The sequence below is a fragment of the Equus caballus genome, chromosome 5, assembly GCF_041296265.1.
Source record: "Equus caballus isolate H_3958 breed thoroughbred chromosome 5, TB-T2T, whole genome shotgun sequence".
In the NCBI taxonomy this organism is placed as follows: Eukaryota; Metazoa; Chordata; class Mammalia; order Perissodactyla; family Equidae; genus Equus; species Equus caballus.
Window position 1 is genome coordinate 60,893,880 of NC_091688.1, and position 144,179 is coordinate 61,038,058.

Below are 144,179 nucleotides of genomic sequence, written 5' to 3' on the forward strand. Positions count from 1 at the left end.
AAGCCACCTCTGTCAGACTTCAAAACTTAAATCTTACCTATTTTGTTTTATTGCCTTATATTCCAATTCTAATTTTTTCCTAATATGTATTTTTTTAAAAGACAAATTTTTATATCATATTATCTAATAAAGAGCATAGGGAACTATGTAATATGTTTTAGGACATCTTAAATCTAATATGTATAAATTTGTTGGTATTTAAAGAGTAAGCTTCAAATATCTAGAAATTTCATTTATATGGAAGAGAAAGGACAAAGCCTTCACTGATTCATGTGTTGGTTCAATGAAGCTTTGGTTGCTTATCTTTTATGTTTGTCCCAGTCATGGCTTAAAGGACCCATTTATTTAAAACTCCTTCAGCTCTGGGGTGATTCACTCATCGAGGTTGCATGGGACTTTTGCTAGTTTTAGCATTCTAAGTCCCACACCCCAAGAAACGCCTCAGTCCTGGGAAAATCAGGATGGTAGATCACTCTAGCTTTGCAACACATAGTGGGTCTTTAAGGTTGCTTCTGGGTGACAGTGATGATTATAAATAGGATCTGGTAGACTTGAGTCCTCTTTTGGGGAGAAAGACAGAAGCTGTTCAGGTTGCTTCTGTGGGAGCACCTCAAGTGATGAGGAAAATTTTCTGGAAAGCTCACTTCATTTTTACTTTTCTGTCACTTTTATACATTTCTTTTGCATTCTGAACTAAAAATCTAAAAATCTATCTCAGTGAAGCTCCCACTCCTTTTCTTATTCTATCCCTTGCTACCATATGGAATGAACTGAATCCTTTCCCCATGGGATTGCACATTCAATATTTAAAGAAATCAATCTTGCCCCCCAATATTTTCACCTTCAAACAACACATCTCCTAACCATTCAATTTTTCTCATATTCTTTGCCATCATGATCACTCTTTTCTGAATACACTTTGGTTTGGCCATATTCCTCTTAAACTGTCGTTTCCAGAAATTAATCAGCAGAGTAGGGTAGATATGTCACCTCCTTTGTCTAGAATCTATGCTTCCTTTAATTCAGCTTAATATCTTAGTATTTTTCTTGGTAGTCATTAACTTAGATTAAGTTCCAATCTACTAAAATTTCCATTTTTCTTGTGTGCTTCTGCTAGGCTATATTGTTTATTCTGTACATGCAACTGTCTTTTTTCTACCTTGAAGTTTAATGCTGTTAAACTTAATTTTTGATGTCCCTCCCTTTTTTTTTAAGATTTTTTATTTTTATTTTTCCTTTTTCTCTCCAAAGTCCCCTGGTACACAGTTGTGTATTTTTAGTGGTGGGTCCTTCTAGTTGTGGCATGTAGAATGCCGCCTCAGCATGGCTTGATGAGCGGTGCCATGTCTGCGCCCAGGATCTGAACCAGCGAAACCCTGGGCCACCGAAGCGGAGTGTGTGAACTTAACCACTCGGCCATGGGGCCAGCCCCCTCCCCCCTTTTTTAAAATTACCCATTCCCAACTTCGTTTGGTTCACAGGTTTGATGAGCACACTTTCATGTCAATGACAGAATTGTTAAAAGGACAAGGCCTTTCTTGGCAATCTTTCTTTATGTTTATAGTAATCCAGTAATTAGTGTTTAGTTACACTAATTCAATCCATTTGTAGTTAACCTAATTTATTAATAACAAAAATTAATTGTTATACAGATGGTCCTTGACTTACAAACGTTCGACTTAATGATTATTTACTTTATGATGGTGCAAAAGTCATGTGCATTCAGTAGAAACCATATTTTACATTTTGAATTTTGACCTGTTCCTGGGCTACTGATATGCAGTCCGATATTCTTTTGTGATGCTGGGCAGCAGCAGCAGCCTCAGCTCCCAGTCAGCCACATGAACACGAGGGTGAACCACCAATGAACTTACGACCATGCTGTACCCAGACAATCATTCTGTTTTTCACCTTCAGTACGGTATTCAACAAATTACATGAGATATTCAACACTTTATTATAAAATAGGCTTTGTGTTAGATGATTTTGCCTAACTGTAGACTAATGTAAGTGTTCTGAGTACATTTAAGGTAGGCGAGGCTAAGCCATGATGTTCATTTCCGTAGGTTAGGTATATTAAATGCAATTTCGACTTACCGTATTTTCAACTTACAATGGGTTTATCAGGATGTAACATCATTGTAAGTTGAGGAAAATCTGTATATATTTCCTTACTTCATCCCATACAAGACCAGTGTGATAGGAAAGTGAAGTTGGCAACAATAGAAAATGCTTTGAGATGATGAAGTATTTGCTACTTTGGTCAAAACTGTGGAATTGCCTTCTACGCCACATGTTTTTCCACCAAAGATGACATTTCCCATTGTAATTCTCCACTTTATTTACTAGGTTTGGCACTGAGTAAGTTTTAGTTATTAAGAAAGATCAAATCTTTTCTTAAAGAACAAAGATTTGCCGTTGTTAAGGATGTTCAAAAAATATATCACAGACTTCTCAGGTAAATCCAAAAGAGGAGTTCCAAATAGGCTTAGGAATAAGTATACGGTCTTCAAATTTATTCCTTTAAAGGAGACGACACTTTTTGGAAGTGCAAGTTTTGCTGTGTTTGTTAAACCATCAAAGACAGTTTAACCCAGTAGTCAAATACATTAGCTTTGGCCTGGTTCAACTCCCACTTCTATCGCTTGCCAGCTGTTTGACTTTGGGCAAATACATCAATACTTAGCACAGTGCCCGGCATCTAGTTAGAACTCTAAAAATAAGAGTAACTACTATTTATTAAGCATTATTTTGTGTTAGGTACCACATGAAGTGCTTAACATAGTCTCATTTTTTCCTAACAATTTTATGACGTAGACACTTTTGTTATCCCCAAATCACAGATGAGAAAAATTGAGACACAGGAAGATTATATAATTTGCTTAAGTTAAAAATAGAAGAAATCGGGGCCAGCCGGTTAAGTGCATATGTTCTGCTCCAGCAGCCCGGGGTTCGCAGGTTCGGATTCTGGGTGCGGACATGGCACCGATCATCAAGCCATGCTGTGGTAGGCGTCCCACATATATAGTAGAGGAAGATGGGCACGGATGTAGCTCAGGGCCAGTCTTCCTCAGCAAAAAGAGGAGGATTGGCAGATGTTAGCTTAGGGCTGATCTTCCTCAAAAAGAAAAAAAAATAGAAGAAAGGATATACATCGAGTCTATCTGACTCCAGACCAGGATCGCAACACGATTCTATCCTGCCAGTCCCTAAATACAGACAAACCCTCACTAGGCCTGATAACTTTAGGAACCTGAGTAGGAAGGATACTGACCACCACCTAGTCAGGGAGTTTCTAGGGACTCTAAAAGGTCCTCCATAGCATGATCTTAACTTGGTGCTTCACCAGGGTGAGGCTCTGGTCCTCAGCCCTATAGGCTTAAAAATCTAATCTGTCAACATGTAGATGGTGGATTCATCTCCCAAAGCAGACTCAAGCTCCCAGAGACTGGTATTCAAAATCAGAACACTAGTTTATTCATAATAAATATTATGAACTGAAATAGAAAGAAATACCATAGCCAAGGGCCAAAACATTCATGTCTTGTGACCAGCACTTGGAAATCAAGTGGCAAAAGTAGGTTGCTTGCAGAGCGTGGAATCAGAAACAACGGAGTTTCTGTATGAATGTTTGATAGAACCAAACTCATCCAACTTGAAATCAGTAATTTACCTGCCCTCAGAACTGAAAAAGCCAGTGTAACCTCGCACCTAAAAACACTTGGATAAACACCACCGGCATTTGCCTCTCAGATCCTCTTTCTTCCTAAGTTTTCAGGGCTGACCAGCCCTAGCCCTGATTCTGATACATTCTTTTTTGAATTTAGGTTAATTTTTTTTAGGCTACAGCATAATTCTTCTTTTTTACTGAGATTTTGAACAATTATACTTTGATCTATTATGCATTGTTTGGAAAGTTTAAATCTTTTAGTTTAGAGCAACTTTAATTCCAGCTTCGTCGTGAGGAGTCCTCTCACTGAGGCCCCAAAGTACGAACAGCAGCAATAAGAGACAAGACCCCCGTGGTGGAAGCGGCCTTCTCCTTTCTGAAGGTTTTGCTGGTTGGCGCTCCAGCTCAAGAAACAGAGACTGTTGCCATCAATCTCCCCATCCACCCCCCCCCACCATGTCTACTGAAAACTAAAAGGCAACAAACACTGTTTATGTAGCTACTGAGGATACAGACGGCTTGGAGGAAGATTCATGCCTCTGTAGTCTCCCTGGCTGTGCCAGCTCTGGGGGAGTCAGTGCACATGGTGTGAAGTGATTTTTTTTTTCTTGGCTCTTTGCTGTAGGTCCAGGCAGCTACAGCAACAGCAGCAGTTCCTACTCTCATGCAGAGATTCCAGAATGCCTGGGAGTCTCCTGCTGATAACAACATGGAATGCCTGGAACTAGTCAGAGATCAGCCAAGACTAGCTGCCCCCCGAACTTTTGGGCCCGGGGTAACTGCAGAACTTAGAGTGAAGGAATGGATGCCTCACTGCCTGCATGTGCTACACAATAGCCGTGCGCAGCAGATGACAGGGAAAGAAGAGTGTGGACAAACTCCTCTCCTCTTCTTCTGCAGCTGAAGGGTTTATACAGCTTCAGGGCACAAGGAGAAGCAGGAGGGTCCTGGGGGAGCAGAATTTTTCCAGCATTATTGAGCTGCTGCATTGGGAAGGCACGGGAACTGAACCCTCTACTTTCCAAGGCCCACCATTCCCAGTTTCTTTCTGCAGAATGGAAAGAATCTCAGGCAGACCGGAGCCCCTAGTGCCTGGACAAAGAACACTGGATAGATTCAATTTTACCCACAGCCTCTCCCCGAAGAGATTTCTTGATGATGCTAGGAGACAGGGGTAGGGCTGAACAGGGAAGTCAAGCTGCAGATATTGAGTCTCTTCACTGAAGGCCAGCCAGGGGACTAGACTCTCAAGTCCACTCACTCAAGGTACTGTGATTTCTTACCATATCCCACCTCCCTCCAACATTCGTACATTAAAATGAAGCTCTTACTAGTGTTCAGAGGTTAACAAAGTAGGAAAATTTGACCCCTTTATGACTCCAGATTCTTGCAAGAAGTTTGTTTTCTGAACATTCTCCTCTGTGCACTCCTCTCTTGTCTTAATTGGCCCTACCCATTGAGGTAGATTCCAGATCTTTCTCCTGTATCTTTGGATTGGCTCAAGCCTCTGACCTCTCCACTTGTGGAGTCTGAAAGCAGGGAGATGGCCAAAATAGGCAGTCAGGGGAAAGCACAGGCATTCCTATTGCATCTGCTCAGTCTCTCAGCAATCCTCACGTCAGAGAACCTCTCAAGTTTACAGGCTGGGGCCAGAGAGAGTCTCCCCCTCTCACTCACTGTGTGAGACACGGAGCAAGGTCTCTCAGGCTGTCTGCTGAGTGCTGAAAGTCAGAGATACTGTTGTTGAATGTGGGTGTTCTGGATGTAATTCTTCAGAGCTGCTTCCTGGGTTTGTTTGAGCTAGAGTCTGGATGACTATGCTCTCAGCATGACTCCTTGTCCTTTCTCTTGTTGCCATTGGCTCTCAGGCGAGTTGCTATTCATGGGTGCCACAGGTAACTCCTATTATTGTTGTTGTTGTTGTTGTTATTTTTAACACTTAGCGAGCTGGCACACAGAGTTGAATGACTTCCACAAAGCTAGGCAATAGTAACAAGTTACCACTTTAGCAAGGCTTGCTTGACTGACTGATTCAAAACCATCTGTTGAGCATTGACACGTGCAACGTACCACTTGATGACGTGGAAGGGGACAAAGGTGAATGAGAAAACAGATTCTCTCCTCGAAGAGGCTACATTCAAATGGAGACACAGGTGTACACATAAATCACTGTCACATAAGGTAAGGAGAAAAGTTACATTCTTGACACCTGGAAAAGTTGAAGGAGAGCATTTTCACCCACCAGGCCACCAGGCAGATGTCTATTGATCTCGTGGGGTAATGTGATTCTGTTTTGGCCTAAGAAGCCAGCACGAAGGTTAATTGTAACATGTTAATAAGGACCGTAAAGCCAGCCCTGGTGGTCTAGTGGTTGAGATTCGGTGCTCTAATCCCTGCAGGACAGGTTCGTTTCCAGTCAGGGACCCATACCGCTCATTTGTCGATTGTCATACTGTGCAGGCTGCAAGTTGCTGTGATGCTGAAAGCTTTGCCACTGGTATTTCAAATACCAGCAGGGTCACCCATGGTGGACAGGTTTCAGCAGAGCTTCCAGACTAACACAGACTAGGAAGAAGGACCTAGCCACCCACTTCTGAAAAATTGGCCATGAAAACCCTATGAATAGTAGCGGAGCATTGTCTGATACAGCGCCAGAAGGTGAGAGGATGGCGCAAAAAGACCAGGCAGGGGTCCGCTCTGCAGGACACAGGGTCGCTAGGAGTCGCAATCCACTCAGCACTAACAACAAAGCACCATAAAGTAAATATTTCCTAATGCTCTATGTGCCTATAACAGGAGCTCAGTGTATCATTTTCTTTTAAATGGATTTCTTTTAAATTAATGAAATCAATTGACTGTCATTCACTTCCCTGTAATAGTAAGAGAAAGAGAAATTGCACTTCCCTTCCCTGTTCCTCAGGGCAACTAATAAGAGAACAAACAGGATTCAGTACCAGGAATAAAGCTGACTCATACTCTTAGGCTTTCTCTCCTTTTAGAACACATTGATTGAAGACTTGGAATGGGATAACATTCATTCTCGTAGGGAAACAGATGAAGTCGCCAAGGAGAGAGGGTAGGGAGGGAACAGGGAAAATGAGGTGAAGGAATAGGAGACAGTGACTATTACACTGCTTTCAACGAAGTCTCTTCACCTCAGAAGAAAAGGCTATTCCAGGAAGATTACATTCTAGGTAGAATGATGAAGATGAGTAGAAATCATATACATTCTGGCCCAACATCCTAGGGGAAGAGAGTAAGTCTTGTAACAACATCAATAAATATATCTTTGTGGCCTGGTCCCACAAAAGTCCCCAGGTCTAGAAAACTTAAAAACATCAAGAGTATAGGCTCTAATATATAGAATTTGTAGTAAAGAGAGGAAGTAACTCTTGCCAAGACAGGAATCTCAATGCATGCCATTGAGTAACCTCAGGTCAAGAGGTGAGAATCTAAAACCCAGGAGGTGGCCCAAGGTACACAAAAGCTTTGTATGGGAAAACGACACCTTTTCCCTAAGTGTACTTCAAAATAGTGACATGAAGGGAAACAGGACATGGGGAGCTCCTATACTGGGCTCTTGGGTTTCTAGATAGAAGGGGTGGAAATGATGTCTCGTCCTCCTTTGAATTCTTATTTATTTTTTGGTGAGGAAGATTGGTCCTGAGCTAACATCTGTTGCCAATCTTCCTCTTTTTTTACCTCCCCAAAGCCCCAGTGCATAGCTGTATATCCTAGTTGTAAGTCATTCTAGTTCTTCTATGTGGGATGCCACCACAGCATGGCCTGATGAGCAGTGCATAGGATCCGAACTGGTGAACCCCAGGCCGCCAAAGCAGAGGACATGAACTTAGCCACTTGGCCATGGGGCTGGCCCCTCCAGTGAATTCTTATAGTTACTTTTTCTGTGTCATTGCCTTTGCTATCCCTTCTACTATTCGTAACTATCACTTAAGTCTTTACCTGATATTTAAATATTCATATGTTTGTTTTTATATAAACTATAAACTAGTTGAGGGCAGTGATCATATCTTTATACCTTCAATGGCAACTAGCTCAGCGCCTGTTCTTATTAGGTCATTAAGAAATGTTGCTTGACTCAACAACAAAACATCAAACAACCCAATCAAAAAATGGGCTAGAGACATGAACAGACATTTCCCCAAAGAAGATATACGGATGGCCAATAGGCACATGAAAAGATGCTCATCATCGCTGATCACCAGGGAAATGCAAATCAAAACTACACTAAGATATCACCTTACACCCGTTAGAATGACAAAAATATCTAAAACTAATAGTAACAAATGTTGGAGAGGTTGTGGAGACAAAGGAACCCTCATACACTGCTGGTGGGAATGCAAACTGGTGCAGCCACTATGGAAAACAGTATGGAGATTCCTCAAAAAATTAAAAATAGAACTACCATACGATCCAGCCATCCCACTACTGGGTATTTATCCAAAGAGCTTGAAGTCAGCAATCCCAAAAGTCCTATGCACCCCAATGTTTATTGCAGCATTATTTACAATAGCCAAGACATGGAAGCAACCTAAGCGCCCAGCAACAGACGAATGGATAAAGAAGATGTGGTACATATATACAATGGAATACTACTCAGCTGTAAAACAGAACAAAATCATTCCATTTGCAATAACATGGATGGACCTTGAGGGAATTATGTTAAGTGAAATAAGCCAGCTAGAGAAGGATAATCTGTGTATGACTCCACTCATATGAGGAATTTAAAATTATGGACTAAGAACAGTTTAGTGGATACCAGGGGAAAGGTGGGGTGGGGGGTGGGCACAAAGGGTGAAGTGGTGCGCCTACAACACGAATGACAAACATTAATGTACAACTGAAATTTCACAAGATTGTAACCTATCATTAACTCAATAAAAAAAAAAGAAAGAAATGTTGCTTGATTTGATGTTATAGGCAAACTGGACTTCAAGGGTCAACAGCTGCAAGGGCTGGCAATCCATAGGTCTGGCCAAGAATTTTCATGAGGCAAGGCAACATTTGGCAATTACAAGGGCATTCCAATGAAATGGAATGTCAGATTTTGCAATAGTTCTGCAAATAAGATAGATTTTTCATGAGTGGCTTGGTTCGTGGAAAAATGTGTGTTTAACGGCAAAAAGTAATCCGGGTTCTCACCTTGATAGAGATCATGCAAGATACAATCTCTGCCAGATTCCAACAGGAAGGGTGATATCAATAAATTTTCTTAGCACCAGATAGCATTATGCTAGGTATTGTACATACAGAATATTAAAAAGTGATGCTATTACAGCCCTCAAGCTTAAAATCTTAATGAGAAGTCAATGTGTATACACATAAACTAATCAGAGAACAATATGAGTGTTACACTGAGTTATAAATTAAACATCATAACATTGCTGTTGGGGAAGCTGTCGTCAAGGTGGCCTTGAGATGGGTCTTGGGAGTCTCCCAATTTTTGTGTCTTTGCTCCCCTGAGGCTTCACAAAGTCCTCTCTCCTGTGGACATTTGAAATATAATAATGCTTATTGCTTAACACCCCCCCCCCCCACCTCCACCTATTAGTAGATGAAGACAGCATTTCCTATACCTGGTATAATATTGTGCTTAGTTCTTAATCTCATATCCCTCTGGCCTTTGAGTTGAATCAGTAACCCTAACTTATAGACTAAGCTTCACTCCAATTCAAGGACTCCAATTCTTCCTGCTAGAAAAACATGAGGAATCCAGGTCATTAGTTCCAAGAATCAGTCTTAAAGATAATCAGGCTTTGGGGGGTTCATGCCTTATACTTCTATTCCCCAGTACTAGACTTCTTACTGGTAACTTTTCCTTCTGTGAATAGAGTTACATCTCCCAAAACTATCTCTTTGTCACTGGGGTTCTGGTTTCTATGGCTGGGTTTTTGGATGACAACTTTCTGCGCACTTGAATCCATATAAATTGTCTAATGCCTGTGTAGATCAACATCCTGAATCTTGGATTCATTTTGAACTTTTTACCATAAGTAAAAACTTTCTGCATGGTCTTCAAGGGCTAGTTTTGGTACCAGAGTCATAGAGAAGGTGGTACACTAGTAGCCTAAGGTTCTCTTACTTCAAATGTTTCTGGCTACAAAGCAAGAGCAAGTGGGAGGTTGCACCTCTGTGGCGGGCTCATAGTCCTCACCTTGTTTGTGATCCAAACAGTGGCCACAGATTTCTGCTTTAAAGCATGAGACAATGAAAGGGGTATTTCAGAAAAAAAAATAATACAATATAATATGGATAAGATAGCAAGGTGACCATGAAGACACTAAATGCCTTAGCATTTACATCAGATCAAATGAGATCATGCATGCAAAGTATCCAGCACAGTTCCTGGCAGTCAACAAATGTTAGTTCTCTTCCTGTGCATATAGATTTTACAATTTACAAAGTGCTTTCGCATACATTAAATTCTCTCTAAAACCCTGTGAATTAGATTTATTTCCCCCAGATATAGATTTGACTTGACCCCAAAAGGAGTACATCTGAAAAGCTGCAGGGCTGAGTGTCAGACTCAGGTTTTCAGACACCAAAGCCGGTTCTCCTTTCCCTATACCCCAAAGTTTTGTTACTGCATTATCTTAGATTTAAAATTGTGAAGGCTTGGATTAGAGTGCTAACAATGGGATAGAGATCAAAGAATGATCTGTGAGCTTCTCGGTAGCTGAGCTTTTTAGGGCCTTATTATCGTATTTCCTTATTTATAAAACACCAACACCTTATTTTATATATTCCAAGATACATATATTTTCATAATAACATCTCTGAAATCAAGACAATTGATAGCATTTTTCAGTTGTTTCCACTGCTCAGTGGTTTCAAAGTAGTTACTATTGTCTGCTCATCAGCAAACTTGGTTGTTATTCCTTATGGCATGACGACAACTGAAACCCATGGACATTTCAGTCAACAAACCATTTAAGCACCATTTGCACAAGAAATATGAGTCCTACCTGTTGCCTGAAATCTTCCATTGACAGCTTTTGGTAAGATGAAGAAAGCACAGGCATCAAAACCTGCAGAATGGATGTCAGAAACTTAGAAGAAAATCTCAGGAAAAAAATGGTGGAGCCTTGCTTAAGGAATGTTGCATCACCAGTGCTTTTGATGGCACCGAGGGTACTGTATTGAAAAATAGACATCAATGATTCAGAGTTAAAAACTGATTCAGAAGACAAACTCTGAATGTGAAGACATTTTGGACTATCTTAACTATCTCCCTTTCAATGCACAAGTGTGATATATGATTGAAAAAAATCAATGTTTAAATAACCTAAATAAACCTTCTAAAAGGGCTGAGTGATAAGAAAGCACTGTCATAGATTAACTTGCAGTATTATTTTCTTTCTTAATGGTATATAAAATTATGGTGTGCCCTACAATGTTATCTTAGATTCAATGAGAATGGTCACATTATATTTGCATAAATGCTTCACAGTTTATATATTAACTCCTTCTGGTCATCATAATAACCTTGTGATAGTAGGAGCAAAATACTAGTCCCAAATTTATCTAAGGGAAAAATAAGACAGATTAAATAGCCTAATCGAACAGCCATGGAATCAGGATAAGGACTCATCTTAATTCAGTCCTCTAGAATAAGCCTAAAATCCTTTTTCTCCCTCTAAAATTTCAAGTCTTGTATCAATCTTACTACTAGTTTGTTTGTTTTTTTAAAGGAGCAGATCTGGTGAGAATGAACATGGTAGTTCGGGATGAATATTGAACATGCCTCCCTTTTGGCAAGGAAAGTGAATTGTCAGGGTTTTAATAACAATGAATCACTATTATAAACAGCCTAGTAGTGTGCCTGGCACATAAAAGGCATTGTTAAGTAATAAGAGTTGTCCCAGCAGTCAAACTCTGAATTCTTAATGGCTTAACCAGCAAAAATTTATATCTCACACATGTCATATATTAGCATAGGTCAGCGGGCAGCGAAGGTTGTGTGTCGCTCTACTCCACACCTTCACTTGGTAATCAAGATGCCTCAGATTCCACCATCTTGCAGCTACATGGAACACGCAACCTTCAAGGTTGCTGTGATGGGAAAAAAGGGTTAGGAAAGGCACATCAGCCTGTAACTCCCTCAGCCTGAAAGTGATACGGGTCACTTCCTTCACAGGCCCTTAGGCAGAAGTCATCACACGACCCATCCCAACTGAAGGGAGGCTGGGAAAAGCAGAGGAGCAGTGGATTATTTCGTGAGTACTCTCTTTACCACAGTGGTCCTATAATTATTTCCTTGAGGGCAAGAATCTGTTGGTTTTTTTTTAAAGATTGGCACCTGAGCTAACATCCATTGCCCGTCTTTTTTTTTTCTTCTTCTCTCCAAAGCCCCCCAGGACATAGTTGTATATTCTAGTTGTAGGTCCTTCTGGCTCTGCTATGTGGGATGCTGCCTCAGCATGGTTTGATGAGCGGTGTTAGGTGGGCCCCCAGGATCCCAACCAGTGAAACCCCAGGCCACTGAAGCGGAGCGTGCGAACTTAACCACTCCGCCACGACCAGCCCCAAGAATCTGTTTTCTTTACTGCTATTCCCGAATATCTAGAACAGTGTCTGGCTTACCATGTTCATCAATAATTCCTGAATGAATAAATCAATGAATTAATAAATGGCATCTGAAGCTGGCTTTCCTCATTTCAACTATGAATCTACCCTGAAAAATTTCTAGATATAATTAGATACTCAAGTTCAGGTTAGCATTTCTGAAACACCTAGTATTAACAAGAAGGAAGTATTTTGGTAAGAATTTATTTGAACTCGGCAGACTTATTCTCAAATGTAATTACAGATTATGTGAAATCTTTTCTATGGGAGTTTAATGATTCTTTAAATTGACTAAAATATGAGGAAACACAATACTCAACTCTAAAAGCCAGCTGGATTCTTGGTTTGATTTAAAAATGAACACAGGCTGCAGTCTTCCTAGAAATGATTGCTTAGGGAGTTGGGAACAACTTGTCATGATAAGAATTTAGATTGTGGTGATATGAAAAAGCAAGCAGCAGCCAGGCATGGGGAATCATACAATAAGTAACAGTCCTTTTGGCTCTAATTCCACAGCTGTTCTTAATATTACCTGCGTGATTAGGAGGGCACACAGAGTTCACTACTGAATGTTCACAAAGGAATCTCAAAGTGATTATAAGATGTAACTCATCATTTATTCATTCAACAGATGTTTATTTAGCACCAAATAGGTGCACAGCACAATGTGTGGTGCTAGGGATTCAGGTGGAGCGACAGATATGATTCCTACCCCAAGGGAATTTACAGTCTAAAAGAGAAGATAGACACTGAACAACTATTATAATAAGCGTGACTTAGTTTGCAAAAAGGGAAGTATCAGGTGCTACGGAGCGAAGTGGGGGACTTCCTGAGCAGTAAGAAGGTATGGTCAGGGAAGATCTCCTCAAGAAACTGACATTTCAATTTAAATCCAAAGGATTAAGGTGGATTTGGCAATGGAAAAGTGAGGGGAAGAGAATTCCAGATGGAAGGAACAGCTTGTCTTTACAACCTCACTATGACATCATACATGATTACATGCTTAATGGTATAGTTAGAGAAGTGGTAGAAGAAAAAAGTGACTTTTCAGACATTGTTTAACAAGTAGCTTAATTTGGACCATAGGCCATATTTCTTACCTTTCAGGGTGGGGCACACAACTGATTCTCTCAGGTAGACTCTCTTTCCTGAGCCCAACAGGAGCTGAGCCAGTCATTTCTATAGCCCATCAGGTACATCTACCAGCCATGAACTATACCCATGTGACAGATAGAAATTTACAGCTGTTTTCACAGCATGCAGGATGAGAACTAAAGAACCCTAAACGGCTTTCTTCCAGGAAGAGGGTGGGGTGTAGTGGCAGAAGGGGAAGCTCGATCCGCGAGAGCCAAGTGCTAAAAGCAGCTGCGTGTGACATTTCCATCAGCAATCCTCCCTCCCTCATTGTGTATGAGACACACGTCAGATGTTCTGGTTTATGATTTCAGCTTCAGAGTACATACCCTCTGAGATCTAGGCTCATGTATCTCTTCCTGGCGTGGTGTCTGCTCATTAACTGAACTCTGAAGCCCATCTAAGAGTGATAATCAAATGCTGAGAATATTGGGACCCCTTTTCCTACCCTCAAGGAGGTCTGGAATCTTGTGGATTGCTTGAGTCTTAGGCCCAGGTGCTTAGTCTCTGTACTTGCTAGAAAGTGACAAAGACAGGCTACCAAAAAGATTCTGTCCCAATGCCAGAACCATATCAGAACACAAGGTCACATACAGCTGCTGTCTTCCCGTTTATATCAGCCCAGAGGACAATCTATTCTCTTTCCTTTGGAAGACACAATAGAGGCTAACTCTTGGAGGTCCCAGGTAAACGCCACTTTATTAGGTAGAACAGACCAAGGAAGGGCAGGTCTTTGCCTTTCCTTGTTGTGTTTATGCCCCCAGGTAAATTAAAGCAGGAAATCTATTATTTACAGGGAAGATAATAGGGAAGACTTATAGGCTTTTGCTTCTTTGATTCAAGATCCTGATTTGACTGAGATGTCAGCAAATAAAAAGATACGTTTGCATACCAATTAGCAATCTCCAAAAATTTAAAAGCTGCTGAGATTCTGATCATTTAAAAATACATTACTTTAGAGATTTCTGTTAAGTATTGAGGTTGAAATCTGTTACTTGCTTCCAAAAATGCTAGGTTGTATAATCTCTCAGATTACTATCCCAAATTATCTCAAGCAAATATGAAACCCGATGCAGAATAAATGTCAAAGTATTTTCTTTTTAAAGAGCAAAATTACAATGATGACAATAATCTGTTCTAATCTAAATGACAGCAGTCTCTGAGCATAAGACTGTTCGCTTTATCATTGGGCGGCCACATTTAAATGTTTTGTGCCAGAAATCTCTTCATAAGCAGATATTAGACCCAATTGTGGGTGATTTGAATGACAGGGTGGCTATGGAAGGAGCACGCTAAAGTTAGTAGTGAGATTATATCAGGGCTTCTTAGTCCGCATTATTTCTCAACTCCCACAAGTATATGTCTGGGGTAATAACCACCAGTTTTTAATTTAGGGCAAAGTAATCCTTGATAAATTCATTCATTTTGTCTACAAATATTCAAAGAAAATGTACTATATTCAAACTGATCTGTAAGACATGATTCCTGCTTTATAATATAAAATTTAGCAGAGACGACCATATACTAGACTGTGAGCTCCAAGGTCAGAGTTTGGGTCTGTTTTGATTACCACTTTATACCTAGGCAAAGCGTAGTGTCTGTCTCACGGTAGGGGCTCAATAAATATTGGTTGAATGTAAAAATGTATGAAAAAATATGTACACGATGCCACCTTTCTAATACAAATCTGTATTACATTCTTTGACAACCACATTTTATTTGTTGATTAAAATTGCACGAAACATTTCAACATCAGCCATCAATAACAGATTTTAGCAGGGCCCGTGGGAACAGCTGATTTTAATTTTTACTGCTTGTAATTAGTCTGTGGCCTTGAGGAATGTTAATAGCACTGGCTGGGGAAAAGGGAGGCTGTAAGAAAGAGAGGCATATTTAAATCAGCATCATTAAGTTGTAGTTAGATGTTTTATTTCAAATGGCCTATTCTGAAGATGAGTACAAAAAGTGCATTTTTTTTTTTTTTTGGTCAATGCTAATTCAAAAATAGGAAGAAAAGGTACATTATTATTATTTTATTTTTTATTTTTCCTTCTTCTCCTCAAAGGCCCCAGTACGTAGTTGTGTATTCTAGTTGTGGGTCCTTCTAGTTGTGGCATGTGGGACGCCACCTCAGCATGGCCTGACGAGTGGTGCCATGTGGGCGCCCAGGATCTGAACCAGCGAAACCCTGGGCCACTGAAGCGGAGTGGGAGAACTCAACTACTCGGGGCCAGCCCCAACATTGTTATTTTTTTAAGATACAATTTTTCTCTTTATCCTAAAATTTTTCTATTTCTTTTTTCAGACTTAAAAGAACACAGTTGCCAACTACCACATTTTACATAAGTAGAAAGGAAGAAAGATGAGATAAAGATCCCAGGAAAAAGAAAATCCAGTTTTTGTTTGGATGCTAAACACTATCTGTGTCGCCTTGGATAACTTTGGACTTTATTTTTTCATCCATAAAATAAAGGGAGTTGGGTTAAATTATTTCCACTGCATTCTCTAGTTTGAATCGTCTCTGATTTCATCTGACAAGCAAACTTTACCCTTTGTCATCCTTGTTGTTCTATGTGGAATGCTCAATCCTTTCCAGTTTAAAAAAAAAATCACCACATGTGCTTAAAATAAAATAGATTTCACTCATGGCATCACTTAAAAATTATAAAAAATATTCCAATACAGATACAAAGAAGGAAATAAATACCACCTTATAATCCCACCACTGAGGGATAAACATCCTTAACATTTTTAGTTATGATTTTCTATTACTTTTGTGCTCATACTTTTATGCATATTTACTGAAAAAATAGAATCATGATCACTTTGTACTTGTGTTTTGAAATCTGCATTCTTTATTTAATAATACATTATAAACATTTCTCCGTATTCTTCTAAAGCATGGTTGTTTTTCACAGCTCTATTTGTAATTCATCATTTATAAATACTACAATTTAACTCACCTATTACTGTTAGACATCTAGGTTATTTATAGTCTTTATTATAAATAACACTGCAGTGAACAAACTTCATACAAGGATATCTGATTACTTCGTAAGGATAAATTCTCACAACTAGAATTACTCCTATTAGCAATGTATGTGAGTGCTGGTTTCCAGACACCCCTGAGGGTTATAAAACGGTTTTATAATTTGAAGAAATCTTTGCCAACTATGCCAAGTGAAAAGCCCTCGAGGCCTTGGGCTTTACAATTTAGATAAACCCTTGTCGATATCCATGTCTGATTGTTACTGAACATTTTTCTGTGTTTTGCTTTAATCATTTGCATTTCTTTTTTTGGCTAAATGTCTATTTCATTCCTTTGCCCATTTTTCCACTTGTTCACCAGTTTTCTCTTTGAGATACCTCAAATGCCTCATTATTTTTGATGAGGTAGATTTTACAAGGTGCCCTGCAGATTCAAGGAGATTCAAAGTTGTTTTTGAAGATCAAGATCACCATAATTATGATCCCAGACCAAAACTTCAATTAACGTCCTTTCTTTTATAGTTTTCTCTGGCTTATCCACAGATCATTTTACGGTTTTTGTTTTGCTTTTTAAATCCCAAACCTACTAGTAAATCATTTTAGGGCTCTATTCTGGAGCACCTTTTCCATCAATATTTTAATAATGAAATATTTTGAATAAAATATTAAGACCATCAATTTTATGCATTGAAACGTTGATAAATCAAAATTATGGTGGCAGAACAATGGATTTACATTCAGATATGTCTCTACAACTTGATTCATCAGATTCTGTGGGTGGAAGCTGGGTAAATAAAAAGGTAAACAACTTGGAAGCTACTACCTTCATTAGAACTTTCTGAAAAACAAAACAGGGGTCAGCCGGGTGGTGCAGTGGTTAAGTTCGCACGTTTCGCTTTGGCGGCCCGGGGTTCACAGGTTCGGATCCCGGTTGCGGACATGGCACCGCTTGGCAAGCCATGCTGTGGTAGACATCCCACGTATAAAGTAGAGGAAGATGGGCACGGATGTTAGCTCAGGGCCAGTCTTCCTCAGCAAAAAGAGGAGACTGGCAGCAGATGTTAGCTCAGGGCTAATCTTCCTCAAAAACATACAAACAAACAAAAACAAAACAAAAAGTCTTCAGTGGTCCTGACAGATGTGGTGCTCTCTGGAGCCTTTAGAAGAAACACTGAGCTACAAACACAAAACCCACAGAACGTCTGCTGTGAGCCCTGACTTAACTGGCTGAGCAGGTTATTGTTGATAGTTGGTCATTCAAAAGAACAACTTGTAACTCGCAGGTCAAGTGCAGAGTAACAAAGCACATCTTCACGTAATTTATTGCCCCTTACTTTATCTAGAGCCTATTTCTATTCTTTTCTGAGCACATACCTATTATTATTCTCTTTCAATTTCTCTTTTTTGTTTTTAGGTTGTTGTTTCATGTGTATAACTATTTTTAGAATTTGTTTTTTAGAAAAGGTCAAATTTTGCAATAACTTTTTGGTTCTGTAACAGACACTGTTCTTATTGATTTTAAGGAAATCTCTTCAGGGTCTTTTCTGGGGCATCTTTTTCTTTTCAACTAACATTTTAATATTGAAATGTGTTGGTTATCTAATCTAATATACCAAAACAGCAACAAATCTTAGAACCTGTTAAGTGAAAAAGGAAGAGGTGCAGAATAGTATATATAGTATATATACAAAAAAGAATATACCTATGTATTCTGTGTAAAAGTAACATAAAAATGTTACTGGTAATATTGTTGACTCTGGGGAGGTGAGGTGAATGGGTGGGGAACTGTGGTGCAAGATTTCCTTTTCACTGTATATTCCTTCGTACCTTTAAAATTTTGTTCCACGTACAGGAATTAAAAATTTTTAAACAGAATTTAATAATTAAAAATCTTACTAGACATAGTAGGTATTCAATAAACATGGATGAATGAATAAATGGATAAATTAAGTAAAATGAACGAATATCTTAAATTTGCGATTTGATTACTAAAGCCTTGTGTAATCCATAAGCTATAGCAGTGGTGTTGTTATAAACGGGCCAAAACTGTAGCAAACTTTAAGATTCTAAATGGTTAATATCTGTAAATGGCTTCGGAAATGGTAGAAGTGTGATACAGCTAAGAAAAGAGTTTTGGTTGACAGAAGAACAGCATTTTTATAATTGGTTCTAGGCTACTGCTTTAAAAATTCCTAAGTGAACAAAGCCAGATTATCCTTCATTCTCTAAATCTGTGTAGGAATTACTTCTCATTGGCAAAAACACCTCGTGGTCTAGAAAATACACTATTCTATTATTACAAAGTCATGTCCCAAGCTTGTCTAATGGCAGTTTTACCAACCTTCCTCTCACTGCTAAATATATAGTGAAATTTCATAATTGTATGAGACTAAATGGCTTTTGAAGAACAGAAATAAAGTCTGAATTGGGAAAAAACTATTGTCACTTTGTTAGATTTCTAAATTGAACCAATCCATTACTTTTTATTACATTAAAAGGGATAAGGGGGCCGGCCCCATGGCCGAGTGGTTAGGTTCGTGAACTCCGCTTCAGCGGCCCAGGGTTTCACCAGTTCGAATCCTGGGCACGGACATGGCACCGCTCATCAGGCCATGCTGAGGTGGAATCCCACACGTCAGAACTAGAAGGACCCACAACTAAAAATACACAACTATGTACCGGGGGGCTTTGGGGAGAAAAAGGAAAAGAAAAAAAGGGGATAAGGAAGTTTCATATATGTCTCTATCTATATATCTTTATCTATATCTCTCTATATTTCCCTACGTCTGCTGAGGGAGCTGGTCTTGACCAACTTTTTTCTGAAAAATGAGGAAAGGTAGAGCAAGCAGACTTCAAACCAACATTTTTATTGTGTCCTTTACTTCAGTGAAGCTAATCAAGGGTTTACACCAAGTACAAAATTACTCTAGGTTTTGTTTACAGCTTTATGTCCTAAGATAAGCAAAGCAGCTACCTGTAGTGCATTCAGGCCAATCCTCGGGGACAGGCATGGATCTAAAATGTGGCAGTTTCTGGAGCTAAAATAATAAAGGGAAGACACTAGAATTCTAGTTATTCTCGTCAGGGAGGCGAATGCTAACTGTGGAATTTACTGTAGCACAGATTCTTAAAGCGTTTTGCCAGAAAAATAAAGACAACTAGATAAAAGTGGTTTTATACTGAGCAACTCTGTGAAAGGCTTACCACAGTGCAACGTTAGCTACTATTTGTTGTCATCATTATTATACTGACACACTTCTTTGAATCAATCAGCAAATTTTTATTTAGCCATATGGAGGTCTATACAGAACAATCTGCATGATTGTTAAGATTGTTATCTGCATGATATCAAGAGAAGAAACAGTCCCTGTTTGCAAGCAGTTTATAGTGAAGCATTTTGAAGGAGAAAAGACAGAAAGTTAAATTGTTAAAGAAAAAAAAGACTTAGTTTCTTTGAGGCAATGTCCTTTGCTAGTTCAGCTGAAGTCCTGCATCAAAGGTTGAGAAAAGTTCAAAGTCTACTCTTTCCTAAAAGAGTTAAAAACAGAGTTCATTAATATTTAAAATAAACAAATTACACAGTAATGATTTATCACTTTTCAAGTCCAGTGTCATAAAACTTAACTGAACCAAATTCCACGTATATTTCGAATACAAGAATCAAAATTCCCAGGGAAGTCAGGCACTTGAGTCGGGGCCTATGGAGTAATTTTTTTTCCTGATAAGGATAGAATGCCAAGAGGAAACGGCCAGGAGGACGACTGCTGAATACATAAGAATGTCCTCAGCCTTCTTCTACGTGTGCCTCCATTTCTGAACACCTTTACTTTCGGATACCTTCCAATCTACAAAAACAAACGGGGGCCAGCCCAGTGGCACAGCGATTAAGTGTGCAAGTTCTGCTTCGGTGGCCCAGGGTTCACAGGTTCAGATCCCAGGTGCGGACGTGGCACCGCTTGGCAAAAGCCATGCTGTGGTAGGCGTCCCACGTATAAAGTAGAGGAAGATGGGCACGGATGTTGGCTCAGGGCCAGTCTTCCTCAGCAAAAAGAAGAGGATTGGCAGTAGTTAGCTCAGGGCTAATCTTCCTCAAAAAGAAAAAGAGGAGGATTGGCAGTAGATGTTAGCTCAGGGCTAATCTTACTCAAAACAAAACGAAGGGAGGAGGGATTAAAAAAACTGTACTATAGTTGTACTACATAATCGAGGGGTAGAAAACGTTCTTCAGTGAGTTAAAATTGTCTTGTAATCTCTTTGAAAAGGAGTAGGCAAAAATCTTTTTGAAAAGAAAGTTCCAATTTCTAGTGAGATTGTCCTCGAAGGTTAACTTTCCAAGTTGACAGGAAGTCCTACCAAACACTAACACATAATTTAAACTTCCCTCCAATATATAAATAGAAAATCTATCCTTGGGGCATTAGGCCTTTCTTATCTACCTTAAAATATAACCTTTCCCTCCCTCCTTCCCTCCAGCTTTCTCTCCTCAAGTGAAGATAAAGGAGAAATTTAATTTGCTTTGCTAACCTGAGGAAAAGGTTTCTATATGGAGAACGTATAAGTTAGATCAGAAAATGTTTACATGGCTAGCCAAAACTCTTAAGATAATTTCTGAATCCTATAGATTTTGCATTCTTAATAGTAGACAATACATTAGGAGTTTGGAATGCCAGATGTTGAAAGTACAAAAAGATTTTGAAAGTACATGCATTTTTGCCTGAAGTCCTTAATACTTCAGGAGATCCACTAACAGCCTAGAAGCGCCCTTCTCATGGACTGGTAAGGCCTATGAATATACAATGTTAAAAAAAGAGAGAGAGAAAGAGATCTAGGTCTTCCAGATGAGGCAGGGCAAGATATGAAATATAATTCTCAAGCCAATGCTTTTTCCAAAATAATCATGTACCCTAGGGAAGGGAATAGGAAATGAAACACAGTATATTTAATTTGGATTTGGAGGTGGCCTTCATAAGCAACTCATTAAAGTGTAAACAATAATTACATAGAAAGAACCTGGTTAGTAAATATGATAATTATGAAACCTTATTAATCCACATTAATTAGTGGGGAAGCTAACTTGGATTATGAAGAGGTTTGAATTATATAATAGAATTACTAAAATTGCTCCCTTGTTAGTCCATCTGCCTCTCTTTCATCTGCATGTTATTCTGTACGCAGCTCACCAGGTAGAAGGAAGAAGTGCTTTCTATGAAGAAACAGCATGTACAGAGGCTGAAGGCTCAGGGTTGGGACTATGAAACCATCCTGCATTTCCTGCCTCTTATCATCCTCCTCATCCCCGTCCTTCCCTATGACTTCAGGATTTTGAACAAAATAAATGAATGAAACTAGCCTGGCATTTAGAAGTACAGGCTATGAGTTAAGTAGACCTAGGTTTAAACCTCAGCTTTATCGTACTTATAAGATAAAAATTACCCAATTTATGACTAAGCACAAGAATAGCTTAGTCATATACCTATACATTTGGGGAGATGAGACGGGATTTCCCTAGGTTCTTGGTGGAAGGCCTTTGTTTAGGAGCATGATTGCAGCAACTGGTAGTTACCCTAGGAACTCCTGGAATTCACCGGATTCCGTATGTGGGCTTCTGGTCAACATAGCACGAATTACGTATGCCCATGTTATGGCTGAAGCATATCTGGGCTGTGTTTCATGCATGGTGTGGTCTTGCCTGGTTTGATCAAAGGGATGACTAGTGAACTAGAGGGGATATACATGATGGAGTTAGAAGGCTCCCAGATTAACAGGAGCAAAAACTCATTATCTAGCCTCTCTGGGCCTAATGGCACATGAGACCATACTTAGTCTCCTATTTGGATGGCTATCCTGATGTGTGGTGCCTGTTTGCAATTTATAGTTTTGTGCTTCTTCTTGACCTCGTGTGACATTTAACTTCTCCAGATTCTGGCTCCCCATGACGTGGCTAAGGCAAGTATACACAAGACAAAATAATGAGGTGTGTGTGCATGTGGGGGATGAAGGAGTGGTAAAAACAGTGGCTGCAGCAGAATGGTGTATTCTGAGTATGGTGAGAGTCACTATGCTTTTGGCTTTGGGGCACTTGAGTCGACCTGCTGTCCTGGAGGTACGTAGCACAGAACAAAGGGTATTCCGCTACTACAATATTTCCCAGTTTCTTTTTTGCTACTAGGTTAGAGGTGGTAAACAGTGAGAGGTATACATACATGTAGATTTAAAGAGGGCTTTCTAAAGCAAGATAAAAATTAAAGCTCTCAGTCTGAGACCATGAGTTTGAAGACACTAGAGAGAAAAGAACTTCTCTATTAGCATTGGCTTGGAGTCTGGGGCTGAAGGCTGTCCACTGCAAAGGATGAAGTGGGCCATTTCAGTCACTGTGGCCATGGTGACCAAAACGGAACCATGCGCCTGGGATGGGAGAAAATTGTGGGTGAAGTTGTAAGGAAATCCATGGGTATCTTAAATTTGAATCCTGATCTGCCAAAGGTGACAATGGAAGAGAATCTCCACATTGGGAAGGGACTGTCAAATCTTTCACAAATCACCAGTGAGAGCATGAGGACTCAGGGGGGAACCACTCTCCCTTTTGCCTGCTTCTTAAATACTACAGCAGAGACCAAGCTAGAACAGACTAGGCTGCTGCAATATTTGTTTGCCCCACTCTCTATCTGCTTATCTATTAGTTTTCTAACCCCCACACAATTTTCTGTCATTGTTTTCCCCTTTATATATATTAAAAATAAAGTGTTAGGACTTTAATTGTATTTTCTTTTGCATTACTTTATAACGTATTATGTAGAAATGTCAAACATACTTGGATTGTAGTTAGTGCTGTATGGGGAAGTGCTTGGTACAGTACATTTGAAATATTTGAACTTGGATGCCTAGGTGGGTATGGCCTCCTTTTCACCATACCACTCACCTCTCATTATCTTATACTGTGCTTAACTTTTCCCAGTCCTTGAGGGCTTTTCAATTTGAATCTTTGACTTAGATTAAAGTTGACAAAAGTTCAGGGATAAGTAGAATGATGCACCAATAAGCAGACTTATAAAACATGAACATTTACGTTCATTTTTGGGTCTCCAGGAAAGCTTCTTAGCTTGGCTCCTACTAGGCAGTTCTGTGGCAGAAGCCATTTCCCTCCTATCAGCATGGAAGGCCCTCAATATCTTTCTCTAACGCCAAACCCTAAAAAGGTAAATCCAGAAGTACCACCTTCCACCTGTTCTGTGTTTCAAGTTTTTCTGTGTGAGGATTCTCTTCTTTGATGACTGATAATGAGAACATCAATCTTATTTGGGACACCTTTATACCCTACCCAAAGGGGTATGGTCTTGTTCTATGACCACAAAATTATAATCCTATCAGAGTACAATACAATAGGCATAACACCTGAACCTATGATTTGCGTAAAAGGTAACGGGGCAGGCTTCATTCTACTAATATACAGCTCAGAAGTGGTGTTGGTAGCCCCTGGACCTACAGGTATTATAGGTGCTGTGTATTGCAGGGCATTGTGGCAGATTCAGGGTTCTCTGAGTTGTGATTTATTTATGCCTCATCTTGTTCACCAGTGCAGGAGCATGAAGGTCCAGTTAGAACACCCAGGTCTGGCTCCCCAAGCAGGTGGATGTATAAAGCTAGTCATTATGATCTAAGAGGCCTCCTTCACTGCATGCACCCCTCTCCTGACTCACACTAGGCTTGAGGTGCAGCTGTTCAGGAGTTCCAACTGTCTGCTGCTGATGTTGGGTACAAGCCACAAAGTCCAAGTTCTCACACTAAAAGATCTCTCAGCATGAAATATGGGTGCCAGGACACCCAAAACTTCCTAGAATATAGGTGATCTTAAAATTAAGTTGTTCAAAAAACATGTCCCAATGTCTCTGCCCCAAACTTAGCTGCCTAGAGGTTTACAACTTTCCCAAATTCAGATGAGCAGGGAGTAGCTCCTCCAGTGCACTTTCTGGCTTTCACGGCCAACAGCTTTAGGAATGATTGTCTAGCTCTGCCAGGGATAGAAGGAACCTAATTAGGGTCTTCCTAAGTCAAAACAGCCTTCAAACTCTATGGATTAGTCTCCTATGATATTAATAGTTACAACTGACAATTTCTACTCATGTATTTTTGGGGAGAACTAAATGAAGACCACTTCCTGATGATTCCAGACAATACTGATTATGTGACTTTGGGCAAGTTATTAACCTCTATCTGTATCTGCCTGTAAAATGGGAATTTTAATAGTACCTAGTTTATAGCATTTTTATAAGTAGTAAATGAATTAGGATGTGTAAGTGGTTAGATTAATGCCTACCATATAGTAAGTACTCCCTAGATCCTAGCTTGGAAAGGTAAAATGATTTGCCTAAGGATACAGAGCTAGTCAGTGCCAAGTATCAAAGTTAGAACTCAGGAGATCTGGCTCCTGAGTCCACACTGTGAACCCACCACACTCTGCTCCTCTATAAGCCTCCTTCTGAGGTTTCCCAGGAAACCTTATTCTACCACTTACTGCTACATTCCATAGTTCAGGCCCTGGTAAGTTCACGTCTGAGCCAGTCCTATTTTGTCTTCCTAACTTGACTTTCCTACCATCTACCCTGAATGCTGGTACCATCTTGACAATCCTAAGCACTGCTGTGCTAGGTTCCCGGCCACCCCAACGACCTGAAGCGCCTTCCCTCTCTGCATTTATCGAAGGTAAAAAGCACTTATTGCTCATAAGCAGCACTTGGCCATAGACTCCATACTGTCTTCTAACAGAGTGAATTGCTACTGAAAACTTTTCGTTGTGTGAAAGAGGCAGAGTTGGGGAGAGGAAAGCACATGGGAGCTCTCAGAACCTGATCCTCCAATCCCCACTCCACCACAATCTCAGGTTTTTCACTTGCAAAACAAAAACTTAAGCCCAACCTCACAGGGTAGTTGTGAGAATTAAGGGGGTGGGGAGTGGGTAAGGGAAGGGCAGGGTTGGGGCATGCAGCAAGTGATCATCAAATGTTGGTTGATTTCTGCCTGACTCAATCTCCCCACAGAACTTGTAAGCTCTTCGAAGGCAGGAGCCTTGACTCATACCTTTAGGTATTTATCCAAAGTCCTGGACCTCAGAGACACTTCATGATTTAATTTGATCACTTCAACAGCTACACTTCTGTATTTGAGCTTGCTCAAGAACTTCCAATGGCTCTTAAGACAATAGCTCGGTGACCTCTGGAAAGCTACTTAAACTCTCTCAGCCTCACGTCCCTTATTTGTAAAATGTTAATAGTAGTACCCATCTATGGGGGTGTGAGGCTAATTCAGGTGAACTGCCAAATATATAATGAGCCCTTTAAAATTGCTGGCTATAATTATATCCTGTCCCAAACATCCAGTGTCCATAAAAATCTGGCCTCTCTGCATTCTCCTTTCTCCATGCTTTCGACCTCCCCCTTGGGACCAGTCTCGCCTCCCTCTGACCTGCTTTCCTGACTTCTATATTTAATGCCCACCATTCACCAAACGCCACAGGCCAGGCTCTGTAGTAAGAAAGTTCTCTAAATTCTCTCAACAAAACCACCAAAAGCGCCTGCGTGGTCGGGTCTATTACTGTTGCCATTTTAGAGAACAGAAAACAGGCCCAGAGGGTTTGAGCGACCTCCCCGCGGCCACTGAACTCAAGTGGCGAGGCCACAGCCCGAGCTCTTCGCCGCTCCGCCTCTCCCCGGGTCCGAGGTGCCCCCGCGTCCATTCAAACCCTGCCCAGTTCCTGCACTTCCAGCCGCCTCCCGGCTCCTCCGCGCGCCGGTCGCCCCCCACACCTGACTCAGGCCCCTGGAGGCACGCCCCATCCGTCCGGAGCGGCTTTTCCCTTTTCTCCGCCAGAAACTGACGGCGAGGCCGATGCTCGTGTCCGGGACGCGCGGAGGTCACCGCGAGGTCCCGGGACGGCAGGCCAGAGGCACGTCCCGCAGAGGCGCGCGGCAGCTCGCTCCCCGCCGCAGAAAAGGGGCGCCGCGCGCGGGTCTGGCCGGGCCGCCGGTCACGTGGCGGGGAGGGGGCGCCGGCGCGCGCGAGCGAGAGAGGGATGCAGCGGGCGCGCGCGCCTGGGAGCGTGTGGAGGCGCGAGTCGCGCTGCGGGTGTATGTATAGGGGGGAGGGGGCCGCGGCCGGGAGGGCCGACTCCGCCTCCCGTGCGCATGCTCCGGCCCCGGCGGGTTATAAGGCAGCCTCGCGGGCCCGGCCCGACAAAGTGCTGCCGAGCTGCTACGTGACTAGCCGGCTGCGTGGGTGCCAGAGCGAGCTGACGGGGCGGCGGGCGAAGGACGCGACCTGGACCCGGGGCCCCGCGGAACTCCGGCCGCGCGGCCGCGTCACGTACACGCTCGGCGCCGCGAGCCGCGCATAACGGTTAGTTGGGTAGCGGCCGGCGGCGGCGCTCGGCGCGGACCCCGCGCTGCCCTCGCCGCCGCGGCTGGGTCGGAGGGAGCCCCGGGGAGCGAGACGTTGGTCTCCGTGGGAGGGAGGCGGCCCGGCGGGGCATCGTGGCGGCCGGCAGCCGCGTGGCCCCAGAGTCTAGCGTTGGTGAAGGAGACCTTGAAGCGCGGGGACAGCGCCTCTCCCATCCGGGCTGCGGCCCCGTGGTCAGGTGTCGGCCGCCGGGGTGGCCTAGGAGTTGGCTCGTGGTGCCAGTGACCTTGGGGAAGTCCCTTCCCCTCCAGTCTTGAGGAGGTTCCCCGAGAGATGCCTTTGATTTGGGAAAGGGCCGACGTGGGGCTGATTCACGTGGTGCCTCCAGACTCTGCTGGCCGCGTTCTGCTCCAAGAGAAGGGACTCGGGGCGGGAGTTATTTTGGACTCGTGGCATGCCCGCCCCAGCCTCCTCGGCCAGCCAATCCTTGTCCCACTGGTGACTGGCGATGGTGGTTTGAGAAGCTGCAGTCCCGCGGCCGAGGCGTGACTGCAGGGTTCGAGCGGACTTGGCCGAGGGGACTGGGCAGCTGGCAGCCGCCCGGGGCTGGTGCAGAGGGGGGCTCTTTGTCATTCAACCTGTGGCTGCGGCACGGCTGCCGCAGCGCGCTCGCGCCCTGGCCTCTCGGGCGGCCCTGTTGGGAGGAATCTGAAGGATAGCGTTACACTTGGTCAGATGCGCGCTTTACGTTCCAAGCACATCCTTTTTTCTCTACGTGCATTTTCACATTTCATTTCTTTGTCGTGACTTATTTGCTGCGACAAGCATTTGCCAAAACTAGTTTGTCATTAATCTTAACCAGGAAACAAACGTTATTACTACTTCATCTGAGTTTCCAGCCTCTGCTTGTAAACTAGGCGTCTACTGATAATAGTAGGATGTTTAGGAGCTACTTCATCTACCATAACTAGTTTTGAAATTTATTTTCAAAATTATTCTGGTTTCGAAATAAACTATGTATACGTCAGTTCCTTGAAAAAACCGTGGGATTAGTAACTACTGGCACGTCATTATAGGATGAACTCGGGAAGAGTGTGAGGGTTTGGAAGAATGTGATAAGGAATTAGCCATTAATAAACAGTTTTGATGTCAGCTACCAGCCCAATGAGGTGAAGCAGAGACGGTATCTTTAACTTTTTAGTTAGGCAGTAAATAGTACCCCTAAATCCAAGTTTTATACCCTGGGGTACAGCTTTGCCTTCAAATTGCCATGGAAATGGTGAAGAATTCAAGACGTTAGCCCTTAAAAGAGGTAGTGGATGCGTAGTATTTAAACAAAAGTTGAACAGGCTTCAGTAATTAATTCAGTGTTTAGATAGATGCTGTGTTTTCATAGGATTGTAGTTACCCTTTTAAATATGCAGGTTAATGGTCTGGGGAGCATTTTGTGAGATTTTTGTAGCTGAATAGATTTAAAGGTTTAGTTGTAAGCTTAACATAGCATAATAGGCTATAATATACCTAAACAGATTAAAAAGGAAAAAAAAAAGATCGTACCACCTTAGGATGAAACCAACTTTTTGGTGTTTCAATAGTGTACATATATTTTGACCTTTTAAATATTAATACGTATAATATTAACTCTGAAAAAGATCTTAATGACCAACTAGTCGGGTTTCCTTATTTTACAGATTAGGAAACTGACGTTGAAGAGGTTAAGTAACTTAACATCTTAGATCTGAAAACTTGCGAATGGTTGGGTGGGAATTATGTGAGTCATTTGACTCCCATTTAGTCAGATTGGCACTCCTGAGCTTTCTCTAAAATTGTAAATATGGATATAAATGATGTCATGCTGAAAATAGATATTTTGAATAATAACTTTTCCCAACTTTTTAAGTCTTTCTTTCCCATGTGTTTTCAGTTCACTTCATAATGTGCATTTCTTTGCAGGACTTGGGTCCCTTAAATGCCTACATGGCCAGTCTGTTTTTGTTGCAGATGAGAACTAGGAAGATGGGACTTGGATATGAGAAAAACAGTCCACAAAGTTGTGAATTTTTGTGTATTCAGCAATTTGTTATTGGCTCCCAGGCACAATGAGAGATTTAGGATTCGGCAGTGAACAAGTTTCAGAACTATCCCTCCTGGAGTTGATAGTCTACCTGGAAAACAGATAAATATATATTTACCACAAGTACTCTTTACAAACAAGTACAGAGTGTTATGATAGAGGAAGTAGGGAACAAATAACTGTGTCATGTAGGTGTGAGAGGACACCCAAGTTAGGATAGAAGCAATCTGGGTAGGCCTCTCCAAGGAAATGCTATTTAACCTGAGACTTGAAGCATGAATAGGAGCTAGCTAGCTAGGCTAGGGAGTAACTAGGGTGGAAAGAGCATTCCAGACATGAGTGCTGAAACTACAGTGAGAGTATAGGGTGCACCGGAAAAGCTGAAAGAATTTCACCAAAGCTAAAGCATAAAGAGGGAGCAGAGAGGATGGGGAGAGATGGAAGTTGGAGAAGTAGACAATATCAGATAATGGAAGGCCACATGAGTCAATTTAAGGAATTTAGGGAAGGGACTAGATCAAAAAATTTAAGGAAGCACTCTTGTCTTGAAGCTAATCAAAAGCAGTTTGAGGGTTTTAAATGGGGCTACAGATACCACTGATAGTGGTATTATTTTTCATTTTACGAACGTCACTCTGGATGCAATGTGGAGAAGAGGCTGGAGGGAGGCTGTTGGAGTGTTGTGAGACCACAGCGATGGACGAGGTGGACAGTGGTGGGAGGAATGAAGAGAGGGGAACAGACAGGATTCACTGGTGGGCCGGGTATGAGAGACTAGGGAAGCCAGAGGACATAAAGATAGCTCCCAGGTTTCTAGCTTGAGCAAATATGAGTTTATGAGTTTATTAGGTGATATTTGTCTCTGTTTAACCAATGGCGACATTAAGAGGTGTGACTAGCCTAGGGCTGCTCAGCCTGTGGGGCTTGGAAGCAAGACTAAAATCCATTCCTGTCCTCTATTGATCTTTGTTGGTGTTACTGATAGTGATGTTTTTTTCTTTTTTTTCCCCCCTTCCAATTTATTATGGAAACTTTCAAACCATTGAGAGCCACTACTGTTTCATCTTTACTCCTACCTACTCCTCCCTGGCCCCTACTGGATTATTGTGAAGCAAATCCTATATATATAATTATTTAATCTGTAAATATTTGAGTATATCTCTAAACGATATGACTCTTAAAAAAATCATAACCACAATACCATTATCCCATCTGTAAAAGTTAACATCACCAAATAGCCAGGCAGTATTCAAATTTCCTTAAATTGTTTTATTTATTTATTTATTTGAGGAAGATTAGCCCTGAGCTAACATCTGCTGCCAATCCTCCTCTTTTTGCTGAGGAAGACTGGCCCTGAGCTAACATCCGTGCCCATCTTCCTCTACTTTATACGTGGGACGCCTGCCACAGCATGGCTTTTGCCAAGCGGTGCCATGTCCGCACCTGGGCTCCAAACCGGTGAACGGCGGGCCGCCGAGAATTGGAACGTGCGAACTTAACTGCTGCGCCACCGGGCCAGCCCCAGCCTAAATTGTTTTAAAATAATTGGTTGGTTTGATTTGGAATGCAAACAAGGTCACACATTACATTTGGTTGGTATGTCTTTTAATCTACAGGTTCCCCCTTATTTTCCTCATAATTAATTTGTTGAAGGAACCAGATTATTTTTCCTGCAGTTTCCCTCATTCTGGATTTTGTTGAATGTGTCCCTCTGGTGTAGTTTTAACATATCCTAGTTTAACGTGTCCCTTTAACCCCTGTATTTCCTGTAAATTGGTAGCTAGTTTGAAGACTTTGAGCAAGCTTAGATCCGTTCAGGTTTGATTTCTGAGAGTAGGGGCCGTGTGGGGGAGAGGGCAAATATAATTCATAGGTGGTGGTATATATTTCCATCGGGAGGCATATGATATTTGGTTGTCTCTCATTCTGCTGTATTAACGGCCTAGTTCCATTATTTCATTAGTGGTTTGCAAATGACAATAATTTAACTGTGCCATTAATTTTAACATTCCCTCTTAATTCATTAACCAGAATACCTCTATAAATAGAAGTGACTTGAATAGGAAGAGAACAAGTTAAAGTTTGTGTGTTTTAATGCAATGTCATATGATTGAGACACTATCTTTTTGGAGAGATGTATTTAAATGTATCAAGGTGTGTCCTCTTTAAAAGCCAGTATTGTGTTAAAATGGCTTTTAGTATTTGTAACATTTAGAATTTCTGTTCTTAAATTGATAGGGTTTCTTTGGTCTACTCTGTTCTTCTTGACGAGCTTATCTGTTCTCTTGGCTTTGGGGGAATTTCTGATAGAATGACTACCAAATCTAAATCTCTAGGTGTAACCAGATTACAGATTTTAAGTTCCCTGAGGACAGGGATTGACTACTTTTATCAGTGATCTGCTTTTCCAGTTGTCTCTTGGACATTTTCAAACTTAGTGTGTTAGCTTTAGGCAACATGCCTCTTCTCAACTTCCCTTCATCTCCCAAACTTAGTCTTTTCTTCTGACTGCCATTCTTCCAGGGAGCCAGGTTTAAACCCTCTGAATCATCTAAGTACTTCTCTAGTGGGCTCCCTGCCCTACCAAATGTAATTGTGTGCCATACCTTTCTCTTCTTTGTTATCTCTTGTATCCATTCCTCTTTCCCACTTTTTCATTCTTAGTACCACTCCCTAGTTTAGGCTGCTGCGATGATTGGTGCAGTGGCCTTTTACCTTCTATCGTTGCCCTCCCCCTTCTCCAGTCTTCCTACAGTGTGCTGCCAGTGCTGATTGTGTCATTTCTCTAATCAAAACTTCTCATGGTTTTTCAGTGCCTACCAAATTTAGTATTTGGACAGATCTAAGTCTTCTACAATACATGGCTCCAAGTGACCTTTTTAAGTAGTGTATGTTGTTTTTCCCGTAATTTGCCCTGGCAAACTGAAATTTTTCTCCATGTCTTTTTTTTTTCTTTTTTTTGGTCACAGGATTCATTTTATAATGGATCTGTGTGGCAGGAAGACTGCTATAGGTGACATGTTTGAGCCTTTGTGTCATGCAGAGTAGTGATTAAAACAGCACTAACAATCTTCTGGAAGTGGTGATTTTGCTTCTGGGTCACAGTACACACAATGACAGCATGAGTTCACATCCACCACAACAGTGAGACTGGCTGCAAGGTATCACTGACCATTTATGCAGAAGCAGTTGGATCGAGCTCTGTTGGTTGTCCACAATACCCTGTTACTAGTCACAAGTCATAATATTGTTGAATCTGATTTGATTACAGTGACTTTGCTTTCATAGAAAGGTGAAATTCCTCAAAATATATAGGCATTCTAAACTACGTATTTGATGATTAGTTGAAAAATGTTTCTTCCCTGTGATTTTGTTCTTCCTATACAAAGGATGATGATACTGCTCCAGTGTGTTAAACTATTTTGGATAGTACCAGGGCTTTTGAAAGTTTTCTTATTGAGTTTTGAGAACCAAAGCTAAGTTTTTACTTTATTAACTTTCTCTTCTGTTCTTCTATCGGGGTTTTTTAGCTTGAGATCTGCAGATTGATCCTCCATGGTAGATAGAATTCAGGGAGTCTGTGAACTTGGTTGGGGGAAAAAGTTACATCTTTTCATTAACCGCTAAGTAAAATTTAGAATTTCTTTCAACTATGAGTGTAGGCAACAAACCATAGTAGTGTCAGCAGTACCTGTGACTTTGTCACCAGTAGAAATCACATATTTTCATATCGTGAAACAGTGGTTGCAGCTATTTTGAAACTGTTCAAACTTATCTCTACTTCAAAATTACTGTGGTTATTAGACCCACTACTAGATCTTATCTAATTTGCTGTTTTTAAAAGCACATTATTATATTCAGTTAAAAGTATTTTGACAATTATCCCTTTGTGTTTTCTTTTATGTATTTTGAAGCATTATTCTGACAAGGACTCCTTAGGTTCTACCAATGTAAGAGTGAGGTTAGCCAGAACCTGGGATGCAACACAGCACACAAATCATGTTGTCACAGGATTATGTAATGTCACAGGTCATATAAATTCTTTGGTCATTGACTTTTGTGTACTAAATCATCATAAATTTTGACCTCACGAATGAGAAGGAACAAAATGCTTATGTGTATGCTAAGAGAGAATAAAATGATTTTCACAAATTCAGGCAGAATAATTTACCTTTGTATTCAGGGAGTGTATGTTAATATAACTTAAAATTATTATTTCCAAAGGAGTTCTGTTTTAAGTGCCATAAGTTAAGTGGAACAGTGGATGTCTTCATTGACTTGGAAGATTTTCTTGCTCTCTTTGGGGTACATCAGGGAATGTTCTTTTTTTTTTTTAAGATTTTGTTTTTCCTTTTTCTCCCCAAAGCCCCCTGGTACATACTTGCGTATTTTTTCTTTTTTGTAGGTGTGGGTCCTTCTAGCTGTGGCATGTGGGACGCCACCTCAGCATGGCTTGATGAGCAGTGCCATATCCGCACCCAGGATTCGAACCAGCAAAACCCTGGGCCACCAAAGTAGAGGGCGCGAACCCAACCATTCGGCCACGGGGCTAACCTCAGGAAATGCTCTTGAAATTGCTTCAAATTTTGTCTTCAGCAGCTCACTATAATAGATCCAGGCTTTTATTTTACTCTGCTGTGGGAAGCCCTAAGGAGGTCAATGAACCTCAGGTTTAGAATACCTCCTCTATAGATTAGAAATACAAATCCTTACTTCAGTATATTGTGGTTGGGTAATGATGTTGTTTCTGTTAGCTCTGTCAGGTAGAAAACTACTTGATGGAGCAGAGCAAAGAAGAGTGGTTTAACTATTACTGGAGTTTCCAGGCAAATAAAACACTCATTTGAAAATTGTATATTTCTAGTAAAGGAACTGATCATTATCTTAATGACAACACAGTGTAAGATTTATTTAAGTTTAACTGTAGTATATTTTGAGGTAATAATGCTGACTTCTTTTTCATATATCTTTAGTGTCTATAAATATATTCTAAAAAAGCCTTGCAAATAAACATTTGAGGGGCTGACCCTGTGGCCGAGTGGTTAAGTTCACGCGCTCCACTGCAGGCGGCCCAGTGTTTCACTGGTTCGAATCATGGGTGTGGACATGGCACTGCTCATCAAACCACGCTGAGGCAGCGTCCCACATGCCACAACTAGAAGGACCCACAACGAAGAATATACAACTATGTACCAGGGGGCTTTGGGGAGAAAAAGGAAAAAATAAAATCTTTAAAAAAAAAATTTGAGAATGGTAGGTAATGCTTTAATGCTAGACAGACAGTACTCAATTTTAATACTCTTGTGGTTTGTTAATAAAACAGTTTAGTTCTTTATTTGAGATGGAGAGGGTCAAAAGTAGCACGATAATGAAGTTTAGACTCATTCAAGGAATATTTATTAAACAATTACTATGTGCACAAGAAATTACTAGAAAGGGATGAAATATATTTAAAAATGTTTGAAACTTTTAGAATGAGACTAAAGCTTTGAAATGAAATATAAGTGTACTACTGTGTTGTCTCCAGTCCTCAAAACTTAATATTTTTTATGTGGAACTACGTATAGTGTTAATTATTTCTGAGTGAATAGTTCAACTCAGCCTTTTTTTGAGAAAAGGAAAAGCTTTCTTTATTGTTGATCTTTTAATGAGTTGTAATCTGCTTATTCTCCCCATTAGGCTTCAGAATACGGGAAGTGAAGTAGATTCTAACAGAAATAACTACCCATCATGTTCAAATACTCATTTATATTCAATATAACATAAATTACACAACCCTAACAACACATCTGTGTGCGGTTTTAATCCAGCCACTGCATTTCTTCATATTCTAGGGCAAGGTAGGTCATATATGGATAAATTAAAATGGCCCACTTAGGTCTTGATGTGTTGAATATATTTTTGGATTGCTGTAGAGAACAGAACATATACAGATATTCCAGAATATAACCTAGAATTCTGCCAAGCATAACCTGCCATTGAAGGACATAACCTCCAGATTCCCTTTCTTCACTACTACTCACATTTTTATGTTTTATAAAATGTGAAATGGGTCTAAATTTGAAAACTCTTGCCCAAGCAAGAAATAAATTAATATGTGAAAGCAAACAGAACTTGATCTCAACATGGACAATAGCCAGTTTTTCGTCCGTGAGAAGCAGGTAAAAATGAAACATTAAAGAAAGCAGCATCTGCTGGTGTGGTAGTAACTCAGAAAGTGAGACTGATCAGATAAGTTCTATGTGCTAGAAATTATATTCAGTAATTTTTTCTCTTTATTTAAAAAAAAACAAAACCAAACTTTTCCACCTGTTTTTTTTCTGTAGAGGTCCAGAAAGTGTAACATTGGAGGATTTTTTCTGGTTTCACATTTTCTCTACTTCTTAAAAACTGGGAAAATCAGATTTCTTGAAGTTCATCTAATGTTAGCATTTGGTCATGGAGGAGGGGTTAGTTTTTTAAAAGTAGAAAGAATAGCCTCTGTTCTTAATAATTCATGATCTAAAAGCACACACCTAACCTAATTGGGAAATAGTTACTTACAAAGAAAGAAATAGACATACAACTTGTTATCTTAGAGTTTTCAGGATGCTACCTAAGGAACTTTGAGTAAGATGTCATGGAGAGAATTAACTCCATGTGGCAAGGTATATTCAGAAAACGATAAGGATATTCGTGGGCTGGAGTAGAATCTGAGATAAAATTAGAATTATGGAAATAGTCAGTTAATGGAAAGCAATTTCATTTTTACAAATTAGTGCTTATATCACATCAGTATGTGGATTTAGAGCAAAATTATACTATCTTTGCCTTTGTTTCTGACTTGGTCTTTAAGACTAAGGTATCCTGAAGCAATGGTGCCTCTTGATGGTGAAAATGTCCTTTTCTCCCTGGGTAATCACGCAGGTAACTTTCCCTTCTTTGGTCACTCACAGCTTAGATTGCCTGAAGCTTGATTCCAGTACAAACTATACATACTTACTTCAAAAGTCGCTTTCCTTACTCGCCTACTTTCAACTCTTTCATAGTAGCCTGATCAGAATACCTCTTCTTTTTCCCTTTCCTTCCTTCCTCTCTGGTTTATGAGACAAAAAAGCCTCAATTTTTGCTGATAAGTGTGAGAAGTGCTAATGATATGACAGTGTCAAAGAAAAGGAAACTTGTAAGTATACATTTTAATTGTGACTGATGTAATAAAGAATTGGTTCTACTAACTTCTTAAAGCTTTGAAATAGCCATGGAAGTTATTTTCTGCTTTCTGGACATCCTCATCTGCCTCCGTATCCTCATAAGCCGCAGTATTAAAGAGAACTAAACTAAACCAGATCTCATGGTTTTTGTTTTGGTTAATAATGCCTTTTTCTAAAATATATTACAGACATACAGTACTTTAGCTTGTCTGTGGTTTGACTTTGAGGGATAACCTAGGTGCTTACTCAACAATGAGGTGGGAATGTGCTCTGCAAGTTAGAGGTTTGCAGTGAAAAGTAAAAATGAATTTGCCACTTGTTTCTTAAAATTCGCTTTTTTTCATCCCCCAAAAGCCCCAGTACATAGTTGTATAGCCTAGTTGTATGTCCTTCTAGTTCTTCTTGGTGAGATGCCACCACAGCATGGCTTGAGTGGTGTGTAGGTCCACGCCCAGGATCCCAACCTATGAAGCCCAGGCCGCCAAAGTGGAGTGTGGGAACGTAACCACTATGCCACAGGGCCGGCCCCCTTGCCACTCTTTTTGACTAGGTGTCCAGCTTTTACCCGAGAACCTTAATTAATGCTCAGCCCTAAGTAACCCACAGACCTGTTATACTGGAGAGTTAGCTGCTTTTTATTAATCTGATATTAAATCATAAACTTTTAATGTAGAAAAATGAAGATGTTGGTTATTGTCTGTTTTAAAATAAACCTTACCATAGTTGCCATATAGTTAGAATATTGGCACTCTTAGGTTCTAAATTTTGGTGTGGTTCTTAGTTACAAATGCTTTTGCCACCGAATGCTATGAAAGACTGAAAAAATAGGCTCTTTGTTACACTGTGATAGGGAGTAAAAAATTGGTATATTCTTAAGGGCAAGTTGGCAGTATGAATCGAAAACCTTAGAATTTTGCACAAATCCCATGTCTAAAGATTTGTCCTAAATTTCTAGTTTACCGCAGTAGTTTTTATAGAAGAAAAAGAGTAACAACGTAAGTATGCAACAATAGGTAATTTTTTAAAAGTATGATACTTCCATAGAGTAGAATACTGCTATTCAAAAATAATATTGTAGAACCAGATGTATATCAAAAAACATTTCTGATATTGAATGGAAAAAGCAGGCTATAAAACAACATAAAGTAAATCTCATGTTTATATTTATGCTTATGCATGACTAGCCCAGAAGGAAGTTGAAAAGAATTTACACCAAAAGGTGAATAGTTTATTGAGGATAGTAGAAGATAGGTAAATTTTATTTTGTATTCACATATGTATATCTTCTAATTTTTCTTTTTTTAAAGATTTTATCTTTTTCCTTTTTCTCTCCAAAGCCCCCCAGTACATAGTTGTATATTCTTCGTTGTGGGTCCTTCTAGTTGTGGCATGTGGGACGCTGCCTCAGTGTGGTTTGATGAGCAGTGCCATGTCCACGCCCGAGATTCGAACCAGTGAAACACTGGGCCACCTGCAGTGGAGCGTACGAACTTAACCACTCAGTCACGGGGCCAGCCCCTTCTAATTTTTCTATAATGAACATGTATAACTTGTCATCCCTTAAAACTTTGCTACTTTGTATTTTCTTTCTTGTAGTGTAATATAGGTTCATTGGAACAAGTCAAACAACACAGGCATATGGAATGAGGATATTATCTCCTACTCCCAACCTCCAAACAATGCAAAGTTTTATGTATACTTATTAGAACATATTTATTTAGTTTACTTAATTTGTTTACCTGTTTATTTTCTTTCTTCCGTAGAATCTGAGCTCCATGAGGGCAGGGACCATCTGTTTTGTTTACTGCTTTTACTCTAGGCACTCAAATTTGTTGAATGAATTGCAAAAAAGTTTGGTGTGTATCCTGATATAATTTTTAAAAGTAATTATAGAATCCTATGACGTGTAATTTGCATGGAATTTGATAGTTTAGGACATGGACAGGTAATTAATCCTCTTTAGGTCTCATGGCCCTAAAATCCTGGACCGACCCCTGGATGGGCTATTTAATAGCTAATGGGCTTCCTTTTTTTTTTTTTAAGTCATAATTCACTGGGAGCAAAGTTAAGGTGGAGATTGATATTCTTCATGCTGTGTTCCCTTAAAAGAAGTCTACTTTTCTTGTGCGAATCTTTATTAGTTAACAAAGTACGCCCCTTTCTTTATTGCACTAATAAAAACTAACCCTTGTTCTTTGGATTGTACAGTTCACAAAGGAAGTTATACCACAGTTTGTGAAGGATAGTAGAAGGGTGAAAACAGCCAAGGAATGCAATGTGGTGCTTAGGATGTTGTTATAGACAATAGTAGAAAATTAATCTGCTATTATAAGACTATTATTTTTCACTGTGGATGGTCTATTTATTTATTTATTTATTTTTAGAAAGATTAGCCCTGAGCTAACTGCCGCCAATCCTCCTCTTTTTGCTGAGGAAGGCTGGCCCTGAGCTAACATCCGTGCCCATCTTCCTCTACTTTATATGTGGGACACCTGCCACAGCATGGCTTGTCAAGCAGTGCCATGTCCACACTCGGAATCCGAACCAGGGAACCCAGGGCCGCCAGAAGCAGAATGTGCGCACTTAACCACCGTGCCACCGGACCGACCCCTGGATGGGCTATGTAATAGCTAATGGGCTTCCTTTTTTTTTTTTTTTAAGTCATAATTCACTGGGAGCAAAGTTAAGGTGGAGATTGATATTCTTCATGCTGTGTTCCCTTAAAAGAAGTCTACTTAGTTTTAGATTTGGAGCCATAACCCTAGATACAGATGCTGACTTGAGTCTCATTGTTGTACTCTGTTCTCATTTTTTGCTGTTTGTCAGCTGAAGTAAAAATAGTTGCTCGTTTCTTGAAATCTTTTGATAGTAAACACTTTGCAGCTATTTCACAATTTTTCATGAAATCTTGACCTTCAAGTTAAATTATTAAAGGGAGAAATATTTTCATTGGAATTTGTTTATGTGTATAGTTTGCAAATCAGATGTAAAAAGTAAGAAGTTTCTGGCTGGCCCGGTGGCACAGCAGTTAAGTGCACATGTTCTTCTTCTCGGCAGCCTGGGGTTTGCCAGTTTGGATGGCAAAAGGCCATGCTGTGGTAGGCGTCCCACGTATAAAGTAGAGGAAGATGGGCATGGATGTTAGCTCAGGGCCAGTCTTCCTCAGCAAAAAGAGGAGGTCTGGCAGCAGATGTTAGCTCAGGGCTAATCTTCCTCAAAAAAAAAAGAAGTTTCTCTTTTCCTTATTTTGAAAACTCTTCTTCTCAGTTTAAAATGCATGTTAATTAACATATACTAATATTGTCTATTCTATAAGTCTGCAAATAGATTACTTTCTTTTGAAAGAAATTGCACTGATGTGGGGAGAATAAATAAACGAAATATTAAAATTAACCCTCAACAGCGTAATCAGAACTCAAATTGAGAGTTTCCACATGTTACTGGGACCATACTTTTTCCCTCTTTCTCCTTGTATAAGATCATGCTTATTTGGATGAATAGATGTCAGAAATCATTGTCTTATAAAGGATACTTAAGAGTGTTTGTTACAGATTTAGATTATTGAATATGACATTGGCTAAGATTGACAAAAGAAGAATAAGTGTGTGTATATATATATATGCACACATAAATACACACATAGGTACATATATATGTATATTCATTATGTTTAAGTTTGCATTAGTTTGCCCATTTACAAATATGATCAGCTTCATGAGTTCTCTATACTACTTATTTATAAAACTGTAATCCTTATTTCTAAAACAGCTCCAAGAAAATTAGGATTGACATTTGTAAACTTGGGGTCACTATAGCAACATCATAGGGCTATTCGAACGTATTAAGCAAAGTCAAGATAAATTAATTGGAATTGTGCATCAACATAGGCCTAGTCAAGCAGAAATACAAACAAAAATTGATTCTTAACAGACTTTAGTTGAAGGTGCAAATAGCCAGAATTTCCCATGTTTGTCTTGCATTGAAATACCTTGCCCGGCTTTGTTCATAGTACAGCAAAAGTGCTGCTAATTGATATAAAAAGTGATATATTGATTGCCGGGAAGCTGTGTAGGAAAACTTGAAAACCCATTTCATTAAACAAGCCGGGAATATTTAGGATACATGTCACTTGGTGGTGGCACTAAATTTCATTCTCTGGAAATCTTTCTCAGTGCTGGGTCTTTATGTCCACATGTTTCCATGTTGTTGGTAAATTTGTGTTTCTGCCTTTTCAAAAAATTTCAGCCTTAAAGGTTTGCTCAGCTAAGCAAAAGGTAGCTGACTAATATTTAATGAAGATTTTTCATTGAAAGCTAACATTTACAAGGTAAGAAATGTCATACTTGGGGCTGGCCTGGTGGTGTAGTGCTTCACGTTCGTACGTTCCCTTTCGGCTGCCTGGTTGTGGCTTCGGATCCTGGGCGTGGACATAGCACTGCTCATCAAGCCACGTGTAGCCGTGTCCCACATAAAGTAGAGGAAGATGGCACCGATGTTAGCTCAGGGCCAATATTCCTCACCAAAAATAAATAAATAAATAAGTAAATAAATAAAACTGTCAAACTTTAACAATCTAGGCCTAAGACTGCAGTGGACAGAGAAGTGGCAGAAAGGCTGGAAATTAAGGAGCGAGGATGGAAACTCCCCAGCCTCAACCTCTGACATTCCCTTCTGTCTTATTTTAGGTGGTGAAAAGGCCCTGAGATGTAACAAACACCCCTCATTTCATCACATAGCTTTTGGCATTTGATAAATTTACTTGAAACAGAGCAACCCTTTTCTAGATCACAGTCAGAATAAAGACAGTTACAAATGTTAAGTTTCATCTGTTTCATGGTGCTGTGGGCTCCTAACTAGTCTGTATTGTGAGCTTTCTTGTTGGGAAAAACTTTGAACAAATTTCTGGTTTGGATAGAAAATACTCTCCAGGAATACATATGGTAATTTAGCACCACGAGAAAATGTGAGGAGGACTGCAGGGAATACCTGATAAGCTGAAGAACTCTTAAAGGAAAGGAATTATTATTTTCTTCTGTAATAGAATTATTCCATGTTCTTTTTCTTCTTAACAAAAATAGCAAAAACTGATATCCTTGATCAAAATTATTTTAATGTGAGGGGTTACATAATTACAATTTTTATCAAAGTATAAAATACATGTATAGTTTAAGTAGACTTATGATTTAAAATGAAAAATAATAGTCCATTCTGCACCATCTCCTATCACCTTTTCCCATATACGTATGCATCAGCTTTTTTCTGTAATTAATAAATCCCAAGTTATACATCATTATTTACTGTAGCACTTAAAAAACATTGCCTAGCCTACAGAGATTCTGATTCAGTTGAATGCACCAAGATGAAATACAATCTGAATAAACCAGTAGGTATCAATTTAGTCACTTTTGTGATCAAATAGAGTTAATGGTTTAAAACAACAGCCATTCTCAAAGTGTGGTGTATGGACCCCTCAGGGACCTGAAGACTCAGGATTAGAGTCCTTAGATTCCACCGTTAAGAAACTATCACTTACTGAGTTTTGGTGCAGTGTCAAAGCAGAATATCCACAATTATCTAAAAACCTGTTGGAATACTCCCTTTTCCAACTATGTATCTGCTTAAGGTTGCTTTAGACCAAGAACTTTGTGATCTCTTGACTTAAAAAAGAAATAACACTTCATATGTATTAGTGGGATGGTCTGACCATGTAAATCATAAAAAAATCTGGAAATTATTAGTAACTAAAATATTGATATTTGTAGGGATTGTAAATATGGTCTGAATAAAACAAAGTTATGGATCAATTTTCATATATTCTGAAGGATAAATCCAAAATCTTTCTTTAAGCATTCTAAATAGTTAGCAAATTAATTTCTTTTCAAGGATAGTATATTCAACTTCTTGTCATGTGGATTGGATTTGCCCTGAATGATAAGGGAGACACAAACAGATGGAAGTTTGCAGAGCCAAGTTTGCATTTTTTTAGGTTCTGTGTATGCACTTTCATCAAAATCATGCATTTCGTAACTGCCAATGTTTGGCTAGCCAGCTACAGAAGTTATATTTCTTTCACTGGTGCTTTCTATTTGTTTTTGTTGTTGTTTTGTTTTTCTTCAATCTATTCAGTTTTAAAATGGGAAAGAAGGTGAGATTTCCTAGACCCTGGGATTTACTTTGGGGCAGGTGGTTGTATAAGCCATGAAGCTGGATGAGGGCCAGTTATAAAAAGCTGGTAGATTAGTACTTTAGCAGCAATAGCTTCAGTAAATCAGACTTTCTGGACTTGAATGTTTCCATGTGGATTTGAAACGTAAAATTGGTCTACACTTAGTAACAAATTTTTTTAAGATTGTTGATTTTAGAGACTTTCTGCCTCTTTTAAGTTCACAAAGTGGCCGTTGTTGTTTTAGGAAATGACAGTGGCTTTGTTTTAAATGTTGATGGAGAGTGTAGAGAACATAACGAGTACTATTTCCAAGGGCTTTTGTAACCCTTCTCTTCTGGAGTCGGGGCAGAGCAAGGGGGCTATGGAGTACAATATTGGCTTTCCAGATTAGTTTACTTGCACAATTCCTAAGAGTTAAGAGAAAAGGAGAGAAATCAGAAAAATCTGGAAGATGGTTCTTGACACCACCATCATTGCCAAGAAAAGTTAGGGTTATTGTTTCCCTTTGCCCTTTACAAAGTGAATTGATGAAGAACGTTCTTATCACCCTATCACTTTTTTGGTTCTCTCTTCATTACTTTCAGGCAACTACTAGAGGGTCATAAAATAATAGCTAAGCTAATAGGAAGACTACTGTGCTCATTGTAAGGATTAAAATCTTAAACTTTAATCTCTTTTGGCCTCTGGACGTCAGTGTTTCTCTTTCTGAACAGGACCCTGAATACTATGCAAGGAGGCCTACTCTTGTACTGTGCTTTTTGAATGAACCCTTTCATTTATAGCTGAGATTTGATCAGTTTAAAAGAAAGTAATGTATTTAGTTAGTGATATTACACACTTTTTGTATTATGTACCATCAGAATTTTTAAGTTAATAAGGACAGCCATTAGTCAGATGGTGGCAGAATTGTGTTGAATCCATGTTTGGTTTTTTGAAGTGTTCTTTTTTTCAAAATTTGGATACTCATTTCTTATACTTTCTTCTTGTTTCCTTCTGAATCTTTTTAAAGCTTCTTGAATTTTTAAATCTAATTTTGACACTATGGAATAAGGTATTATTAACTTGATGAGGCAAGTCTTGGTGACTAAAATTTTAACTGCCTTAACTAACTGGGACAAATCATAGCTGGCAGCTAAACTCTAAGTTTAATCATGTTCAACACGTATTAGCTGTTGGAGTCGGAGCTTGATGTGGTAAATAGTCTACCATGTGTGTGGAGGTCTCTGTGTGTAAACATTCCGAGGTGAATTAATCTTTTTGGTGGTTCTTTGGTTGAAAAATTTTGAGTGCTTTTCCCTTTTTTCATTCTTAGATGAAGGAGAAACTCATAAAATTAATGCCTGCAGCAGTTCTATTAACGTAATTTTAGAGTCCAGACTATTTCCTTCAGCAGAACTGAACTGTTAAATAGCTTTTTATTGCATTCATTCTGGTAGAAATTTCAAGAAGCTTCAACTTGTAAATATTTTCATCCCACCTGAATCATAGGTAAGTGAAATGTGTTAGGACAAAAACCTTTAATCTTTAAACTGGGTTATATATATACACATATATATATATATATATATATTTTTTTTTTTAAGATTTTATTTTTCTCCTTTTTCTCCCCAAAGCCCCTGGGTACATAGTTGTATATTCTTAGTTGTGGGTCCTTCTAGTTGTGGCATGTGGGATGCCGCCTCAGCGTGGTTTGATGAGCAGTGCCATGTCTGCACCCAGGATTCGAACTGATGAAACACTGGGTCGCCTGCAGCGGAGTGCGCGAACTTAACCGCTCCGCCACGGGGCCAGCCCCTAAACTGGGTTATATTTTTAAGGGCGTTATTCTCCAGATTCTCAGATTCAGATGTGCCCTTAACTAAAAATCCTCTCTCCTGAGAATAGATGCGTAAGGTCTTCTGCTTCTCCTTTTCCATTTTGCTTTGTCCAAAAGCCCTTACCCCACTGCAAAAGAAACGTATCTCTCAATTATGGCAATTCTTAGTGTAGGTTACTGCCCCAGGCTATAAAAATCTCTGGGGCCCCCAAAGAAGGGAAAGTTTCAGAATGCATAGGCCCAGAGAGAGTCCTATGACAGAAATCCAAAGAGGGGTTGGGTCAGAAATTTTGGAGGAGGCAGAACCTTATTCCATCTGGACAACCAACTTCTTCCTTCTCTATTTTCTAAGTTAGAATTAGATTAGAAAGTCACATATTTATCACAGGGATGTGTATCAACATATTTCTTTCCCCTTTTTTTGAGGAAGATTAGCCCTGAACTAACTACTGTCAATCCTCCTCTTTTTGCTGAGGAAGACTGGCCCTGAGCTAACATCCATGCCCATCTTCCTCTACTTTATATGTGGGACTTGTGCAACAGCATGGCTTTTGCCAAGCGTTGCCATGTCTGCACCCGGGATCAAAACCGGTGAACCCTGGGGTGCCAAGAAACGGAACGTGCGCACTTAACCACTTCGCCACTGGGCTGGCCCCAGCATATTTATTTCAATTAAAATGAGATATGACTTTGACAAATCTATTTTGCTTGATTGGTTTAAAATGGGCTGACCAGTTTGATTATTATGTGGTTAGTATTTTTCATAAGTTGGGCAAAATCTTTAGTGCCACAGTTTTGATAAATATATTTAAAGCACATAGAGTACAACATATAAAATGCCAGAGGGGCTGGCCCAGTGGCCAAGTGGTTAAGTTCGTGCATTCTGTTTCTGTGGCCCAGGGTTTCGCCAGTTCAGATCTTGGGTGTGGACCTAGCACCGCTCATCAAGCCATGCTGAGGCAGCATCCCACATGCCACAACTAAAAGGACCCACAAATAAAATGTACAACTATGTACAAGGGGGCTTTAGGGAGAAGAAGGGGAAAAAAATGGGCAGAGGATATGAACAGATGTTTTAAATAAATAAATAAATAAAATAAAATGCAGAAATTATATTATTTGCAACTATTAAGCTTAATAACATTTTTTTATTTTTACTTTTTTGCTGAGGAAGATTAGCCCTGAGCTAACATCTGTGCCATTCTTCCTCTACTTTATATGTGGGTCGTTGCCACAGCATGGCTGATGAGTGATATAGGTCTGCACCCGGGATCCAAACCCATGAACCTAGGCTGCCAAAGCAGAGTGCCTGAACTCAACCACTATACCACAGGGCCCTCCCCTTAATAACAAATTTTAGATGTCAAATTAAAATACAAAAAGGTACATATTTTTTCTCTCTACACAAAAACCCGCATATAGAAGTTTATAGCAGCTTTATTCATGATTGCCAAGACTTGGAAGCAACTAAGATATCCTTCAGTAGGTAATTGGATAAATAAACTGTGGTACATCCAGACAATGAAATATTATTATGTAGTGCTAAAAAGAAACGAGCTATCAAGCCATGAAAAGACATGGAAGAAACTTAAATTCATATTACTAAGCAAAAGAAACCAATCTGAAAATGCTACAATATTGTATGATTACCACTATATGATTCTGGAAGAGGCAAATCTATGGAGACAGTAAAAAGATCAGTGAATGCCAGGAGTTAAAGAGAAGAGAGGAACAAATGGTGGGAGCACAAAGGATTTTTAGTGCTGTGAAACTACTCATCATGATACTATAATGTTAGATACGTGTCATTATAAATTTATCTAAACCCACAGAATTAGACCAAGAGTAAACCCTAGGGTAAACAGTGTACTCTGGATGTGTCATATAATGATGCACATGCTAAGAGTAAACTTATTAAAGACTTCCAAGGAAAAGAATATTATCTTAGGACACTATTTTCAGGTAGAGAACATGCTAGGGATCCTCAGATGGGCCAAGGACCTGAAATCGAGACAAGCCAGAAATTCTGGCTGTGCAAACAGTATTCTTTGGCATGGGAGAGTTATGCTTCAGATCAGAACCTGTCTGCAACTCTGGCGAGCTTGGGAATAACTTGGAAATGTCTCCTCTTACTGACTAAACCTCTGCTATAGAGAAAATGGACAGTATGTTTTCTATTCCCCTGGGGACTTCACCTTTTCATCAGCCTTGTCTGTCTACTCTGTCAATGAACAAGAATAGGTCAAGAATTATATTTTAATACGGCACAATTTCACCCATCCTGATGCGATAATCAAGGGGAACTCCTGACAGGAACAAATTTATAATTGCTATGATGACCTCCAGGCCATATTTGATCCTGTCAATCTTGACTAGAGCATCTTCTTGGGAAGTTCCAGTGCCAGGTGGATGTGAGGGAGATGCCTTTGCCTAGCGTTCTTGAACCATTTCTCCTGGATAGTAGTAAAGGAACGCTACCAAGTCTGGCCCACAGATCAGTGCTGGTCTGCTGTGCATTGCCAGTCCATGATAAATACAAGTATTGAGAGTAAGCATTTAGAAACTTTTATAGCAGTTTTTTTTTTCTTTTTTGTATATATCCAGTATGTCTCTTTATAATAGTATTGATGTATACTATTTATAAAGATATTGGTATAGGTATATGTATGTGTGTGTGTGTATATATATATGTACCTTACCTATGTGTGTGTCTATAAACAATATACTATTTCACGTGATTTAAAATTTCATGTAAATGGTATCACACTGCATGTATCTATAGTGAATTTTAGAAATAATGTTTAGTATCCATTGCATCGTCTTTTCTAGTGTTCTTTGCTTATATTGCAGATGCGTTAAAGCTAAAGACTGCGTTTCCCAGGTTCCCTTGCAACTATTTCTGGATTTGATTTAAATTCTGCCTGTCAAAAATGCACTCGTGTAAAATTTGTAAGGCAGAATTAGAACAGAATTAGAGGTCTCAATGTCTAGTCACTGACTGAGATTTTGAGAAGCAGGACATTTTGATGGTGGTGTCATAGGAGGCACATGTGGTTCTGGAGCTAACCACAGAAGTCAGCAGCCTCTCCTTGTGGTGACTTCCTGATTTTGATGATCACCTGATTTGGTCAGCTGCTTCTTTTGCTGGCTTCTTAATTGTGGCAATAAGAGATATGCTTATGGAGTCAGTGGCTTTCTGGTTATAGAAGGAAGAGCAGGTCTGTTGGTGGCCTGAGTAGTGCTTTGGAAAGCTTCTTGTGTCCAGGGGAATAAATGTGGGAGTCTAGGGCCAAGAGTGAGAGCTCTGGTAAAATCCTTTTCTTTTGGGTTGGGATCCTAAAGAGCTGTGCTGTAGGACTAAGGGTGAATTGGAGGTAAACTAGCCCTCAAATGAACTGCAACCTAATTTCAAGTCATCTGGATGGGCAGAATATCTAGATCCTTAAAACATTCTTAGAGAGAGTCTGGGTTTATATAGCCCTAGGTAAATGAAAATCATGACTGGAGAAAGAAAATATCCTAGGCCCAAATTGTTAGCACAGAGAGACAAAAGGATGGAAAACACCGAAGAGAAAGAGAGTAGATACCATGGGAAGGTCCAGCTCACATCCGGTTGGAGTCTCAGAGGAGTGGAAAGAAGGAATGAGGAAGAACCAATATTTGAAGACATAGTGACTGAAAGTTTTTCAAAACCTATAGGAATTCTGTTTTGTCAGCATGATTATCTGTTAATTGTGTAATCTGTATTTTCTCAGCAGGTTTTTTGTTTTTTTTTCAGATAATTTTCTTTATCTTGTTGGGTTTCCTCAAAGTGTAGGTTCATATTATTCATTGAATCTGGAATATCCTTAGCCATTAACCCTTGAAAATTGCCTCTTTCCCACTCTCTCCATTCTCTTCTTTCAAAGTCCCATTAGATATGCTAATCTTCCCATTCTAAACTCCATGTTTCTAAACCTTTCTCTTATAGCTTCAGAATAAAGCTCTCCCCTGACAGCTGCTTTCTTCAGACCTGTCCTCCAGGTTCTCTGTCTCTTTCCAGCTATGTTCAGTCTGCTGGTTAACCAATTATTAATTTCATTGAGTATACTTTTCATGTTTCTCAAAGTTCTGTTTGAAATCAGCTAGTTTTTTAAATAGTATTTTGTGTTTGGTGGGATGTTTTTTCTGGTTTTGTGTCTTTAATGGTTTATTTCATGCTTTTAACCATCTTAAATATCCTGTGTCCAATATCTGTGGTTCTTGAGTATCTAATCCAGCTGTGTTATATTGGCTTTACTTCACTCATGGTTAATTGATTCTTGATATGTTTTGAAATTTTAGCCTGTCAGCTTATCTTTGGCAAGGTTTTGTCTGTGAGAAATGCTTGCTGGCAAAATCAAACATAATATATCTCTGGAAGAACAACAGAAGTTTTCCCAGACATAAGCATAAGCCCACACAGGCCTGTAGTTGTGAATTCTCGGGAGTCTTCTGTCCTCTTCCTTTTCCTCTTCTTTCCTGTAACCATCCAGATAGCCAAGACAGAAGTTTGCCTGCCATCTCCTTTTGCTTCTGTATCATCTCCCTGTGCCACTGAACAGATTTTATCTCCTTTGTCACTGTCCTTGGACTATTTTGGTTTTGATCAGCTTTATTTAGGTATGAGTTACATACAATAAAATTTGCCAATTTTAAATGTACAATTCGATGAGTAATTATTGCCACAATTATAATAATAGAGCATTTCCATGGCCCTTTGGAGCCAGCCTCCTCTCCCCAACCCCTGATCTGTTTTCTATTGCTAGAAGTTTGCCTTTTCTAGAACCTAATGTAAATGTAACCATACAGAGTAGTTTTATGTCTAGCTTGTCTTCACTTATTGCTTTTGTGATTCATCCATGTTCATGGCATGCATCAGTAGTTTGTTGCTTTTTATTGCTGAGTAGTATTCCATTATATGGCTATACCAGATTTGTTTATCCATTTACTTGTTGATGGTCATTTGGGTTATTTTCACTTTGGGGCTATTATGAATAAAGCTACTAGAGAATTCTTATATAAGACTTTGTGAGGATGTATGTTTTCATTTCTCTTGAATAATACCTAGGGGTATAATGGCTGTGTTATATGTTAAATGTATATTTAACTTTATAAGGAATTGCCAAAATGTTTTCCAACCAGCTGTACCACATTGCTTTACCACCAGCAATGTGAGAGTTCCATTTGCTTCATATCCTCACCAACTCTTGGTATTACCAGTCTTAATTTTTGTCATTCTAGTAGGTAAGTATTAGTTTCTCATCATGATTTCAATTTGCATTTCACGAGCGACTAACAATTTTGAGCATTTTTTTCGTGTACTTCGTCATTCGTTTGTCTTCTTTGGTAAAGTATCTGTTGAACTGTTTTGCTAGTTTTTAATTAGATTCTTTATCGTTTTGCTATTGAGCCATAAAAGGTCTTTTTATGTTTTGGACACATTTTTTGTTGGATATATATTTTGTATATATTTTCTCCCAATCTGCAGCTTAAAATCCAATTTATAAACTTTTTATTAATTTTTTTATTTTATTTATTTTTTTTAAAGATTGGCACCTGAGCTAACAACTATTGCCAATCTTTTTTTTTTTTTTTCCCGCTTTTTCTCCCCAAATCCTCCCAGTATATATGGTTGTATATTTTAGTTGTGGGTCCTTCTAGTTGTGGCATGTGGGATGCCACCTCAACATGGCCTGATGAGCGGTGCCATTTCCACACCCAGGATCTGAACCAGCGAAACCCTGGGCCGCCAAAGCGGAGCACATGAACTTAACCACTCAGCCACGGGGCTGGCCCCTATAAACTTTTTAATAAAAGTGCAGTTATGTGCCTTCAGAAATCTTTGCCTAATTTAAATACTGAGTCTTTCAAACCAAGAGGATGGGTTATCTATTTAGTTTAATTTCTTAGTAATATTTTATAATTTTCAGAGTACACGTCTTATACATCGTTTGTCAGATTTATCCCTATTCAGTTTTTTTTATGCTATTGTAAGTGGTATTTTTCCAAATTTCAGAGTTTGATTGTTCATTGCTCATTTATAGAAAGACAGTTGATTCCTGTTTTTTAATCTTGTATCCTGAGACATAGTTAAATTCATTTTAGTTCTAGTACCTTTTTTGTATGTTCCTTGGCGTTGCCTCCATAGACGATTATGTCATCTGTGAGTAAAGATAATTTTACTTCTTCCTTTCTAGTCTTTATGTCTTTCATTTCTTTTTCTTGCCTACATGCACTGGCTAGAACCTCTAGTACAATGTGGAGCAGAAGTGATGAAACCTGTATCTTTGCACTCAGGAAAACTTCCCCTGGGGCTGTTTCTTCCTATGCCTACAATGTCCATTGTCCTAAATCATATTTGCGGTGTTCAGATGGGTTGGAAGAAACAGTGTGTGGGAGTTGACTACTACACTATGAAGCTAGATTTGTGTTTTAGACTAAAGAGTGTTGTAGCCAAGAGTGAGCTGGTCATCTCTGGCCTGTTTTTATTGCTGTAATATACTCTGAGTGGAGATAATTTGAAATGGACATGCGAACATATGATTGCAGGATGAGTTGTAATATAAGGTGGAAGTTGGCTTTAAATAAATTAAAGGAGACCTTCATGAGAAAACAGGTAAGACAACCACTACTCACTCACTCCCATCTTCTCCTTATTCATAATCTAATAGGAAGTTTCATTTTCTAACCGCGCTATTCATTAGTACTAGGTGGCTTTAAGAAAAGGCATAATCTTGGGGCCGGCCTGTTGGTGCAGCGGTTAAGTTTGCACGTTCCACTGTGGCAGCCCAGGGTTCACCAGTTCAGATCCCAGGTGCAGACCTACGCATCACGTGGCAAGCCATGCTGTGGCAGGTGTCTCACGTATAAAGTAGAGGAAGATGGGCACGGATGTTAGCTCAGGGCCAGTCTTCCTCAAAAAAAACGGAGGGGGATAATCTTTGATTCGAAACTATCATCTTTTGACATCAGAGTTCAATTTGCGAGTTTAACTCTATTGACTTACTGTTGTGTAGGAGTTTTTCTTGTCTTATAATGGAAAAAATACCTTGATCAAAGCAATTAGATAGATAAAAGGAAACTTTTCTGAGAAACTTTTCCAGCCCATTAAATGAAATTCTTGTGTGTTCAGAATGATCTTCTGTATTACAAATTGCTCCATATTTAGTGAGTCAGGTACCTGCTTCCTAATACTTTGTCAGCATGTGAGTAGGAGAAAGTATAAAGAAAGTAAGCATTGAAGAGTACGTGCTTCAATGGGAAAAACTTCTAACATCTCTCTTAGAACCTGAAACTTTTATAGGCTATGTGTTACGTGAATTTTGCGAGAAGGTAGGTCAAACGAGGCATTTAGTTATTTATGGTAATTTGAGGCATTATATTAACTGCTAAACCAAATAGGTTTATTTGAAATACAAAGGCTACATTTATTGAAAAGAGTTTATTTCAGTTATGGTTTCCTAAATGGTGAGGAGCTATTTTCCTTTTAGCTACTAAAAACTGGGCAATATAATGGCTCTAAAACTTTTTCTGATAATGTCCTTAGAAGATAATGTCTATTGGACAAGTAACATTGAAAAACAATTCAGTTACATGAGAGCTAGGTGTAAAGGGTGGAAGTCCTTTGTTGTTGGGGGTGCTTTATTGTTGACACGCTGTTTTAATTTTATGTCTTTCAGATATTTGGATTTTAACTGCATTTGGAATTCATCTACACTTAAAATGCCACCGGCGGTTGGAGGTCCAGTTGGATACACTCCCCCAGATGGAGGCTGGGGGTGGGCAGTGGTAGTTGGAGCTTTCATTTCCATTGGTTTCTCTTATGCATTTCCAAAATCAATTACTGTGTTTTTCAAAGAAATCGAAAGTATATTCAATGCCACCACCAGTGAAGTGTCATGGATATCCTCCATCATGTTGGCTGTCATGTATGGTGGAGGTAAGTACCCCCTGAGGCCTGCTGTTTTAATTTTCATTAAGCAGCCAAAGGCTCTGAATTAGCTAACTTTATTTTCTTTCTCGGTGAGGAAGATTTGCTCTGGGCTAACATCTGCCAGTCTTCTATCTTGTATGAGGGATACTTCACAGCATGGCTGATGAGTGAAGTGGGTCCATGCCTGGGATCTAGACCTGGGTCACCAAAGTGGAGCGTGTGGAACTTTAACCACTCAGCCACGAGGCTAGCCCCAATTTTTTTTTTTTAACGTCTTATTCAGTGAGTTTTGGAATGTTATGTCTTGAAGCTTTATGTTTAGAGTCACGTTTTTCAATCCTGTTAACAATGGCAACTGAACAGCATAGTTCAAAGTCTCAGGTGAAATCTTTTCATGGTGTTAGAATTAAAGAACTGAAAAAAATCTCCCCCTTATTCCTTGTGATGTTATTAGTCCTAAAAGCATTTCAGCTGCACCTTAAATTTAAGTTTTATCAATTTTTCCCTTCTGTTTTCTTTGACATGTGAAGGAGATGTGGAAAGTAAGTTGCTTACTTAACATCATTTATTTATTTAGTTTTTGAGGAAGATTAGCTCTGAGCTAACTACTGCCAATCCTCCTCTTTTTGCTGAGGAAGACTGGCCCTGAGGCATCCATGCCCATCTTCCTCTACTTTATACGTGGGACGCCTACCACAGCATGGCTTTTGCCAAGCGGTGCCATGTCCACACCCAGGATCCGAACTGGCAAACCCCGGGCCGCTGAGAAGCAGAATGTGCGCACTTAACTGCTGGGCCACCGGGCCAGCCCCTACTTAACATCATTTAAAATACTGTTTGTTTCACCTTGGAACATCAAATCACAATTTAACGTGTAAAAGTCAAAACCTACCATAATACTTAAAATACATAGTTGCTTAGCAGAGATTCTAAAGCCAAGTATATTATTTACTCGGATTGACAATGTCTCACATTGCTTATTTAGCCAAGCTTTTATTTCTATTAATCTTCTTTTTGGGTGGCAGTTTAGTATCTCAGATTATTTTCACATGTAGCTTTTTAATAGCTAGTAAAAAAAGATTCTATATTTCAACTGTAAAGCCTTAGCATTAGGCTTCTAACCTGGTAGCACGTTCAACCACTATTTATTAAGCCCCATGCACATGTTCCACATGAGGCTAGGTGTTGTGAGTGATAGAGAACAGTGATCCTGATCCTGGCCTTTGGGAAGTTTATGATCCTGTTGAGACAATAACATAAACTCATGAAACAAGAATAAGTAGTTGAAGTCACAGTTTCATTAAATACATAATTTTATTTGCACAGGAAGAACCAGGTGACCTGGTTGCCTTAGAGAGAGATAAACTGGGTGACTGGAACAGGAATGGGAAGACTTATTTTTCTCCACTGTATATCTTTTTGTGTCTTTTAAATTTTGAATGTTTGCCTGTTTTGTCTATTGAATTAAGTACTTTTTAAAAGAACACAAGTACTAAATGATAGTACTTAGAGTTTTTTGTAAGTTCAGAGAAATCAAAAGAGACTTTGGACATTATCTAGCTTCTGAGAGCCAATAATTTTGGAGGCTTTGAATTCCATCTACCAGGATTTCTAGGCAAGCTTTTACTATGATGGCTTGAAGAAATTGGTATAAAAATTATCCAGGTGCTCACTGTATTGTTAAGCTGACTACAAACCAGAGGTTCACATGTCACAGTTCCGAGCTGCCAAAGAGCTTGAGAGCCACTTTTTTTCCATCAAAAGTAAGTGATGTAAGTTGTTCTAATTGCACATGACACGTTCTTTTGGGAAAACAGTTCCTTCTTTGTCCTCACCCAGAGATAACTAGTACATTTCTCTGAATTTGTGTTATAACAGGCCTATAAACTGTACCCCTCTCTATTTTTAATGATAGCTAATTGGGGTCATCCTTCCTGAAATAACTCTGAAAGACAAATTGCCTACCATGAGCTTTGTGGCAGGATTTTTACTAAATGGGTTATTTTGTTTTGATTGGCTCCTAAGCGTATGTCCCATATGTCCCCTAAGAATTATCATCACTTTTATAACTGCCATAATCCTTTAACTTGTGCATTTGAGCTGCGCTCTCAACAGGAAGGTTTTGAGCTCTGAGTGGTTTAGTTTTCTTTTGTTACTGCTTTGGTTCAGAGGTACGTACTGATGCTTGTTAGAGTGTGAGTGTATGTTTTAGGGGAGGAGATCTTAGTTGCCACTCTTGTTTTTTTTAAACATGAAAGTGTAAATTTACATATTTCAGTTTCACAGTAAGGTCATCTTAACATTCCTACTTTAGAATTTAAAATACTGCAGACTTGTCAGCATTAACTTCTATTTTACAGAGTCAACAGTATGGCAGTATTTTGATCTTTGTAATTCTGACCCTACAAAATCTGTTTCATGACTAATTTATATGGAAATATTTTATGAATATTCTTTCAGTATTTAATTCTTTCATCTTATACTAGCTGTAATTCAAATTACTTCCAAACCAGCTGTGGCCTAATATTTTCATGAAGTGACTTAGAAGGTCAATGAAAATTTCTTTATGCATATCCTTGGTTAAGCCTGAAGTCTCTTCTGGCATTGAGTTCTTGACCCAGCCCAGTAGAGAGACTTGGTGCTCTGAAACACTAGGATATCTAAAGCTTGAATTCCTTCTTGCATGTTTATTATGTATGTATTTGTCATACATACCGTAATTTGATTTTGGTTCCCTGAGACCAGATCCTGTCCTTTTAGTCTTAGAACACCATACTGCAACTCTGAGTAGTAGTACTAGAATGTAAGTAACTGGGGAATTTTCCGCAGTATTTATAGAAATAGAATATGTCAACATATGATCAGTAGTATATTCTGAAGATGCACGTTTTATTTAAAAATAGACTCACTATCTTTTAGGGAGCTAAGTATGAATAAACAGAATAAGGTCAGAATTTACTGTGCTAATAGAAGAGAAACATGATTTGTATGTCTTCTCCTTTGTAATTTAGTTCCAAAAATACAGAGTCCATGAAATGGGGAGAAAACAGGCTGGGTTTGAAACTTGGTTCTCACCAGCTTCATGACTTTGCAAGTTCAAGCATCAGTTCTTTTCTTTGTGTCCCCTCCCTACTGATGCCTTGCAGTGACCCTTCCTCACTTCCAGTCATCTCCCTTAACCAGACAGACAAGTTATGGTGTCACGTAAACAGAGTCGTCGTTTCCACAAGTCCTTCTCTGTGAGATAGAAACATAAATATATAAATAAGTGAAATTCGGTGAATGTCATTCAATTTGTAATCAGCAAATATCGTTAGCGTACTTAAGAGTTGTGTTACAACTTTTTCAGTACTTTGGGTAAGACTTTCTTATAATTAAGACGTATAAATTTAGAAAAGGAGAATTACATATTATACCTATATGTAGCAAGTAAGGAGGGGCCATTTGATTTTTTGTGTTTGAAAACTGATAGACAAAATGCATAAAATCTTTTTCTTCTTCCCGATCCTTATAATATTTCAGTTTTTATTTGGTTTCTTCTCTCACATTCAAGAAAAACTGATTTTTTTTTTTTTTTTGAGGAAGATCAGCCCTGAGCTAACTGCTGCCAATCCTCCTCTTTTTTTGCTGAGAAAGACTGGCCCTGAGCTAACATCCATGCCCATCTTCCTCTACTTTATATGTGGGACGCCTACCACAGCATGGTGTGCCAAGCAGTGCCGTGTCCGCACCTGGGATCCGAACTGGTGAACCCCAGGCCGCCAAAGTAGAACGTGCGCACTTAACTGCTGTGCCACCAGGCTGGCCCCTGATTATTTTGTATGCTGTGGAAATTTAATCTGGTTTTCTTAGATAACATTCCATTTCCTATCCTCTTGAGTTAGACCCAAGGATATTTTGACTATTATATGACTTAATCTTCTCCTACAAGCATTTTTTGCACAGTATGGCTACCACGAAACAGTAATATAGGCCTGCAACCAGGTTAATTCTAGAAGACATATTCAATTCAATATCTGAGATATCTAAATGTAACTGGGACCAGTTCTTTTGTTCTGTTTTAAATTTAGATGTCATAATTGCAAAGCTACTTAAACTTGGAAAAAATAATTATGCATTTTTGTCTTTCTTCTTTTTTAAAAATATGAAACAAACCACATTTATGGCAATGTGTAAATAATGCTCTAAAATCATTTCGTCATGTCACTGTGCCTGTTCAAAAATTAAAACAGAGCAAACTACTCAATAAATGTTGATCATATCCGGGATACATCAAGGAACCTGTGAACATCCATTACCAAGGTGTTTTCAGCCTACCCTGCCTTATATATCTGTTTATTTTGGAGGACTTGTCATAGTGTCACTAATGCCTTGTGTAGATTTGAGGGGGTGGGCCTTTCTTCTGACTACTAAAGTTTTGGTTATCTCCTAGGTCCTATCAGCAGTATCCTGGTGAATAAATATGGCAGTCGTCCAATCATGATTCTTGGCGGCTGCTTGTCAGGCAGTGGCCTGATTGCGGCTTCTTTCTGTAACACTGTGCAGGAACTTTACTTGTGTATCGGTGTCATTGGAGGTGAGTTACTGTTGATGCATTTTCAAGCGTTAATTTATTGATGGCTATTTGCTATTCCCTGGCATTCATCTTTCAGATCTTTTGAGTAAAAATTCCTTCCTTATAGAAATTACTTGATTATCATTTTGAAAAACTGGCAATACATTAAGAGTACTAGAAAAGCAAACTTTTAAAGATTTTATTTTTCCTTTTTCTCCCCAAAGCCCTGCAGTACATAGTTGTATATTCTAGGTGTGGGTCCTTCTAGTTGTGGCATGTGGGATGCCGCCTCAGCATGGCTTGATGAGCGGTGCCATGTCTGCACCCAGGATCTGAACTGGTGAAACCCTGGGCTGCCGAAGCAGAGCACGTGAACGTAACCACTCAGCCATGAGGCCGGCCCCTAGAAAAGCACACTTTTAAAGAAATTGCTGTCATAGAGTAGGTGTTTGTTGCTTGTTAAATGAATGAATGAATTGGAAGAGATGATTGAATCCTTTGTCCTAAGAATAGTCAGTGGTGGTAGATAAAATGTGTATGGCAACTTGTTGCAAGGGTGGTCATTGTTTATTATTCTCTCTCATTACCTCTTCCTCCCACAGGGAGTAGGCTTCTATCGGAGCAGGAGAGAGTGTTAAACAGAAAGCAGGAATTATCTGGTAGGATGTCTAGATACATTACTGAGGCATAGAGGATTCACTTGGTAATCCCCCCTCCCCTTTTTTCAATAGCCAAATTAGAGTAATGAACTCCTGATGGATATAACAAGTAAAGATTACTCAGAATTCACAATTCAGGTACTATCACTATTAACATCTTGATGCATATCCTTCCAAACTTTTGTCTATGCACAAGCATATAACCTTTTTTTAGAACAAAAAAGGATCAGATTATGTATAATGTTTTGTAACTAGTTTCTTCACCTAACAATATATCATGAACATCTTTCCATGTCATTAAATATTCTGGTGGATAACATTTTTTAAATCTCTGTTATTCCATTGAACACACGTATACTATAATTTTATTTGACCTGTCTTAGTTAATTGTTGAATATTTAGGGCTTTTTTTTTTTTTACATTTTTTTAGTATTGAGAAACTGTATTGCATTGTAGTCCTTTGTGAACGTGAATATTTTCTTAGGATAAATTTGTAAAAGTGGAACTGCTATGTTTTTAAATATATATATAAACTAAATTTCCCTCCAGAAAGGTTATACTCATTTATAGTTCCACCACAATATATGAGAGAGGATACCCTTGACAACAATGGGATAGTATATTTTCTAATCATTGTCAGTTTAACAGATGAAGAGTATCTCCTGGTTTTAATTTCCTCTCTTTGATTATTAGGAAAGTAAATATATATGTTTGTGGCTATGTATTTTTTTGTTTTTGTTTTTGTTTTTGTTTTACAAAATGCTTATTGACTACTTTGGTGTATTCATTTTCTTATTTAAGAATAACATGTAATAACTTTACATGTTAAATTATTCTTTTGCATAAGACACAGTTAATTTTCCAAATTCGTTTTTTCATATTTAATTGTGGTAAAATACACATAACGTAAAATTTACCCTCTTAAACATTTTGATTTATTGATTGATTTATTTTTGAGAAAGATTACCTCTGAGCTAACTGCTGCCAATCCTCCTCTTTTTGCTGAGGAAGACTGGCCCTAAGCTAACATCTGTACTCATCTTCCTCTACTTTCTGTGTGGAACACCTACCACAGCATGGCTTGCCACGCAGTGCCATGTCTGCACCCAGGATCCGAACTGGCGAACCCTGGGCCACCAAAGCAGAACGTGTGTGCTTAACCGCTGGGCCACCGGACTGGCCCCTGTTAAACATTTTTAAGTGTTCACTTCAGTGGTATTAAGTATACTCACAGTGTTGTGCAACCATCACCACCATCCATCTCCAGAACTCTTTTCATCTGGCAAAACTGAAACTCTATACCCATTAAACAGTAATTCCCCATCCTCCCATCCCCCTGGAGAACCTGGCCAACTACCATTATACTTTCTGTCTCTATGAATTTGACAACTCTAAATCCCTCATATAAGTGGAATCATACAGTTTTTTGTCTTTTCGTGACTGGCTAATTAACTCAGTGTGATGTCCTCAAGGTTCATCCATGTTATAGCATATATCAAAATGTCCTTCCTTTTTAGGGCTGAATAATATTCCATTGTATGTATATATCGCATGTTATTTATCCATTCATCTGCTGATGGATGCTTGAATTGCCTCTGTCTTTTAGATATTATGAATGATGCTGCTGTGAACATAGGTGTACAAATATCTATTCCCGATAATTTTTTGCTATTGAATTTTGTTTGAAAAAAAGTGAATTTAGTCTTTTTCTACTTTTTTCCCCTCATTAAATGTCTATAATTTTCAGGTATTCAAAACTCTTGTATGATTTCTGTCTAGTGTGTTATTCTTAGTTCTCCTCTCCAAGATTATGAAAATATTTACCTACTTTCTTAAATACCCCCCTTTTTTACATTTAAAACTTCTGGATGGATGACAATATTTGACATAAAATGAGAAGAAAGAAATATAACTGTTCCCACATGGTTAGTTGTTCATTTGCTCTTTTATTCATTCATCAAATATTTATTGAGCAACAACCATATCTATGTTGGATGCTGTGGGGATAGAGCAGCAAGTCAGGCAAAGTCATGTTCTTTAATGGGAGGAGGCAGACAGTACTACTCACAAATATATGAATAAATAAGGAAAGTATCAAGTAGTGATAAATGCTATACAAAGCCTCAAAACAAAGTGTTCTGACAGGGAAGGACTGGATAGTCAAGGCAGGTGAGGGCTCGTTGAAGAGATGGCTTTAATAGAGATCTGAGTAACAGCAGAGAAGTAGCTTTGTGAAAATCTAGGGGAACAGACCCTAAGTCAGCAGCATGCTTATTAGCGCAGATGGGAATGGTCTGGTATGAGATCAGGGAGGGAGGTAAGGGGAAAGGTATGGATAGGAAGCCATTAGCAGGTTTGGAATAGGGGAGTGAGCTACTCTGGTTTATTGGTTTAAGCCTCTCTGAATAACTGAAACATAAATAGTAGGGAGCAAGAGGCCTCCAGAGGAGAACATCTGGAAGTTATTGGACTATTTACTTATACTAGCACTATTTATCAAATAATTCTTTCAGCAGTAATTTGAAATGTCACTTTTATCTTACATTAAGTGTTTATGTATGTTTCAGGTCTGTTCCTGGACATTCTGTCTACTTTCATCCATCAGTATTTACCTATTGCTCAGTCAGAGCCACACTGTTCTAATGACTGTACCTTCCATTTAAGTATCTGTTGTAGTTAGTCCCACTCTTCCCCCTGCACCACCAAAAATTTCCTGGTTGACCCCCATGTATTTGTTCACTAAGTATGTTTTAGAGTCATTTTACTTCATCTCCAAAACGAAATCCACTGACATTTTCATTGGAATCACATTAAATTAGTGCATTCATTTGGAGAGTATTGACGTCCTGACAATGTTGTGTTTTATTATCCAAAAACTTTGTGTGGGTGTCCTTTTTAATTCACCAACGCTTCAGGAAAGTAACACAGTTGTAGGTATGTAAATTATACATTTTTTGGGTTTTGGTACTGTTGTAAAAGGAATAAATTGTATTGCATTTTCTGTTGTAAAAGTCTTTTCTATTAGATAACTGTCTACTCCATGATCTTCTATGGTTTTAATCCTTCAGGTAATTTTGGTAAATTTGACTAATACACAGTTATTTGTTCAAATAATATAAACAAAAATAATAAAAATAACTAACATTTATTGACTGCTTACTACATGCCAGGCACCTGTTCTAAGTGCTTTACTCACAACAGTGCTACGCGCCTGTTTTCCACATTAGGAAATAGTCACAGGAGGGTCAACGTGTCTGACATCACTACACAGCCAATAAGTGGTGATGCTGAGATTTGAACCCACGTAGTCTGGTTTTAGAGTCCACGCTTTAAACCGCCACTCAATCTAATAACGAAGATTTTGTCTCCTTTCCATTATTTATACCTCCTATTTTAATTTCTTTGTCTGGTTAAGTAATTCCTTTTCTATTTCTGATTTTTATTACAGTATGTGATTATTTTTTCCTCTCCACCCCAGGTCTTGGGCTTGCCTTCAACTTGAATCCGGCTCTGACCATGATTGGCAAGTATTTCTACAAGAGGCGACCCTTGGCAAATGGACTAGCCATGGCAGGCAGCCCTGTGTTCCTGTCTACCCTGGCCCCCCTCAATCAGGCTTTCTTCGGTATCTTTGGCTGGAGAGGAAGCTTCCTAATTCTTGGGGGCTTCCTATTAAACTGCTGTGTGGCTGGAGCCCTGATGCGGCCAATAGGGCCCAAGCCAACCAATGCAAAGAAAGAGAGGTCTAAAGAATCCCTTCAGGAAGCCGGAAAACCTGATGCACAAAAAGGGGCAGGTGATGCAAATACAGATCTTATTGGAGGATACCCCAAGGAGGAGAAACAGTCAGTCTTCCAAACAATTAATAAATTCCTGGACTTATCCCTGTTCACACACAGAGGCTTCTTGCTATACCTCTCTGGAAATGTGCTCATGTTTTTTGGACTATTTACTCCTTTAGTCTTTCTTAGTAATTATGGCAAGAGTCAGCATTACTCTAGTGAGAAGTCCGCCTTCCTTCTTTCCATTCTGGCTTTTGTCGACATGGTAGCCAGACCTTCTATGGGACTTGTAGCCAACACAAAGTGGATAAGACCTCGAGTTCAGTATTTCTTTGCTGCTTCTATCGTTGCAAATGGAGTGTGTCATCTGCTAGCACCTTTATCCTCCAGCTATATTGGGTTCTGTGTCTATGCGGGATTCTTTGGATTTGCATTTGGGTGGCTCAGCTCCGTATTGTTTGAAACACTGATGGACCTTGTTGGACCTCAGAGGTTCTCCAGCGCTGTGGGATTGGTGACCATTGTGGAATGCTGTCCTGTCCTGCTGGGGCCACCACTTTTAGGTACAGTATGTCTTCCTACTTCTGAGGTTCTGTTAGCATGAAACACGCATAGAAGATTGGGAAGGTGATAGAAGGCAGAGATCAGTGAGCCGCTTGATGGCGGAGAGCAAGTCTTTCTCATTTCTGTACCCTTAATGCTGGCACAATGCTTGGCACAGCTTAATTGCTCAAATACTTATGGAATTGAATTAAAATGAAGCTGAAAGGAGAATCAAAAATTGTTACAAACTTAAGTATTTATTAAAATAATTTTTTCTGGAGCTGGCCTGGCCGAGTGGTTAAGTTTGGGTGCTCTGCTGCAGCAGCCCAGGGTTTTGCTGGTTGGGATCCTGGGTGTAGACGTGGCACCGCTCATCAGGCCATGTTGAGGCAGCGTCCCACAGAGCACAACCAGAAGGACCCACAACTAGAACCTACAACTATGTACTGGGGGCTTTGGAAAGAAGAAGAAAAAAATAGAAGAAGATTGGCAACAGATGTGTTAGCTCACGTGCCAATCTTTAAAAAAATAATTTTTTCTGATCATAAAACTAACATGTTCATTGTTGAAAAATGTATAATATACACTCCACCTTTAAAATACTGTTGGTGATTTCCCTTTAATTGTGCAATTTATCTCAGTAGTAATATATAAAATACTAACAGTAGCTGCCAGGTGAGGGCTCAGGTGTACCAGGGACTGTCCTAGTCGTTTTACGCATCCTGCCATAGCTCCCGAGTCTGAGGGAGCACTGTTAGTGTCCCCGTTTTGTAAATGAAGAAGTAGAGCCTTCTAAAAGTGAAATAACTTGCCCAAGATCATACTGCTAGTAAGTGGCCATAAAACTTGGTGGATTATTCTCTAAGAATACCAGATTGTTTACTCTTTTAAATTATTATTAATACAAATTACGATAATCGTTTGGATTTCCTCTGGATATGACTCGTGCTTTTGAGATTGTGCATGATAAGGGAAGGAAGGATACAGAAAGAAGATCCACCACCGACTTTTCCACACTCCCCCACCCTGTCTCCTCCCTCTTCCCAGTGAGATTCCACTCCTGTCAGTTTTCACCTCCTAAACCTCTTGCTAATCTGCCCGTTTTCTCCGTCACAACAGCTCCTACCTCCTACCTGGGCTGCTGCTCACAGTAGCCTTCTGACTGGTTTACCCAGACCCACTCTCGCTCTTCTTCAGTCTCCTAGGACTCTCCAGTTCAGAACTCTTAGAATGTTTTTAGAACTCTCCAGTTGGTTCCATTGTTCTCAAGGTGAAGATCAGATTCCCTAATGTGGTCTCCAGGGCCCCGCGTGGCCTGGCCCACCTCTCTCCTGCCTCACTTCCCACCACTCGCCTTTTGCTCTCTCTGCTCCCACACCCGGCCCTTCTTCCTTCCCGCTCACGCCCTGTGCTTCCTCCTACCACCTGCCTTTACAGTTGCTCTTCTCTGCCTGGATTCTTTCCCCACCCCCTTTCTCCTGGACAGCTGTCCTCCTGGAAGTCTCAGCTTAGTGTACACTTTAAGAGAAGCCTTCCTGACCCTCCCTGCTGCTCCCAACCCCCTGTTTTGTTTTCAGACCCTCCTTGTAGCCTTTGTCAGGGTTTGTGTAAGTATTTGATTAACATTTCTCTTCTCCACTGAACTGTGGCTGTTATCTCCTTTGCTTGCCCTTATCCTAGCAGAGCCAGTGATGGTGTTTGTAGGGCTCAATAAATATAGCTGAGTGACTGGTGCCCTGAGTTAGAAAACCATATGGAATCATGTTTGAATTGCTTATATTAAGCCCTTCATAGATGTAGAGTTTTCCAGAGTTTTTATTCCTTGAGATACCAATTTGATGAGATGCTAATAAATTTTACTATAACAAGGATTTTATGGCCAAAAAAGTTTGGAAACATTAAGTTAAATAGGTTTCTTTACTGTAGGACCTCGCCAAACCTTTAATATGCTAATATGCATTGTGACTCTTTTATAGAAAAGACTAAGATATGCCATTTCCTGAATTTATTTGACTTTGGAAACATTGGGGAGGAATCTTTGTTGCATAGTGGTGAAGGTTACAGGCTGTGGAGTCAGACTTTCTGGGTTTAGAGCTAACCTATTTCAGTTACTAGCTTTATTGTGTCTCTGTTTCATTTTTTTTTCATCTGTACAGCGAGGATGATAATAGAATCTCCTGTTTTGAGGATCAAGTGCTTAAAATGGTGGTTGATGTCAGTTAATTTTTTAGCATAGTAGGAGTGTTCACATGAATGCTTTTTGGGAAATGCTGATGTCAGAGAAAGAGCTTTGGTCTGGGAACCTGGAATAGCTCTGCTGCCTTGGGCAAGACTCCTAAACCTCTTGGAGCAACAAATTTTTCCATTGTGTATTGGGAATTGATTCTGGGTGATTTCTAGCTCTTTCCCAACTCAAATTTGCCAAGATTTAATTATTTTCAAGCTGCTGAAAGTAACAGAATATGCAAGGCCATCCAAAATCATTGTGACATCATAAACAAAAAATCAGATCATTTTTAGCAATACTTTAGACTAATTTGTCATTTGTGGGCTCTTTGAGGATTGGGTTGACAGCTTCTTTCTGAGTGGATCCTTCAGCTTTGTTTGGGAAAGGAGATAGTTGTTTGCTTTTACCCAAATAACTTTTTTTAAAAAATTCCTTAGGTCGTCTCAATGACATATATGGAGACTACAAATACACATACTGGGCGTGTGGCATAATCCTAATCGTTGCGGGCATCTATCTCTTCATTGGCATGGGCATCAATTATCATCTTCTGGCAAAAGAACAGAAAGCAGAGAAGAAGCAGAGAAAGGAAAGTAAAGAGGTTGAGACCGGTGTGGATGTTGCTGAGAAACCAAAGGAAGTTACCAATGCAGCAGGATCTCCAGAGCAGAAAGGCACAGAAGGAGACCCCAAAGAGGAGAGTCCACTCTGAACCCATGGGGCTGAAGGGTAAATGGAGCAACTTGTGACCCAAGATATCGGAAAATGTTCTGCTGGCCTGTAATCTACCAGTGGTGCTCAATGCAAATAGCGGACATTCATATGGAAATCATACCAGGTGTTAGTTGATGGAATTTTTGTTTCACTCCTTACCAGTAGCCTGAATTAAAAATGCCATATCTTTTGGGGGAGGGAGTGGTTGGCAAAGAATGAGGGAAGAACGTCTTTTTTTTTTTTTTTTTTAATTTTAGCTTTTAACAGTTACATAAAGATTATAGTATGTGCCTTAAGTTTTAGTCTTTAGAACTCTTTAGGGAGCCTTAACTTTTTAAACCATTTTGCTGAATTCATCTATTTTAAGTGTCACATTAAAAGAAAAAGTAACTAACTTGTTTGAAGCAAATCTAAAATTTTAAATTATTCTTGCTTCATTGTAATGTGTAATATATTGTCAGACATTGTCACTGGAAGATTTATGAATAGAAATATTGGTTGGAAGTTGGGGGTTTTGTAAAATTCTGACTAAAATATTTTGCTAGCATCAGTAGTTGCCTGGCATGTGTGCCTGCTAGCTATCTATATATTTAGGAAATTTAAAGCATAAAACTTGGGAAACATCTTGGCTGTTCTAGACACGTACTCATAAACACCCCTCTAGTATCTTTTCTTGGGATGCTTACTAGAAGCCTAGTGCTTGAGAGTTGATTTCATTAAATTATATTTTTGCTCCCCTTTTCAGAGACCTATTTTGAGTGGTTATAGATCATTGCCCTTTTGAGATCACTTAGTATGATTTTTTTCACTGTAAAAATTAGTATTAAAACATAGAAAACTATATATTTTTGCCTCCTTAGTAAGTACAACATATCTAATTAAATGTAGACAGATATTTCAAACAGCCGCTGCATTCAGCTTAGGTTTTTCCAAAACCTCAGTTGAACTGTGAGACTTGGAATCTTTTTGTTTTTCTTGGAATTTTCTCCCTTTGATCCATAGTGGTTCCGTTTATATCTGCATCTAGCTTAGAGCTGGGTGTAAGATAGTCAGTCTTTGTATGTTTACGGTTTTTTACCCCCCAATGTTTGCTAATTAAAGAGAGCCAGAGAAATTTGGCCCCAGGCAAACCAATAAAGGATAAGATTGGCAGGGAAGTTGCTAAGTGTACTTAGTTTCAATTCATAATTCCTTTTCTTTTTTCTGAGAAGGCCTTAAAGAAAATTAGGCTTTGCTTAGAATTATTGTTCACATTCTTACTCTTGACACAAATATAAAGATTTGTGATCCTTTCACTTACCTGAAAAGTAGAGAAATGGGTTTATTTTAAGGATAGAGGGAGGACAGACCAGAATGAAACTGTATTTCTTAGCCTAATATCTTTTAAGTTGAGGCAGGAAGATAATGATAGACATTCAATGAACTATATTCAATGCATTCTAAAGTAGCATTGTAATTGACAGAGTGAAGGTATAGAAACCTTGTGTAAGAAGCTGGCTTTTCCAAATAAACTTTTTTTTTTTAAGAACTGTTTCTTCTTTCAAATGTTTCTATGTCTTCATTTTCTTTATCAAGATTCAATTTGGTCTTTGGTAATATTAAATTATCATTCAGCTTATGTGCTTTGGGATTTGTCTATATGGCTTATTTTATTTTGGTTTTTCTCTTTTCCTCTTCTTTAAGACAAGCAGGATGGGAATTTTGAAACCACCTCTCTGAAAGCAACCAGAGCAGTTAATCTTAAGGACACAAGGAAAACTCCCTTTCTGTGCCCGAGTGTCATGGCAGATGGATGTGTCTCTTTCCCCTTCTATAAAAATGAGGATTACCATTGCTGAGGTAATATGAATAAAGGAAATGTGCAAAAAAAATTTTTTTAAGTAAAGCAGGTATATAGGGTTATTTTCCCCAATCCCAGTTGTTGAGCTACATCCACACATAAGGCCCTGCCTAGTCTTTGTTCAATAGTTGAATCTTGTTAGTGGAGCGAGGGGTTTGTGGTGCGGATTCATCACCACTTATGATAAGGAAGGGTTCTGAAGCTGCTGTATTTCAGAAGCGAGGGTTAAAAATTGACTCAGAGCTGAAACTAAACCTTTTATCACCCAGTCTAGCCCTGACTTTTTTTTCCCCACTGAAGATACACGCTGAAGGGATTTATTCAAGATTAATTTTGGTAAGAAAGCCAACACTAAAACCCAGTATAGGCTTACTCTGTGCCATCTCTTCCTTCTTATAGATCAGCTAATCCAGTGTGGCAGTTGTGTTCAACACTGGAAGCAGCTGGGCTTTCTGATCCAGTTTGTTGTCCCATACTCCATGTGAGAACTGAACTTGTTTCAGTTCACACAGTGTCAGTGGCTGCTTTGGGAAAATAGGTTGTATTATCACCTTATATTCAAGTCTATTGAGAACTTAACTAGCCAAGATAAGTGAGTAATTTCTACAAAAAGTATTCAGGAAAGGATGATGGTAAAACAAATTTTGGAAATTCAGAGAGGTATTTTATCCCTGATTTAATCACATTGATGATAATCCTCTGGATTCTTGGGTTGTCTGAATTTAGTAGTTTGTTTGTACCGTAGATATATGTGTCAATCCTGTATTTTAAAAGAAAAAAATTGTTGAAAGCTATTTAATATTTTTGTATGAACCAATGTTTTATTGTATTGAATTTCAGATTGATAAAATGGGTATTGGTTTGTATGAAAAACCTAGATGTCTGGGTTTTACCTTCCCTGGCAAATGGTTCACAGTATAAACTTAATAATCAAGTGTGCCCCGTGACAGACACACACGCGCACACACACACACACTTTTGCTTGAAAAGATGAGGAAAGGTTAACAGTAAATTTCCACCTTTGCAACATGGCATATTTTAATAATCAGGTCAGGCGCTTGCCTAGAAGACATGAAGGAAGAGGTTAGTAATAGACTGTGTCACTATGAAAACTCTCAGTGCTTGTCAGGAAGTGACAGCCCAAGCATGCCTGCTTGCCCAAATGTGAACAATTAAGCCAAGTTGCTTCAGAGTTTAGAAGCATCCAAGGGAATAACAAGTGTATCACTCCTGAAATGTGTCCTAGATTTAGAGTTTTAGATTCAAGCGCCCTTCCCTCCATTCCATCCGGGCCATAGTGGCAAAATCACTCATGTGAAGTGATGCGTAGAGTATCTTTCTCCTCAGCCAAACAGCATTGATTTACTCTTGCTGACTTTTACCCTGACCTGCCTAGAGGAGACTAGAATAGCTCAGCAGAGGTGTCAGCCTGCTGCTTGCTTAACAATATACAGTAGTCCCCTGTTATCTGCAGTTTTGCTTTCCACAGTTTGTTAGCCGAGGTCATCCGTAGTCCAAAAATATTAAATGGAAAATTCCAGAAATAAGCAATTCATAAGTTTTCTATTGCATGCCATTCTGAGTAGCGTGATGAAATCTCGCTCCATCCCACGATGATGTGAATCACCCCTTTGTCCAGCATATCCCCACTGTATACATACCTGCTTGGTCACTTAGTAGGCCTCTCGGTTGTCAGATCTACTGTCAAGAGTATCGCAGTGCTGGTGTTCAGGTAACTCTTATTTTACTTAATGGCCCCAAAGTGCACAAGTAGTGATGCTGGCAATCTGGATATGCTCAGAAGTTGCTGTTAATCTCTTACTGTGCCTAATTTATAAAGTAAACTTTATCAGAAATATGTATATGTATGAAAAAACATAGTATATGTAGGGTTCAGTACTGTCTGTGGTTTCAGGCTTCCACTGGGGGTCTTGGAACATATCCCCCTGCAGGTAAGGGGGTTCTACTGTAGGCTGCCTGGGTTCAAATTGAGGCGGTGTGACCTCAAACAAGTTACTTAGCCTCCCTAAGTAAACAGTTTTTTCTTCTGTGAGGTGTTAATAATTAGTACTAATGCCCCTATGATTGTCATGAAGGTTAGTTGATATGTGACAGCTTGTGTTAAGCAAGTGCTTAATAAACGTAAGCATCTGACTATAAGAAAAAAGTCAAGGAAAATTAATACTTGGGAAAAAATTGAGCTCTTCTAATTCCCAAGGTAGATCCATACTTGCAGAGGATAGTTTGGGAGTGACTTTTAAAGATTAAGAATGTCAGCTAAATGATCAAATTCTTCCTTTTGATCAGATCCTCCTTTTTGTCGTAAAAATGTCATGATCTTTTTTTGGTAAATGAATGGATGAAAGTAACAATTCAAAAGGTTGGTGCATGTATGTCCAGCTCTTTGAGTAAGATGGACTTGAACCCCTGAGCCTTTGTTCGTTCTACTCACAGCACGCTGCCTCTGTGGGGAAGAGATCCTGACGAGTAGCAGATCAGCTTCCCCTTGGATACCTGTGATGATTCTCAAAGAAGAAATGTAGCTAGGAACCAATCATGATTAAAACTTTCCTGTCCCTAGCAATGTTCTTGAATGCAAACTGAAAGATTGGCGAGGTTTTTATTTTTCCCCTACTACATTGATGACATTTAAATTATAAATTACCATCAGTTGGTGGCTGAATAAATAGGTGTGACATATTGGCAAAGCAACTTCATAATACGTGTCAGGTGCCATGAGTTCACATCTTCTTAAGAATTCCAGATTTGGAATTTATATAAGAAAGTTATGTCTGTCTTTGAAATTACCAATTTCTTTGAAAAAATCTTAAAATGTATCAATAACTATTTAAATGGTTATGAAGTCCTTATGCTATAAACATGGCATTATGTTAAATGAAAAAGCAAGACAGAAACTACCATGATATATGTCTCTGTGTGTGTGTATGTGTATATGCATAATATTTATATACACGTGCATGGGGGGGAAAGCACACACAAATATGATGATCACTTTGTGAGCATGGTAAAACTAAAGGTGACCTTTTTTCTATAGTTTTTCCATATTCTAAGTTTTCTTAATGTGATACTTTCTTTTATACTAAATGAAAATGTTTAATGGAGCGTCTACTACAGGTTTACAGAGTAGCATGTAACAGTATTTTTGAAAAAACAGTATATTTTATCTAGAATTGTTCTGGCAGGAGACATGAGACTCCTAAGAAAATGAAGCTGATGATTATTACAAGCAGGTTATTTTTTCTGCTTCAAGAGTTGCATCCTGGTGAAAGGGAGGTGAATACGACATGGAAGTCAAGAGCACAGTGGTCTCAAGTCATGATTTTGCTGGTGCTGGCCCAAAGCTGTGGAGCGTAGAGTCCACGGGCTGCCTGTGCCAGCCTGTGCCTCCTTCCTGGACACAGTGCTCTGGGGGCCAGCATGCCTTGTGGTTCTCCTCCTGATCATCATTCAGCTGCAAGTGAATGTTAAACTCAGGAAACCAGAGCATTCAGTATTTACCAGGCCTAAAAAGAACAAAAAGTATATTTTTGAACAAGTTAATTTTTCTGAGCGTCTTTGGTAAATTAAACATAAAATTATTATGAAGACTAAGTGTGAAAGTACACAGCATACTGCTGTATGCAAAGTAGTATTGATCACATAGTAGTTTTAAAAATTAATTCTGAGTCTGCTTGAATATTGCGCAGTGCAGTATAGCAAGTGTCAGTTAAGTCGTCAACCGGAACAACAAAGGATAAAGAAGAGCTAGTAATAGTTGGATAGCCCATCAGAGTTTACAAAGGCCTTTCAAGTATATTCTACCACCTGATTCATGCAAAATCCTAGGGAGGTGGGTGTAATGAAATACCCTTTAGCTGGGCCTTCCTCCTAGCCAGGCATCTCCTCTTCTGTGAGAAGAGCACAGAGCAAGATGGTAGACAGCTCAGTGGCTAGAGCTGAGGGTTGTACTGGGTGGAAGTCTGGAAATACAAGGATGGAAGAGGCCGAATCCTGGGTAATCTTGAAGGGTGAATAGTGACCAAGCCAGTCACTCGGGTCCTGCACCAAAATGAGTAAAATGGTCCTGTCCCCAACAATCTAACAATCCTCCTTGGCTTTGGAATTCATAATGTGATTTCTTCACTTGTGGATTTCCTTTCCTAATATGCTTTACTGATTCCAGAATTAAAAGTTTGCATTTCCTGAGCTTACTCTGGCCAGGTCCCAAGAGGAAGTGGCCACCAGCCATTAAGAAGCCAGGAGAGAAACTGGGCTGGGATTAAAAATCACCTGGTGTGCTGACAATCTGTATGCCCGTAATTATCAGGAGAAGGTTTATAATGGTTGTCAGTGATTTATCTTTCTTTCCCTTTCTCCTCATTGCTTCTGGATGCTTTTGTGCTGGGCCCTATTTATATATGCTTTTCAGAATGAGAGCTGTAGAGACTTTAACAACCCTTTTCCTTTCTTTGTTTTTTTTTCCTGCTTTTTCTCCCCAAAACCCCCAAGTAGAAGTTGTATATTTTAGTTGTGGGTCCTTCTAGCTGTGCTATGTGGGACACCGCCTCACCGTGGCCTAATGAGCAGTGCCATGTCCGCGCCCAGGATCCCAACTGGTGAAACCCTGGGCCGCTGCAGTGAAGCATGCCAACTTAACCACTTGGCCACCGGGCCGTCCCCTACCCTTTTCCTTTTAAATTCCGAGGACTATCTTGTTTCTCAAATGCTAAGAATGAGCAAGAACAGGCCTGCAGTTTGGGGTTTCCTGAGCTGGGCACTTTGGGTGCTCCTCAACTTGTACCTGCGCGCCAGCCGCTCCCACCTCTCCCCATTCCTACTGCGCAGACCTCCCCAGTTGCCCAAACGTGGAGATTAAACTGCTTTGCTGTTTCTCCCTTCCAGGCCGTCCTTTTTGTTTTCCCTGCCTTGGCCTTGGTTTCCAACAGCCTCCCTCCCTCTGTTCTCATCACTTCCAATCCAGCTTCAACACTGCTGCCAAAATGACTTTTCTAAAAAGGCCAAATTTCTCAGCTGCTTGTATTGCTTCAAATGAGAGCAATAAAGATAAAAATAATAAAACTCATCTAATCACTTCACTCGTCTGCTTAAAATCTTATATTTGAGGCTAAAGTCCAAACTCCTTAGCCTGACCCACAGGGCCCTTCTCCATCAGCTCCTTATGCTCCTTCAATCTTATCTCTTGCCAGTCCTCGGCCCACACCCTGCCCTCCAGTCCAGCTGAATTTCTTAGTCCTTCAGTGCACTGCCTTGTTTCAGACCTCCCTGCCTTCCTACTTGGTGCCTTGTGCCTGGAACCCCACCCTGCTTTCTCCTTTGCACCAACTCCTGTTCATGCTTTGAAACTTGGTTCACGTGTCCTGTTCCAGGAGGCCTCACCCGATTCCCCAGTTTTTAATTGTCCTTCTGTCTGGAGCGCAGTTACAGTATGAATCTTTGTGTCGAATCCCAGGTCTCTGGCTACAAATTCCAGATAGGCCACTTGCTAACTTGGATCCTTAGGCAAGTTACTGCACCTCTAGGCCTCAGTTTCTACATCTGCAGAAAGGGACTCCTTATAGAGCTTACCTGATAATGTTACCATGAAGATTAAATAAGGCAATGTCTACAAAACCCTTGGCATAGTACCTCACACAGAATAAATGTTCGGTTAGCATTAATTATCACTACCTCTGTCATAGTTCTTACCACTATTAAAGGGCAATTTTCAAAATGGTGAAATCATGATTCTCATACAGATATCAAATGAAGATATATTTATTAGCTCATTAATTAAGGAGGAAACCAGTAAGATTTTACAACTGTTTCAAATGAGAATTGGACTTACGGAGATTTATTCTCTACTAAACACAATTCACTTGCGTCACCATGGAACAGGAACACTTTGCGTCACACATCAGACAGGAAACATCCACACCATCGGCCTCCACAGGTTACCTTCTACCTCCGGGGAGGTGTAAGACAGCCCTACGAAGACAAGCCCGTGTGCAGATCCCCACAGAGTCAGATAGCCCAGCGGCCTAGATAGCTCGGCATTCCATGGAAGGAACACTCAGTACTCCTTTGCCCACTTTAAGGTCTTTCACAATTTTTCCTAGCACCACAGTGCACCGTACTCATTTGTTTGCTTTTCTAAATCCCTACCAGACTCTGAGCTTCTTGCGATGGGGAAACAACACAAAAAGTGAGAGATCCCTTTTGATTTATGGGCTCTGGAAGTTTCTGCAGGAGGGGACATGAGGTAGAGACAAGGGAGGCAACACTGCTCTTGGAGGAGGGCATCCAGAGAGAGCTGTGGGGCCACGGAAGAACCAGCTGGTGAGCATGTGGGAAACAGTGTGCCAGGCCCTGGGCGGGGCGAGGAAGATAAAAAGATGTATGAGGCCTGGTCTCTGTTTTCAAGAAGCTCTCAGACAGTTGGGGCAATAAAAGAAAATCAATGTTTAAAACACTGTAATGAGGGCCCTAAAAGTCCCGAAGTCGAACTTGAGGAACTCGAGTGAATTGAGGGCAGAGTGCTTCCCAAGCCCAGGTCTGATGAAGGGCCTAAGACAGAGGAGATGCCTGGAGCCTCTGGGCCGCCTCGGAGGAATGAAGGAGAGGACCTGTGTTCTACAGGCGCTGTCAGGCTCCCTCCCCTTCCCACCTGTGGGCTGGACTTGGTTGGCAGATGGTGGCAGTGAAGAATTAATGACCCAGTTCCCTCAAGTCTCTGGGAATAGAAGTCCTCACTAGAGGCAGGAGCAACCCTGCAGCATTCCCAGAGTCTCACGTAGGGAACTGGCACACACACAGTCTGCGAAGAAAATGGTGTTCACTTGCCGAAAGGCAATATGTTGGAAAGGGGGACCAGTCAACAAGGAAACTCAGGAAGCTATGCCCTCCCCTGGAAGGTAAGCTCTGTGAGGGAGAGATTGTGATAGCACTCATTGGGTGAATATATAAATGAATGAGTGAATGAACGGAAACTCGAGAAGGAGGATGTGTCCAGGGAGAGGCGACTGGCCCACTGGCTGCGCTGCTTGGTGCCCTCAGCTGTAGTCAGCCAAAGACTGGTGTCCTTTAAATACCTGAAGCACTTTTCTCCTCACTAGACAACCCTTGGCCTCCCCTATATTTAGCTGCCTAATGGGAAAGAACATGCTCAGCATGCTGGCAGGAACGTCCAATCTGAGCGCCTGCCATACTCTCCCTATGAAGTCTGGTACATGCGTGAGCTCAGATGCGTGTCAGGCTCCCAGGCTCCATTCAACCCTGACATATTGACAAGACCAAACCACTGTAAGTTCACCAAGCTGGTGCCACCCAAGTTGGCCTCCTGGCTCATGGGCCTGGTGACACCTCCACCTCACCATCACCTCTTTTTGACTTTGCACCCATCACTGAAGTGTTTCTCCAAACCCTGCTGATCTGCTCTACCATGGGAGGTGACTGACGTGGTACCCAGACGGCTTGGCTCTCTCAGCAGCCTCCCTGCCCCACACACGTCATCGGGGTCAGCCCCAGCCTCTGGGACAGTCCCCAGGAACCTGAGCTGCTTGTGCTTCCCGGGGAAGGACAGACACCTTGGGAACCTGCTCAGGCCCTGCCGTGGGAGTCGCCCAGCCCTCTGCCCGAAAGTTCGCTGAGCCTCCTCCCACACCTGGCAACATCAACACCTGTTCACGGAGGCAAGATGGCGGGGTGGGCTCTGGGCTCAGAAAGACCTGGCTCAGAGCCTGACTCTACCACTCACTGGTTGTGTGGCTCTGGGAAGGTCACTTCACTTCTCTGTGCCTCAGTTTCCTCATCTGTAAAATAAGGATAATAATAGTTGTATTGGCCAGAGTTCAGTGCAGGAAATAGGAACCACTGGAGGTATTTTGAGCACAAAGCAACTTGATACAGAGGATTGGGTGCTTATGGGATGGAGTGGCTGGATGTGGGGAGAGGAGAAGGTAAGGCTGGGTCTCTAAAGGATGTGCTCCTTTGGCCTGGGCAGAAAAGGAAGGTGGGCATCTGGAGGTTGCCACTGGTACTATGAGTCCTGGGGTACGCTGACAGGGCTGTGACCCAGGTAGCAGGCAGGGCCTCCAAGGCTGCCGCCAGGGCTGAGGACGCCACGCTGGACACGCTGCAGGAAAAAATGCACGTCTGTGTGAGCCTGCTCGCCAGAGGGAGCAGCCAAAGTAGCAGGAAGGTGGCCTCTGGCTCCCTCCCACCTTCCAAATCCCATGTGAGGGTCTGTGGTTGGATCAGGCACCCGCTGCTCTCGAAGGGCTGAGAAACGACGCAGCATTAGCTTTCTGCCTCCAAAGGACAGGAAATAGGTGGGAACGGATCCCAAGTGCTACTCAGCCCCCTGAGGATTACCTGTATCCGTGCCTGGAGGGCACTCACAGTCCTGGCACCCCGCACGTGTGCATGCACGTGGGCTCTGGGGAACGTTACAGTGGTCATCGCTACATGCCTGCCACGTGCCAGTGCCAGGCTAGGCCATGGGAGACACAACAGTGAACAAGAAAGGGCCCTCCCCTGAAGAAGTGCTTAGACGCCCGGGGGGGGGGGGGGTGGAGCATGAACAAGAATCATAAAGGAGAGTGGTCAGTGCAAAAGTGAGTCATAAGAGCACAGAGAGGGGCCCCCTGGCCAGTCCAGGGGAGGGGAGGGAGGTCATTGCCAGTTTCCAGTATGGGTGGAGTCTAATCTGAGGCTTGAATGGAGAACTAGAAATTAACCAAATGGAGCAGGAGTAAACAAGGGGGTATGTGTGTGTGACAAGGCTGAGTTCCACCTTGAGGGAGCACATACACATAGAAAACCAGGAGGAGGGAGGGTGCTTGGCATTGTCCACGAGAGGACAGTTCAGTGTGACCAGTGCTTAGAGAGATGGGTGGGGGTGGTGGGTAAGAAATGAAGCTGGAGAGGAAAGCAGGGGCAGGGAGAGCCCCTGGGGACTTTACGCCTCAGTGTGAAGAATTTGAGCTTTACCCTGTGGGCAACGGGGAGCCACAGGAGCAGTTTAAGCAGAGGGAAGGATCATCACCATTCCAGTTTCAGAAATGTCACTTTGATGTGGTCTGTGCAATAGCCTGGAAGAAGGCAGGACTACGAGTGAAGATTCCAGCCATGGTGTTTCAGCAGTCCAGGCTGCAAATGATGGCTGCCTGGAGGAGGACACGGGAAGAGGCAGAGCTGAGTGAAGGGAGTTTAGGAGGAGGCAGAGTGAAGAGGAGGGGTGGGAGTGGGAGCAGGGAGGAACCCGGGGTGGCTGCCAGTTTCAACAGGAGGCACACCCAGAAGGGTGGAACTCTATCTACTCCTAGCACTTGTTCCGGGGTGGTGCCCACCCACAGGCTCCCTGCCGCCAACTGAGTTCACTAAAAGCCCCTTCCCTCCCATCAACCTTGTGGCCCACTGGTTGGCAGTGGCAACCCAGTTCCACCAACATTTACTAAGCAGCTGTTATGTGTCAGGAACCAGGGGGGCTTCTCCCTGCCTCACCTAGGGGAGTTTCAACCAGATGACTGAGAGGTTCCAGAGCAGGGAGGGGAGGCTGAGGGTCGGCAGAGAGAAGGGAAATGCTGTGGACACATAGCCTCCATTCAGGCCCTCTCTCTTCCCCCAGCACCGGAGGAACCTCACCCCTGACCTCTCACCCCCATGACAGGAAAGGTACAAGGGACATCTGCAGGGCCTTAGACAAAGCCCCTGGGCCCCCACCTCTACTGGAACAGGCAGCCACCCTGGTCTCTTTCCATTCTGCAAGTTCTGTGCTCCCTCTGCTGTGAGATCTAGGATGAAGGGGGAGAGCTGCCTGCATGCTGACCCACAGGACTTGCCACCTGCATCCAAGAGATTCACTCCATGGAATTGAGGCGTTTTCCCAGAGGCTCTCGTGCACAGGGAGACAGAACCCACCACTGCCTGGGGAATATAATTTCTTACCGGTTCACTATCGCAGGAGTGCAGGTGAATTATAGGATTGCTGTCCTCTGAGCCTAGAAGAGAGGCCTGCTTTATAGAAAGGTGAGAGGCCTGGAGCCGTCCTACGGGGGTCTGGGCACTGGAAGATGATAGTAACAGCATTTACTATTGATTGAGCACTTTACATTCCTAATTTCTAAGTCTTCATGATTCTGCAAGGTAATTATTGCTCCCTTCTTGCAAATGATAAAACTGAAGTTCAGTTAGGTTAAGTAATTTGCTCATTTAAAGTCACATGGCTACTAGGTGACTGAGCTGTAATTTTAACCAACCCAGGCTTGATACCAATGCCACCTTCTTTTTTTCTTTCTTTCTTTTTTTTGGTGAGGAAGATTAGCCCTGAGCTAAGATCCATTACCAATCTTCCTCTTTTTGCTTGAGGAAGATTGTCACTGAGCTAACACCTGTGCCAGTCTTCCTCTATTTTCTATGTGGGACACCACCACAGCATGGCTTGATGAGCAGTGTGTAGGTCCACACCCAGGATCCAAACCTGTGAACCCTGGGCTGCTGAAGCAGAGTGGCCGAATTTAACCACTACACCACCGGGCCATATGCCACCTTCTTGATGACTACATGGTCACTTAGCCTTGCTCCCTGGACACCCTGCTCCCTGCCAGCTCCTACTCCTGGAGAAGTCACTTCCCAGAAGGATGCTGTTCTCTTGGTTATTTGGCTGGACCGGGCTGCTGAGGGGAAGGTCTGCTGGGGAAAAGTCTGACAAAGACAGAAGCATCAGCTGGAGCCCTGTGAGTTTTGGTTCTGCTCTCCCATTTCCAGCTACTGCAGCATCTTGCTCTTGTCCCCAACATGCTTCAAGACCCCAGGACTCCTGGGGCTTACTATTTCTCCTCTTAGTCTGGCTCTGAGAAGCCTCAGAATTTCCGCTTCCTCCTGCTCTGGGACACTGTCCAGGGCCGTAGCCTACTGGCCTGAGGCTCCCACCCTGCTTTAATTTCCACCAACTCTAATGCTCCCAAATCCCGGCTGAGACGCCAGGCCAGGGTACAGCCTCACAGCTTATTCACGTGCACCAGCTGCCCAGAGACCATGGCGGGAGGGGGAGAAGCCTCTAGCCCCTGGTAGCTGTCCCCTGTAGGAGAAAAAATAACTTGCCTCTACACTTCTGAGTTCTTGGCTAAGAGCACCCTAATAAAAGACAGAATAACGAGAAAAACAAACATTCGTTTGTTCCTATGTATACCTCGTGTATATATGGGAGGCACCCGGGGAAAAATGAGTTAACTCTCCCAGGTGGCCTGAGCTAGCAGTTTAAATACCATCTTCAGCTAAAGACAAAAGAAAGAAAGGTGGGGGGTGGGGGGGTCAGTTGTGGGAGGTGACCATGAAAAAGCAGGGTAAACAGGGGTAAGTTTGTTAGGCAGATTTAAGTCTCTGCCTTTGTGGGAGATAAGATTCTCCTGTGATTTAGTCATCTTCTCTTCCTAGTTCAGAGAGGGAGACACTCAGACAAATGGAGATTTCCTTTATAAATGTAAATTTCCCTTTCTTTTCTTTTTCTTTTCTTTTTTTTTTTTGAGGAAGATTAGCCCTGAGCTAACTGCTGCCAATCATCCTCATGATGCTGAGTAAGACTGGCCCTGAGCTAACATCTGTGCCCATCTTCCTTTACTTTATATGTGGGATGCCTGCCACAGCATGGTGTGCCAAGCGGTGCCATGTCCTCACCCGGGATCCAAACGGGCAAACCCCAGGCCTCTGAAGCTGAACGTGCAAACTTAACCTCTGCGCCACCCGGCGGGCCCCTAAATTTCCCTTTCAGAAGAGTAATTTCTACTCTGTTTTCAGAGCTTCTCTCATGTCTGTTGCTTCGCAAAATAATCAGCTCAAAATAATCCTTATGCCCAGAAGGCATATTCGGGGAAGCGTATTCTGCTACCCTTCACCTCCCTCCCCAAACCTGGGCTCTCTGCCACTGCCCTAGGCAGCTTTCAGGAGAAAAAAAATGTCCTGGTCTAAAGTGAGACCAGTGTTGTTTCTTGGGTCACAAGACCTTTATGGGCTATGCCCCTGGGCACATCTTGGTGACACCAGGTTCTGGAGCAGCAGGACAGGGCAGCCTCCAGGGTCTGGCAGCTGCAGCGGCATCCTAGCCTTTGCTCGGTAATGAGCAACCACTAGCAGGCTTGAGGGTCTGAAGGCCCACAGCCAGCAGCCAGGCTGAAGGCCAAGGCTTAGCTCTCCTCTTTCAGACGCGGACCCCTCTGATGGGGAAAGCCGGCTGAATCCACCTGGGCTGGATCCTGCTTCATCTTGCTTCAGGTTCCCCTCCTTGTGAGTACCAGCCCCGGCCCTGGGGAAGCAGGAGCTGCCCCTCCCCACGCCCCCTCCCACCCTCCACTATATCCCTGGAGAAACCCATATACTTATAGACAGTCACTCCCAACACAGCTGACGCATGCCACACACACCTCAATAAACAAACATTCCCTCCTCCCCACGCAGGCAGCCCTGACATACATATGCATGAATTCCTCAGGACCTGAAAGCCAGCTGTGTTTCCAGTTGCCAGAGGGACCTAAAACAGACCTCTTCAAGGCTTGGACACACGAGAAACCTGGAGAGAGGGGCCATTCTGCAGGCAGTCAGGACCCCTCCTTCCTGCTGTCCCAGCGGAAGGCCCCCTCCGGGTCTTCCCTCCGTTCCAGCCAACCCCTCTTCTCCCCCTTCTTCCCCCCCCACCCCCCCCCCCACCCCCGCTGCGGCCCCCCCTAACCCCGGCTGGATGTGGCAGTGTGGGGCGCCCTCATGCGGGCCACAGCGGCCCTGCAGCCTCGCCCCCGGCATCCCAGGCTGCCCTCCTCCCCCTGCACCCACGCCTCCCTTCCTCCCGGAGCCCTGGGCCGTGCTGTCCCACGGGGGTCACTGCTGTGCCACAGCCCACGCTTACTACTCCAAATGTCCTGCCTCCAACCCAGATTTCCTAATTTTACCTCTGAATATTTTCTCATTTATATTTTAAAATATAATGTTCCATGCATGCAAATAGACAATTTAACAAAATGTTAATCATCCGCGAGCCTGCCCCCCACCACCTCCGCAGGAGAGCTGAAACATCACTTAGTAACTTGCATCTTCCTTTGTGTTCCTCTTCAGCCACTCCCTCCTGTCTCTCCCAAGAGGTAACCACTGTCTTAAACTTCATGTTTTCTCTTGTGGTATTAAATACATTCAGAATGTTGTACAAACATCACCTCTGTCCATCTTCATAATTCTTTTCATCTTGTGAAACTGAAATATTATGCCCATTAAACAGCAACTCCCTATACCCCCTTCCCCAGTCCTGGCAACGGCCATGCTACTTTCTGTCTCTATGAATTTAACTACTCTTAGTATCTTATATAAGTGAAATCTTGAAGGCTTTGTCTTCCTGTGACTGACTTATTTCACTTAACATAATGTCCTCAAGGTTATCCATGTTGTGTCTTGTGTCAAAATTTCCTTCTTTTTTAAGGCTGAATGATATTCCATTGTCTGTATATATCACATTTTGCTTATCCATTCATTCCCAATGGACCTTGGGTTGCTTCCAAGTTTTAGCTACTGTGAATAATGTTTCTATGAACATGGGTGTACAAATATCTCTTTGAGACCATGCTTTCAATTCTTTTTGGTATATACTCAGAAGTGAAATTGCTGGGTCATATGGTACTTCTATTTTTAATTTTTTGAGGAACCGCCATACTGTTTTTCATGGCAGCTATACCATTTTACATTCCCACTAACAGTGCACAAGGGTTTCAATTTCTCCACATCCTCGCCAACACTTGCTGTTTTCTGTTTTTTTGGTAATAGCCATCCTAAAAGATGTGAGGTAGTATCTCACTGTAGGTTTTTTTTTTATAAAGATTGGCCCTCAGCTAACATCTGTTGCCAATTTTTTTTTCTTCTTCTCCCCAAATCCCCCCAGTACATAGTTGTATATTCTAGTTGTAAGTCCTTCTGGTCCTGCTATGTGGGATGCGACCTCAGCATGGCTTGATGAGTGGTGCTAGGTTTGCACCCAGGATCCAAACCAGTGAAACCACTTGGCCATGTGGCCAGCCCCTCACTATAGTTTTGATTTGCATTTTCCTAATGGTTAGTGATGTTGAGCATCTTTTCATATGCTTATTGACCATTTTTATATCTTCTTTAGAGAAACGTCTATTCAACTCCTTTGCCCATTTTTGGATCAGGTTGTTTGTTTTTTGTTGTTGAGTTTTAGGAGTTCTCTGTATATTCTGGTTAGTGATCTCTTTTCAGTTGTATGATTTGTAAGTATTTTCTTGAATTCTGTGGGTTGCCTTTTTACTCTGTGGATAATGTCTTCTTTTTTTTTTTTTTTTTGAGGAAGACTGGCCCTGAGCTAACATCTGTCCCCACCTCCCTCTACTTTATATGTGGGACACCTGCTGCAGCATGGCTTACAAGCAGTGCGTATGTCCACACCCATGATCCAAAGCAGTGAACCCCAGGCCGCTGAAGTGGAACATGTGAGCTTAACTGCTGCGCCACTGGGCCGGCCCCCCTGGATAATATCTTTTGATGCACCAACTTTTAAAATTTTCATGAAGTCCAACTTATCTATTTTTTCTTTTGTTACCTTTACCTTTGGTGTCATATCCAAGAAATCATTGCCAAATCCAATGTTGTGAAGCTTTTGTCTTGTTTTCTTCTAAGAGTTTTATTGTTTTAGTTCTTACATTTAGGTCTTTGATCCACTTTTGAGTTAACTTTTGTATGTGGTGTTAGGTAAGGGTCAATTACATTCTTTGTATGTGGATATACAGTTTTCCTAGCACCATTTGTTGAAAAGATTGTCCTTTCTCCCACTGAATGGTCTTGGCATCCTTGTTAAGAATCGCTTGACCATATACGCAAGGGTTTATTTCTAGCGTATGCTGTTCCATCCATCTATATGCTTGTCTTTATGCCAATACTACATTGTTTTGATAGCAGTAGTTTTGTAGGAAGTTTTCGAGTCAGGAAGTGTGAATCCCCTCACTTTGTTCTTTTTCAAGATTGTTTTGGCTATTCAGGGTCCCTTGAGATTCCATGTGAATTTTGGGATGGGTTTTTCTACTTCTGCAAGAAACATCATTGCGGTTTGATAGGGATTGTACTGCATCTACAGATTGCTTTGAATACTATTGACATTTTAACGATATTAAGTCTTCTAATCTATGAACATAGGATGTGTTTCCGCTTATTTGTCTTTAATTTCTTTCAACAATGTGTTGTAGTTTTCATTGTATAAAACTTTTATCTCCTTAAGTTAATTCTTGAATATTTTATTCTTTTTGATGTGATTGTAAATGAAATTGTTTTCATAATTTCCTCTTCAGATTGTTCATTGTTAATGTATCGAAATGCAACTGATTTTTGTGTGTTGACCTTGTATCCTGTTACTTGGCTGAATTCATTTATTAGTTCAAATAGGTTTTTTTGTGTGTCTATGGAGTCTCTAGGGTTTTCTACATATAAGGTCACATCATCTGCAAATGATAATTTTACTTCGTTCTTTCCAATTTGGATGCCTTTTATTTACTTATTTTTCTTCCCTAGTTGCTCTGGCTAGAATCCCCAGTAATATATTGAATAGAAGTTGTGAAAGCAGGCATCCTTGTACGTTCCTGATCTTAGAGAAAAAGCATGCTTTCACCATTGAGTATGAGGTTTGGCTGTGGATTTTTCATATATGGCTTTTTTATGTTGAGGTAGTATCCTTCTATTCCTAGTTTTTGGAGCGTTGTTGTTTTTTAACATGAAGAGGAGTTGAATTTTGTTAAATGCTTTTTCTGCATCAATTGGGATGATCATATGGGGTTTTTTCCCCTACATTCTGTTAATGTGGTATATTACATTGATTGATTTTCTTATGTTTAGCCATTCTTGCATTCCAGGAATAAATCCTACTTGGTCATTGTGTATAATCCTTTTAATATGCATCTAAATTTGGTTTGCTAGTATTTTGTTGAGGATTTTTGCATTAATGTTCATAAGGGATATTAGTCTGTAGATTTCTTTTCTTGTAGTGTTTTTGTCTGGTTTTAGTATCGGTAATACTGGCCTCAGAGAATGAGTTAGGAAGTGTTCCTTCCTATTCAGCTTTTTGGGAAAAGTTTGAAAAGAATTGGTCTTAGTTCTTTTTTAAATGTTGGTAGAATTCACCAGTGAAGCCATCACATCCAGGGTTTTTCTTTGTCAGGAGATGTTTGATTACTAATTCAAACTTCTTATTAGTTATGGGTCTATTCAGATTGTCTGTTTCTTCATGATTTAGTCTTGGTAGGTTTGCTGTTTCTAGGAATTTGTCCATTTCATCTAGATTATCCAATTCATTGGCATACAATTGTTGATAGTACTCTCTTATAATCATTTTTCATTTCTGTAGCATTGGTAGTAATGTCCCCACTTTCATTTCTTATTTCAGCAATCTCAGTCTTCTCTCTTTTTTTCTTAGGCCATCTAGTTAAAAGTTTGTCAATTTTGTTGATCTTTTCAAAGAACTAGCTTTTGGTTTCACTGATTTTCTGTATTGTTTTTCTACACTCTATATCATTTATCTATGCTCTAATCTTTATTATTTCCTTGCTTCTGCTAGCTTTGGGATTAGTTTGTTCTCTTTTTTCTAGTTTCTGAAGGGATAAAGTTAGCTTGTTGATGTGAGAGCTTTCTTGTGGTTTTTTTTGAGGAAGATTAGCCCTGAGCTAACTACTGCCAATCTTCCTCTTTTTGCTGAAGAAGACTGACCCTGAGCTAACATCCATGCACATTTTCCTCTATTTTTATATGTGGGATGCCTACCACAGCATGGCTTTTTGCCAGTCGGTGCCATGTCTGCACCCAGGATCCGAACTGGCAAACCACGGGCCGCGAGAAGCAGAATGTGCGAACTTAATCACTGCACTACTGGACTGGCCCTGGCTTTTTTATTTCTTTTTTGAGGAAGATTAGCCCTGAGCTAACTGCTACCAATCCTCCTCTTTTTGCTGAGGAAGACTGGCCCTGAGCTAACGTCCATGCCCATCTTCCTCTACTTTATATGTGGGCTGCCTGCCACAGCATGGCTTGCCAAGCGGTGCCATGTCCGCACCCGGGATCCGAACCGGTGAACCCGGACCACCGAAGTGGAACGTGTGCACTTAACCGCTGCACCACTGGGCAGGCCCCGCTCCAGAATTTCTTTTTGGTTTCTTTTTATGGTCTCTATCTCTTTATTGATGTTTCCATTTTGCTCATTTGTCATTGTCTTGACTTTCTCCACATCTTTCTTTGGTTCTTTGAGTATCTTTAAGACAGTTGTTTTAAAGTCTTTGCCTAGTATATCTGCCATCATCTCCTTTTCAGAGACGGCTTCTACTATTTTATTTTTTCCTTTGAGTGGGTCATATTTCCCTGTTTCTTTGTATGCCTTGTAATTTTTGTTGAAAACAACATTTTAATCAAATAATGTGCTAACTCGGGAAATCAGATTCTTCCCCTTCCCAGGTTTGATACTTATTGTTTTTGTTTATGGTGTGGTTTTTTGGAGGCTGTCTTGTGCCAAGGATTAACCTGAGGTGTAAACTTAAGGTCTTTTCAGGTATTTTATGAGCCTTTCCCTTGGCATGCTTGGTCGATTTCTAATTTTTCTCAGATATGCAGTTGTTTTTTATTTTTTGTATTTTTATGGTGAGGGAGATTGGCCCTGAGCTAACATCTGTTGCCAATCTTCCTCTCTGTGCTTGAGGAAGACTGTCATTAAACTGACATCTGTGCCAGTCCTCCTCCACCTTGTATGTGGGACATCACCACAGCATGGCTTGACAAGTGGTGTGCAGGTCCACACCTGGGATCCGAACCCATGGACCCTGGGCTACTGAAGCAGAACATGTGAAACCAACCACTACACCACCGGGCCTGGCTCCCAAAAAGGGAAAGAGAGAAAAATGAAGGGAGGAAAAAGGGTACTGGTGCTTTAACCTGAAAGTTACTTTAGCCAGAGAGAGTGGCTTGCAACATTGAGGGGAACTGCAACAGTGGGTGCCGACCTCTTTGTCTGCAAGTCTGTGATTAGAAGCAGCAATCAGTAATCGGAGCACAGATCCCCAATATCTGGAGGACAGGATTCTTTGGTTTTTTTTTTTTTTTTTTGAGGAAGATTAGCCCTGAGCTAACTGCTGCCAATCCTCCTCTTTTCGCTGAGGAAGACTGGCCCTGAGCTAACATCCATGCCCATCTTCCTCTACTTTATATGTGGGATGCCTACCACAGCATGGCTTTTGCCAAGTGGTGCCACGTATGCACCTGGGACCCAAACCAGCGAACTCCAGGCTGCCGAAGTGCAATGTGCGCACTTAACTGCTGTGCCACCGGGCCAGCCCCTGGAGGTCAGGATTCTTATTGTCCACCCCGGCTCCCATGATCTGTGTGCCAGCTACTCCAGGAACACATGCAGAGCTTCCTGCCACATGGCTGAGAGTGGGGGTGGCTAGCTACTACTGTGCTAAGAGCTGAAATTGACTGAGATTAACCACAATTTATGGTCCATGTTGTCCCCCGGAAATTGCAAGCCTTCAGCAGACTCCAGAGTTTCAAAATAGTTGCATCAGATTTTGCCAGTGCAACTGTAGTCTAGGTGGGGTTCCTGGTGCTTTCTAATCAGCCATTTTTCACAGAATCCTCTTTTCCCTTGCTTTTTTACAAAACTATTTATTTCATCAAATAACTAAATATGCCTAAATTATATATTTGTGGAGATCTGCTTATTTTTGAGGTTTTTAGAAATGCTATGCTTGATATCATCTTCTGGGATTTTCTTTTCACACTCAACATTGTTCTTTTTTTAAAAAAGATTTTATTTTTCCTTTTTCTCCCCAAAGCCCCCACTGTACATAGTTGTATATTTTAGTTGTGGGTCCTTGTAGTTGTGGCATGTGAGATGAGTGGTGCCATGTCTGCGCCCAGGATCTGAACCGGCAAGACCCTGGGCCACCAAAGCAGAGTATGCTTAACCACTCGGCCACGGGGTGGCCCAACATTGTTCTTAAGATCTGGCTCTGTTGTTACATGCAGTCATTGGCCATTATTTTCACTGCTATGTAATATTCCATAGTATGTGTGCCAGTTATTCACCTGTTATCCCTGGGGTCCCAATCCACCCTTTTAAACTCTGATTTATGTGCTGGACTGTACAAACCACATTTCTCCATTTTCAGTGGCATCCTGCTAGGTTCTGGCAACAGGGAGAACTTACAAAAAAAGATTGAAGGGTGGAGGAGGAGAAAAGGGACTGGCTTCCTGTTTATCTCTATTTATCCCTGTTCCTTTCAGTGAGGCATGTAGCTTCAGTCTCCAACTCTTTTCTCATGGTCAGAACCAACTCTTGCTTCCTCTCATAGGCATGGTCACCAATGGGTGGTGTCTCCTCCTCAGAGGTGAGGGCCTCCCTTCCTCAGAGCCCCTCCTCCAGGTTTCTGAGTCTATAAAACCCTTTCCTTCCCTTGTGTTTCCACATCCTGGAAGGGGTAGCTGTTTCCTGCCTTCCTCTTCAGGCGTCAGCTCAATGCTCCCTCTGTCTTCTTTCAGCCCTCCAGTGCCTGTGCTACTAATACCCTGTATTAAATACTCGCTGCTTGAAATACTTAGTGTGGCTTCTGCTTTCCAGAGTGGATCCCAACAGATACAGTGTGAATATGCCATAATTTATTTACCCATTCTTCTTTTGATAGATGCTGGGTTTGTTTCCTCTCCTTTGCCATTTGAACAGTGATGCTAAGTACATTTTGTACATGTGTCCTGGGACACAGTTGTAAAGTCTCTCTATGTATGTATGAGAAGTGGGATGCTGGGTGCTTGGGTATACAAATGTCCCATTTAACAAGATACTGTCAAATTGTTTTCCAGTTTACATTCTCACCTGCTATGTATACAAAGTCCTGTTTGTTTACTTCTTCTCCAAATTCCACATATCCCTCCCTGAGGATGTGTGTAGAGGGGAGGGGAGGTCCAGCACCTGGGAGGCATAAGAATCTGAGGGCACAGAGGCTGGCAGTGGGAGGAACCATACGCCCTTGGATTCCAGCCCAACTCAGCCAGATGAACTTTTGTGTCCCTGGGGAAGTGTGAGACTGGCCTCACCTGAGGAAGTCTCATTGATGCCCCAAATGAAGATGCACACCTTTGCACCCAGTTCTTGTGTTGGTCAAGGGAAATCACATATGTCCTCCCTATCTATAAGATGGGGTAACAGGCCCAGTTCACATTGTTGTAAAAATTTCATGAGAGCCCTTGACAAATAATCCTGCTGCACTTAACAGATGCTCACTAAACGTGAGTTTCCTTTCTTCTTGTCCTGTTCCTGCACTGCAGCCACTTTTTTGAGAAAGTGAAAGAAAATGAAAAAAACAATCTCCCAAGCAAATCACAGTTCTGATCTCCATCATTATTAACAGAGCATTCATTCATTTCTTACCCACAACAAAAGGAAATAGGAATTTAAATTTTACTTAGGCCCCTTGCATGGTGGGAATTGGAATGAGCTGGTTTTTCTTGCAACATTTGGTTGACAGTAAAAGGGAAACCTCTGACTCAGCATTCCCCTCCCTTACTCAACCCTACTGCACACCCACCCCAGCCTAACCCTTGATCAGAGGAAGGCAGAGAAGAGGGGGTAGTGGAGACAGAACCCCTTACCCCGCCCTCAGGGTCAGGTCAGCAGGGATGACCCAGCTCAGTTAGAGGAACAGGGAGCTGTTCATGAGCAGTGATTTCAGAAACACAGACCTGGATCTACAGCCAAAAAAACCACCTTCCTCACTATCACCTAAGAGTCCACTGTGGGGATTTTGTTAAAATGCCATGAGAAGGAATTCGTGCTAAGCCATCGACAACTTACAGAAGGCATCCAGCCCAGCCTCCTCCCAGTACAGCAATACATTTAGCTCTGAGCCAGCTAATGGGGGCCCAGCTTGAACGCTGACTGTGACAGGGGCTCGTCATGTCAAAGAGCGGCCCTTTCGGTGCCTGGACAGCTCTGACTGCTAGAAGGCTCTTCTCATGCTGGTCAGCTCCTGCCAGACAGAGCCACAGAGCAAGGGTGTATGTGGGTGCCAGGACTGTGCCAGACTGTGAGGAACAGAGGATGGTGGAGACCCTGTCCCAGGCCTCAGGATAGACTAGGTCCAGAGAAAGGATTGGGGCAGGGCCCTGGCTCCCAGCCCCCGTGGCAGCCCTGAGGATGCACACTTGACCCACATTCAAAGTGCTGCACCGTCCCCTGGAAGATGAAGCACAGACACCCAGTGGGACAGTCACCTGATGGCCTGGACACTCCATCTCAATAAGCGGCCTGGTCACCAGCTGGCTCATGGCAGACATTTCCAGGTACCTTCTGAGGTATTCTTCATCTGACCCTGACCCTGTGTCCTGTCCTCCAGCAGCCTGAGCCCCAAAGCTGAGGTTGTGCTAAGCTGGAGCACATTGCCTCCTGGGTGTCAGGAGAGGCTGCTCATTGGCTTGGGGGTTACCCCAGTTGTTCTCAAACTTTCAGGGGCAACAAGGAGGAATTATTGCAAGACAGATACAGCCATGAGCACTGCAGACATTTTCCTGTGCTGCTTGGAGGTGACAGACTAATATGGGAGAAAGAAAGACATAAATTCACACACTCAGGGAGTGCCCCGAAGCACCAGAATAGGATGCAGGTGTGTGTGTGTGGGAGACGTTGGACAGGCCCCCTGCCGGGCTCTGAGAGGCCAAGGAAGGTTCAGAGAAAGTGAGCTCTACACTTGTTACTGCACCAGGTTTGTTTTCACGTGCTACCCAGAAAGCCAAACACCGAGATTGCAGCAGAGAGGTGGTTTTAATCACAAGGCAGCCATGTGAGGAAGTGAGAGAATGAGTCTCAAATCCACTTCCCCAAAAATGGGGACTCAGGGATATTTATGGATAAGGGGCAAGGTGGTCTGAAATGTGGAGATAGATGATTGGAGGTGAGGAGAGGGGATGCTCTATCTGTGCGAGCATAGTCAGACTTGCATGTGCACAAAATGGCGGCATTAGCATGATCCGAGGGTGGAGTTTTTAGCCTCTTGATGCCAAAAGGTCACTTTTGGGACATCTCCACAGGCCCAGTTGGTGAGTTGGTGTCTTAACTGGCTGGAAGTGGACAAGGGGTTCTAATTCCTCACACACTCATTACCACGGTGATCCAGGCTCCAGGGAGATGTCATTTATAGGAATCTAGTGGAAGTCAGATAGCTTATTGCCTAAACAGCACAGTTAACAATGGGTGGGTTAAACAGCTAAAAGCTATAATCACTAATTGCAAAAAGGAAGAAACTTTAGTTCCTAGCTAACTTAATCATCAATGGCTAACTGTTCGCTGGTTTCAACCCCCCCTATTCTTTGGTCATTCCTTATTCTTGAGGGATTCAGGGTGATGACCGATCTAGCTACTTCCTGCTGAATTGGGGCATAGATCTGGGTTAGAGGAATGAAACTGTTTAGCACTTATTTGGAAATATTCTCTTGTTCCAGGCTTCAGGTTGACATTTTGCATTATAAGAATTTTGTACCTTGCTCAACAGTTTTGGAACAAAGTCTAAAGGCACATTTTATAATCAACTATTGGACCAGAAGGATAAGAAGTATAGACAACCCAAATTTTAACAGTCCCTGAAAAATGGGCCTAATCCCAGTGGGGCCTCCATCTGATCTCCAAGTGGGGGCAGACATCAGGTCTTATTTCCTGATAGTCTTTTGTTTTACTGGATATGCATCAGAGATGGGGGAGCAAAGCCCTATACTCTGATCTTTCAGTCGTTATTGACGATGGCTATCAGCATAGACTCCCTGCCTGGGGGTCATCACATTCCTAGGGAACTCAAAGGAACAAAGTTATCAACTTATAGCAGCTGAGAGGGTCCATAAAATCTACAGAATATGTCTGGGTTAGTTAACCAGAGGTCATTCAAAGCTACAATATGGTTTCTTTTCTGTGATATGGCTTCCCTTATGTCAACCTTGTGTTGAGCTGGTATTACACTGAGGTTGGAAGGAAGGGTTAGAGTTCACCAGGCAGAGGAGACAGGGAGGAATGGGCTCCTGGAAGCTTGGAAGCAGGGAGGAGCCCTCCTTGAGGTCCCAGGGCTGCAGGTCCCACTTCCCTCCACACCTGGCACAGGGCCGGGCGGTGGTGAGGGACAGCCCAGCTGTCTGGAGGATGGAGCCCTGAGAGAGGAATCCAGTCCCGGAGTCCAGGCCGAGCTGCAGCGGAACCTGCATGTCTCGGCTTCCTTATGGGTCAGATGGAGTTTCTGACTCCAGCTTCTTCTGCAGCCCTGAGAGGTGGATGCCACCCTCTGGACTCTCAAGTGAGCACATGGAGGCCCAGGGGGCGCCCCTCGCAGGAGACCAGAGGCAGGAGCTGAGAACAGAGCCCAGCACACCTCTCCTGGTCTCTCAGCTGAGTCACGCTCTGGGATCCCCAGAGGTTTCACCAACTTCACAGGGATGACGGAGAACAGAGAATCAAATGATGGTCATGGGAAACGTGCCATGATGTCACATGGCAGTCATGGGAAAGGACATGCCTGGCAATGGTGTTGGCCTTGTTTTCTTCTGGGATGGGGTCACTGGGCTGTGCTGGGACTGAGAGGATCTGGATCTGAGCCCCCAGCTGTGACAAAGCCCTGTGAGCCTGGGCAAGGGGGAGGCTGCATTTGCTGGGAAGAAACTCCTTTGATTCCAGTGTGGAGAAAGAGAGAGGCGTGCAGATTTAAACTGCATCGTGAGAGTTCAAGCCAGACACGTGGAAGAACATCCAGGCTGAGGGTACTGAGAAGGAAAGGGGAAGTAAGCACCTGCCCACTTGATAGTGTTGAAGGGGAGCAGAACTTGTCACCCCAAAATATGCCTTTTTGGCATAAAGATTATTTTAGACTGATTATTTTTAAGAAACTGCGAACACTGGAGAAGCTATGAAAACCAATAAAAGTTACCCTCTTGTAAGAGACATTGACATTTATAGGGGAAATCTCTATTTGTAAAGATGTCTCCCTCTCTATACCAGGAAGAGAAAGATGACTTTAAATCTGTAGAAACTCTTCTCAACGGAGAAGGCAGACTTCAATCTGCATTACAGCCTTACCCTTGTTTACTTGCTTTCCTGTAAACCTCCCCTAACGGGCCTCCCCACTACAACACCTTCTTTTGTCTTTAGCTGGAGATGTTATTTAAGGTGATGTCGGTCAACATCTTGGGCCATTTCGGGGAGTTACTCAGTTTTTCAGGGTCTCTACCACATATACAAGAGGTGTACATGTTATTAAATTTCTGTTTGTTTCTCTCCTGTTAATCTGTCCTTTTTATTGTAGGGTGGTCTCAGTCAAGAACCTAGAAGGGTAGAGGGAAAATTATTTTTCCTCCCCCACAGTGTCATCAGCTCTTAGGACAGGAAATGGCAAAGCCAGTTCCCTAATTAGGACCCCGTCAGAGTCAATTACCTGGAGCTACAGCCAAGGGGAAAATCAATCAGGGCAGAGATGAGCTTTCTCAAAGATCTTTCTGGCTTTGGGCAGGGGAGAGGGTGGCAGGGATGGGAAAGAAATGTAGTCTCCCAAGCTGGGGTCCAGGCCTATCTAAAGGCTTAATATTTGTAAAGGTCTGGAATTGGGATGGGGGCAAAGGAGGGCTGAATAATTTACAAAGAAAGCAAGTGGAGAAGTGGCTGTTGCTGATGCTGAGGTTGTGCCTTGTTAGTCTCAAAGCAGTACGCTTGCCCTCCTGGGACAAAAAGTGCATGTGGTGATGTTGGAGGAGGGGGGGTACTGTTACCAAGCCCTAAGGGACCAGTGACCTGAAAGTGGGTCTTTTTGCTCTGAGTCGCTTGTGCCAGCAGAACGAGACTGGGTTCAGAACAGCAAAGGAGAAATTTTATTCGCACATTGAGGACTGGAGAAGAGAAAGCTTGTGCTCTACAGACAGCTTCTCCTTGAAGATGAGGAAATGGAGAACAAGGAGGAGGAACCACGGGATCATCAAGACTCTGGAAAAGGGGCGGAGACTTCCAGGAACAGTTGGTACATGCGCAGTTCTCCAAACTCCTGTGCACATGGCACCAAGGTGCCTAGCAAGGTGCGTTGCCACCCCCATCCCCACTCCCTTACCTCTGCTCCTGGCCGGGCTTTTAGCATGGTAGGTAACGAGGCAAAGGTGATTTCAGGGTCCCTCCAGGTCCTTTTACACAGGCGCTGCTCCTGTGGTTAGGGTAGAACCGGTTCAGGGCGGTTTGCTGCTGTGGGTTCTTTGAAGCATGGCTGAAAACTCTCTCACATGAAACTGTCAGGTTGGGGCCAGAGTAAGCGTGGGCCAGCGCTAAGTTTCACTATTAAGAGTACAGGTTGGTATGCCAGGAGTATGTACGGGTGACAGAGTGAGCAGAGAGCCAGCCTTTTAGTGCAGCGTGACAGGCTTTGTTTGTGGAGGCATTTGTATTAGTTATCTACTAATGCATGATAAAGCCCCCAAAGTTTAGCGGCTTAAAACAACGAACATTTATATCTCACACAGTGTCTGAGGGTCGTGAATCTGGGAGCTAAGTTGCTGGCTTGTTGGGGCTCAGAGTCTCTCATGAGGTTTCAATTAAGCTGTCTTTCAGGGCTAGAGTCACCTGAGGGCTTGACAGGGACTAAAGAATCTAGGACTGACATAATGTGGTATAATGATCCAAAGATGGCCTGATATTGGCCCCTCATGGTAGGCTGAGACTGTGGGCTCAAAAGCCTGCTGGCACAAAATTCAAATTCTTACACACCCAATTGTATCAAATACAGCCCAAATAAACCTATTTTTAGTCATTTAAAGCCTTCCTGCTTTGCATGCCCCATGAAATTGCACCTCACATCTACTAGCCATAGGTGTGTTGACACAAATAATTGGTTCTGACCAATCTTTAAATCAAAATTGGGGTGAGTTTATTATGAGCCAGATCTGAGGACTAGCCCGGGGCCTTCCTTCCCCAAGGAAGGAAGGGCGCCAAAGAAGTGGGGCATACAGAATGGTTGTATACTGTATTGGAACAAAAAGCATACGTCACATATGTTAGGAATGTCCCTTTTACAATAGTCATGAGATTGCCCTGTCAGCACTGAGTGACACAGCAGGTAGCAGGTCTGTTGTCTGGAGCTGGGTGGTCACTGGTGAGCACAGCGATCAATTCCTAGCCTAGGGAGAGATGCTTGTCTTTAAGGAAGTTCCCATGTGGGAGAAGTTACATCTGTATCTTAAGGGCATTTGTTCTTGTCTTTGGAACATAGCAAATGCTTAAAGCAGATATACAAGGCATGCTCACTGGCCACGTCAGGCCCTTTTGGAAAAACAAGGTCCAACTGAATTAGTCTTACACCAAATGTCTTCCTCACATCATCCAACTTATCCTATTGCTTCCCATTTATTTATCAGGTACAATAAACTCTGTGCTACAGAAGATCCCAAGCCACCAATGCCCCTTGGAGCTCTCTCATCCAGAGGCTCCCCATCATGATGAACATCATCATCTATACAGGAAAGAGCCTCTCCATCTCCCTCTCCCAAAGGTGCTTCCTGACCCTCCTCCTCTTCTGGGTGGTGGCCCCAAGCCATTGCCTGTGGGAGCGCTTGAGCTGTAAAGGGCTTCCCCTGCGTGCAGATAGGTCAAAGCCCAAATAAAGCTCATTGTCGACCACAGCCAACCACCTGATCACATCTTGTGCCTTCATCAGCCCCGAGATCCCGCAAATTTACTAACATAGCTATGGGCTGGAGGCCTCAGTTCCTCAGAAGGGCCTCTCCGCAGGGCTGCCTCGGTCTTCTCACGACTGGGCGGCTCACTTTCCCCCAGAAAGAGAAATCCAAGAGAGAGCGCAACTGAGATGTAAACAACAGTGCTGTTTTATGACTAGTCGCACACCATCACTCCTGCTTTATTTTGTTAGAAGTGAGTCACTAGGGGCTGGCCCCGTGGCTGAGTGGTTAAGTTCTCGCGCTCTGCTTTGGGGGCCCAGGGTTCTGCCGGTTCGGATCCTGGGCACGGACATGGCACCGCTCGTCAGGCCATGTTGAGGCGGCGTCCCACATGCCACAACTAGAAGGACCCACAACTAGAATACACAATTATGTACCAGGGGGGCTTTGGGGAGAGAAAGCAGAAAAAAAAAAAGATTGGCAACAGTTGTTAGCTCAGGTGCCAATCTAGGGAAGAAAATAAAAGTGAGTCACTAAATCCAGCCCACATTCAAGGGAGGGGAGTGAGGCGCCACCTCTTGAAGAGAGGAGCAGCAAAGAATATGTGGGCATGTTTTAAAAATCACCACAGCTCTTTCACAGGCCTCCTCTCTCACCTCACCCCTCTTCTCCAGCGCCCCGTGAGGTGAGCAGGGCAGGTAACCAGACTCAGGGAGGTTGAATGACCTGGCCGTGCTCATGTGCCTGGTACATGGGACTGGAACCCAGGACCTTGTCAGCCTCCTCTCCCCATCGCCCCCCCCCCCCCAGGCAGGAACCCTCGCCTCTGCGAGGCATGTCTCACTTTTCACACCAGTTTCTCTTCTCTCTTCTATCTTGTGGTCCTTGTGACAATCCTGTGAGGTGCATCAGAGATTATGAAACATAGAGCAGCCAAAAAAGATCTGGGTTCTGAGCATGGCTTTGGCACAGCTAACCCGTGTGATCTTGGGAAAGCCCCATCCCCTCTCTGGGCCTCTTTACCCTTCTCTATAGGATGTTAAAATTTAGATTAATATTCAAAGAGTAGACAATGGCAACTCATAGATATAATATGCAGCTGTGTCAAAGAGTGAACTCATTAACTAATGAGGAAGCCCTGAAATATTACAACCTATTCTAAGGAAAATTCAAAGAACCACAAGTTTATAGTCAGATAAGGAATGCTGAAGTGAGTTTATAAATAGTCCGGAAAGTGGAAGAACTGGCAAAGTTGGTCAATATCCACAAGAATCAATTGCATTCCACTGTGTAATGGCCCTGATTTGCGTTTCCTTAGAAAGGAGTTAATTGCCTTACTATCAGTTAACTTCTACCTCTACAGAGTTGTAAAGTAGCCTAGTCAAGGACAAACCTGGCAGAGATAAGCAGGATGGCTGCACTCTCCAGGTCAGGACTCCCACTTCATTTCCGAGCCTCACAATTTTGCCTCACAAGGATAGAAGTATGGGCCTTGATCTCTGGTTCCTTTGTAGGGGAGCAAAATTTGTCATCCCAAAATGTGTCTCTTTGGCATGAGGATAATTTTAGGCTGATTATTTTTAAGAAACAAAAGACTCAGGAGGAGCTTTTACCTCTCCCTTAACTGCCTAAAGAATTTAGATAAAGGGCCTGCTCCAGGAAAGGAAGTATCACCAAAGATAACTATAGTCTAATAGGAACTAGGGATGGTTGGCAGGGAGGAACCTAGCAAAGTCTCTATTAAAATTCCTTTCTGTGTCCTCTTGTTTCTGTGTGGCTCAGCAAACATTTGTTTATTAAACATTTACTCTTTATCGTTTTTCTGAATTGCCTTCCTTCTCTCCAGGCCCCTATGCCCTTCTCCTTAGTCCAGAATGGCATATATATCTCATTTTGCTTGATTATCTTTGGAATCTCTCATGTTAATGTGGATTCCTTGTATGTACATAATTAATTCTTTTCTCCTGTTAATCTGCCTTATGTCATTTTAATTATTCAACCAGCCAGAAAGAACCTAGAAGGTGTAGGGGGGAAGACATTTCTTCTACCCTCTCTGGGTTCATCTGGCCGGAGAACGAATTAAACTCACATGGGACAGAATAGCAGGAGAAAATTAAACAAAGCTTTATAAGATGTATACATGGGAGAGGTCAGGCAAGCTGAGCAACTCGCCAAAATGGCTGAAGCCCCCACCTTAAGTATCATATCCAGCTAAAGACAAAGGAGGATGTTGGGGGTGGGGGGAGTCAGTTACAGGAGGTTACCAGACAAGCACAATAAACAAATTTAAGTCCTTGCCTTCCCCATTGATTGAGTTTCTAGAGATAAGGTCATCCCCCATTCTTCCTGGTAGAGAGGGAAATATCTTTACAGATAGCGATTTCCTTTACAATGTAAATGTCTCCTAACAAAGGGCAAGTAAATTCTACTTTTCAGTTGCTTTCCTGTCTGCAAAGTAACTAGCCTCAAATAATCATCATGCCAAAGAGACATATCTTGGGGTGGTCAATGCCAGTCCCCCACAAAGGATGGGGGGTCGATTTTTCCCTTCCCCATCACCTAGCGCTGAAATTTCCTGCCCCTAAGCCTGAATTAGCAGATAAGGCAACAGGATCAGCTCATGGGTGGCCTACTGGGAGTTGTGTCCCTCCAGTTGCCCCCACCTAGGTCTGCCTCCCCCTTCCCTCAACTCAACCCAGGAGCATAAGAATGAAAGACCCTCTGTCTGCTCTAGACGCCAGAGACTCCTTTTGAGAAGAATTGGGTTTTCTGGCTCTTTCTCTTGTTCTGGCCCAGAGGTAGGACCCTTATTTATATTGGCTTAAAGTATGTAATGAATAGCACATAAGTCAAAACCAGCCTAATTATCAAATGCAGTTGTGTCAATAAATGCCTTTCAATCCATGCAATGAGATGACACACTCCGAATACAAAGGGAAGAAAAGCCATTATCCTGAAATGTCTGGCTGTTACCTGGGCCAAGCCCTGTTAAATCATTATGGGTAATTATAGGTTATTAGATGCTATCATCCCAGCAAGAGAACCAGCCTCAGTTGTTACATTAATGCCTTGGGCAGTGCATGGACCCTCTGAGTCAGGGAAGTTAAAGGTAACTTCCTGGAGTTTTGTTGTTTTACTTTTATTTACTCTCTCTTAGCAATTTTCAAATATACAATACAGTATTATTCACTGTTGTCACTGTGCTGTATATTACAGTCACTTTCTGCTTCTAGTCTCCTTCCATCCTACTTCTTGTGAGTGCCCCCACAAAATCCTTCTGAGACAGGAACCAGCCTAAAGAGACAAGGCCATCTGCAAGGCCCCAGGCCTAACAAGATTGGCCCTAACCAATCAGCAGGCTAGGGGAATCAGCTGGAGGCCACCAAGATCCACATTCCACAGCCTCTGGACTTTCCTGGCTTTGCACATGCGCCCTAGCACCCAGGAGTCCACTGAAGGTGACCCTAGCCCTATTAGCATAGTAAAAATCACACCTAGGGGTGGAGAGCTAGCATGCTAATGATGCCTGTGTCACATGAGGTGGCATGTTGAACAACAGCGCAGGCGCAAGGAAAGCCCCACCTCTACGTGCAAAACAAGGCTCCCTGTCCCCAGCCTTTGCCTAATAAAAGCCCCACAGTCCTGTTCCCTAAGGAGCCAGTCAGCTGCCCCTTTCCTTTCTGCACTGGCTCCCTTGTCCCTCTCCTGTGCACAAGCTAACAAACTTTTACTTTTCTAATCCCGTTTGTTGTCTCTCTTGATCTCTGTCCTGAGGGACAATAAGAACCCAATGCATCAGGAACACTTGTGCTTCATCGTTCAGGTTTTACCCAACAGATTTGCTATCCCAAAAGATTTATTATTCTTTCCTAACAGGGAACTCCAAGAAGCCTCAAAGAGCTTTCCTAATTCTCCAGTCAAGTCACTCTGAGCTGGCTTCTTCCCAGAGGGAAAGTTGAGGAGGCCTCTAGTGTGTGAAGTGGGGAGAAAAATGAACATCTGAGTTGGTAGGACTAGAGAGGAAAAGTGACATAGCCAAGATCACACAGCTTGGCTGCAGCTGAGCTACAGAGCAGAGAAGGGGCGGCAAGAAGGTGAGAAGGGAGAGAAGCTGGGAGCTCAGGGTGGACAGCTGAGGCTTTGGCAGATCTCCTTCCAGAAAGGGCAGGTGGGGAGGTGGGGAGGTGGGGAGGGAGGTATATGGCTCCTTTAAGACTCCAGTTCAGTAAGACAAAGGGTGGTTCTCCTTCACTGACCAAATATTCTGATCAAACCCTGTGGTAGATGAAATATGGCCGCAAATTCTTTGATGTTCCTCCCCTCAGATGCTGAATCAATTTCCCCAGTCTTTGAGTCTGGCCTTCTCTTGTGACTTGCTTTGAGCAGCAGAATGTGGCAGAAGGGCTACTGCATGAGTTCCAGAGCTGAGGTCTCCAGACCCCTGCAGCTTCTGCTTTTCATCAGAATACAGCCGGCAGACCACAGAAGAAGGCAGCAAGTCCAGCCTCCTGGAGGGTGAGTGCTGTGGGAACCCGTTGGGACCCCCAGAGCTGGTAAAGTGAAAAAATTTGAGCCACAGAAGATAGAGAAAGAAATCTTATCTGAACTTCCCTTATCTGACCACAGCAGAGGCTCCCCAAAATACCATTACACCCTCCCCCCAGGGAGTTTCTTGTGAACTCAGTTGCCATGGAGACAGACTTCTCATTTCTATTAGCATGAAAAAGCCCAGTAGAACTGCTCATACTTTCCTATTGAAGTCCCAGTAACCCCCCTTTTGTTAAGTTGATATATATAAAACCTTATTATTGAGAGCTCCTGTGCACACTTAAATAAACTATGTCTACTCTCCTGTTAATCTGTATGTTGTCAGTTAATTTGCAGGCCGTCATTCACTGGACCCAAGTTGGGAGGGGAAGAGTTTTCCTCCCAATAGAGGCTATGTGGAAAAGAATAGAGAAGCCCCAACATATAGCCAGTCCCAAGACTCTAGAAGAAGTCTGGGTGAGGCTATCTTGGATCTTCCAGCCCAGCTAAGCCCAGTCAGCAGCTGAATGTATCTACATGAGAGCCCAGGCAAGACCAGCAGAACTGCCCAGTCAATCCAAAGAATTGTGAGAGATAATAAATATTTGTTGTTTTAAACCACTAAGTTTTGGGGTGATTTGTTATATAGCACTAGGTAACTAATAAACTCAGAGTTTCCATTTCCTACACACTCTGTACTTTTCTCATTCTGTTTCCTGCTTGGAACGCTCCCATCATGGCCCTATCTGCTGACTGAGACTCTCTGCTTGACCAAACTTCAGTCAGGCTTCTGAAACTTAGCCTGGCTCTATCTGTGCGCATCCTTGTAAAATCGAGTTTCTGCAAGAACCCTGCCAGGTCAGTTTAGCAAGAAGCCCCCATCTTCTGTATCTGAACACTGTCAATATCTGACTGGGTTTCTCATCCTCTACCATCCCCCAGGTGATGTCTGATCACTCTGGCCTGTCTTCAACAAAAATCCTGTTAGGTTGGTTTAGCCAGAACCCCCCTTATTCCTGATGTTTCCTCTTAGTAATTTTCCATTCACTGACCCATTGCGATGGTCCTGAATGAAGTCTGCCTTGCCATGCTTTAACAAGTGTCATTGAATAATTTTTTCTTTAACAATATGGTGCTGTGACTTGGATAGGATCAGATTTGTCATTGGACCCCTGGACAGCTCACCCAGGACCCTAATGTGCATCTTTGAAGCTTTTGTCTTCACTCCTCATCCATTGATCTGGAATCCATTGGTGAGTCCGACTTTGGAACCATTGCTCCAGACAAATATCCACTGAAGCCAGCAAAGACAGATTTTAGTTCTTAAGATTCTGAAGCTGGGTTACAGTCCCAGGGTCATTTTGAAAGTTCTCCTCTGGCCTGGAAGGACTTCTTCCTGGCTCCTTGTTCTGGGTGGGGATTATTCCCTCACTCCCTGGGCTGGAAGTCTGTCTTCCTGGCTCTCTGTGAGGCCTCTGTGTTCTCTCTATTGGGTCCTGCTTCTCCCATGGGAACTTCTCAGTTGACTGAAACCCCCGTCTTGAACCCCTGCTGGCTACATGCTCCACCAACTCTATCCACCTCCTTCTTCTTAGCACAATTTTGCTGAGGATAATAGTGAACTTAATTAGTTTCTTTGGAAAACATGAAATCTCCCCAAACTGGCTCCTCTAAGAACTTTTCCTTCGTGTTGGTTCCGCTCCTTCTTCCTCCTTTTGCCCCCTTTGATCTTCCATTCAGTTCCCTTGAATCCGTTATGTCCCCATTCAAGCCACTGTCTCCTTCACCCCTCTGTCCACCCCTGCAAGACTTTTTCTCTTTCCACTCCAGCTTATCAGTCAAACTTTAAAGAGCCCCCTACCCTCCATCTGGGGCTCTCAACTCAGGAATCCCTGAAAGCAACCACTTGAGGACAAAAAGAGGAAAAACATAATGATTTGGAAACAGAACTGGATGTTTTGCCCACTCAGATGGGCTTTGAAGATGTCCAGGCAGCTGCTAGATGTCTCCTCAGTCACTCACCTAAAAGGCAGCCCACACCGTCTATAGGGTTACACATCAGTGTAGAAGAAAATCTTAGCAATCTTCTCCACAAATAGGGGTGAAAAGCATTAGCCCTCTTATTGAGTAGGGTAACCTCAGCTTATTCATTTTTCTCAGACGCAATTTGGATAAAAATATAAAGTGGAGCAAAGACAAGTGCTAACTATTTTATGTAAACCAATGAGTTTGTATGACTATGTTTTACTGACTCATAGCTAAAATGTTACAAGGAAAGCTATAAGATCTATTTGTATCTGTCTGTATGTTGATGGATATGTGTATGTATGTAAGTAATGTATGCATGATATTTTTCTACCTTTGGATGGTATTACTAAATTAACTTATAAAATCCCTTAAAGGAATTCTATTCAAATTGGCTTAGAGAGAAATGAGCACTTATATAAAGTCAATAAATATATAAATTAAATTAATTAAATATTCCTAAAACTCCCAGAGATATAGAAACTAACCCAAATGCTTTGCAAGCTCACATGACTTGGATAAAGCTTTGGTAAGTAAAATTAGTTTCATACAGCTATGTCTTCTGAGTTGTCAGCATTAAGTGTACCACGAACAAACATTTTTATTTCACTTGGGTTTACGGGTCAAACATGCTAATATTATATCTACTGGATGTTTAAGATTATAAAAATTATAAATTCAGAGCCAGCCCAGTGGCGCAGCGGTTAAGTGCACACGTTCTGCTTCAGCGGCCCGGGGTTCGCCAGTTCAGATCCCAGGTGCAGACATGGCACTGCTTGGGAAGCCATGCTGTGGTAGGCATCCCACATATAAAGTAGAGGAAGATGGGCACGGATGTTAGCTCAGGACCAGTCTTCCTCAGCAAAAAGAGGAGGATTGGTGGCAGATGTTAGTTCAGGGCTAATTTTCCTCAAAAAAAAAAATTCAACCTCAGAACAAATGTACAAGTAAATATGTAGTAACAGTAAACTACTTGATATCCATTACTTCATGTATATCAAGCACAGTAGTAAAATAAAAAACCCATGAAAACTCACATATTTAACTTTTCACGGTTTTTGCTTTTGCGATGCTTGCCCAACATATATATGCTGTAAAAATAGTTCACCAGAAATAACTTGAGATGATGGCCAGATCAGTGTGATGTTATAATTTGTCTACCTAAAGTAAAAATCAGTATCATTTCTATGTAAGATAAATTACTCTATGTAAGATAAACTATATTAATTATTGAGTATAAGTTTAAATATTTTTGGCTTCTTGTTTTTATACAGTGTAGAAAAGCTAAAGATATTTGGGTCAATTAATAAGCATGTCCTTGGGGCTGGCCCAGAGACATAGCGGTTAAGTTCGTGTGCTCTGCTTCAGCAGCCCAGGGTTCGCTGGTTCACATCCTGGGTGCACACCTAGCAGCACTTGTCAAGGCATGCTGTGGCGGCATCCCACATAAAGTGGAGGAAGATTGGGCCAGCCCAGTGGTGCAGAGGTTTAGTTCACACGTTCCGCTTCTGGGCGGCCCAGGGTTCATGGTTCAGATCCTGGGTGCGGACATGGCACCGCTTAGCAAAAGCCATGCTGTGGTAGGCGTCCCATGTATAAAGCAGAGGAAGATGGGCATGGATGTTAGCTCAGGGCCAGTCTTCCTCAGCAAAAAAAAGAGGAGGCTTGGCAGTAGTTAGCTCAGGGCCAATCTTCCTCACCAAGAAAAAAAAGTCCTTTTTGCCACATTGAAAAATTGTATACTATGAGGAAATATATGCCACTATAAATTGTGAAACAGCGTATTCATAAATTTGATAGTCTGCTTTAGAAAACTGGTATGTGACAGATAAATCACAATTATCTACTTCCTAGTTTTCTCTACAGAAGAAAGGTTGTGATGGTTAAAAGTAATAACCAATTTATGAACTAGAACTACTAAAAATAATAAGGGAAATAACTTTTTATACAAATTGTGTGAGGAAAGTAAGATGTGTTTTTGATAAGGAAAAGTATATAATGCAAGAAGGATAGATTTTTGTCAAGGAAAAAAGAAAGTAATTTTGTCATAAGATAGAATGACTAATTATTCCAGAATAAGAAAGAGGAAAAATATAAGACAAAAGCTGAATAGATTTTTTTTTTTAAGTTGTAGGTTTGTGGGAAAGGAAATTTATGTATAATCAAGCTGGCTAAGATTTGAATTGATGTATTTATAAATTTTTCTAAAATGACTCAATATTAAAAGTGTACTGATACAAAACTAGAAAGATGAAGTTTTCTTGGATTATTGGTCTGCCCTCAATGAGAAATTGTAAAAAGATTTTTCTTTGCCTTTTAAGTAATCTGCCTAGGAAACAAAGTTTTTGTGTCTGATCAAAATAATTTCCTGTGCTTCATGTTGTCTTTATCAGGTCTCTGATTACTTAAGAAAACCAAGTCTTCTCAATATTAAAAGAGCTAAGAGATTTTTTCATCACCATTTAACGTCTGTATTTGCCTTAAGAATCTTTTATTGTCACTTTGGCTATATAGATAATTAAGTATTGTTTCATAGTTATCTGTGAGCCTATTTAATCAACTCAAACCTTTTTTTACATTTGTGACAATTTTGCCTTCCCAAAATCAAATCCTAAATGGAATCTTCTTATTCCCAACCTGACCTTGAGATTTCCCAGCAGGACCCTCAATAACTCAAAGGAGTTATTCTTTCACCTTGTAGAGAGAAATGTTAAAAATAATTCAGTTTATTTGATATGGCTAATTTAATAAGAAGCATCATCAAATAAGAAGTGATTCTAAACCTTCTTCAGGATGCTTGTATGGGTATATATTATTACTATAACTGTTCCAGGAATTGTATGAAGTTCACATAAATTTGTCATTACCCACACATTATGATATGTGTGGCATAGCGTCATCAGTTATTAGGTTAAAATGTATGCCATAGAAATTGCTAAATTTCCTTATTGAATGAACTCTTATCAGATCTTTAACTATGGCCATTTTAGTCTTTTGTCATTCACAAGCAGTTTTTGCTTACTCTGAAAGCATTTATAATCAGCTACAGGCAAATGCTTTATGACAGCATCACTTGACTAATGTTGAGACCGTACTAAGAATCTCCAAGGTTCAAGTGGAGAAACTGGATTCATGAAGCTGCTAACCAAAGAGCCAGCAGAGCAGGAGTTAATTACAGGAGACTGAACGAATGGACGAGTTTCTGGCTGGCACATTGCTGGTTCTTTAGTGTTCTGTTTTCAGGCTCTAAAGAACCCCTTTCTCTTTATTCTTGAGTTGTGTAGAACTTATAACAATTTAGTATAGTTTTATAAACAGAAATGAAACATTTATTTTTTTCTCCCTACCTGATCCCTCCAAAATTTGAAAACTGTTACTGAGTATTCTTATTTCCATGGCAGCCAATACAGTTATTTGTGTAAGTTCAATAAGAACCTTTCTCTTTGTAATAGGACACAGTTGGAAACATGGGTTATGTTACCAAGGCTTTGACTGGAATGTCGTATTTGAGAATGATGCATAGAGGCAGGTAGGACCAGATGGTTTAAGGAACTAAGGTTGACTTTACAGACCCAATGCTTATAAAATCCTATTGGAAAAAAACCAAAAAAATCCTGGCCTGGTACCTGGCTTACAGAGTTCCTGGTCTTACAGGTGAGTAAGGAAGGTCACTTCCTGGCAGGAACAAAACCTTAAAATATCTTGGGAAACTCTTAAAGAGAAGAATTCACCCAAATCTGTAAGTTCTGATGGTGAAGTCTGGTGATGAGTTCTTGGTTTGGCTTCCTAGCCTTAAGAGGCTTTTAAAAATCTAGTCTGAGATTCCTTATGAAAAGTTCCAGCAAAGCAAACTAAAAAAAGGCCATGCGGTTAATTACCATTCTTGCTGCATTTATAGAAATAATTAGGCCAAGTTGAATTAGACTAGACTTATTTTGTGAACAAATTAGTCTCACTTTGTGAATTACTAGATTATTAGTCATATTCTGTGAGTTATTAGATTCTATCCCTGTTCATTGTCTTTGAAGTTTTGTTATCTACCTGAAACTGGACTGGGTCCTGCTCAATTCTTCTAGCTTCCTCCCATATCAGCTACAACTCTCCAAATTAACATTTTCAGTTTTCTCCCACCCGTCTGACTTGGAATCTTTGAGAACTAAAACTGCCCTTTTCCTGAAGCTCTGCAAGCTGAAACGGGATGATCTGATATGATCTTCAGTGAAATCACCACAATAGATCATGTATAGACACTCAGGTATATTCATGCCTGTTCCTGGGTGGGCCACTCGGAAAGTTCACCAGAACACCTGATGACATCACCAGAGACTTTCAAACTGCAAAACAGGAGAATCTGTCAGATTGGCATTCTCACAACACCACCTACAGGTGCTCTGAGCCCCACATCTAGAAGTCTTCTTGACTGACTACCGCCTGGACTCAGAAAGGGGGTTTCCAGCTATTAATCTTTGCTTTTCTTTTATTTTCATAGAAACTCCCCTCATTAAGTGCCTGACTTCTAGCATCATCCAGCAAATATCCTTTACTACCAAGTCCCAACATGATTCAGCTGGTCCTTAATGAATGAAAGTCAACCAAACAAGAAATAAACTTATATTATTCAGAGGAAATAAGGATGTCTTGTTTCCTTGAACAAGAATGTGGACTGACAAAGATTCTTTGCTTGACCAAACTTTAGTCAGGCTCCTGAACCTTCTCCTAGGCCCATTTGTGCACATCCTCGTAAAATCTAGTTTTAGCAAGAACCGTGCTAAGTTGGTTTAGCAAGAAGCCTCCACCCTTGATATCTGATTGGATCCCTCCTCATCTACCATCCCCCCTGTAATGTCTGATCACCTTGGCCTGTCTCAGCAAGAATCCTGTTAAGTTGGTTTAGCTAGAAGTCCTTTATCTCTGATGTTTCCTATTGTAATTTTCCATCCACTGACATCCACCTTGCTCCTTGGCTATAAATTCCTGCTTGCCCATGCAGTATTTGGAGTTGGGCCCAACTGCAAAATCCCGTTGCAGTGGTCCCCATACCTATCACAATGGTCCTGAGTGACGTCTGCCTTACCATGCTTTAAAAAGTGTCATTGAATAATTTTTTCTTTAACACTTTCTGTGTCCAATCATGCATGTACCCCAAGGCCTAGACCAAAGAACCCCACCTCTAGGCAGCAATCCCCAACTCTCTAGTTAGAAGAGATATCTTCGCTCCTCTGAATTCCCACAGCCCTTCGTCTGTACCTCCTTTATCATGTCAATGCCTTTCTATATTGTATTGCAGATATTTATGGATTGCCCAATTTCCTCATTGGATGATTGACTCCTTGAGGGTGCAGTCTCTATTCATTCATGAGCACCTACTAGGAGCCAGGCACAGTTCTAGTCATTGCCTGTATAGCAATGCACAATACAGACGAGTCCCTGTCCCCATGGAGGGACATTTTCCTTTGGGAAGACAGCCTTCCACTTCAGCCACATCAGCCACAGCAGACAATGACCACAACCTTCAACACTGAGGCAGGCAGACATAGAAGAAGCTGTGGACGTTAGTGACCTGCCTGCCCTGATGGATTCAGAGGACGATGAGATGTTAATAGATGACCCTCTTCTCTCTCCCACACCCCAGTCTCCTGCATCTCTTACCACCTCAACGTCTGACAACTCAGCCTAACACACCGTCATCACCACCACCACCTCTCAGCCTTCCAGTGTGCCTGCTGTCTTCCCAATTCTGGTAAGTGAAACTACACTGTGCAGGCATAATTTCTACTTTATAGAGGCTGTGTATTTATCATATCATTCTTGCTTTTACTAGGTGTTAGTATTACTTTAGGTTTTTATGTGTTTTTTGGTATGATTTGGTAGGTTATTTTGGGAGTCTGGAAATGCTCCAAACCTTTTTCCACATAAATTAAATGTAATTGCTTCTTCATTTTATGCCATTTCACTTATGAAAGCTTTAATAGGAACATTCTACTTTCAAATATTCGGGAGAAACCTGTATAAGTTTGTCAAAACTTGCAGTCCTATGCCCCAAAATGGGTACGTTTTTCTGTGTATAAATCTTACCTTAATAAATAAAATGTAAGGGCCGGCCCCAGGGCTGAGTGGTTAAGTTCGCGTGCTCCACTTCGGTGGCCCAATGGTTTCACCGGTTTGGATCCTGGGCACAGACCTAGCACCACTCATCAAGCCATGCTGAGGCAGCGTCCCACATAGCACAACTAGAAGGACCACAACTACAATATACAACTATAAACTGGGGGCTTTGGGGAGGAGAAGGAGAAGGAAGGAGAAGGGGAAGGGGAAGGGGAAGGGGAAGGGGGAGGGGAAGGGGAAGGAGAAGGAGAAGGAGAAGGAGAAGAAGAAAGGATTGGCGGGGCTGGCGTGGTGGCGCAGTGGTTAAGTGCGCATGTTCCGCTTTGGTGGCACAAGGTTCGCTGGTTCGGTCCCGGGTGCGGACATGGCACCACTTGGCACGCCATGCTGTGGTAGGCGTCCCACATATAAAGTAGAGGAAGATGGGCACGGATGTTAGCTCAGGGCTAATCTTCCTAAAAAAAAGAGATTGGCAACAGGTGTTAGCTCAGGTGCCAATCTTTAAATAAATAAATAAAATCGAAAAAATGGTCAGGTTTGAGATATATTTTGAATGTTGAGCAATAGGACCTGCTGATGGATTGACTAGGGTGGGGGATGATGGTGACTCATCCCATGGCTTGGGTAAAATATGCCCACAAATTTTTTGATACCGTCTCCTTCAAAAGGTAGAGCCTAATTCTCCTCCCTTTAGGTTGTGGGCTAAGTTTCACAACTTACTTCTTTTGAATAGAATATGGCAGAAGTGGTGGTGTGTGACTTCAGAGATTAGGACACAAAAAGCATCGGGGCTTCCTTCTTGCTTTCTCTCTCCTGGATCCCTCACTCTGGGGAGGGGCCAACTGCCATGTCATGTGGACACTCAGCAGCTCTCTGGAGAAGTCTCCATAGTGAGGGGCTGAGGTTCTGTCAACAGCCAGCACTGACTTGCCAGGAGAGGAGGCGAGAAGAAGATAAGGGAAGGAGGTGGTGAGGGGAGTGATGAGTGGGGAACTTTGAGGAAGGCTCTGTGCAAAATTGTAGCTGTCACATTGGAACCCCCAGCTTGTCCTTAGAAGCCTCTTTAACTGTCTACCCAAAGCCTCAAACTCTCTACCAAAATCTATTCTCATCTCCTTTGTTCACACACAGCTTGCTTGATGACGGATTAAAGTGTTTGCCTTGCCAGGGACATTTGCTTTCTCTCAAGATATATACATCTGAGAAGTAAAATAGGAATTATTTGATGGAAGGTGGGAAGATTTCTTGAAATCCCACACTTAATTGTTTTTCAAGGACCCAAGGGTACTCTGAGTGGCAAGGCTTTCTCCCTCACCCCAGGAGCTGGCTCCTGTGGGCTGACTTAGAGCCAAGGGGTAGCTGAGTAAAGCAAAGATTAAGGGAAGAAGGTAGCAGCTGAAAGAGCACCATATTGGAGAAAGCGGATCCATCTATCATCTCTGAGATAAGAATGGAGGAGCCTGGAGCTGACAGTCAAAGAAACTGGTAGTGAAAGAACTTGAGTGGCCTAAGCTGGTGGAAGGATGGCAGGCGCGGCAAGAGGCAGGAGAAGTCAGCGTTCTCTAAAAACTAGGATGAAAAGCCATTTCGTTGTTCAGCTGGGCTTGGACTCAGAGAGTAGAGATGAGGGAGATATGTCCATCTTGGAAATCACTCTCCCCACATCCATCTTTGGTCCAGGCAGGGGAGAATACAGGGAGGCCTTAATGGAACTGACACTGCCCTTCCTTTCAAATTGAACCTAAGATTAGACTTGTATGGGGTGGGCAGTAGGGGAACTTCAGAGATCTGGGAAATAGAAGAAGAGGGTTTGGGGACACGAGTGATGGGGGAGACTAGGCAATTCAGGAAGGCTCCTTACCAGGGCCACGATTACCTTGTGGCAAGGAAGCATGAAATTTAAGGAGGCACTCACTCTCAAAATTGTGCAGAGGTAGAGTTGTCCCTGAGAGTGAGTGCTTCCTTAAGTTTTATGCCCTAGGTGCCTCACTTGCAGCACCCTGGTCCCAACCCTGATTCCTACACCAATTCCTCTTTGTCTCTAACCATGTCCTACAAACGAGCAAAAGAGGATAGAGCGAAGTGGCAAGGTCTAGACTCTCTTGCTGGACTGCTGTTTTCATCATTTTAAGTCTCTGACACTGCTGTCTTTGATCTGTGCTCTCCAACACAGTGATCATTCCAGATCTGTGCAGGAAACAAACCACTCTCCACATTCTAAGCAGAAAGGCCCAGATTTACTCAGTCCTGTCAATTCACCCTTCAGACTCTTCCCACCCTCACCTCCTACCAATCAGGACGACATCTTCTCAGACATGATTTATAGACTTATCAGCCATCTCTATATTGACAGGATGTCTGAGTAGAGCCTTCCCAAACCTCCATTTGATCCAGGCTGCTCCTCCCATCACATATTCCTGTATCGCAGAGATCCCTACCTCCGGTGTTGGGTGGGCCGCTTGGTGCTTCTCCCGGAACTCTCAGTTTGTGTTCTACATCTAGCCTGTGCAAAAATGTGATGAAACCTGAGTACACCACTGAATTGGACTAAAGCCCTGGTGACCATTTAAACTGAAACACATGTTTAACTCTGAATATTTCATGACAGGTGATCAGAGTAGAATAACCAGCATGATTTATTAAAGGCTGATCACCCATTATGGGTATTTAATATATTTTGCTGTACAGTGTTAGACAGAAGGATATTGACTTCAAGGGGAGGGTCTAACATGGTCAAGTGGTACTGATGCAGGGTCAGTGAGCGGAGGAGTCGAAAGAAAGATTTCTTGGACTCTCAAGATCTGGCAGTAGTGCTCTTTTATTTAGAGAATAGCGTGGAATAGCATGGGGACAGGACCCATGGGCAGTCAGAGCTGCTGCCTAGTTCTCCTGCTAGTCTCTGAACCATCAAACGTAGGATTCTTTGCATTTGTCTTGCATCTTGTAAATTGTTTATATTAGCCAAATCACAAGTAAGTTATAGCCAGGAATTGGTTTCATACCAAGAAGTGATCTAGAATGCAAAAAACATTATTAAGCATAGGGATTTTGTAGGTATATTTAAGAAGTAATGAGTGTCTGTTAACAATCCAGAACCTTATTCCAGCAAAGAAAAAAGAAAATAACTAGGAAAATAAACAACAAAAGCATGTAGATTAAAGGATGACAGTCTGTGGTTCTGTTCATCTACATCTTGTTGCATGAGTCTTCGGTGGAAGCTTTCTCCTTCATACAATTGTTCATATGGTCCAAAGTCCTTGGGAGGAAGTTATCTTCTGCTAATGATGCTCTGCTCCAGGAGATTTTATAAGGGATTTCAGTTTTAAATCTAATGGTAGAAAGGTGGTTGGTGAGTCTGAGGGTGAGACTTTGTGTCTTTCCAGCTGGGATGACAGAAATCCAGGCATTTACACCCTACAGCTACAATGCTTAAAGTACCGGATAGTGTCCTTTCCTTTTTTTTTTTTTTTAAAGACTGGCACCTGAGCTAACATCCATTGCCAATCTTCTTTTCTCCTTCTTCTTCTCCCCAACCCCCCCCCCCCCCAGTATATGGTTGTATATTCTAGTTGTGAGTACCTCTGGTTGTGCTATGTGAGATGCCACCTCAGCATGGCCTAACAAGCAGTGCCATGTCTGCGCCCAGAAGCCGAACCAGTGAAACCATGGGCTGTCAAAGCAGAGCTCACAAACTTAACCACTTGGCCACAGCACCAGCCCCTGGCCTTTCCAATATAGTTCTGAGATGTGTGTGTATGTCTTAATGTTTTTTCCACGTGACAACGCTTCCAAGTTTTAGGTCATGTAGAGACTTACCAGGGAAAATATGCAGAACAGGCAATTTGTACCTGTCAGCCATAAGACAGTATATTTCATGAGTCCTTTGCAAATCTCTGCCATATGTGCCTAGAGTAAGATAGAGTCCAAAATGGAGAATAAATACCCAACTTCATAAAACAACTTGTGAAGAATTCACATGGTGAGAGTTGATGAGTACCAGAGCTAGAGGACATTATGGTCATGAGGCCCAGAAGTAACATGCACTGGCCAAGGAAGCCCAAGAGTGTCAAATACAGTCAATTCCAGTTTCAAAATTCCATTAGCTTTCTCTTCTTTTCCTAAAGATTGAGGATCATGGAGACAATGAAATTTCCAAGTAAGAAGCACTGGTGTTTTTTTTTATTATTGAGGTAAAAAACATAACATGAACTCTACCCTCAACAAATTTCTAAGTCTATAGTACAGTATTATAAACTACATGTGCATTGTTGTGCAGCACGTCTCTAGAATTTTTCATTTTGTGTGACTGAATCTCTGTTTCCATTCAACAGCAACTCTCCTTCTCCTTTTCCCCCCAGAAGCAAGGTTTTGCAAAATTCTTTCATGACAGTCCCAGTAATGACAGTCCCATTGGAGAGATAGGTTGGAATTCTCCATATTCGAAATATAAAAGCAAGAAATTTTTTCTACTACTATTAGAGGCATAGCTCTCTGACAAGGAATGGCTTCAATCTTGAGAAGAAGGAAACAATGATCATGATATGCTCAAAACCCATTGCTAGAGATAGTCATATGAAACCCATCTGGAGATGTTCAAAGGGACATTGAGGTTTAGCCTCTTTTTTTAGTATGTTATTTTTTTTTTATTTTTCCTTTTTCTCCCCAAGGCCCCCCAGTACATAGCTGTGCATTTTTAGTTGTGGGTCCTTCTAGTTGTGGTATGTGGGATGCCACCTCAGCATGGCCTGATGAGCGGTGCCATGTACGCAACCAGGATCTGAACTGGCGAAACCCTGGGCCGCTGAAGCAGAGCGCGTGAACTTAACCACTCGGCCATGGGGCCAGCCCCCAAGGTTTAGGCTCTTATACACGTCCCGCCCTTATACTTTGCCAAGGTTATATTGGGATAGATGACACATACATTGGGACAACCTCAGCAATTTTAGTAGTATTCCCATCAATTTTGATTGAATACCAGTGGCCAATTTGTCCTTGCTGTGGTGGTTAATTTCATGTACAAATTTTATTTTTTAAAAAGATTGGCACCTGAGCTAACAACTGTTGCCAGTCTTCTTTTTCTCTTCTTCTCTCCAAATCCCCCCTAGTACGTAGTTGTATATTCTAGTTGTAGGTCCTTCTGGTTGTGCTTTGTGGAATGCCATCTCAGTATAGCCTCATGAGCAGTGCCATGTCCGTGCCCAGGATCTGAACCAGCGAAACCCCTGGCCGCTGAAGCGAAGCATGCGAATGCAACCACTTGGCCATGGGGCCTGCCCCTGAAAATGCATTTAATACATCTATCCTACCAAACATCATAGCTTAGCCGAGCCTACCTGAAATGTGCTCAGAACATTTACATTAGCCTACACTTGGACAAAATCTTCTAACACAAAACCTATTTTATAATAAAGTATTAAATATCTCATGTAATTTATTGAATACTGTACTGAAAGTGAAAAACAGAATGGTTGTATGGGTACAGCATGGTTGTAAGTGTGTTGGTTGTTTACCCTCATGATCATGTGGCTGACTGGGAGCTGTTGCTTGCTGCCACTGCCCAGCATCATGAGAGAGCATCGTACTGCATATCACTAGCCTGGGAAGAAGTCAAAACTCAAAATTCAGTGGCCAGCTCAGTGGCGTAGTGGTTAAGTTCGTGTGCTCCACTTCTGTGTTCTGGGGTTCATGGGTTCAGATCCTGGGCGTGGACCTACACACCACTCATCAAGTCATGCTGTGGTGGTGTCCCACATACAAAATAGAGGAACAGGGACAATCTTCCTCAAGCAAAAAGAGGAAGATTGGCAACAGATGTTAGCTCAGGGCCAATCTTCCTCACACACACAGACACAAAATTTAAAATTCAAAGTATGGCGTCTACCTAATACATATCACTTTCACACCATCATAAAGTCAAAAAATTCTAAGTCAAACCATCGTAAGTCAGGGATACAGTAAACTTCTTATCTCTAGCTAATCATCAAATTCTGGGAGTGCGATGAATTCTGCTATCTGGGCAGATTTTGCCTCCGGTCATTGGTAATTCTAGAGATAACTTTAGATCTGTTGTGGAACACCCTGCCTGGTATGTTCCTGTTCCAGGTTTAAGATGTGAACATTTGATACATAGGATTGAGTCCAGATTTTCTAGGGAAGTTTCTAATAAATCTGTTTGAGGAATAGACAGTTCTCAATCAGAAGTTAGGAATTTCCCCTTCAGGGGAAAGAGAGTAGCAGGATTTAAAGTATCATAATGATGAAGGGAAGGGTGGGAGGGATAAGATAATAGAATTTCTTGGGAGGTAGGCCTACTTGTTGAGAAATGTTGTACCTTTTCAGCACGAGACACTATTTAATTTAAGGGAGTTCCTAAGACCCAAGTCAACAGAAGCCTCTACTAGTTGAGCTGTAACTATTATTGCTCTGAGACGAGGTGGTTAATGTTTTGCCATGGGGTCAAGAGAGAGGCTGTGGTAAGCAATTTGTTTCTGATGATTCCTGTGAAATTGAGTCAGAATACCAAGGGCCTGTCCAGATTGCTCATGTACTAACAAAGAAAGGTTTATAAAATTAGGTAGTTCCACTCACACAACTCAACAGCAAAAAAACAAACCACCCAATCAAAGAATGGGTGGAGGATATGAACAGACATTTTTCCAAAGAAGATATACAGATGGCCAATAGGCACATGAAAAGATGTTCAACATCACTGATCATCAGGAAAATGCAAATCAAAACTACATTGAGGTATCAGCTTACACCCCTTAGAATGGCTATAATCACCAAGACAAAAAATAACAAATATTGGAGAGGATGTAGAGAAAAGGGAACCCTCATCCTTTGCTGGTAGGAATACAAACTGGCACAGCCACTATGGAAAACAGTATGGAGATTTCTCAAAAAATTAAAAATAGGGGCTGGCCCAGGGGCCAAGTGGTTATGTTTGTGCACTCCACTTCGGTGTCCCAGGGTTTTGGTGGTTCAGATCCTGGGTGTGGACATGGCACCGCTCATCAGGCCATGCTGAGGCAGTGTCCCACATAGCACAACTAAAGGCACTCACAACCAAAATACACAACCAGGTACTGGGGGGCTTTGGGGAGAAGATGAAGAAAAGTAAAAACAAAAAGATGATTTGCAACAGTTGTTAGGTGCCAATCTTTAAAAAAAAAATTAAAAATAGAAATACCATGTGACCCAGCTATTCCACTACTGTATATTTATCCAAAGAACTTGAAATCAATAATTCAACGAGACTTATGCACCCCTATGTTCATTGCAGTATTATTCACTATAGCCAAGACGTAGGAGCAACCCACTAGACCATCAACTGATGAGTGGATAAAGAAGATGTGGTATATATATACAATGGAATACTACTCAGCCATAAAAAAGACAAAATCGTCCCAATTGCAACAACATGGATGGAAATTGAGGGTGTTATGTTTAGCAAGATAAGCCAGACAGAGAAAGACAAACACCACACGATTTCACTCATATGTAGAAGATAAGCACATGGACGAAGAGAACAAATTAGTGGTTGCCAGAGGGGAAGAGGGTTGAGGGGTAGACACAAGGGATAAAGGGGCACATTTATATGGTGATGGACAAATCAAAATGTACAACTGAAATTTCACAATATTTTAAACTATTATGATCTCCACAAAAAAAATCAGTTGGCCATTTGTCAAAAAAAATTAAGTAGTTCCAGATTGAGGAAGGTTGTTGAAGAGCTAAATTTATATCACACCTTGCCTGTTCATCTTTAGGTTTTCAAAGAAGAAGTTGAGTTACTGAGAACGTCATTAAATAGCAATTTCAGAAAAGTCGGGAATCCATTGCTGACAATAACGAGGAGTCCTAGGCGGGAATTCTCGTTCGGTAGTAGCCGGCAGAATGAATGCCATGCAGTTAGTTTGGAAGTGAGGGCTTTACCTCCTTCATATAAAAATCATGCTCTAGGCAATGCACTCTGGTTTGACAAAACTGTAACATTTCCTTGGAAACATGATATTCTGAGCTAAAAAATTAAATAAATTGATATCAGTCCTGGAGCTCACTTCATCTTTAGAATATAACAAAATGTTAACTATATATTACATAAACATGAAATAACACGGTAATTTAAGATTCTTAAAGTCCTAGTAACAATTTGTGAAAAGTAGGAGGGTGCTTCAGTTAGGCCCTGAGGCATGACTCTCCCAGCATACTGTTAACCTCCTGAAAAGGCAAGCAAATACAGACAACTTGATCTAAAGCAGAACTAAAGAAAACAGACTTAAAAATGTAAAACATGTATCCTCAAGTGGCACTGAAGTTAAACTAGCCTTTGAGTGTGGGACCCCGAGGAAACCTGTAAGGACTATTTTATTTATGGCTCTAATGTCCTCAATGCAGGTGAATGCTCTCCTATTAGATTTCTTAACTGGCAGGATAGGAATAGTACAAGGAGTATAAGGTATGATCAGCCTGCATTAGGATTTTAAGTATTGGTTTTAGCCCTTTTTAGTTTCTACTTTTTTTTTATCTCCCCCCACCCTTTTTTTTCTAACTTGATTTTTTCTTGATGTTATTTAATTGTAATTTTTTTTTTAAGATTGGCACCTGAGCTAACATCTGTTGCCAATCTTCTTTTTTCCCCTCTTCTTCTTCTCCCCAAAGCCCCCCAGTCCATAGCTGCATACTCTAGTTGTAGGTCCTTCTGGTTGTGCTGTGTGGGACTCTGCCTCAGCTTGGCTTGTTGAGCAGTGCCATGTCCACACCCAAGATCCGAACAGATGAAACCCTGGGCTTCCAAAGCAGTGTGTGTGAACTTAACCACTCAGCCATGGGGCCGGACCTTCCTCCCCTTTTTTCTCATTTGAGTTCATATTAGTTTACATCATTGTGAAATTTCAGTTGTACATTATTTCTTGTCTGTCACCACATAGGTGCTCCTCTTCACCCCCGTGCCCACCCCCCAACCCCCTTCCCCTGGTAACCACTAAACTGTTTTCTTCGTCCATGTGCTTGTTTATATTCCACATATGAGTGAAACCATCTGATGTTTGTCTTTGTCAGTCTGGCTTATTTCGCTTAGCATAATTCCCTCCAGTTCCATCCATGTTGTTGCACCTGGGATGATTTTGTCTTTTTTTATGGCTGAGTAGTATTCCATTGTATATAGATACCACATCTTCTTTATCCGATCATTGGTCCATGGGTACTTGGATTGTTTCCGTGTCTTGGCTATTGTGAACAATTCTGCAAGGAACATAGGGGTACTTATGTTACTTTGGATTGTTGATTTCAAGTTGTTTAGGTAGATACCCTGTAGTGGGATAGCTAGGTCATATGATATGTCTATTTTTTATTTTTTGAGGAATCTCCGTAGCGTTGTCCATAGTGGCTGCACCAGTTTGCATTCCCACCAGCAGCATGTGAGGGTTCCCTTTTCTCCACACCCTCTCCAACATTATTTTTTTTTGGAGGATGATTAGCCCTGAGCTAACATCTGCCACCAATCCTCCCCTTTTTGCTGAGGAGGATTGGCCCAGAGCTAACATCCATGCCCATTTTTGTCTATTCTATGTGGGACGCCTGCCACAGCATGACTTGACAAGTGGTGCTAGGTCTGCACCCGGGATCTGAACCAGTGAACCTCGGGCCACTGAAGCAGAACGTGCAAACTTAACTGCTGTGCCACCAGGTGGACCCCCAACATTTGTTATTTTTAGTCTTAGTGCTTATAGCCATTTTAACAGGTGTCAGGTGGTATCTTAGAGTAGTTTTGATTTGCATTTCCCTGATGATTAATGATGTTGAACATCTTTTCATGTGTTTATTGGGCATCTGTATATCTTCTTTGGAAAAATGCCTGTTCATATCCTCTGCCCATTTTTTCGATTGGGCTGTTTGTTTTTTTGTTGTTCAGTTGTGTGAATTCCTTATATATTATGGAGATTAACCCCTTGTCGGATATATGATTTGCAAATATTTTCTCTCAATTGGTGGGTTGTCTTTCTGTTTTCATCCTAGTTTTTTTTGCCTTGCAGAAGCTCTTTAGTCTGATGATGTCCCACTTGTTTATTTTTTCTTTTGTTTCCCTTGTCTGAGAAGACATGGTATTTGAAAAGATCCTTTTAAGTTCCAAGTCAAAGAGTGTACTACCTATATTACCTTCCAGGAGTTTTATAGTTTCAGAACTTATCTTCAAGTCTTTGATCCATTTTGAGTTTATTTTTGTGTATGGCATGAGATAATTGGTCTACCTTTATTCTTTTGCATATGGCTGTCCAGTTTTCCCAACACCATTTATTGAAGAGACTCTCTTTTCTCCACTGTATGTTCTTGGCCCCTTTGTTGAAGATTAGTTGTCTGTCGATGTGCAGTTTTATTTCTGGGCTTTCAGTTCTGTTCCATTGATCTGTGTGCCTGTTTTTGTGCCTGTACCATGCTGTTTTGATCACTATGGCTTTGTAGTATATTTTGAAGTCAGGGATGATGATGCCTCCAGCTGTGTTCTTTTTTCTCAGGATTGCTTTAGCAACTTGGGGTCTTCTGTTGCCCATATGAATTTTAGGATTCTTTGCTCTATTTCTGTGAAGAATGTCATTGGGATTCTGATTGGGATTGCACTGAATCTGTAAATTGCTTTAGGTAGTATGGACATTTTAACTATGCTTATTCTTCCAATCCATGTGCATGGAATCTCTTTCCATCATCTTCTATTTCTTTCAATAATGTTTTATAGTTTTCATTGTATAAGTCCTTCACCTCCTTGGTTACATTTGTTCCTAGATACTTTATTCTTCTTGTTGGGATTGTAAATGGAATTGTATTCTTTTTTCTTCTTCTCCCCAAAGCTCCCCAGTAAGTAGTTGTATATTCTATTGTAGATCCTTCTGGTTGTGCTACGTGGGATGCCACCTCAGCATGCCTGATGAGCAGTGCCATGTCCATGCCCAGGATCTGAACCTGTGCAATCCTTGGCTGCCAAAGCGGAGTGCACAAACTTAACCACTTGGCCGTGTGGCTAACCTCAGAATTCTATTCTTGAGTTCTCTTTCTGTAAGTTCATTATTAGAGTATAGGAGTGCAACTGAGTTTTTTAAGTTGATTTTGTACTCTGCAACTTTACTGTAGTTGTTAATTATTTCTAATAGTTTTCCGATGGATTATTTAGGGTGTTCTATATATAAGGTCATGTAGTCTGAAAACAGTGAGAGTTTCACTTCTTTGCTCCCTATTTGCATTCCCTTTATTCCTTTCTCCTGCCTAATTGCTCTGGCCAAAACCACCAGTATTATGTTGAATAAGAGTGGTGATAGTGGGCATCCTTGTCTTATTTCTGTTCTCAGGGGGAGGGTGCTCAGTTTTTCCCCATTGAGTATGATGTTGGCTGTGGGTTTGTCATATGTGGCCTTTATTATGTTGAGATAATTTCCTTCTATCCCCATTTTGTTGAGTCTTTATCATAAATGGCTGTCGGATCTTGTCAAATGCTTTCTCTGCATCTATTGAGTTGATCGTGTGGTTTTTATTCCTCCTTTTGTTAATGTGGCGAATCACATTGACTGACTGGTGAATGTTGAACCATCCCTGTGTCCCTGGTAGAAATCCCACTTGATCATGATGTATGATCTTTTTGATGTATTGCTGTATTTGGGTTGCCAATATTTTGTTGAGGATTTTCGCATCTATCTTCATCAGTGATACTGGCCAGTAGTTTTCCTTTTTGTGTTGTCCTTGTCAGGCTTTGGCATCAGAGTGATGTCAAAAGGGATGCCTCGTAGAATATGTTAGGAAGCGTTCCATCTTCCCTAATTTTTTGGAATAGCTTGAGAAGGATAAGTATTAAATCCTCTCTGAAAGTTTAGTAGAATTCCCCAGGGAAGCCATCTGGTCCTGGGCTTTTATTTTTGGGGATGCTTTTGATTACTGTTTCAATCTCTTTACTTGTGATTGGTCTCTTCAGATTATCTATTTCTTCTTGATTCAGCTTTGGGAGGTTGTAAGAGTCTAAGAATTTATCCATTTTCTCTAGATTGTCTGTTCTGTTGGTATATAGCTTTTCATAGTATTCTTTTATAATCTGTGGTATTTCTGTGGTATCCATGGTTATTTCTCCTCTTTCATTTGAAATTTAATTTATCTGAGCTTTCTCTCTTTGTAAATCTGGCTAGGGGTTTCTCAGTTTTGTTTATCTTCTCAAAGAACCAGCTCTTTATTTCATTGCTCCTTTCTACTACCCTTTTTGTTTCAATAGCATTTATTTCTGTTCTGATTTTTATTATTTCTCTCCTTCTGCTGTCTTTGGGCTTTGTTTGTTCTTCTTTTTCTTATTTAGTTAGGGGTAGTTGGAGATTGCTTATTTGGGATTTTTCTTGTTTGTTGAGTTGTATTGCAACGAGTTTCCCTCTTAATATGGCTTTTGCTGCATCCCATATGAGTTGGTATGGCATGTTTTCATTTTCATTTGTCTCCATTTAGTTTCTACTTGTAGAAGACATTATGCAAGCATGGGTAGAACTTTGAGTGGGTCAACCTAACCTTGAAGAGTTCAGCCTCAATAATTCTGACTGTCTCAGTAGAGCTTTTGGCCCATCAAGATCCTGAGACCCTGTGGAAGTCTTCAATTTTGGCTTCTTTAGACACAAGTATATAGGTAAGTGTGGGTCCAAATAGACTAACTTCATTATGAATGGAAGAATCCTTATGAATTTCAAGAAAGAGATAATTAGGAGAGTATTTATTCTGGCAATGCCACTTGCACTTAAGATAGTCGATGTCATGTGACAAAAGAGGAAAGAATGTTCCATGGTGTGAGATCTGAGTGTAACAATTATGGATGAGATATGGGGAATGTCTGAGGGTCATTACAGAAACTTCCTACCTGAATAGTTGGCTGACTCCAGGGGAGAGGCTTGATAAATAAATGGCAAGCAATATGAGATATTGGAGTATATGAGGAAGCCATTTACTTATTTTTCCAAAAGGGCCTGACATGGCCTTTGAGCATGCCTTTTATATCTGCTTTAAGCATTTGCTATGTCCCAAAGACAAGGACAAATGCTCTTATGATAAAGATGTAACTTCTCCTACCTTGGAATTTCCTTAAGGATAAGCATCTCTCCCTAGGCTAAGAATTGATTGCTGCGCCCATCCTGTGACCACCCAGCTTGAGACAACAGACCTGCTGCCTGCTGTGTCCACTGAGACAGCAGACCTACTATCTGCTGTGTCCATCAATTGCTGTGCCGACAGGGCAATCTCATGACTATTCTAAAAGGGTCATTTCAATCGTATGTGATACATTCTCTTTGACGGTATATAACCACTCTGTACACCCCACTTCTTTGGTGCCCTTCCTCTCTCAGACCTGGCTCATAATAAACTCACCCCAATTTTCATCTGTAGATTGGTCATGGATTATTTTTGTCGACAGGTTGTATAATAGTGTCCCAGCTTAAGGTTGATATTGTATCTCCTGTGTCAATAAAACATTTGCAAGATTCTCCTTTAATATTTTAATTCCCTTTGAGTTTAAGGAAAGTGGGTGCTTAGTTCCTCCCTCACAGCATCTTCGTTGCTTATCTTATTTCTTTCCTTCGATTTCTTAGCTAACAACAGTATAGTTGTTTCTCTAATGTTCCTTTGGCTTAAAATATTTACAAGTGTCTTTATCACAAGTTTCCCTCCTCCTGTTCTTAATGATTAAGGTGAGAGAATCTAGTTTTATTCATAAGGGCATCAGTTTATTCTGGGTTTTATTTTTATTTGATTCTAAGACTTTTTTTTTATTGGCCCTGAGCTAACATCTGTTGCTAATCTTTATTTTCTTCTTCTCCCCAAAGCCCCCCAGTACATAGTTGTATATTCTAGTTGTAGGTCCTTCCAGTTCTGCTATGTGGGACGCTGCCTCAGCATGGCTTGATGAGCAATGCTAGGTCTGCACCCAGGATCCAAACCAGCAAAACCCTGGGCTGCTGAAGTGGAGTGTGCCAACTTAAACACTCAGTCATGGGGTCAGCCCTAAGACTTTAAAAAAAATATTCAATGACTCTTTCATTAAGATGGCTATAATAGGGCCAGCCCTGGTGTCCCAGTGGTTAAGTTTGGCGCACTCCACTTCAGCGACCCAAGTTCAGTTTCCAGGTGTGGACCTACACCATTCATCTTTCAGTGGCCGTGTTGTGGTGGCAGCTCACATACAAAAAGAGGAAGATTGGCAGCGGATGTTAGCTCAGGGTGAATCATCCTCAGCAAAACAAAAAAGATGGCCATAATAAAACAGATGACTATAGCCAAAATAACAAGTGTTGGGGAGGATGTACAGAAATTGGAACCCTCATACACTGCTAGTGGGATTGTAAAATAGTGCAGACACTTTGGAAAACAGGCTGGCATTTCCTCAAAAAATTAAGCATAAAGTTACCATATGACCCAGCAATTTCATTCCTTGGTATATACCTGAGAAAACTGAAAACATGTGTTTACACAAAAATTTGTACATAAATATTCATAGCAGCATTATTCATAATAGACAAAAAGTGGAAACAACCCAAATGTTCACTAACTGATAATGGATAAACAAAATGTGTTACATCTATACAATGGAATACTACTCAACAATAAAAAAGAACGAATAGAAATACAAAAGAATACATGCAACGACATGGATGAATCTCAAAATAATTATACTGATTGAAAGAAGTTAGACACAAAAGGCCATATGTTTTATGTTTCCATTTATGTGAAATATCCAGACTAGGCAAATCCATAGAGACAGAAAGTAGGTTAGTAGTTTCCAGGGGCTAGAGGGAGGGGAGAGTGGGAATGGTTGTAACAGGTGCAGGGTTTCTTTTTTGGGGTAATAAAAATATTCTGGAATTAGATAGTGGTTGTGATGATTGTACAACCTTGTGAATATACTAAAAACCACTGAATCACACACTTTATAAAGATAAATTTTATAGTATGTGAATTATACATTGATTTTTAAAACTGTTTAGTGAGAAGTTGGAGGTCTGACAACAGGAAGGGTTTTTCCCATTCAAAGTTTTGCTTGCATACTAAATCCCCTATTTCTAGCCTAAAGCCATTAACAAAAGGGGAAGAGAGAGCTAGAGTCATATCTGCCTCAGGATTTGCTCCTGAATGCTCTCTAAAGGCATTAAAGAGCCTATTCCTGCTGTCTTCTTTGGTCTCACCCTTTCTTTGCTTGCAGGACTGAATCAGAGTTCAGTTTGTTCTCACAGGGAAAACTTTGGGGATACCTTCCAAAAGATCTTCTCCAATATCTGTAGTTTTTCAAATCCCTCTGGCTTCCTCTGCAAGTTATGGTCTCCTACATTACCCTCAGAGTCTACTCACTCTGCCTTTTCCTCCAATAATTTTGCATCTGGAGTGCCTACTAGCATGTCACCCAAATGAAATGGATCTGAAGTCTTGGATTATATGTTCCTGGAACTATTCTAAATTCTTCAGTAAATTTCTATGTATTTTCTCTAGACTTTGAAAAATCTTTGACAATGATTCTCAGTGGAGTTTGTAGTTCATCCACTAACCTTCATTTTGTAAGATTCTCCAAGAAAAGAGGCCAACAGAATCCTGAAGGAGCTGCTTCCAGAACCTTCTATGTGGCAAGTGGATCTAAGTGGTAAAGAGGGTGCACTGTAGTGGCTGCTGTAGTGCAGCTGAGACCTTCTCCTCCAGAGCTGAAGCACTCGTTTGCCCAGCTGCTGAAAGGGTTAAAGGCTCACAGATTTCAGGTAAGTCCCTCTCTGGGAATTGCCCTCAACTGAAGAAACCTACCTCACCTAATGTCATGTCCTTCTTGGTGGCAGGCTGCCTCCAATGACTGGTTGATGGCAAACTATAAAGGCCTGTTACCAACCGAACTCTCTCCCCAGCCAGAGACAGACCTGAGGAAGGGTCTCTTGCCTTCTTCTTGGGGTTCTTCCTCTGTTCAGTGTCACAACTTTGAAATGAGACCAAAACTGACCGTTCAATAGCACAAGCTTTATTCAATGGTGACAAATTGAAATGGCAAGCAATAGGATATATTGGAGTATATGAGGAAGCCATTTGGTATAAACCTAATTCTGCCTGACTTTGTTTTTCCCAAAAGGGCCTGACTGGCCATTGAGCATGGATTGTATATCTGCTTAGACGTTTTGAGATAAAGGTGCAACTTCCTTCCCCCTCCCAACATTGACATCTCCTTAAAGATTAAGCATCTTTCCTTAGCCTGGGAATTGATTGCAGCACTCACCTGTAACCACCCAGCTCGGGGCAACAGACCTGCCAACCTGCTGTGTTCACTGAGACAGCAGACCTATCTGCTGTTTCCATCAATCACTCACTGTGCCGACAGAGCAGCCTTGTGACTATTGTAAAAAGGACAGTTCAATCATATGTGAAACATCCTCTTTGAGGGTATATAACCACCCTGTATACCCCTACTTCTTTGGAGTGCTCTGTCCCTTTGTGGAAAGACTCTCCTGGGTTATAATCCTCAGATTTCAGCTCAGAATAAACTCATCCAAATTTTCATTTATAGATTGGTTATGGATTATTTTCATCGACAATGGCCAAAGAATGGAGAAGTGGGAACTGAGTTCACAAATCAAATTCTCAGCTCCTGGGGCAATTAAACAGCTGTTATAAGGGGTCATGAGAATGAAGGGGAGGAATATCCATGGTTATTTGGGGAACTGGGCAGGCTTTTCAGGGGAACAAGGGTGCCACCTCTTTTCCTTCCTTATTTGGCTATATTCTGCCCTTGCCATGGCAATCGTAAACTGTCACGGCATTGGTGGGTGTGTTATATAGTGTGGTAATCTATTACAATGAGTGTATAATGAGCTTTGGGGTCTACATCATGTCAAGTCAGATTGCCATGATGTCTTCAACCAGTTTTAACTGGATTTGACCTATGTCTCAGCCATCTTCTCCTTCCTCTCTTTGTGGTTTCTTGTAAGCTAAAGAGAACGTGTTAGGTTTGTTCTGAGCAGGGCTGTGGTTAATGTCTTATGGGACTGGTGGGCTGGGCAATAGGCCCACTAGTTTCAGTTTGTGACATTTCTGACAGTCCCGCTCTAAATTTACCAAGAGATTGGCTAAGGCCTTTGGTGTGAGTGGGTTGTAGTTCAACTTCTTCTGCCCAGTATTGCCTTTTTTACTCTACCACAAGTATTATTCCTGAGATGGTGCTCCACAAGAAACTTCTTGCACACAAATCTCCATCTCAGAGTCCATCTTTTTGAGGTAACTAACTTCAGCCACAGGCAAACATAAACTTGGAATAGAAAGGAGGTCATTAGCCATTATTAACATAGTCATCTTCCTGTTTGCTATCTTACTCCCACTCATTAGCTTCCCTTCCCCTCAAGGACTTTTGCACGCCCAATCTGAGGGAATAATAAAATAACAACAATAATAATAGCAGCAAAGTTTAGAGTGCTTACTATGTACTGGGCACTATTCTAAATTCTTTAGATTAATAAAGTCATTTACTACTCACCACAGCCCTCTAAATTAGTTAATATTATTAGCTCCATTGCCCAGAAAAGGACATTAAAGCACAGATAGGTTAAGTGATTTGCCTGAGGTCGCACAACGAGGAGTGGAGGTTTAGGACCACATGGACTCCAACTATCTCCTAAGCAGCCCTCGAACTTCTAGGACAGAAGCCTGGGGAAAGCTGAGCAGCCCCCGGGGTGGGGGTGGGGGGGGGGGGGGGGGGTAGTTTAAGTGCACAGGCTCTGGTTGAACTTGTTGGTGGAAAGCAGGAAGTTTTAACTGAAGCCAGCAGATAGGGAAGACAGAATTTGTCTCTTGGCCAGTCAGGTTTGCCAATTTTTTTTCAGTCTAACTAAAGGTTTGCCCGCCCCTCGCCCCTGGATGTTTTTTGAGTGTGTGTCTATGTGCACGTGATGATGTAAGGTGGACACGTGTAGGGCCATGAATTTAGAAACCATCCCATTCACTTTCTAAAAATTACCTTTTTAAGATTGTGGTAGAATATGCATAACATAAAATTGACCATTTTGACCACACTTAAATATTTTTCGGTGGCATTTAGTACAGCCACAATGTTGTGCAACTGTTGCTACTGTCCATTTCCAGAATTTGTCATCACCCCAAACAGAAACTCTGTACCCATTAAACAATAAGACTCCATTCCTTTCTACGCCCAGCCCCTGGGAACCGCCATTCTACTTTCTCTCTCTGTGAATTTTTCTATTCTAGGTACCTCAGATAAGGAGAATCCCAGGGACATGATCTGGCAAGAGTGGGTGACAGATAAACTGCCTTCTAAGGCACGTGGGTCCTGTCACCTGCAGGACTAGCGTAGCCTGATATTAAGAGCAGGCACTGTCATCAGATGACCTGGATTTAACTCCTAGCTCCACTGCTTCTTTTTTTCTTAAAAAACTTTCTAAAATTGTGGTAAGATACACATAACATTAAATTTATCATCTTAACCATTTTTAAGTGTACAGTGCAGTAGTGTTAAGTACATTCACATTGTTGTGTAACCAATCTCCAAAAGTCTTTTCATCTCACAAAACTGAAACTTTATACCTATTCAACAACAACTTCCCACTCCTTCTTGCCCCTTCTTGCCCCAGCCCATGGGAGCCACCATTCTATTTTCTGTCTTTATAAATTTGACTACTAGGTACCTCATATTGGGGGAATCATACATCATTTGTCCTTTTGTGACTGACTTATTTCACGTAGCATAATACCTTCAAAGTTCATCTATGTTGTAGCATATTTCAGAATTTCATTCCTTTTTAAGGATGGATAACATTCCATTGTATGTATATACCACATTTTCTTTATCTATTCACCTGTCAATGGACATTTGGGTTGTTTCCGTCTTTTGGTTATTGTGAATAATGCTGCTATGAACATGCATGTATAATCATCTGTCTGAGTCCTTGCTTTCAGTTATTATGAGTATATAAGCAGCAGTGGAATTACAGGATCATATGTCATTTTGTTCAACTTTTTGAGGAACTGCCAAACTGTTTTCCACCATTGCTGCACCATTTTACATTCCCACCAGCAATGCAGGAGGGCTCCAATTTTTCCACATCTTCGTCAACACTTGTTATTGTCCATTTTTTTGATAGTAGATATCCTAATGGTATGGGCCATGTGAATGGTATCTTATTGTGGTTTTGATCTGCATTTCTCTAGTGGCTAGTGCTACTGAGCATCTTTTCATGAGCTTATTGCCCATTTGTACATATCTTCTTTGGGGAAATGTCAAATCCTTTGTTCATTTTTGAATTGGGTTATTTGTTTTTTGTTGTTGAGTTGTAGGAATTCTTTATATATTCTGGATAGTAATCCCTTTTTAGATATATGATTTGCAAATATCTTTTCCCATGCTGTGGGAGAACACTCCCACTCACTTTTACCTTCTCTAAACTCTATTTGCAAGGTGAAGTCTTCCGATACCGGCCCCTGGTTGTGACTGCCTGGTGTTACGTAGTTCTGTTGGTGCCAGTATGACTTTTGAGCTAGCGTGTAGACTATGGCTGTGATTTCCACTTCTCCCCTCCTCAGTCTCCTTGCCCCAACAGCACTTAGCACAATTCTGGGATAGGTGGTACCCAGAGACACAGCCTCTCAGAACTAGGAGGGATCCTAGACATCATCTAATCCACCTTCCTCTCTGAAGTTCAGAGACCCACAGCTACTTGGAGGCAGAAACAAGACACAGTCCCAGCCTGGGGTCCGCTGGCCTCTTTCTCCTCTTTTCTCTCCATATCCTCTTACATTCCACCCTCCAGGCACACTGAATTGTGGGCAGTTCCATAGATGCACCATGTCAGTTCTCTCAGGAGAGCGGATGTAGATTCTGGAGCTAGACTGCCTGAGGTCAGTTCCAGCTCTGCCTCTTCCTAGCCGTGTGATCTTGGGCAAGACACAAGTCTCTCTGTGCCTCAATTTCCACATCTATAAAACTGGGACAATAGTAGTACTTACCTCATGTAATTGTGAGAATTTATGGAAAGAGTACATACGCATAGTCCTTGGTCCATAGTAAGTACACAATACATCTTAACTCTTATCATTATTGGCTGTAGGCCTTTGAATTTACTGTTCTCCCTGCTTAGATTAAATTCCTTTACCCTAGATGTCACCTCCCACCTTAAATGCCTTCACCTAACTATATTGTCTCCTCTGGGAAGTCTTCCCTGACTCCCCTAGTGTGGGTTAGATTGAGTGTACCTTCTCCGTACTCCTAATATCTCTTGCTAAAATCTTCATATTTACTGTATACTAGGTACTGATGTAGGTGCTAGGGTTACAACAGTAGATAAAAATGAAAAAATTCCTACCCTCAGGGAGCTAAAATTCTAGTGAAGGAAAGGTGCACAATCAGATAAATATACAGTATCTTTGATAGTGGTCAATTCGTTGGAGAAAAATAAAGCAGGAGAGAAGATCTAAGCGGTCAGGGGTTGCAGTTTTAAGTGGGATTGCCAAGGAAGCCCTCGCTAGAGAAGGTCGCACTTGAGTAAAAACCTGAGGAGGTTTCTCAGTCCGGGTTCAACCAGAGAAACTCCTAGTTAGCGCTTGATCAAATAACTGGAGACTCTGTATATCCTAGCCAAGTCGACACATAAAACTGACCATCACAGGAGGTGAATGAACTAGACTTGCAAATATCTTGGAGGAGAGTCCTCTAGGTAGAGGGAACTCTGGGGAAGCCCTAAACAAAGAGTACTCCAAGAACAGCAAATAAGCCAGTGCGTCTGCAAGGCAGAAAGCAAAGAAGAGAATAGAAGGAAGTCAAGTCAGACAGTGGGCAGCCAGATCATGTATGGCTTTGTAGGCCATTATGAGGAATCTTCCAATCCATGTCGACCTTTATAAATACTGGTCAGTAGTGGTTTTAATTTTTAAACAACTTTATTGAGATAAAATGGGCAACAAGCTACACATTTTAAAGTGTACAATATGTTTTGACACATGTACACTCCAATGGAACCACTGCCACATTCAAGATAGTGAGCATATCCACCATACCCAAAAGTTTCCTTGGGCCCTTATGTAATCCTTCTGCTGCTCACCATTGCTTTTCTCCCCTTTCCCCAGGTAATACTGATCTACTTTCTGTCACTGTAGGTTAGTTCATATTTTCTAGAATTTTATGTAAATGGGATTATTCAGAATGTCTATGTTTTTGTCTGTCTTCTTTCATTCAGCATAATTATTCTCAGATTCATGCATGTTCTTGTGTATATCAGTAGCTCACTGACTTTTGTTGCTGAGTAGCGTTCCATTGTATGGCTATACCACAATTTGATTATGGATTCACATGGTGATGGAAATTTGTGTTTGTGATGGTTGATTTTATGTGTCAACTTCAGTGTGCTAAGGGATGCCCAGAGAGCTGGTAAAACATTATATCTAAGTGTGTCTGTGAGAGTGTCTCCAGAAGATATTAGCATTTGAATCAGTAGACTGGGTAAAGAGGATCACCCCTCATCCAAGCAGGTGGGCCTCATCCAGTCCGTTGAGGGCCTGAATAGAATGAAAGAGCAGAGGAAAGGTGAATTCACTCCCTCTTGCTTGAGCTGAGACAACCATCTTCTCCTGCCCTTGGACATCACTGCTCCAGTTCTTGAGCTTTTGGACTCAGACCGGAACTTACCCCACCAGCCCTCTTTTCATGTCCCCATCCCTATTCATTAAGCCTTTGGGCTCAGACTGAATTACACTACCTACTTCTGGCTTTCCTGGTTCTCCAGCTTGCCCCACTTGTTATGACAATAACAAGGTCATATTTCCACCTAACATGACACAAAATCTTGTCAGTGGCAAATTGTGGGACTTCCTGGCCACCATAACTGCATAAAAAAAATCCTATAACATATCTATATCTATTCTATAGCTATATCCTATTGGTTCTGTTTCTCTGGAGACTCTGACTAGTACAGTGTTCTTTCTAGCTTATGGCTGTTACAAACCAAGTTGCTATGAACATTTGTATACATGTCTGCATATGGACATACGCTTTGATTTCTCGTAGTTAAATCCCTAGAGGTGGAATAAGAAGTTTTATAGTTTTAGGTTTTGTCTTTAGGTCTATGATCCATTTTGAGTTCATTTTTGTATATGACATGAGGTATGGATTGAAGTTTATTTATTTTTTTGCATATGGATATCCAATTGCTCCAGACCATTTGTTGAAAAGATTATCCTAATTCCATAGAATTGTATTGCACCTTTGTTAAAAATTAATTGTATGAATCTATTTCTGGACTTTCTTTTCTGTTCCACTATTGGTTTAGCTATCTTTACATCAATAGCACACTATCCCAATTATTGTAGCTTTAAGGTTTTTTTTGTTTGTTTTTGAGGAAGATTAGCCCTGAGCTAACTGCTGCCAATCCTCCTCTTTTTGCTGAGGAAGACTGGCCCTGAGCCAACATCCATGCCCATCTTCCTCTACTTTATATGTGGGATGCCTACCACAGCATGGCTTCCCAAACGGTGCCATGTCCGCACTCGGGATCCGAACTGGCAAACCCTGGGCCACGGAAGCAGAATGTGCGCACTTAACCACTGCACCACTGAGCCAGCCCCGCTTTATAAGTTTTTAAATCAGGTAGTTAAGTCCTACAACTTTGTTCATATTCTTCAAGTTGTTTTGTCTATTCTAAGGTTTGTTGGCTTTTTTTTGTTTTTGTTTGCTTTTTTTTGCATTTCATATGAATTTTAGAATCAGCCTATCAATTTCTGCAAAGAATTTGAAAAAAGGATTTTGACTAAGATTGAACAATTTGGGAAGAATTGAGTTCTTAACAGCATTGAATCTTCTAAGCAATGGACATGGTGTATCTCTCCATTTATTTAGGTTTTCTTTGATTTCTCTTATTAATGTTTTGCAGTTTTCAGTGTATAGGTCTTACAATCTTTTGTCAGATTTATTCTTAAGTTTTAAATGTTTTGGTACTATTGAAAATAATACTGCTTTTTATTTATTTATTTTATTTGTTTGCTGAGGAAGATTCTAACATCTATTGGCAATCTTCCTCTTTTTGTACGTGCCATAATATTGATTAATTTTTGAATGTTAAACCAACCTCGTATTCTGGTATAAACCCCACTTGGTCATGATATGTGATCTTTTTTATATATTATTGGACTTGATATGGTAATTTTTTGTTAAGAATTATTGCGTTGATATTGTGAGGAACATTGGCCTGTGCTTATCTTTTCTTATAATGCGTTTGTCTGGTTTTGGTATTGAGGTATTCCTGGTTTTATAGAATGAATTGTAAAGTATATCCTAGTGTTCAATTTTCTGGAAGAGTTTGTGTATACCTGGTATTATTTCTTCCTTAAATGTTCAATAGAATTCACCAGTGAAGCCATCTGGGCTTGGGGTGTTTTTTGTGGGAAGGATTTTTTAACCATAAATTGAATTTATAGGGCTACCAAGGTTAGCTACTTTTTTCTGAGTGAGCTTTGATACTTTGTGTCTTTCAAGAGATTTATCTGTTTTATCTAAGTTGTCAAATGCACTGGCACAAAATTGTTCATAACATTGTCTTATCCTTTTTGTATATGTAGGATTTTTGTAGTGATATCTTCTCTCATTACTGAGCTTGGTAATTTATGTCTTATCTTTTTTCTGATCAGTCTGAAGATTTGCGAATTTTATTCCTCTCGGCAGGTGTCATGCAGAGGAGTGACATGATGTGATTTACACTTAGCACTGTCACTCTGGCTACTTGGTCTAAAAGAGAATGTAGGAGAAGAAGCAGGGAGACCAATTAAAAGGGTATTAAAACAATCCCAGGGAGAGAGAATGGTGGTTTAGGCCAGGCTGTTAGCAGTGAAATGGTAAGTGGTCAGATTTTTAATATATTTTGATGGTAGAATAGATAGGGTTTTGTGGATGGCAGGATGTAGGGGATGAAATAAAGAGAGAAATCAAGGATTGCTCCAGGTTTTTCACCTTAACAACTGAAAGAATTAAGTTGTCAGTAGGAGAAGGAATGGTTTTGGAAATGAGAAGATCAAGAGCTCAGTTTTAGGTATGTTAAATTTGAGATGTCTGTTAAATTTCCAAAGATGCAGTTTGAATATACCATTTAAAGTTCAGAGAAGATTGGACTTGCGATAGAAAACTTGGGAGTCATCAGCATATAAATGGCATCACAGTTTGGGTCCTTGGGAAGCAGATTCTGAGGCAGGCTTTAGTTTATGATGTTTAGTAGAGAACGCCCCCAGGATCAACATCTCTGGAAGGCACGTGGAGGAAGCAGGATTGGGCAAAGGGAGCTGAGCTACGATGCAGGCTTTAGAGCCTCAGCTGAGTCCATGGGCAGCTCTGGGGCTGAAATGACCTGTCAGAGTAGTCCTACAAGAGGCTGAAATATAGCAAGGCCTTTATACTCTTGCCTTTACCAGTTACTGAAGGTTGACCATCCCTGGAAACACATGGCCTTGGATGAGGCAGCTCTCTACAGCTGAGGTAATTCCCGAAAGGACTGACCGCTGAAGGCTGTCCACTGACAGCGCCCTTAGCAACTGGTGCAAAAGTCCTTCCTTGAACCAGGGTATCTGGGTGGTACACCATAGTGTCCAACACTGATAGTAATTAAAACTGTAAGACTGGATGAGATCACCAACAGAGTGATGGAGTTAAAGAAGAGGTACAGTGACAGGGACTTGGGGCATCTTTACAGATCAGGGGAATAATAAGGAACTAGCAAAAGAGATTAGGAGGAGTAGCTAGAAGTAAGAGAAAAGATGGTGAGTGTGACAGCCTGGAAGCCAAGTCAAGAAAATATCCCAATCATAATAGTAATATAATAATGATAAAATTATGCTGCTTTTAGTACAATTTAATCCTCACAACACAATGAAGTAAATGCCATTATCATCATCATCCTCATGTTAGATGACAAACTTGAGGAGCAGAGTTTAAAGGCCTTTCTCAAGGTTACACAGCTGGTGATGGCGGAGCTGAGATTTTGAGCTTATTCTGGCTCAAGAGTCCACACTTTCAGCTGCCCCGCTATATGGACTCCGAAGAACTGTGCAAAATGCTGCTAACAGGTGACGTAAAAAGACCAAGAATTGAGCATTGAAGTTTGCAATGTGAACTTAGCAAAGGCAGTTTTGGTGGAATATAGGAGTGAAAGCCTGAAGAGAGTAAATTCAAACACAGCAATTGTCACAGGCTATTGAAGTTACCCACTTACTTGTTTATCCCCCTGAGTAGACGATAAGCAGACTTAGGAGAGGGACTATGCTTTGTTTGCTTATTTATAGTGCCCGGCATATAATAGGTCATTAATAGGTATACGTGGAATGAACAAAGGGTCATTCACTATTTGTTCACTTACTTTTTTATTCAACAACAGCAAAATGAATCCCTTTGCTTCCACTCTACTCTGTGTCCTCCTGATAGACAGAGTCCAATCCTACAAATGCTCGTTGACTCCCTAATATGTTGAGCTCTGTGTTTTTGGAGTCTCTGTGTGTGTGCATGTGCGTGTACATGTGTGTGCACATAGGTCTACAGGTGGCGAGTGTGTCTGGAAGTGGAAGGATTTTCTTTGGTAGATGCTGTTCCATTTCTTCCATCTCGGGATTTAAGAAAACAGCACGGAAGGCCAGGTGTTAACTTGTTGGGTGTGTTTCCCCTTTTTCAATCCTCTAGTAATAAACTTTAATTTTATTAGAAAGGAAACCAAATAATCACGTCTGCTCCTTCACCTCTGAAACATGACTTTCCCCAAGCCTGGAATCTGATAAAACTAGCTTTACTTAGACAAATTTAGTATCACTGTTGCCGGCCTGTGCACACTGCACCTCCTCTGTCATTTGGAAGGTCCCTGCTCCTGGGTGCTGAAGGAGCTGTCCCCGGGTTGGACAAGGGGCTGAAGGAAGTGCCTCATCTCCATGCTTCTCTTTGGATGTTTTCTCTGCCATTTGGCTGCGATATTTCCAGTGACTAACGAAGTGAATGGTTAAAGCTTATTCTTCAATCAAAACTCACTTAATTCCAGCAAATAGTAGACGGAGGCAGGAGAGGGAGGAAAAGAAAACAGTGATCGAGCTCATTTAAGTACGAAGCTGCTTCTCTGCAGAAAATCAAATTGCCTGACGGAGGGAAATGGCTTTTCCCTTTAAGATCAAACCAGTTTGGGGTTTTTCCTTTACAGGAGCTAGCCAGGAAACAGACAAATGAGCCTGTTGGGCACCAGCTTCAGACAGTCTCTATGCCGGATGGCAGGACAGCCCAGTGGGGACGACATGGGCCTGACAGACTTGGGTTTACAACCTGACTGTGACACTTAGCAACTGTTTGACTTTAAACCAGTTCTGAACATCCTGAACCTGGGTCTTGATCCATACAAAGCAAAGGAGAGAGGGGTTAATAACTCTTACTTTGTAAAATTTGAATAACAATTAGAGAAAAATTATATGAAGTATTCCTATGCAGTAGGCAGGCAGTAAATAGCTATTGTCATGTATCCCTGGTTTGTGGGCTGAGTGTGAGCACAGACCTATATGTGAGCATGGGGAGCAGCATATTTGACGTGTCTGGGCTGGGCAGTGCCGGGGGTGGGGTTGGGGGGGAGCGTGGAGCGCGGGGAGAAGTACATGGTGGGGGAGGGTGAGCATGTGGAGGGCGGCTGTGTGTCAGCGGAGCTCTGAGCACTTGTGTGGTGTGGTCTCTCTGTAGGTGAGAAGTCTGCGTTCTCCGTCCTTGGACAGGTCTCCAGACTAGCACTGGAGGGAGCCTCAGAGGGATTCCTCAAGGGTTGTCTGGGAATTGTGGGGGCTTGGCACCCCTTCCCTTGCAGCAGCAACAGCTCTCAGGCCCCACTGCTATCCCTCCATCAGTTCCTGGTGACTTGTTAAAGGACATCAAAGGAGAAGCTTCAGACCAGAAATCTTACTTGCCATTCACATTTTAAAATCTTGATGATATGATCCTAAAGAACATGTCTGTGAATGTGAATTAGTCTCTAGAGAGGGAGAGAGAGGAGAGCAGAAGAGAGACACAAAGCTATAGAGAGTCAGCAAGGCCAGCAGGGGACAGGGGGATATATGTTCCCGCTTGAATTCTGTAAAATAGCCTCAAAGATGCACATGCCTGACGAAGGTGCAAAGGACAAAGGAGCAGCAATAAAACAACATGAGTAAGTAGAAAGAGAGCTGGAACGAGTGGAGGTGGGGGATGCGATATGCACCGTGATAATGAGGCGTGACTGGACGGTAGCTGGTCAGGCTCTCACCCCTAATCTCCCCTGCACCCCCCACCCCAGTCACTTATGTCTGAACTCCCTGCTCTAACACTTTAGCAGGAAGCACAAGAAACAAATACTTGCTTAGTACTAGGAATATTAATAAACATGATCTCATTTAATTCTCACAATAGCCACACGAGGTAGGTGGGTCGGTAGGGTGGTACTTAGGTACCATTATCTCTATTTTATAGATGAGGAAATGGAGCGTCAAAGAGATCACACAGCTGCAGGTACCGAGTCAGAGTTGACCCTCAGTTTGTCTCCTGACAATGGAACAGAGTACTGCTATCCTTTGGCCTTGAAAGCTTGGTTTGTTGCTATCAAATTGATTCGATCCTCATTTTATCCTGATTATCAAAGACAGGCATGCTTGCCAGAAGATGTAAAGAAATACAGATGACTGTGAGAAGAAAAGAAAAATCACTTGTGAAATATAGTGATCTCTAGTTTCTGTTTATATTTTTTGCATGACTTGGATAGTAAGGAAAAAGAAAGTTGAAACAATTTGATAGTAATAAAGCAAATTATCCTTCCCCTCAAGAACTCCCTCTAGTCTCCCTCTCCCTACCCCTCTGCACAGCCTCTTCATGAATCTCCTCCAGAGAGGAATCGTGTGCGCTGTGCTTTCCTGTGCTGGGAAGTCTCACCCCTAAGATGTATAGGATCTTTCACCTCTTCTCACCCAGAGCAGAGGCCCGTCCTCGTGGATGGCAAGGAGGGCTGGATCCACAAGAGTCTCCATGGGGAAGCTAGGGGAGAAGGGGGCTCACTCAAAAGGGATAAATATTAAGCCCTGCTCCTAGGTACTTAAATACCACTTGAGGCAGTGCTGGCAGGGGAAAATATGGGTTAGAAGCAGCCTGAGTAATACGTTGCCAAGTATTGGTCAGGTTACAATACCTGACAGAAAACTCATCTCAGACAAGCTTGAGCCAGAGGGATTTATTAGCTTTGTCAAAATTGACTATAGGGGAGCCGTTTTAAAATGGAGTCAGAGCTGTCTTTCCAGAGAAACCGCTTTGCTGTCTTGAATCTTGGACTGGGCCACAATGGCAATTGTTTTACAAGCAATTGTTTGAGAAGTCAGGAGGAGAAAGGACATCCTGTCACAAAGACTGAGGACTGTAGACTTTCTGAAGACGGAATCAATAATCAACGTTCAACCAAGACTAGCTATCTGTCTCCAACTCTAATTATAGTTTTTCGTAATAGAACTTCCCTTCTTTGCCTTTAAAAGCTCCTGACTTTTACTCCCTAGGGGGACACTATTGAGGCTGCTACCTGAATCTGTGCTCCGTGAATTGCAATTCTTTGATCCCAATAAATGCTTTGCCTCTTAAACTGGTTTCTGCTTTTGTAGGTTGACAAATAGCATCAGAAAGTGGGATCTGAAGCGATCTCATCTTTGTGGGCTGGCGTCCCCTGGAAACATGTTTGCTATCAAGGAGAGCCCCTTTGTGTGCTCAGCCGCTCCCGCCGACAGCTGATTCCTCAAATCATGGGACCCCTCCGCTGGGACCAACTTCCCTTTGGTTGAGGTCAGTGCCTTTCTTTCGGATTCTGGGGCTGTAGCCTCATCTGGAGTTGACTGACCTGCAGACAATTGTCTCCAAGCCAACTCATGGCTTTTGCCATCTGGAAAAGTTTCCCTATTTGGGCCACCTTAAGGCAGCTCATGGTTATTCCTGTCTGGAAGGGTTTCTCTGAGCTGGCTACGGCTGTTGCCCTCTAAGGGTTTATTCCCTGGCTGGTGAGTACTCATGTTCTGTCTTTTGTGTTGTTTGTCAAAACAGCTAGAGCTTGTGGGTCAGAAGCCCAAGTAATAACCTGGCAACTGGTGTCTTATTGTCCAGTTGTACTTTAACATTGGAATTTCATCTTCTGAAAGTTCCCAAGAAGTTTCTCCCTGGGGAACTCCAGCTGGGTTTATACTTAAGAACCATGGTCCTTCCTCTTGTAAATTTTTGTCCCAGTGGACTAATAATACTAAAGATAATTTAAAATTACTGTGGCCACTTTGGGGCCCTTTTGAGCTTCCAAAACTTGTCTTTTTGTGCACTGGATTTGAGAACTACAGACCAGACAAATTAAATACAATCTTTAATTTCCAAAGAATCAAGCAATCCATATTCTGGCACACCTGCTTAAAAAGTATGGCTCCAGAAGCTGTAAATATTTACAAAGAACAGCAAAATCTTACTAAGCTTGTTTTGTATCCTGACAGCTTGGCATGGTAGCCATCAGGTTGGGGGCAAAATAAGGTCAGACAGAAATGTGGGTTTCACCCTGTTTGCAGCCAGGGTGCCAGCAAACTGCTGCCAGCTGTTAGGGAAATAACAATTGTTATTAGAAGGAAAGTTCCAATTAGATAAGATCATTTAAGAAGTGTGCTTCAGGGGCCAGCCCCATGGCTGAGTAGTTAAGTTCCTGCGTTCTGCTACAGCAGCCCAGGGTTTGCTGGTTTGAATCCTGGGCGCGGACATGGCACCACTCATCAGGCCATGCTGAAGCGGCATCCCACATGCCACAACTGGGAAGACCCACAACTAAGAATATACAACTATGTACCAGGGGGCTTTGGGGAGAAAAAGGAAAAAATAAAATCTTTAAAAAAAAAAGAAATGTACTTAAGAGCAAAGTCTTCAAAATTCCAAAATAGCTTTATTGAAAGTTTCATTGCAAAAAGCTAATGAAAAATTAAGATATAAGAGGTACCTAAAAGAAAAGACTATATGAAAGTCTAAGTTAATGGCTTTACAGACACCTCCCGTATCTGCTTTTGAAGGAAAGCCCTGTATGGACTCCTCCCGCAGTTAATGAGACTCTGAGAGATCTTCTAATAAACTGCTACAGTATTCCTTCAAACGGTCAAGGGGAAACTAAAATTAAAAATTAGTAGAGTGGTTTAATACTTCCAGAAATATTTACTGGTTTTCCTGGCTGAAACCTGACAAGATATGTGAAAGGATTTAGTAACTTATGGTCAGAAATTTGGCCTATTTGGAAGCTGGTATTCAGAGCTGGTAGGAATTTTTTTTCTAGGCTTTCCTCTATAAGCTGAAATAAAACTATGTACCGAAAGGGAAAGAAACAAATGAAGGATAATGTAAGTGGATGGATATATCAGTCCTTTGATAAGCAAGTAATCTCCTCTGCTTATCTGAAAAAGCTTGTAATCTCTCTGGAAACTGTTATCTAGACCATCCCTGCTTCCTAAGACTGAAGGGAGAAAAAACGGGGAATGAAGCTTTTGGAGATGCAGATGGCTATGGAAGTACTCTTGCCCAAAAATCTAAGGAAATTTTTTTTTTAAAAAGATTTTATTTTTCCTTTTTCTCCCCAAATCCCCCCGGTACATAGTTGTATATTTTTTAGATGTGGATCCTCCTAATTGTGGCATGTGGGATGCTGCCTCAGCATGGCCTGATGAGCAGTGCCATGTCCGCGCCCAGGATCCAAACTGGTGAAACCCTGGGCCACCGCAGCAGAGCGTGTGAACTTAACCACTCGACCTTGGGGCTGGCCCCAGGAAAATTTTAAAACAGAGGCTGTAAGATCTTTGTTTACATCCATCTCTGTGTTTAAGTGTGTGTCTATATATGTATGTTAAAAATATGTGATATTTTTCCACCTCCAGATGGTATTATCAAGACTAACTTACAGAGCTCTATTTAATTGGCTTAATGTAAGTGCTTATATAAATTATTTCTAAATGTAATAGAAACTAACTGTAATGTTTCTCAAGTTAGCATGATATAAAAGTCTTTAGTAAATAAAAACATTTAAGTTTCTTGGTTTGATCAAAATAGGTGTGTCCTTAACGTTATCAGCATTGGATATGATGAAGACATGCAGCCTTTATTCTACCTGGATTTATTAGTCAAATAAGCTCATGTTATCTCTGTTACAAAATTCATCAGCAAAAATAGTAACTTACATAGGTTGCTAATTTTGTCCAATGTCTCATGAAGTTTTCATGGGTAATCCAAACATAATTGTAGGGAGCAAGTGATTTAGGTAGATGTAAGTAAGATAAGAGTTTATAGATAAACTTTTTAGCAATAATTATATTTTATGGTATGTGTACTTAAAAACAGCTTCCAAAATCTTCTTGGTAACTTAAAATCTTAAGAGGTTTTACCAAGTAAATGATGGAAAATTCATTGAATATGTAGGTCATTTTCAAATAGGATGAAATGCTGAAACATTAATTGCTAAACAAGTCTAAGTTTACCTATTTTCATCTTCTTATTACAGAGAAACTAAAGATGTTTGGGTCTATTACTAAACTTGTCGTGATTTATTGAAAGAACGTACTATGAAGTAGCATATGTTTCTAAAAATTATGAAAAGTATTCATATATTTGCCAAGTCACAGAATGCTCATGGAGAAGACAGTTAACAATTGTTTATTTCTTTATTTTTCACTAGAAATTAAGGTTTTTAATGGTTAAAAATTCTAATATGAAGATACATTTTGTTAAGGGAAATGAGAGTAATTTGTCTAAAGTAGAACTTCTGGTTACAAAGGACAAAACTAATGTATACAGAAGGTTGAAGAGACAGAGCATTACTTTGTGTAGTCAAATTGACTAAAAATTGAATTGTTATTATGAGTTTTAAAATTAAATTTTAATATCAGTAGTGTACTTGTGTAAGACTAGAACTTAAGTTTCTTTTATTTGCTAAAAGCAAAGTTTCTTTACCTTTTTAAGTGGTCTACCTGGAAGATGAAGAGTCTGTGTTTTATCAAAATAATTCCCTGTGTTTGCTGTCTTTATCAGGTCCTTGATTACTTAGGGAAACTGAGTCTTCTTAATATCAAAAGAGCTAAATTTTGCTAACAGCTATGTAACCTTCCATATTTGCTTTTAAAATCTTTTATTTTGGGGGCCGGCCCCATGGCTGAGTGGTTAAGTCCGTGTGCTCCGCTGCAGGCAGCCCAGCGTTTCGTTGGTTCAGATCCTGGGCGCAGACACGGCACTGCTCATCAAGCCACACTGAGGCGGCATCCCACATGCCACAACTAGAAGGACCCACAACTAAGAATATACAACTATGTACCGGGGGGCTTTGGGGAGAAAAAGGAAAAAAATAAAATCTTAAAAAAATCTTTTATTTTCACTTTTGTTAAATAGATAATTAAATATTCTTTCATATTGATCTGTGATCCTATTTAGGCAAATGTTTAAATCTTTGATATCGTTAATAAACTTCTCAAAATCAGATTCTAAAAATGAAGTCTTTTTGACTTGGAAGAAACTTTGGGATTTTTTCCAGAGGTCCCCTAGAACACTCCAAAGTTTAGTTAAACTAATTAGACTTGTTTGGCATGTTAAATCACATGGAAAGTCTTGTCAAATAAGTGATGCTAACCCTCCTTTATGGATATCCCTGTATGCATATATTATTAATATAAATGTTCTAGAGATTGTGTGAGATTTTTTCTGATGTGTCCTGGTATAATGTTAATAATCATAATTCTAGTTATCTTAAAATATTATGTCATAGAAATAACCAAATTTCCTTGTCAATTGCATTGTAATCAGATCTTTAACCATGCCATTTTAAGTCTTTTGTCATTTACAGACAGTTATTGTTTTACTCTGATGCTTTTGCAAATATGCTTCACCTTCAGAGTGATACATGGAAAGGACTCTGACACTTACTCTAGAGTACAGGTTTCTGGCAAACTTTCAGATCATAAACCTGAACTGGGTAAGAAATTACAGAACTCTAATGGAGAGACTGATGGCTTCATAAAACTGCTAACAAAAGATCAAGAACAAATATTAATTATATGGGACTACATGAACTGAGGCAGTTGCTCTCATGTTTTGTTTCTCCAGCTTTAAAGAAATCTTTTCTCTTAAGTATCAATAACTTGGTAAGATACACCTTTGGGAACAGAAATGAAACATTTTCTTTTTCTCCCTCCCTGACCCTTCCAGACTTCAGAAACTCCTAGCAAGTATTTTATTTTTATTTAATCAGGCCAAGTTTTTTAATAAACAAATTGATTTTAGTGTGATTATCTTTGGTGAAAAAAAATTAATGGTAACTGTAGAGAGAAAAATTATGCTTGCACCTTTGTAGATATTAGATTCTAGTCTTATGCTAGTATGATCAGCAACTGTAAATCTCCGATGTCTTATACTCAAGCCTATCATCTACAGGTTAAAGAAGTTCTTGGGATCCAAATTTAAAGGATCCTGTTGTTCAAACTCTAGAGCCTGGTGACTGAGTATTCTGGAAGCATCATCTTAGGCAGACAGCTTTCCCCAGATGGCCAGACCAGGCCTATACACCTTTTACTCTCTATTGTTTATTTTCTCCCTCTCTTTCTTGGAAAGACAATACTGTCATCCCCATTTCCCAATCTATTACGAAAAGAGGAAATCTTTCTATTTGTCATCAAAACCTTATTCTGTGCGTGAATCCAGAAATCCTCTCTGCCATTCCTCCCCTAATTCCTTATGTTGTGTCTAGAACTCCTTGCCTAAGATTGGTTGCCTAACCAATCAAATCCTTTCTTTAGTTGATTTAATTATATGAGCAATCAGAAACTCAGCATTGGGCATCACCTTTGAATCTACTTCACAAACTAAAATGTGAAACTAGTTGTACACATAGTCCAAGGTATTTAACACCTGGCGGTATCAACTCTAGTGAAGCTACCAGATTTGGTAAAACACTTTTTCCTTGGGTAGGTACTGCCATGAATGAATATATGATCAGAAATTTATCTAAAACCCTAGAGAATATTCCTAAATCTTCTGGTAAAGTGATAGGTGCCCAAGATAAGTCTTTGGATTCCCTTGCATGAGTTATATTAGATAGTAGAATTGCTTTTGATTACCTCCCAGCTGAACAAGGTGGGTTTATTCTGTGATAAACACCTCCTGTACTTGGGTAAACACCTCTGGTGAAATAAGAACTGAACTAGACAAAATCTGAGCCCAGGCCGAATGGTTAAATGCAGTGCCCACTGACACCCCATGGTTCTTTGATCTCTTTAGCGGCTAGCCTCAGGAATTGCCTCCTGGTTCAGGTCTATTCTACAATTTGGACTTAGCATTTTGTTTATTGTTATAGGAATTCTCATTGTTGTAAAACTTTGTCTCTTCTGCAGAGCATGATGTTGTAAAAACACGACTCAGATAATGGTCTCTCAGCCCTCTGAAATGATTGCTAAGGCTTATAAGCCTTCCCCTGAGAAACTCAAGGAACTACAGACAATGTCTGCCCTTAAAGGAACTTGATGGTAAGGTTTTTCTCTGCTCTGGCACCCTTGTTGCTCAACTGTGGCCTAAGGCTCCTAAGGAAACTACTTTCTATCCTACGTGGGACATGACATATTGGGAATGAGTCTTCCTGATGAAGAGGGACCAATGATGCTTTGCAATGCTTTCCAATAGCTGATCAGCAATGCTTTCAAATGGTTGATCAGTGATGCTTTCAAAGAAAGATCTTTTTTTTTTTTAGGAAGATTAGCCCTGAGCTAACATCTGCTGCCAATCCTCCTCTTTTTTACTGAGGAAGCATAGCGCTGAGCTAACATCTGTGCCCATCTTCCTGTACTTTTTATACGTGGGATGCCTGCCACAGCATGGCTTGCTAAGCGGTGCCATGTCCACACCTGGGATCCGAACCGGCAAACCCCGGGCTGCCAAAGCAGAACGTGCACACTTAACCACTGCTCCAGTGGGCCGGTCCCTGGCTTCTCTTTTTGTAGGTTGACAGCTCATGTATTCAAAAAGCTCAGAGGCACCCTAACTTCAGGCAAATCTGGGTCAGGGACTCAAAGGATGTCATCATAACTCAGTCTTCCTCCATATGTCATCTCTGTTTTCCTCTGTACTGGCTTCATTCTCACACTGGATGACCCCGGGTGTGGGGGCAAGTTGGCTGCCAGCAGTTCTGGACTTATGCCTTTTCACTTTCAAATCTAGAGTTAGAGAGCTTCTTAATCTAACAGTCCAGTGAAAGTCTAAAATTGAGTCTCATTGGCTCTGTTTGGTCTGACTTGCATCATGTACCCATCCTTGAACCAATCAATGCAGCCAAGGAGATATTTTGTCAGTTAGAGATGCCTTCAATTCCCAAGGACAGAAAACTTGATAAAATAGAGTTCATGATCCTTATATAAAAATATGTGTGGAATGCACAGCTACTGCTGATTTAATGGACTGACGTCTTTGATAGTGCTTTAGCCTTTTCTTCATTATTCCAAGATGGCTGCTGCAGTTCCAAAAAAAATCGCATCCACGTTTTAGGCAGGAAAGAGAATATTATGGGCAGTAAATGTCCCTCTTTGAAGAAAGCAATAGCTTTCCCAAAAGCACCCAGGAGACTTCTGCTCACAGCTCACTGGCCATAACTGGATCAGAAGGCTACCTCTACCTTCACTGGAGGCTGGGAAGCCAAGCATTTTGCTCTTCCAGGCGCTCCAGCTGTTAGGCTGGGAAGAAGGGGGTCGGGAATGGGAATTGGATTAGCCAATCAATAGCGTCTGCCACAGATGTAATGCTCTGATTGGCCAGGCCTGGTTCACAAGTCCACTTCCGGAGCTGGAGTTGACTCTTCTCCCCCGGGACAAATGGACTGAGCATGATAGAGGAAAACTGGGTTCTATAAAAATAAAAGGAGGAATGAATGCTAATCAGGTGAGAATAAAAGCTGTCCATCATTATATATGTTTGAGGCAACTTGTGATCTGGCCTCCCAAGAAGGGTGCAGAGTCTAGCACTAGATGTAAGAAAGCAGTAGTTACATCTGTTTATCTCAGCATTATCTTAGGAGATGTTTCGGTTCTCTTTCAACTCTAAAAGGTGAAGTAGTAATAGCTACAATTACACTAACAGTTCCAATGTATTTGATGATAGTCTACTTAAAAACTTCTTCCCTCTTTCTTCCCTCTCTCACTCAAGAGCATCTGTTGTTGTGTTAAGGAATATTTGTTTTATTTAGGTGATTGTATTGAGACTAAGTAAAATATACTGAGAATTAGTGTTGGGTGCTTCCACATGGATTATTTTATGACGTCCTTACCATAGCAGTCCATTTACTGATGAGGAAATTGAGGTTAGGTGACTTGTTCAAGGTCACTTACCAATATGTTCCAAGTTACAAGTCTCCTTACTCAGAAAATAGTATTCTTCTTGCCATACCACAACTGCAGCAAAACTTTCTCAGAACAGACTGGGCCCATTCCAATGAAACTGGGTCACTGGGGCAGTTTCCAAGTATTCCAAAACTTTCCTGTCTTCCTTGTAAAAGTGAATGAAGTGCCAATCATTCCTGGACTGAAGGCCCTTATCCTCTTCAAGGGGCAACCTTCTGCCTTAATTAAGTGTGTTTATTTAGGATGTGTTGCGTGGGTTTTGTGACTTTTTCCAGCTGGATTCTCTAACGAGTTCCAACGAGGCTAGTGCCCTGAAGCAAAAGAAGTCTGCCTGGTGGTCAGAGCACTGGCTCCCTGTCAAGCCTGCTGGGCCTGGCTGCCCCAGGCCTCCTCTGTTTCCTAAGTGTGGAGTTCTAGGATGGGGGTGGAGCTTAAATGCCCAGGTCATCCCAGTGCATTTTCGCACCTCCTCCCTTGGCAGAAACACAGATGTGTGAAGAGAGCTTCTCCTGTCATTGCTGTGCACTCAGTATGAAATCCTTTTTAATGTGTAGTTGACTAGGCATGTGTTAACTCCTTTTTAAAAATCCAGGTTGTAAAACTGCATAGGTGAGTAAGTAACAATATCACACTCAATAAAATAATAAAATGCACAAGCTTCATCTATTTGGAGCAAATTTCCCTCACATTTGTTCACCAGTTGTGCAATAACCAGTGGACACTAATAGACACTTTTAGCTTTTATGGTTTGTTGGGGCAAGTTATATCCAACATTACATATATGAAAAGGAATGTGAAGAATTAGGTACTTGTTTGATTCCAATTTAAAAAGAAAAACGTCTATTACACTTGCTTTAGGCTTTGGAATTAATATAATTGAGGAGTGACCTAAATTACAACGTGAGCTATTTAAAAATCTGCCACCATTTGTGACTACTTATTTTGATCAATCAGCAATCATATCAATACTGTGCAAACAAAATAAAATGTAAAAATAAATTACTACACAACATTCCAATTTCAAATTTTTCTCTTTATAATGATCAAAAGTTTGCTCTGATAGAGTCACTGAGCTTAATATTAATAAGTTAATATTACAAATTACAACCTATAAAATATATTCATTCAAATTTTCCTGAAAAGAAAAAATACTATCAATAAATACTGAACTCTAGTTAATGATACGTATGCTAAAGTATATAGAGGGAAGTGTATTAGTGTTTGCAATTTCCTTTGAAATTCATCAGTAAAATAAGATGTATTAATGGATGGATAGAAACACCAACAAGACAAAGCAAGCATAGTAAAATGTTAATGGTAGAATCTAGGTGGTGGGCATATAGGTGGTCAAAGTAAAATTCATTCAACTTTGCTGTATGTTAGAAACTTTTCATAGCAATAATTTTAAAGGACATCATTACAGGCCAGCCCCATGGCCGAGTGATTAAGTTTGCATGCTCCACTTCAGAGGCCCAGGGTTTTGCTGGTTCAGATCCTGGGTGCAGACCTAACGCCACTCATCAAGCCATGCTGAAGTGGTGTCCTACATAGCAGAACCAGAAGGACCCACAACTAGAATTTACAACTATGTACTGGGGGGTTTTAGGCAGAAGATGAAAAAAAAAAGTTGGCAACAGATGTTAGCTCAGGGCCAATCTTTAAAAAAATAATAAAATAAAATAAATAAAATAAAAGACATCATTACAAAAACTAATAGACAAGACAGACTGGGAAAAGTATTCTTAACACATGTATCTGAAAAAGGACTTACATGCAGAATACATAAAGAATTCAAATCAACAATAAAAAGATGAGTAATCTTATTTTTTAAAAAAAATGGGGGGCCGGCCCAGTGGCCGAGTGGTTAAATTCACGCATTCTGAGGCAGGTGGCCCAGTGTTTCATCAGTTCGAATCCTGGGCATGGACATGGCACTGCTCATCAAACCACGCTGAGGTGGCGTCCCACATGCCACAACTAGAAGGACCCACAACTAAGAATATACAACTATGTACTGGGGGGGGGGGGGGTTGGGGAGAAAAAGGAAAAAAATAAAATCTTAAAAAAAAGGATAAAAGACAAGCAGAAACTTCACAAAAGAATATATATGAATGTCAAATAAGCACATGG

The 144,179-nt window shown here is 41.3% G+C and overlaps 1 protein-coding gene and 4 long non-coding RNA genes across 7 annotated transcripts; 4 read left to right on the forward strand and 1 right to left on the reverse strand.

The window, feature by feature from the left end:
• The first annotated feature begins 11,568 nt into the window (after nt 1-11,568).
• On the forward strand, nt 11,569-15,891 carry LOC106783208 (uncharacterized). Its single transcript, XR_001380849.3, has 2 exons — nt 11,569-11,907; nt 15,696-15,891. It is a non-coding gene; the product is annotated as an uncharacterized lncRNA (long non-coding RNA).
• Nucleotides 15,892-26,219: 10,328 nt separating this feature from the next.
• SLC16A1 (solute carrier family 16 member 1) lies at nt 26,220-65,975 on the forward strand. Of its 3 annotated transcripts, XM_070266156.1 has the most exons (6): nt 26,278-26,767; nt 43,510-43,685; nt 51,714-51,973; nt 56,400-56,543; nt 60,660-61,526; nt 64,171-65,975. In XM_070266156.1, the coding sequence occupies exons 3-6, from the start codon at nt 51,757-51,759 to the stop codon at nt 64,443-64,445; spliced, it is 1,503 nt and encodes a 500-aa protein (XP_070122257.1). In that variant the 5' UTR covers nt 26,278-26,767; nt 43,510-43,685; nt 51,714-51,756; the 3' UTR covers nt 64,446-65,975. The 3 variants fall into 3 exon arrangements, with proteins under 3 accessions (XP_023495965.1, XP_070122257.1, NP_001075260.1); XM_023640197.2 differs by lacking the exon at nt 43,510-43,685 and having other exon boundaries at nt 26,220-26,767; NM_001081791.3 differs by lacking the exon at nt 26,278-26,767 and having other exon boundaries at nt 43,527-43,685; nt 64,171-65,969.
• A 6,071-nt stretch (nt 65,976-72,046) lies between these two features.
• LOC111773551 (uncharacterized) lies at nt 72,047-78,915 on the reverse strand. The gene is made up of 5 exons (XR_002808148.2): nt 78,775-78,915; nt 76,233-76,350; nt 75,276-75,451; nt 74,041-74,095; nt 72,047-72,272 (listed from the first exon to the last, which is right to left on the reverse strand). It is a non-coding gene; the product is annotated as an uncharacterized lncRNA (long non-coding RNA).
• Nucleotides 74,936-79,295, forward strand: LOC111773550 (uncharacterized). Its single transcript, XR_002808142.2, has 5 exons — nt 74,936-75,048; nt 75,376-76,313; nt 76,892-77,020; nt 78,485-78,566; nt 78,738-79,295. It is a non-coding gene; the product is annotated as an uncharacterized lncRNA (long non-coding RNA).
• An 11,738-nt stretch (nt 79,296-91,033) lies between these two features.
• Nucleotides 91,034-98,126, forward strand: LOC106783222 (uncharacterized). The gene is made up of 3 exons (XR_001380884.3): nt 91,034-91,394; nt 97,307-97,496; nt 97,855-98,126. It is a non-coding gene; the product is annotated as an uncharacterized lncRNA (long non-coding RNA).
• The last annotated feature ends 46,053 nt before the right edge of the window (nt 98,127-144,179 follow it).

Bases quoted from the DNA above. Each gene is read 5' to 3' on its own strand.
- SLC16A1 (XM_023640197.2), top strand. From the start codon at position 51,757: ATGCCACCGGCGGTTGGAGGTCCAGTTGGATACACTCCCCCAGATGGA. The intron at 56,544-60,659 runs GTGAGTTACTGT...TCTCCACCCCAG, and splicing joins GTGTATCGGTGTCATTGGAG to GTCTTGGGCTTGCCTTCAAC. The intron at 61,527-64,170 runs GTACAGTATGTC...AAAATTCCTTAG, and splicing joins GCTGGGGCCACCACTTTTAG to GTCGTCTCAATGACATATAT.